The 144,179-nt window shown below is 37.7% G+C and overlaps 5 protein-coding genes across 22 annotated transcripts; 1 reads left to right on the top strand and 4 right to left on the bottom strand.

The window, feature by feature from the left end:
- Window positions 1–58,842: 58,842 nt before the first annotated feature.
- Window positions 58,843–78,024, bottom strand: ubash3bb (ubiquitin associated and SH3 domain containing Bb). Of its 2 annotated transcripts, XM_079886132.1 has the most exons (15): window positions 77,532–78,024; window positions 69,364–69,417; window positions 68,722–68,797; window positions 66,936–67,122; window positions 66,654–66,852; window positions 65,222–65,391; window positions 64,895–65,103; window positions 63,146–63,290; window positions 62,917–63,037; window positions 62,717–62,839; window positions 62,533–62,625; window positions 61,259–61,403; window positions 61,076–61,182; window positions 60,000–60,109; window positions 58,843–59,916 (listed from the first exon to the last, which is right to left on the bottom strand). In XM_079886132.1, the coding sequence occupies exons 4-15, from the start codon at window positions 66,936–66,938 to the stop codon at window positions 59,779–59,781; spliced, it is 1,563 nt and encodes a 520-aa protein (XP_079742258.1). In that variant the 5' UTR covers window positions 66,939–67,122; window positions 68,722–68,797; window positions 69,364–69,417; window positions 77,532–78,024; the 3' UTR covers window positions 58,843–59,778. The 2 variants fall into 2 exon arrangements, with proteins under 2 accessions (XP_079742258.1, XP_079742257.1); XM_079886131.1 differs by lacking the exon at window positions 68,722–68,797.
- Window positions 78,025–78,783: 759 nt separating this feature from the next.
- On the bottom strand, window positions 78,784–86,761 carry gkup (glucuronokinase with putative uridyl pyrophosphorylase). The gene is made up of 23 exons (XM_079886129.1): window positions 86,595–86,761; window positions 86,353–86,459; window positions 86,214–86,258; window positions 85,886–86,039; window positions 85,675–85,746; window positions 85,330–85,418; window positions 84,170–84,326; window positions 83,979–84,056; window positions 83,161–83,252; window positions 82,974–83,079; window positions 82,819–82,898; window positions 82,539–82,607; window positions 81,976–82,036; window positions 81,860–81,876; window positions 81,603–81,660; window positions 81,414–81,506; window positions 81,262–81,322; window positions 80,626–80,739; window positions 80,487–80,544; window positions 80,332–80,400; window positions 80,077–80,140; window positions 79,865–79,936; window positions 78,784–79,012 (listed from the first exon to the last, which is right to left on the bottom strand). The coding sequence occupies exons 1-23, from the start codon at window positions 86,649–86,651 to the stop codon at window positions 78,926–78,928; spliced, it is 1,860 nt and encodes a 619-aa protein (XP_079742255.1). The 5' UTR covers window positions 86,652–86,761; the 3' UTR covers window positions 78,784–78,925.
- A 2,568-nt stretch (window positions 86,762–89,329) lies between these two features.
- On the bottom strand, window positions 89,330–95,624 carry usf1 (upstream transcription factor 1). 13 transcript variants are annotated; one of them, XM_079885554.1, is made up of 11 exons: window positions 95,473–95,623; window positions 94,965–95,058; window positions 94,828–94,877; window positions 94,599–94,744; window positions 94,089–94,202; window positions 93,853–94,003; window positions 93,650–93,737; window positions 92,366–92,424; window positions 92,180–92,274; window positions 91,676–91,804; window positions 89,330–90,105 (listed from the first exon to the last, which is right to left on the bottom strand). In XM_079885554.1, the coding sequence occupies exons 1-11, from the start codon at window positions 95,558–95,560 to the stop codon at window positions 90,016–90,018; spliced, it is 1,104 nt and encodes a 367-aa protein (XP_079741680.1). In that variant the 5' UTR covers window positions 95,561–95,623; the 3' UTR covers window positions 89,330–90,015. The 13 variants fall into 13 exon arrangements, 11 of the variants coding, with proteins under 11 accessions (XP_079741680.1, XP_079741684.1, XP_079741683.1 ...); XM_079885558.1 differs by having other exon boundaries at window positions 93,683–93,737; window positions 95,473–95,622; XM_079885557.1 differs by having other exon boundaries at window positions 94,629–94,744; window positions 95,473–95,622.
- Window positions 95,625–98,062: 2,438 nt separating this feature from the next.
- LOC307167815 (uncharacterized protein) lies at window positions 98,063–104,555 on the bottom strand (the record flags this gene model as incomplete). The annotated part of the gene is made up of 8 exons (XM_079887120.1): window positions 98,063–98,383; window positions 98,744–99,094; window positions 99,590–99,637; window positions 103,178–103,222; window positions 103,297–103,359; window positions 103,449–103,625; window positions 103,773–103,829; window positions 104,480–104,555. The coding sequence occupies 5 exons, from the start codon at window positions 104,553–104,555 to the stop codon at window positions 103,218–103,220; spliced, it is 378 nt and encodes a 125-aa protein (XP_079743246.1). The 3' UTR covers window positions 98,063–98,383; window positions 98,744–99,094; window positions 99,590–99,637; window positions 103,178–103,217.
- Window positions 104,556–105,520: 965 nt separating this feature from the next.
- Window positions 105,521–143,978, top strand: LOC307166844 (alpha-2-macroglobulin-like). 5 transcript variants are annotated; one of them, XM_079885551.1, is made up of 34 exons: window positions 105,521–105,649; window positions 105,779–105,959; window positions 106,038–106,194; window positions 106,437–106,489; window positions 106,753–106,773; window positions 108,347–108,512; window positions 108,610–108,694; window positions 108,797–108,911; window positions 108,994–109,117; window positions 109,549–109,658; window positions 109,745–109,915; window positions 110,002–110,235; window positions 110,343–110,552; window positions 111,535–111,684; window positions 111,806–111,931; window positions 112,099–112,192; window positions 112,850–112,958; window positions 113,056–113,281; window positions 113,352–113,478; window positions 113,556–113,677; window positions 113,770–113,821; window positions 113,942–114,025; window positions 114,114–114,290; window positions 114,400–114,475; window positions 114,684–114,840; window positions 114,941–115,015; window positions 115,095–115,257; window positions 115,357–115,550; window positions 115,634–115,846; window positions 115,958–116,079; window positions 116,169–116,250; window positions 116,448–116,531; window positions 116,633–116,738; window positions 116,840–117,775. In XM_079885551.1, the coding sequence occupies exons 1-34, from the start codon at window positions 105,564–105,566 to the stop codon at window positions 116,878–116,880; spliced, it is 4,293 nt and encodes a 1,430-aa protein (XP_079741677.1). In that variant the 5' UTR covers window positions 105,521–105,563; the 3' UTR covers window positions 116,881–117,775. The 5 variants fall into 5 exon arrangements, with proteins under 5 accessions (XP_079741677.1, XP_079741675.1, XP_079741673.1 ...); XM_079885549.1 differs by lacking the exons at window positions 105,779–105,959; window positions 106,038–106,194; window positions 106,437–106,489; ... (28 more) ...; window positions 116,633–116,738; window positions 116,840–117,775 and adding exons at window positions 119,584–119,764; window positions 119,874–120,030; window positions 120,898–120,950; ... (28 more) ...; window positions 143,492–143,597; window positions 143,710–143,978 and having other exon boundaries at window positions 105,523–105,649; XM_079885547.1 differs by lacking the exons at window positions 105,779–105,959; window positions 106,038–106,194; window positions 106,437–106,489; ... (28 more) ...; window positions 116,633–116,738; window positions 116,840–117,775 and adding exons at window positions 119,584–119,764; window positions 119,874–120,030; window positions 120,898–120,950; ... (28 more) ...; window positions 143,492–143,597; window positions 143,710–143,978 and having other exon boundaries at window positions 105,523–105,649.
- The last annotated feature ends 201 nt before the right edge of the window (window positions 143,979–144,179 follow it).

Here is a 144,179-nt window from a genome sequence, read left to right as displayed (position 1 = left end):
TAATATTTTGGTGGAAATGGTGATACATTTTTCAGACTTCTTTGATGAATACAAAGTTCAAAAGAACAGCAATTATTTCTATTACATTTTGTTACTGCGAGATCAGTATTGGTTATTGACCTCAATAAAAACAAGTCAAGAGAAATAACATTTAGATATGGTTTTCAAAAGGAAAGCATATAGACCACGTAAGGGAAAATATTCATATAGTCTATTAATCTAATAATGAAAAGCTTTAGTAGATGCTATGACATGAGCTTTGCTCATAGTGGTCCGGTCTATAACAAACCTATGAACTTTGACACAATTTGGCTCATCATTTAGTCTAAAACGAATCTAAAGAGAAAACATAAATCCATATTTTTGATTTGTGCCAAGTTTGAGCTTTGTTTACTGCTTAGTACTGCTATTTATCCTTGATGGCACTTTTACAACTTTGCAGTGGCACTCATTTTGATGGATGCAGTTGGATTTACAATAAACAGCATCCTCTTATCGCTAAGCATTCACATATTGAATGTTGAAAGAGTTTTTGCATAAACTCAAATGTCCCAGATGCAAATTATCAACTATCAACGCACTTCACCAAAAAGTTCTCAAGTGATGGCCTTGTCTTTCTATCCTCATACAGTAAAACCTCATGTTTTATATCGTAAAAAGCCCCACTAACAGGAAGAGAATAATGTTGTGCTTCCACTTTGCATGAATATGTGTTCTTGAGTGAGTATTTATGTGCCACACACATTACTGCCATCAGTCAGCATCTCAAAAGGCTTTAATTGCACAGAATATCACTTAATTTCATCATTCAAATGCATTTTAAATATAGATTCAAAAGTCCAAATGCTTCATGCAAAACAGAGCTGACCATTTTGTAGTATCTTAGCAACAGCACGGGCATCTGATCTTTTCCAATGAAAAGCTCTAAGCGCCAGGTCAGGGGGTCTTTACAACAATAAATAACACTTTAGTTCCTGCCCTGGCAGCAGAAAATGTTTTTTGTAAGATAAATGTTTGTAAGATTTCGCTTTCTCATTGGATGAGAGAGTCTCGAGACGGTGCTATTTCACAGCAGCTGACACTGACATAAGTGTTGGAAATCAGCAGCGGCCTTTTTCTGCTCTTTTGCCATCGACAAAGTGTCGCCCAGCCCAGTTTGAGTCGGTTTGGGAGGGTGTGAGAGAGAGAGAGAGAGAGAGAGAGTAAAAGTCGAAGCATTCTCACAGGACGAAAGGAGTGGTCTCAGGCCAGATGGCTCCCCTACAGCTCTGGACTCAATACCTAGCCCTTGATAGAACAGACAGGCCGGTACACTCTTCAAAAAGGCCTGAAAGAAAATACAGGCAGAAAAGACTGGCCTTTCCAAAACTTTAATTACCCAACTGTCTGCTGTTGCTTTTCATTGGTGATCTCTGGACTGCCCACCCCTACTAAAAGCACACTGAACCCCAAGAGGATCCAAAACACAAGACACAATGCAAGAGGGGAAAAAATGAGGGGAGGGAAAAAGGGAAACGGGCAAAGGAAAATGTGCGCACACAAACACTAATACACACACATAAAAGATATGCAAATGCATGTGTCTGGGACGACAGGCATTAACTAGCATTGGTGCCATCTATTTTTAACTGTTGTCTCTTTGCAGTGGGAGGAAGGTGTATGATAACTTCCTTAAGCCCGGCTTAAAAGAGCAACGCAGTCAGGATGAGCGCTCCTTCCAGAAATATGCCACTTACCACAGGCACAAAGGAGACGGAGCAGTCTAAAAAAGGTGCTAAGAGACAGCTATTGTAAAAATAAGCTTCTATGAAATCCTGACAGCGTGATGTCTTAATAAAGAGCAGAGAAGAACTCTGTGGTAAGAGAAAAAGCTGATTAAAAGCAAGAGCTGACCAAGCTAAAAGTATACAGAGATGTGCAAAACAACATATTTTCAATAACAACTAGTCAGTGGGTTGCCTAAATGACTAGTTGACCTTCTGATCTTGCTCAGATGTGTTTCTAATGGGACATTTACATAAGATGCATCCTGTGTACAAAAATAGAGACGGAGCACTAAGAAATGGGACAAAATGCATGCAGGGGTCTTGTGTTTAAAATTGTGACTATTTTTAACTTTACATTTGCCTTTAATACAATGCATACCGTGGGATGTTCAAAAACTTTGCAAGATGCGATCCAATGGTTAAAAACATCTAAATGTGCATGGCTGAGCAGTAGGATGTATTTAAAACAGCAACTTTTCTGAGAGGGTTTTAGTGTGAAATCCGCCTAACAAGACGCTGTCAGCAAGCTACAGTAAGCAGAGTGCCGCTAATAAAAAAACTCAATAAAAAACGGCATTACCTCATTAATCAATTGATGACTAGTTTTGAGGTTCTCTACATAAGATCATCCCCTTGCAAGACAGTATAATATATATAAATTAAAATGACATAAATTTCAGCAAATGTAATTTAATAAATATAATTTTCTTAACCCGTGTGGAAAATATTACTTGTAAAGAAAACTGATTGTTAAATACAACAAAGTTAAATAAATGTTTCCAAAATCGTAATTGGTCATATTGTCACTGTACTAAAGCGAATTATTCAAATATTATCTAGAAAATATGAACTTTTTTTATTGACAGTTTTTCTCTCCCACAAAATTATATACAGATTTCTTTTCTTCTCACTGTTAAAATCTGTGTTGTCAATAGAATAAAAAAATATATATAATAATCACAATTAATCTTATGTTTTCTGACCAGTGTTTAAAAAGCAGAACGAAATAACAATATAACTGAATTTGGAGAATGCAAATGTAATACATTATATATGCTTTAGCTTTAGTCTAATGACAAAAAGCTAGTGCTGTCAATACAACAAAATAATCACAATTTATTTAAGAATTTCGGATCAGTCCTTTGTAGTAAACGTTAACTATGACAGCTCCAAGAATACATTTTTTACAGTCAGTTTTACTGCCTTGTGCTACCCTGGTATTAACGGACCCCAGTTTAAAGGCCTCTGAATGAGTTGAACACTGTGACCCAACGGTCTGAACCAACAGGCCGCCTGTGCTTCAGATTCCCCTGTAAGCAACATTGTAAGTAATATTCTGCCATATGGATAAGTATTATCTGTTGAGCGCTCAGATCAGGGAGGAGTAAGGTAATAGGCACAAGGGGGCATATGGCCAGGTTTAGAAAGCAGGCTGAAACCGAACCGTACGCTCTTCTGTCTCACGCCCAACGACTCCTTCCATGAAACGGATACAACGATCGTCCAAAAAATGCTGCATACCTGATGATGCATGTCGGGAGGAATCCGAGACCTAATACAGCACCACCCTGCGAATGACCTCACATTCATTGTCTGTCAGGTGTTAAAAGATGCATTGTAGGAACAGGGCGCCAAACTCTCCCCGTCAAAAAAAAAAGAAAAAAGAAAAAAAGGTATGGAATGAGATAAGCACCTAAGTTGTGTTTGTTGTTGTTTCTACTAAACATGCCAAGACTAGGGAACAGCAGGCAAAGTGTCTCTTCTGCTCATGGTTGAGCATATGGCAGTCAAAGGGAACAAACAAACAAACAAACACAGGGAGCAACACACAAGTGTGATCACAGGATGGAAGTGTTAGTGACTTCTCTTTATATTTGTGTTGAATGGTTGTTGAGGTGCCCGGGGAGAGAGACATGTCAGGCTGACAGCAAGCAGGACAGGCTGCTTAAACCAGTGAAAGGAAGAAAAAGGAAAGCAGAAGAGGGAACAATGATCAGCTTCATATGGGGAAGACATCTTGTGGCTCTGCACAGCCGGGCCGGTTTACAAAGAGAGCCATTGTTTCTGCACAGCCACCTCTGTGCCCCTCTGCTCTGAGACTGAGCCGTACAGGGCCTGTACGGGGCCGCTGCAACCTGTCCCGGACCCCACACGCCTCCGCTGCTCCCACCGCCCCCTCTTCTAAAGTTTCATGCCGCTTGAGCTTATCATTTGTAGAGTTTTTACCTTTGTGCACTGCAGGACGCGTTCCGACACTGAATTATGTTTCACGCCGACTCGCAGGCAGAGTCCGGCTCACGTTTCAGCCGCAGATCGCTGACCGATGAGGATATGTTTAAGGCAAACACACACAATGAAATCCTTGAGAAAAGAAGCGCAGGTCACATCCTGAGAGGGTCTAGCAGATATATGGCTTATGTTGCTTTGGCGGGCTCAGGATGAGAAGCAGAACGGAGGCCAACGACTAATTGAATAGATAAGAACAAATGCTGGATGAGAGAATTTTTCCGAGCTAAAAGGCCGAGAGGAAACCAGGGGTAATGGAAAATGAGGATTTATCCCGCACTCTCTGAATAACAAGAGTATGAAAAACTAAATGGACTGTCATCTCACACCACGTCTATTATGTCCTCATGGACATAGATGGCTTTACTTAGCAAGTAAGCATGATTACAAATCCTGGCGCTAAAGCAGATCCAAGCGCATGGAAGTGGAATCAGGCCACATTCCATCAGTGTTCATGGGTCTGTTTTGCCTCCTAAACCGCAAGCATACAAAATAGTTTCTCAATCCCACAGTGCTCGTTTAACATTTATACCACACATGTCTCAACAAACACAGTGGAAGACAGACTGACTTCTGTTTAAAGAGATCCTATTTTTCCTTCCTTCCTATTTTTACATTAGATGACCCCAGCAACATCCCTTCCCAAATACTCTATACATATCTGCACTTAAATGCACATACAGAGTCACAAATATACATTCTACAAACATGTAGTTTTGGACAACCCTAACATACACAACAAACCAACCCAAACAATCAGACATGGGACAAATATAACCACACATCCAGACACTAACTCAAGTACACACACACACACAACACACAAATATGGGGAAGGTCATTCCATACCTTTTATTAGTGTAACATGGACTTGCTGCCCCTGGTCATCCACTCAAAAACTATACTAATCTTGTTTATTACCGGAACAAATAAGGAACCGTCTGACAAGCCTAGCACCCATCTGCCGGGTCAAGAGGGGTGTTATTCTGTCTGTTTCTTCTTATTTTCACCGCTTTCTACCATTCTATCTTTATTACCTCTCTTTCTTCCCTCACATCTTTATTCAAGCTTTATTCCCAGCCTGCTCGCTCTCCCTTATTCACATCTGAATGCCAAGGACAGCGAAGGTCAGGCTGCTCAGGATGGAGAGCTTGTGGTGTCTCAACAGCAGTCATTAATGTCCAGATACTGCAGAGCTTCACACCCAAAGAAGGCGACTAGAGGGAGAGTGTCTGACAGCTCGCCCGGTGTACTAATGCACTGCAGCCTCTTCTGCTCTTATCAGGGTCCCTTGCAGAAAGCTAAAGGGGAGCGGGAGTGCATCAGAGCAGATCATTCATCTAGGTGAGCGGGCGAATGGTTGATCTGGGATTATTTGTGCAATTTTCTGAAGGCTCAACTGTCAAATTTATCACCATCCCTGTACCATGTTTGAGCTGCTCTTCTAATTAGCTTTCAGACACGATTTAAAGGGATAGTTCACCTAAAAATGAAAATTCTGTCAGTAATTACTCACCCTCATGTTGTTCCAACCCCGTAAGACTTTCGTCAAAGGAATGTAGGCTTACGTTCTGACGTACAACCCAGAAGCGCTGCGCTGTTAAACTACGTGAACTCACTCAGAAGCCCACACAGAAGAAAATGAATAGTTGAATAAAGTCGTTATTTTCGTTTGTTTTTTACACACAAAAAGTATTCTCATCGCTTGATAAACTTAAGGATGGGCCACTATAGTCACTTGGACTATTTTAACAATGTCTTTACTAACTTTTCTGGGATGGCATTGGCAGATATCGATTACCTAGTAGCTTATGAAGTAGTGAGCGAGCTCTCAGATTTAATTTGTGTTCCGAAGATGAACGAAAGTCTTACGGGGTTGAACAACATGAGGGTGAGTAATTGCTGACAGCATTTTCATTTTTGGGTAAACTAACCCTTTAAGAGCTCGTTTTGGCATATCATTTTATCAGCCTCGGCTTGAGGGATTCATTAAAGCCATTAAAATGTTTCTGAAATCACCTTGTCCAACTCCACGCTGCAACAAAATGTGAATGCAGATGATGACATGCTGACAAAGAGCCTTTAAAGGGATAGTTCACCCAAAAATGAACATTTTGCCATAATTTACTCATCCTCATGTCGTTCCAAACCTTTATAAGTTTCTTTCTTCTGTTGAACACAAAAGAAGATATTTCGAAGAATGTTGGTAACCAGACAGTTGATGGACCCCACTGACTTGCATTGTAGGAAAGAAAATACTATGTAAGACAATGGGGTCCATCAACTATCTGGTATAGGGATGCAAGATACTATTGGCACACCATCAGAATCGGCCGATAAAGCCTTAAAATGTAATCATCGGCATCACTCAATATGAAAACATTATGCAGATATGCCTTGCCGATAAGATAACGTTTAAAATGCGCCTGCAAAAACTCACATGTGCAAGGAGTGCTAGCGATAAGATCACGTCAGTAGTGTGGCCATTATTGAAGTGAACTTTTGCATCTATGGTGATCAGATACACTGTTTTGGAGTGTCAATTTGAACTTGAGCACACAAGTTTTATTTTCAGTTTTCAGTTTTATTTATTTAGGGGGTCGCTGGTGGTGACCTACTTGTTAGACTAATAAAATGAAAAGCAAATAAGATACACAACAATAAAAATACACAAGTTAACAATACACAAGTTACTTCCGAACTTCTGAATAAATAAAGCAGTACACTGTAATTGCAGGGCTCCAGACTGCGACCAATTGGCGCCCCGAACTTGCCAGTCGCGGGCCGATCTCGATCAGGCGACGCTGTTACTAGGAAATCCAGACTCTGGAGATCCAGTGAAGAAATCCATTGAATTCGCCTCAGAATTAATTGGATCAACACTGCGAGATCCAGTGAGAAACATTCCGATTCAGTGCAGAGTTCTGTCATAAACCATAGATATCAGATCAAACAGCGCTGACGTGGAAACCAGAAGAAACACTTATAGAAGGCTTTCAGTCCACAAATCAGCAACATTTACCATGGATTTAGGCTAATGTAGTAACTTTAACCATAACTATGGTATTGTGACAGAAATAGTCAAATGCTTACAAGTACTACACATCTTTTTCCAGCACTTCAAAACTATAACATCATATATAAATGTTATTTTTAATGTGATGACCAACACATTTTTTGTTCATCCTTCAAGGATTGTCCTAAAACTAAAAATTTTAAGATGTAGGAAAACTTTTATTTAAACACTTATTTAAAAATAAAATAAAAATAAATACCATTGTTAACAGTAGGATGCTTATTGGCTATTTTCACTCCCTAATATCAATTTTTTCACTCGTTTTGCTTTTTAATTAATATTAAGACATTACGAATGATAATAATTAAAAGTTAATTTCATCTACACCCTAAATTAAGCTTAGTGCTTTATTGTCAGTCCCAGTGCTACCAGATATTTTTTGTAGAACTCAGTGGCTCCGGTGCGGCTGCCCTCAAATGTTAGTCTGAACTTAAAATAAAACTGCACATTGTAATATCTGTACGTTAAGTCTATTCATTTATTATTAAATAATTTGTCAGTATTACAGTTATTTTGGGGGAAATCTGAATAATTGCATTGCAAGCTGATTTAAGGCGTGCCCCTAAATTTTCTGCTTGTGCACCTAAAATTTTCGTCAGGGGCTACAGCGCTCCTAGTAAAAAAAGTTAGTCTGGAGCCCTGAATTGATATCATAAAATCACAAGTCTGATTTGATTTAATGGTCAGAAACTATAGCCTACATGATAAATAAAAACAATACTTGTAAATTAAAGAATTTTTATGTATGTACAGTTTATCAATGAGTTATATATTTTTTTTTTCAAACAGATGATGAAAATAACTTGAATCCAAGGAGCTCTAAAAGATTTTTAGAATTTTTATCTGAGGCTAAAGGTGGTATCCTTCAACTGAAGTCACGCCACCCGCACTTCATATGTTGAAAAATCCATTGCTGTTGACTCTACATTAATGGATGTCAACATAGAGTGCTGGTGGCGTGACTTCAGGTGTAGACCATCTACAAATGTTAAAACCTCAAATAAAATGTTCAGGTTACAACTGCATCTGCAACAGCAGTGATTGACTTTATTATTGTTATTTGTCAAAGCTTTCAATATACTCTTATTATTAGACCTCAGAACTCTGAAACCAGAATGAAAAAATACAGTTTTTGCTATTTAATAAATAAATTATTTAGTGCAAATGCTGCTGGTCTGAAGCCCCCTCCCCCCATTATTCAAAATGCAATTATTAAAAATTAGTTTAAAAAAATGAAATGCATTATTAGAAATGCATGTGTAGTGTGATCCTGGATCAACATATTTTGGCAAACTCTAACTGTTAACTCTAATTAGCTCTACAACCAGTCCTAAGATTAACTTGATAGGAATAGAAACTCACCCTACCAAAACCATGGTCAGTCTACAGTAAGTACAGTGGTAAACAGCTGCCGCTGGTACTCAAAAGTGTTATTCACATAGATGAAGCGAATGTTCTGAGGCGAATAATACAATATGAAAAGAGACCTGCGGGGGACGGTGGAAGCGATCAAACCAAGTGTGAAAACAGCATAATTGACATCAAATAGCTTCAGGATTCAGCAAGTTCAAAAATGCTGTGGTCTGAACCTAGAGCTTGATGATGATTTCACAGCAGATCCATTGCTTTTTGCTTTTTTATTTTAAGATTCCACTGTTCATAGATGAAAGCAGGCAACCTTTTATGACGATCCAGCGGTATATTTTTAACAGTTCTTAATTTGGCGAGACCTTCAGATGATTTGCAGATGGAAGTGCTTAGTGCAAACACCTGCCTGTCATTAACACAAATTGTCTGTAATATTTGTAGAAGTTTTTTTTTTTTGTGGCTCTGTCTCTCATCACAGATTCTGCACACCTTGTGGGCCTCCAGCCTGAGAGGAGACCTTGTCTGTGTGAGCGGTTCGGCTTTCTGCACTGAACCCGTGACCCTGCTACAATTAAAATAAGGCTCTCTCTTTCCTCTACTCACGCTCATCAAAAGGAGCTCCTGACTCAAGGTCAGCCCAAGAGCTGCTGTTTTCTGAATGAGTGCACAGGGCTTGTGGCACTGACGAGAGTAGCCGTGTGGAGAAACATTGGGGTTTGTTCTTTCTGAGTGTGTCATGAGCAATTAAACAGCATCTATGACCAGTGTTGAGAACTTAGAAACTAGTAAAAGTAGCTAAGATGTTATAGAAAGTGTAGCTTTTCCATTAACAAATTTTTTTGAGCAAGATATAATTATCAGAACAATGAAATATGCAGTCAGCTCTGATTCACTGAATTGGTTTGGGGTCTGTAAGTTTTGTTTATGTTTTTGGAAGAAATCTATATTGCTCACTAAGACTGCATTTATTTGATCAAAAATACAGTACAAATTGTGAAATACTATTAAACATTTTATTTTGTTTTCTACTTACTCCAGTCTTCAGTTTCACATTATCCTTCAGAAACCAATCTGATATGCTGATTTGGTGCTCAAGAAACATTTCCAATAAATATCAATGCTGAAATCAGTTCAACATGCTGCTTAATATTGTGGTGGAAATCGTGATCCTTTTTTTTTTTCAGGATTCTTTGATGAATCTTTTTGTAACATTATAATTGGCTTTACTGTGACTTTCAATCAATTGAATGCATCCTTGTTTAAAAAAAGATTTAGCACAACACTAGTAGACATAAAGAGATTGTAAAACTAATCTATATGAATTGAGCGGTTTAGTCCAAATTTTCTGAAGAGACACGATCACTTTATATGATGAACAGATTTAATAAAAAATCAAAAAAATCACATAAACATTCATCAACTCACACATCAGTTGTGGTAAACAGAAGCTCAAGCATGTTCGCTTGCCGTGCGAGAACCAATGAGGCTCATATTCTCTTGTGTTATGCAGCACGTTTGAGAGGTTTGTTCTCACACATCAAGCATGTTCGGTTGAGCTTCTGTTTACGTTCACTGATCAATGTTTAAATGTGAATAAAAGCCTAAATTAAATCTGTTCATCATTTAAAGTCCATTAAAATCTGGATTAAACCGTTCAATTCATATGGACTAATTTTACAATCTCTTTATGAACTTTTTGAAGCGTCGTTGCGTAGCTGTCAATGGAGAGTACAGAAAGCTCTCAGATTTCATCAAAAATATCTTCATTTGAGTTCCGAAGATGAACGAAAGTCTTACAGGTTTGGAACAACATGAATGTGAGTAACTGATGACAGAATTTTCATTTTTGGGTGAACTATCCCTTTAATGGTCTTAAAGTTTGTATTTCAGCATATATATGTGTGTGTGTGTGTGTGTGTGTGTGTGTGTGTGTGTTTTTAGCAGCTAGTGGTTGGTCAGCTGCTGTGTTTCAAGGCTGATGAGCAGAGAATATAAACAGCTGCACGTAAACACAAGTTTTGTATTCTATCCAAGTGCCAAATATTTGTTTACATGCACAGCTATTAAAGGCATCCAAATGATGTCTGCAAATATCAGTAATGGATGGGCACAAAAAGCATATACTTACATTTGAATGATGACTTTGTGCTTCGTGTCACAAAACTTGTGGGTGCAAATTTCAATTAACCCCTGAAACCAAAACAAAAACAAAAAAATTACTTCAGAACGGTCTAAACTCAGTCATTAAATCACACTCTAAATTCTAGAGAGCTGTAGAGATTTTCAGTGAACACTTCTCAATCGCACTTTGTTATTCTAGGTAGTTTTAACTCAATGCTTTTAACACCATGGTTTTAACACCTGTAATTATATGGCAACTGCCTCTGTTGCAAACACACTAATGAAAACTACACCCTTAAATGTGTGGTAAATGCTCTCTAGTATGCCAACTTCCCATAAGCAGGCCTGCAGCAGACTGTAGTTCTCACTAGAAACATGCACACTCTTATTGTTGCCATTATCTTTACTGTTATTCCCCTTTGCCAGTGCAAACACATTCCACCCATTCCTGGCCTGTGCACTATTGGTTGAAAGCTGGACTCCTTCAAAGACAGATTTCTCATTTTTTCCTTGCATTTTTAAGACAAGCAGCCAATTCCGGGCATGCAGTCAAACAAAGGGAGAAGAAAAAAAAAAAGTTTTTCTCCGACACACGCTCCTGCTGCATTAGCTCACTGTTTTCTTTTTATTGCACTTGAATATTTTTTAATTCTGTTGGCTGTTACGGTAAATGGCCTTAATTATGATCCTGTGTTCCAAGCGATGGCAAAGTAAGCAGAGAGCTATTAGCGTGTGGCTCCTGTATGCCTATTAAACAACATGCATCCAGGCAGGCTACGGTCTCTCCTTCCCAACCTGTTCACAACAAGCTTGAAAGCAGCCGTTTAGGCAGTCTATTTGTCTTCTGTGTTAAGGCCTTTCATTTCTTTAGTTTGACAGGTCATGGTGAGCTGCACTTGGTTCAACCCTGTTTAACTGTGAGGCACGAGAAATAAAGCTATGCAAAAACGGACTGTCACTAGCTTATTAATCGGCGGCATACATTTTAATGTGCATAAAAAGCAATTAATGACTGCAGCGCGAGGAAATGATTGCATAAATGGAATATGACACACTGGTAATTAAACAAGTTTTCAATAAACGACTATTTAATTCAAAATATTGAACTACTGTATGCGTGTACGGTATGCAAATACAACAATCTGAAGGACATGCATACACGAGATACTTCCTAATCAAAGACATACGTTGTCAACTTTAATAGCATCTGATGTCACAGTACAGTGGGTGCATATACTGTGATCATGCATGCTGTGAAAATATAAACCACACTTCATTGGCTACTGAAAGAACAATGCAAAACATGTTGTCTGTTGCATGTAGTTGTAATTTTATCCTTCTCTCATCATTCAAATATTTCCTCTGGGGTGCTCATATTACAGCAAAAGCCTTGCTGATTATGATGGATTAGAAAAGTGGCCATGATCCATTTCAGTTATTAAAAAAAAACTACCTTGATGATGGCAAAAATCTCTCAAGGATAGACTTGCCTGCGGCGTGAATGGTGGGATCCCTCAAAACCTTTCAAAAGGCAAAGGGCAGAATTCAGAATGCATAGACAAGGTTTTTTTGTTTTGTTTTTTTTCACAATGATTTAGCCTCAATAGTACAAAATCTTTTTAAAAAAATGTATTTTATATTGAATTTACAATATATATTTATTTTGTTACATTTCTAACATTTTGATTTATTTAATTTTAATATAACAATATTTAATTGTTCACTGACAATGAAATACAATTTTTTTTTTCTCACATTGTTTAAAACATTCCACATTTGTCAAAGGGATAATTCGGAGGGGGTTATTATTGAAACTTGTGCTATTCAAACAGGATTCGTTTTCTAAACAATGTTTGAACAACAAATATTAATGGAATATTTCACTCATAAACATATTATTCAGTTAAAATTGTTTCACACTCGTGTCATTCCAAACCTGTGACTTTCATTCTACAGTGGACGATAAAAGGACATATTTTTTTAGATAAAAATCTCAGTGTTTTTAGTCCATACAATGTTAGTAAATGCTCAAAAAAAACAGGCTCCAAAACAACTTCTTTTGTGTTTCTCAGAAGAAATAGTCAGAATTTCCATGCTTTGGATGAAATACCCCTTTCACATGGGGCATCTGTGATTTTATAGACTGATTCAGATTGGGTTCTGTGTAGATTTTAAGATGGGAGTGTTTTTTGTCTGGATGTGGGCATAAAGAATGATTATGTGCTCTGGATTCCATCACAAAACCCACTGAAATAAACCAGACTTGATATGTGATTAATTATTAAACATTATGTATGTAATTATGGGAAGGAATTAATTAAGGTGAGGATCATACTACAGTAGCCACTCTTAGCAGTTTCCCGGATCAGACTCGGATCAGACATTTCATTTTCATTTTATGTCAAATTAGATGAAAGCAGAACCACCAATTGTTATTTTCTCAAGAAAGTTGGCATACGTTCTAAATACACAATCAAAGTTCACCAGGCAGTGCAATCATACACTTAGCTATAGTTGCAGTATTCGTGAAGGTCAAAATAAATGAGGTGAAAAGTAATATACTGCAATCATGGACAATTCTATCCAGAGTTGAAGTTTTCCAGAGGACCCCCTGAGTTAGCCAAAAAAACGTAGGTAAAAGTAGGTAATTTTGAAACATCATTTTAACCAAGGCTGAGTGAGAAAAACACAGATGTGTTTGATTCGGATGCCATTAAAATTCAAGTACAGCTATGAAACTAGAAACTGCGAAAACTAGTCCAGTCTGAATAGGGCTTTACACCAGTTTACAGAACATTCCTCCTCCCTAGTGGGTCACAGGTCATGGATGCTAATGTAGTGAATAAAATGCAACTGAGCATATAATCATATATTTAGGACAGAAATTAATAAATATAAATAAAGTATAAAAATAAAATATAAATAAAACATTTTTATTAAATCTTACGTACCATATCTTTTATCTATTAAAGGCCATTCGTCCGAACAAAATATACAGTGAAAATTAATTTATTGGTAGCAGCTAGCCAAATGAGGCCTTTATACATAAAACATGGAGAAAACTATGCAATTAAATGAAATTTAAAAATTGGTGTAGATTAAAAATGGGTTTACATACATCTGCAGTAGGACAAACATGGTTTGTGTCACCTAAAATGTGTTTTGAATTAAAAATATGTATTTTTGTAAACCAAAAATAAAGGAAAATGTCATTTTTCGTACTATTTTCTGAACATCTGTGGTGCTGATGGAGCTCTGCTGTATTGTGTGGTGGTTTATGACAGTAACTGGGCGTCATCGTACTGCTGCAGTCCTCTCTCTGTCTCACTCTGCAGTCATCAGCGGCCCCTGAGAGACGGCAATTTTTTGTGAGTGTCCTTAAATGACCCGCAGTCCCATTTGCCTCCCTCCCTCCCTCTCTCTTTCTCTCTAGGCTGCTTCCTTTTTCTCTCTCAAATCACCCTCCATGCCCCCTTGCTTTCTGAATGTTTCCTCGTCCCTTTGACCTGTGCTCTGTCCCTGTCACTCTCTCTGTCTGTCTGTCTCACTGAATCCACCTTTTCTCCCCAAAAAATTATTCATCATTCACCTCCACTGTCCTCCAGCAGCTTTGAACGCTTATTTATTTCTTCTAAACACATCTCTGACCACCCTGGGTTAGTTCTCTAGCTTTGAATGAAAATTTTCAGTTTGTGCTTTCAATTTAGTTTAATTTTCATTAATGTTTTATAGTTTTCTTAAATCCCCCTTTTTTATATAAAAACAAAAGATTTAATTTTAACTAACATTAATTAAATACTTCTGGGTCATCTAGTTTTATCATTTTATCTAAATAATTTATAATGAAGGCAGAAGGAATAATTACAAAAAAAAAATATATATATATATTTATTGTGTATTTAAAAGGTAAAATTAACATTTTAATTTATATATATATATATATATATATATATATACACACTGTATATATATTTTTTTTTTACATTTTATTTATTATATTATTTATTATAATTTATAATTTATTATAATATATTAATTCTATTTTTATCTTTTTCATTAACACTATCAGCACTATATATTATATTTTATTATATTTATTGTCATTTTGTATTGTGTTTTAAAAACTAAAATGAACTCTTTCCATTTTATTTATTCATTATTTAGTATTTTTAGTCATTTATTTACATTTTTTCTTTCTAATGTTTCATATTATATTTATATGTTTTATATATGATACATTTTATATGAATCATTTTTATTTTAGTTAACGCTAACAGCACTGCGACCACCTAGTATCCGCCTGTCCTCAGCCCTCCCTGAATCTCTCTCCATCCTTTTCTCCTCCTCCTCCTCCCTCTCGAGGCTGATGGAAGAGGGTGGGGTAATCCGCACTGGTTGCCATGACACCAGACAGCCCTTGCTCGGTGAAGGCACGTAGTTTCCTCTCTGCTCTATTTCCCCGGAGTCTTAAACGCAGAAGAGAGTGAGGTGTGTGTGTGTGTGTGTGAAAGGGAGTGTGAGACAGTGTGCCTGTGAGTGCAAATGTGTATAAGAGATGCCAATGATGCTCGGTAGTGAATACATCATGTGTCAGAGTGCTGTTAAATCACCAGCCGTGTAAATGCTCGCATGTAATGAGCATGTAGACATAAGCAGTGCTAATGCTACGTTATCCTCCTCTCGACAGGCCTTTATTCAACACCGCTGCAAATCACAATCAGAGAGCGATGTTTGACAGCACCTAAGATCAACACAGCAGGCACTGACATCTGGGAAACATCTAAGGATAATATTTCAACAACAACATCAACATTCAGCACAGACGTGAATAACGGCTGTGTTTCAATGAGGCGGTGGCACTTCTGCAAATTCGAGGCAAGGCTATTATATTCGTGCCGGTGTTGCTCTCTTTATTTTTATTTCTTTCTCCCTCTCACTCCATCGCTTTCATCGTCCCAGTAAACTCTATCACTCCGTCACTAACCAAAAGCTGGAGCCCTGATGAATAATTTAGCAGTCGATATTTGCAGCCATCTGTTTATCTTTTCCACACATCAGTCTTCCTCACAAAGTTCCCATTCACTGCACTTTGCCATCAAACAGTGACTTCAGTCCAAATACTGCATTAGAGGGCTACACTAATTAATGCGCTTTAAAGTCATAGTACTCACAAAAATGACAATTCTGTCATCATTTACTCACTCCCATGTTGTTCCAAACCTGTATGACTTTCTTTCATCGTACTGGAAGAATGATCCAACAGTAGTTGCTCGTTTCCATGCTGTTGCAACGAATGGGGCTTAGAAGCTTCAAAAAGGACCTAAAAGCACAATAACCGCACAAATTATGGACCACACGAATTATACACTATATTCCAAGTCTTCTTGAGTCATATGATAGCTATGTTAGAGGAACAGAACGAAATCTAAGTTGGTATTCACTGAAAATTATGATATCCTTGTTCATAAGAAAAGCAACAATATCTCATTTGAGAACAAATCCTTCTTTTCAATGAATTAGTTAATCCAGTTCATAAAACTTACAAGTTGAACAGATCCAGTGATTCAGTGATCCAACTGCAGTGGTTCACAGCTTAATTGAGAAGAAAAAGTTTGAGGTCAGTAAGTTTAAAAAAAAGAAGAAGAAATTAATACTTTTAATCAGCAAGCAAATTAATCAAAAGTGACAGTAAAGAAATGTATAATACTACAAATAAAAGCTGTTCTTTTGAGTTTTCTAGAAAGAAAATCCTGACAAAAATGCATTATTGTTGTTTCTACAAAAATATTAAGCGCGCACTGCTACAGTTTCCAACATTTATAATAATACGTGTTTCTTGATCAGCATATTAGAATGGTTTCTGAAGGATCATGTGACACTGAAGACTGAAGTAATGACTGCTGGCAATAGAAAACTATTTAAAATTGTAATAATTCTTCACAGTATTGGTGTTTTACTTTATTTTTGTTCAAATAAAAGGACCTTTAGATACTTTTTTAAAAAACATTTAAAAAAAATCTTACTGACCCAAGTTTTGAACAAAAACATGGCTTCAGAATAATTAAAATATAGTGTACAAGTCATATAAAATACTTTTTTTGGTGATTTTACAAGCACTTTTGTGTCCTTTTTGAAACTCAAAAGCCTAAAAAAATAGAAAGAGGGTGTGTAAATGATTTTAGAATATATAAATTCTATTTAACTAAACTAAAAGTTTAATAATTATAACAAGATCTGAAATATGGCCATAGAACTTTTCTACAGCACTGAAAGCCTGTCACTGTTTTTAAATGACGATTATATAAAGCCATGTAGTTATTTCATATTTACCCCTCTATAATGAACTAGTTTTTATGTTACTAGAGGTCATAGGAGATTAATAGGTATATTAAGTGACCTCTGTAACAACTCTCTCAATAACCGCATTATGCTTTAACTACCAACAGGGGGCAAACTATAGTTTCACAGCATACCCACCCTCTGGTGTGTGTCTCACAACTTTATTTAACAATGTTTAATCAAACTACATCAGGATGGGCTGCTTTTGATTATAGTGTATGCATGCTGAAAATAATATGCCATTTCAAAGTCCTAGTACTGTAATTATGCCTATTTCAATAACATGCCATCAGGACGGTACAGAAAAATAAACATAATCCACATTAATATCCTCAGCCAGCGTTTACATAAAAGGTGGGAGCGGGTCGTAGCATACTGTAGGCTATTGCAAGGGATGATAAGCTGACTGAGTTGAACGTACAGGGTCCGAACAGAGTCTCTATTTTTGTGAAAATTACAGCTTTTGTAGATCAAGCCCCTGGTGGGGAGCCAACACAACCAGCATCTTTGTTCAGGTGAAATTCCTCGCCGTTATCTCAACCCACCGCCAACAAACCACTCCCCGCCCCGTTCGCTAGCCGCTAGTGCTTTAATTAGGGGTCCTGCAAACCTGCCCCGGGCCCGCCGGCATGACTACTCTCATGCAGGAGGTAATAGAGGGCAACATTTGGGTTCCGGAAATAAAAAGTCAATTTATTTTCTCCGTAGACAAACTGATTTTTAACGATAACTTATAAACCTAAAAAGACAAATCTGTAGACTTTATGCCAAATGCCACATGAACAAACAGCAAACCAGATCTCATTGCATCCGCTTGTCGGAGAAAGTGTTACTGCCAATATGAACTGACGGCAATATCTATGGACTAGATACTGGACAGGTAATCGGCTAAACTAGCTAGTTCTTTTTATTGTTGGTGTTTTATCCGATTTAAATATATAAATGTTAGTAAGAAGAAAAAAAAAAAAAACTTTTAGATATCAATCTGCATATGCGATAGACATCAGGGCGATATGGCCAAAAATATTATCACAATATTATAATATTATTTGATTTTTTATTAAATAAGATGCTGCAAAACAGAACTGTATAAATTAAAACGGGTGAAAAAATATCTTGGTTGTATACATCTCCTCATCTGTGGCACTAATTTTCGTACGAGTTCGAGTGTTCTGATGTCACATGGCGATGGCGCAACCGAACCGCGCAGCAAAGCAACTTGTTCAATTATTGGCTGTTGACTTGTCACTCGCAGCAATTTATCAAGGCATATGATAGGCTGTTTATGATGCAGGAACAGAGCACGCTTGAGGGTTGTTCATGCAACCAAACTTGTTATGTGGTTTCATGTCTATTTACATTTTACTGCAGCTGTCCGACTTTGAGATGGCGAATGGGAATATGCTTTGTGTAACATTAGCAACACATTATTAGCTGTTTGATAACGTAGTCAAGCAAAAGGCTAATCATATTAATTACCTTTACTGTATGTGTTTGACGTTGTAAAGAGCGATACCATTGTGCAGCGTTTACTACAGTAAGTTGAGCGAGTGCATCTCTGAGCTGGAGTGAGTGAATGGAGGTGGGGCTAATTAGCATATTCATGGTTCTAAATGAAGCAAGGATGTAGAGTTCCATTCAAGCTATTCTAAGACATGAACATTTTTTTACAGGAAAAAAACGTTTAAATGTGTCATTTTGGTGATCAAAGATGAGTTTTAAGGGATAAAATTGTCGACTACAGGGAAACTTTAAAGGGATACTTCAGGATTTAGCATTAAGCTTTGTATTAGTAGAAAACCTGTAGTATTTTCGAATTACCGTGCTTTCCACCCTCATATCCCCCTGAGACAAGAGATTTATGTATTTTTTGTCTGGAAAAAATCCTCCGATGACGCAAAAATCGTCATTTTACGTCATCGGAGGATTTTCTGGCCAGAGGCTACAAAGACTACAGCCAGTAGATGGCGTTGTTCCGCATGTGTTCAACCCGCACATAGAGGGTGGGATCTCACTCACAGAATGTACACATAGTGTCAGCCGTCTTTCTTTGGAAGCTAAGCTAGCAGGCTCTTGCTCTGTGGAGAAAGCTGAATAGTAGGAGAAAGCTGAGTAGTAGGGGTTACCATCCTCCTTTTCCTTTTTTGCGTTCTGCGGTCTCCATTCATTGTTTACATGCACACCTTTTGTTTCAGTCTAACTGAATTAATTCCGATTGGTGAATCTGAATGTAGTGTTTACATGAACGCTAAACAAGTGATCGGTTGATGTGCGTTTTACCATTGCTAAGAAAATTCCCGCTCCTCCGTGAGAGATGCGAGACCCGGCGCGTCTCAGTAATGACGCCACCGGCCTTGCGTCGTTCTCCCGGGGCCCTCAGCCTCGTCCTGCTCGCCACAGTAAACATAATGAATGGCGACTGTAGAACGCAAACTCATCACGTAGGCTAGCCTTGTTGTTTGTTTTCAACTGCGCTCTCTAACCGGTAGGCGTGGCCTCCTAGGGCAGCAAAGCAAGTGGATTCTGGGAGTTGTTGTCTTTCATCCACATAAGCCAAAAATACATTTTCTGGGTTTTCTCAGTCTAGAAAGCTTTCTTCAAAAAGATTTCTTCATATTTCTTCTACTTAAATGGCCTATTTTAAATACACATTCATCTTCCCAGAGGTGAAGTATCCCTTTAAGTGAAGCTATCAAGCGTTATATCGAAACAATTTCTATCGATAACGGGATATACCGTCGATAACAGAGCATGTTACGCATAACCCTCGTTGTGAGCTCCAAGGTTGTTGATGATTGTACAGTATATGCCTTTGTTGAAGTCATCTGTTCATTATTTCATTATTTCAGCTTATTTAAAAAAAAAAATTTTAAATGCAAATAAATGTTGTCATCGTTTTAATTTATGCTATTCACAATGCATCATAAGATTGTAGTTAAATCTATTAAGTACAAAATTGTACATCTTTGTCTTTTTGTTCGATTTTCAAATATTTTTGAGCTTTTATCTTGGAACTTTTTTTTTTTTTTAAATCCCTATGGGAAAAATGATTGGAAAAAAATACTTCCGGAACCAACATCGCTGAAAAAGTAAGCAGGCACTAATGCATTCAATACTGCACCAAAATCACTCAACGTGTGCTGCGAGCCGTCAGAGCCGAGCCGACACGGCCTCGTATTTTGGTCATAACTGCACGTCTGGAGGGTTCTGACCGAAGCCTGACACATCTCATCAGAGCTCAGACACACTAGAGGCTGCTCTAAAAGCGGCCGGAGCAAAAGAGAGGAGGTCAAACATTCATTTTACTCTGCCTTTACACACACTGACAGATGCTGTCTGCTTTGATCTATCTTTAGCCAATCCGCTCCTATCTGTGGGCCTCTGTCCGGAAAGCCGCTTAGAACTTGCTGCCTCTCCTATGCCCAATGGCACCGCACGGTCGAGCCGTGCATGAGGCGTGCATCCAACGATTGGGGGGGAAGGGTGATTGGAATTCATTCAAACCAACAGCACCCATAGGTGCAAACGCCAGACTTGAAAGCATATGCGGTGGGCATAAATAGCTGAATTGTGCACAGCTGCATGCAGTGAAGTAGCACTGTAACTCGTGCGCACAATGGCAGCCGCAGCAGCAGTGAGAGCAGGAAGAAATCTGGCAGTGTATGCGTGTGTGTGTGCGCGCACTCTCTCGGAGCACAGCGCGGCCAGGCTGAACCGAATGAACTACAGAAGAGCGTTTGCTGTGAGGTCAGAGAGTCCAACATTCCTCTGGAGCCGTGTGTTTACACTGCTCCGAGAGAGGGGGGATGGCAAGGGGGGAGCAAGAGGGGCTTACAGGAAAGGAAACAAATCAAGTCCCGGCTGCACTGTATGCGCTTCTACCTGCCGGCTGGACCCCATCGCTTATTAAATCACTATAGGCGCTCATCTGCTAGGCCAGCCAGGACAGCACATACAGTATATCACAACCTAGTTCTCCGTAATCTTATCCTGCACTTAAAACATGGGAGTCGAGTGTCATTCACAGTAGCTTTACAAATCTGCTGGCAGCTAAGGAGTGGTGCGCACAACACAGATATCTCGTAGTCGGACGTTTCGTTTGCTTTGTTTTTTTTATTGGAAGAGAAAAAGCATCACATTTTATTTTTTAATTATTCTATAAAAAAACAAAAAAACATACCTTTATTAAAAAAATAAAACTTTGATCAGAAGCTATTTCTGTTTAATCTGTTGACGGTTTACTGATTTCAAATGAGGTCAGCATTAAACTAAACAAATAGTTTCAAATATAATTTAAATCAAATGAATTAAATCAAACAAGTCAAGGGATTTTTCTGGGAGGCTTCGATACGCTCCAGAATATTTCCAGGCTCAAAGGCTTATTGTTGGGAATGGATTAGATTTTTATCTTTATTAAATTAGCATTATTCTGCCAGGTTAATGAGATTAAAAAAGAAAAAAAAAAGTTCTGTCTTTTGTTTTGGTTAAAAGGCAGGCAGCCAGCAAACAAAACTGATTCCTGCCCAAAGCTGTACAGCTTTTTAACAAGATATCCGATATTAGATACGATTAATAAGATCACATTTGCCAATTTTTGGTTGCTCCTCACAGAGACTGGCTGAATTATGATGATTCCATTCATTGTATTTTACAAACTATAAAAACTTAATGCAAAAATAAATAAATAATAATATAGCCTATATATATATATAAAATACACAAAGCTTATTTATTAATAAAAAAATAGTGTCTTTTATAATAGTCTTTTATCTTCATCTGTATTTCAAAAACATAATGGATCTGTCTTTACAGACAAGATGAAAAGCTAAAGTCATTTATGAAGTGATGAGTCTGAATTTGGAAAGGAGTATGCACATAAAACTAAGAGTCCCGCTTCAAAAGATTAGAACTGTATCTCCTAATCTTTTTATATTATCATATCAAATGCAACAAAGCGAAGCAATCTGGATCGGAACCACTTTTACTCACAGCCGGGGATGAGGGTGGATTTTCCTGATTTGTGCAAAGACGTTCAGTTTCCTCCCTCTCCTGGCCAAAGATGAAAACTGCAGTGACTACATGAAATCTGAGTGGACATGCTGTAACACATTGAATTACATGTACATCTCCAGATTTAACCTGTCACTCATCCTTTTGTCTTTTAACTGAATGCAACTAGAGGCACTTTTATTGCAAAAGACCAGCAGAAAAGCAAACATCTAACAGCTCTGTAGAGTTATTAATAAAGACATGTAATCATGATAATCCCAAAACAGAATCTCATTTATAACTACGTCATTATTTAACGTAATAATAAGAAAGCATCTCTCTTTATTCAGTCATTTATGAGATATAGAGCTAATTCAGAGCTACTAATAATACTAATTATCATTAACTACTACAGAGATAAATATATTTCATATCCACATATTTGCCAGCTTCGATACTTGTCCAGAGGGCTTAGTGATGTCAGCCGAAAAGGGAATTGATTTCCGGTCGACTTTAAAGATTTAGACTTAATTCACCCAAAAAAGAAAAAAATCTGCTATTGTTTATTCACCCTCATTTAATTCCAAATCTGTATGACTTAGTTCTGTAACAAAAGGGGATATTTTAAAGAATGTCTGAAATGTTGTTTTGGACACACTGAATTTCAGTGTATTGACAAAAACACTTGAAACATTCAAAATATCTTGTTTATTATTTCACAGACAAGCGCAAGTCATACGGGTTTAGAACAACATGAAGAGCAACAAGGACATTTTTTAAATCGAAAGTTTTAAAAAGTCTAAAAATGTAACTGCAACACGATCATATCATATATAATGTTATGTATTTTCCTCAGACCTAATAAACTGGTTTGACATGTCTTTAATGTCATCTGTCTTGGTCCTTTTGATATCTCAGATGGTCGTCAGGAGGTCTTTTAAACTTTTACAGTACACATATATGCCCTAAGTCCTCCATACACACATTTAGGTCATATTTTTCACACATTTCTTGCTAAAAAAAATTCCCTTTGTGCGAATGTTTTTAATCCATATATATATATATATATATATATATATATATATATATATATATATATATATATATTAATACTAACCCTAACACTTTATATTTATTTATATTTATTTATAGATTTATATGCAGTCAGTGTAGTAGCTGTGTAGTAGTGTAGCAGTGTAGTAGCTGACAGCCTAACATGGGCACATGATCCACAACACAACCATAAGACATCCACAGACCGGATGGAGATGTATGAGATGAAAGAGCATAAGAACTGAGAAGAAGAATCATCTTCAAAAAGGGCTTCACTGTGTGACGCAGCTCCTTTAGCAGTGCTCGCCGCTGGATAGCACCCCGGCTTGCAGGACGGGGCGCAGCGGAGCAGCAAACAGCTGCCGTACATCCATGCCGCAGCCGCTCAACCCCTCTCCATCTGCAGCATCGGGGCTCAGAGAGAGAGAGAGAGGCCCAGTTTTGGGGGGCAGTGGGCTGGACATGAACACAATAGCTAGCCGTGGCTTTAACAATGGCTTCATCGCGCTCCCGCCCTCTCAGTACAGAGACCTTTGCTCTCTCTCCATGACACCCGCATTCAGCCAGCCAGCCAGACAGGGAGGACAAGGACAAAGGCAAGTGCAAGTGCAAAAAAAAAAGGGGGGGGGGGGGGGTAGTGCGAAAGCGTGAACAAGCAAGGGATGATGAAGAAAAAGAGGATGAATGGAATGGGTTAGATCGCTCACCTTTTGTCCCGTCTCGCACTCTCTTTTTACGCGTTTAATTCATCCTCAGATTATTTTTCTCCCCTCTTTCATAGTAATCCATCAGGAAGTTTGAAGGACAGAGCGAGTGCTGAGAACACTTTTATCTGCCTGCCTTTCACTCGCTTCTCAGTTTTGGACAGTAAGCGTCTCTCCCGAATCGCTCAGTCCGGTCCAGCCTTGCATTGCTATTAGAGTAGAGACTAGAGCGGCGTGGAAAGTCAGCTGTGAGTGTTTTGGTGTTGTATCTGCACTCCTTTAGATATCCCTCCTGCACACGTTTATACACCCCCACCCCACCTCCCATAATACCACCAGCGTGAGAAAGAGTCGACAAAAGTATAAAGAACAGAAATTAAATGTGCGTGAGAGTAGCCCGTGGGCGTGAATGTCCTCTCAACTATGTGTGTGTGTGTAAATACAATGTTCAGGTATGCTCGACTGCCTGTGTTTGCGTGAACCTGAGTTTCACAATGTCTCATTAGCAGAGCCATTTTTAGAAGCTCATTAACAGTTCTCACACTAATCTATCTGAGAGTTCAGAAGACAAAAAGGTGGAACAAAAGTGTGATGGAAAAGGTGGAAAACGCACTTCTCTTAGAACAGTCCCGTAGATCATTATTAGTCCGTCTGTGCCAGTGACTCACCCGTTTGATCTGCGTGCGGTTTGTGTGCCCTTGGTGCTGGAGAGTTGAGAGGAGGAAGTGTTTTGCACCAAAATGGCCATGGGTGAACTTAAATAAACAAACCTAATGACAACAAAGATACAGATTTATCAGGTCGAGAGGCAAGAAACAACTTTCACTAAGTAAGGAAAATCCACATGCAGAGGGATCAAGTACATTTACATGCACAAGTATAACTAAGCTACGGAGGGCTTTTGCATTATTTGTCACAAAACAAAATTAAATATTTGAAAGACTAAATAAATGCTGCCTTTCACCTCTCTTTCAGAGCAAGTAGAAACATCAAGGCCAATTGAAGTCCGATTAACATGCGTACATGCTGGACGAAGCCAAGCTGCAATCACATTATATACTGTAGGTCTGCAAAAAATGGACTGTACAATTTCAGTTCAATTAAAGGGGGGGTGAAATGCTATTTCATGCATACTGAGTTTTTTACACTGTTAAAGAGTTGGATTCCCATGCTAAACATGGACAAAGTTTCAAAAATTAAATTGTACGTTTGAAGGAGTATTTCTGTTCCAAAAATGCTCCTTCCGGTTTGTCACAAGTTTCGGAAAGTTTTTTTCGAGTATGGGCATGTGTGACGTCAGGTGTAACGGAATTTCCTTATACGGGTCCTAAGGGCACTTCTGCCGGAAGAACCGCGCGCGCGCGCGCACTCGTAGACCAGAGCAAGAGAGCGAAAGCAGTACCTCATCTAAGCGCTATGCTCGGCTTTAGGTAAGTCAATGTCACCAAAGAAGTGGACTTTTGGTTGCCAGGGCAAGACAACCCTGCACAGATTCCCAAAGAACCCAGCGTTAAGGGAACAGTGGATGGAGTTTGTTTTTTCAGAGCATCAACGGAGGTTGTGCAAGACTGTTTGTTCCCTGCATTTCGACAATGCTTGTTTTATAAACAAAGCCCAGATCGACGGATTTGCAGATCGTCTAATGCTTAAGGATCGAGCAGTCACAATGATAAAGGTTCGCGGTCGTGCGTTGGAACCGCAGGCGGTGAGTAAAACTGCTTCTATTGTCTCTGTGTGTTGTTGTTAGCTCGGCGCGTTAGCACAGCTTTAGCTCCGCCCACACGGCCCGCCTTCAGTCGCTCGTTTTTTTCCGGAAAGACTCGGTACAGCCTATCTTCCTTTTATAAATATAATAAAACTAAAGACTTTTTGGAGATATGAAGGATGCAATACTACTCTATAGGTACTCAAGATTAACAGGAGATTGAGTGAAAATGAGCATTTCACCCCCCCCCCTTTAAAGCATTTACATGAACACCTAAAAGGACAAATTATTGCTCTAGTCTGACTGAGTTACTGCTAACAATCACACAAACATGCACGCTCCTGGTCTTGGAAGCCAAGCAAGGTTTGGCTTGGTTAGTTCTTGAATGAATTGAACTTTTCAAAGTTCATGTAATTGTATGACAAAAAGAACCCACGACAATTCTCAAAAACACTGACAAACATGTTGTTATGGCTTTGTTGATTTCAATAAATAGTTTTTCTTCAAAATTCTAGAATCAAAGTTTTCGGCATTTGAACAAACCCATAACCCAAGCATTAAAATTTAGCACACACCTCATACCGCAGCGTTGTGCTACGGACCCAAATGATTCCTCAAATCATGTGGCTTGTTCAGGAGAGGTGTGCTATTACTTTTATAAGATGAACAGGTAAAAACAATCCCTTAGACTTACATTGAAGAACTCCAGCCATATCAAGAGACCAAAAGTGGTCTATATATAAGGTTTATACACATGGTGGCTGTTTTAAATTGTGCCTGTTAGCAAACACCCTAGAAACCGCAATGAACACCCTTAAGAACACCTTGCACATAGTATTGCAGTAGGAATGCCCTGGCAACCACTCAACACTGTAGCAATGTCAAAAATTTTATTTATTTTTTTGCTACAATTCTGTGGTCATAACTTTTTATTGTTATGTTGACAAAACGCTAAATGTGGAGGAAATAAAAAAAAGGGAAGTAGAGAGAGGAGGACGACATTTAAAGAAGAGAAGAGAGGGGAAGGAGAAACGGCATGAAATGAGGTGTCTGGACTGGAGCACATACCCACAGGAATGGTGCTGCTCGATACTTCTAAGGCTTTCAGTTGTACTAAATGCATTATTCATTCCGCTCTGCAGTTGTGTCACCGGCAGATTGAGACGTACCCCTGTTTCACGGCAGATACAGACACAAGCATTATGCCGAGGAGCCATTCAGCAAGCCCTGAACTTACACAAATTGCTTGCTCTTGCACGGCACATCATTTATTCAAAGTCATTCAAATTACTGGTCATCCCACATTCTTCTCCAATTTATCATCACACCCACAGGGTCATCCCATCACACCCATGCAAACCTGGATGTAATCAACCGTTCCAAAAAAAAAAGAAGACCTGTGAGAAATACTGGAATAAAGCCCCGTTCACACCGCCAGCAACTCTGTCGCTGTATGTCGCTAGTCTCTGTACTGTGAAGTTGCTTGTGGGCGTTTCCAATGCTGTCGCTCTAATGTTATTGGTTGACTTCACGTCTGGCCATATCTATAGAAAGTACAATTACAAGTGATATATTAAACTAAGATATCATTATAATTTGACAAGGAATTAGGCTTAAAAGAATTCAAATTAACATTATGCTGTTGGAGAGTGTTGTTATATTAACCACAGCAGTGCTCAGTGCGTTAAATCATTAATTACAGTAGATTAACGAAAGATCAATCAACAAATTAAACTCACTCATTCTGTCAAAAATTACTAAAATGTCATTCGATTTTGACAAATGATCAATTTTCTTGTCCCTTATAATCAACATAATGAGGGGAAACCGTAAAATGAACTGCAGTCTGCAGCAGTGCTAAACTTGCATCATAAAATTACAACACACGAACTATCAATGTATAAATCAAACTCACAGACTGTTGACAGTTTCTTTTCCATGCATCATTTTATTATATCCATCGTTACAGTCAAATAATATAAAACAGTGAAATCGCTCCGGATCTCTTTTCTGTCTTGTCTGCAGTCGAGACGGTGACGTGAGCTCTACTGACAGTCCCTCCTATTGGTTGTCGCTCGCGAAATTCGCTTCTCATTTGCATAAAGTTGAAATTTATGAACTTTTGTAGCATGTCTTGCGTAGCTTGTCACGCCCACATTCTGTCGCCAACGGTCACTGTCGCTTGAGTCGCCGGAAGTCGCCAGCGCTCCATTGAAATGAATGGGATCATGTCGCTTTGTGTCTCTGGCGGTGTGAACGGGGCTTTAAGCATTGATCTGTTATCTGCTAGATACACTCACTAATTTTAATCTTTAAAAACATGAATAATTTAATTACACTGTTAAGTGTAATGTTTAGCAATTTACAAATTTTCTCAAATGCTATGCTACCTAAATTTACTTGTAATATTTAAAATAATCGATTTAAGGTTTTAGTATTTAAATTTTGTATTTTTTAATAAAACAGTTTAACATTTTTTATTTTATTTAAATTCTGCCATATTTCAGAATTTCAGATTTTTTAAAAAAATTTTCAGCTTTTCTCTCTTAATGTGTGTCCATGAGAAAGAGATGTCAATCCATTTATTACTTAAAGGGCATATTTTAACGTATCGCCAATCAGCATGCATAGTTTTCCATTGACTTTTTTTTTGCACATTGTAATGGATTATAGAGTAACAAGCTGGATTTACATTATCCCTTACATCTTAGGACCTTTATTACAAACAAAACAGATAATAGAAAGATCATATACTTTGTCTATATAATACAACTAGAATAAAAATAGGATTTTTTGAGTATGAGAAATTTTTTTTGTAAGGCATGAAATGACTTGAGACTCGACTTGGACTCGTGACAAAAGACTCCAGCTAATAATACTATTACATTGTAAATAATATTAAATACTGCACTTCTCTTAGCACTGCTGGACCAGATGACCTGTCCAGTCCAGGTAACATTTCATCTGTGCATAAAAATGATTTTTTTTACAGACAGAGATATCTGCAATGTGTTGGTAAAATAAATAAAAATAATAAATAAATGAGCATATTTGTCATAATTCAGCAGTGTAGAGGGAGTGGACATTTACAGGAGACTCTTTTGTCTTTGGTCTCCAGTATCAGGTGAGCTGCAGTGATTATCACGACAGCAACAAGGCTTCAGCACTTTCTAGCCAGGTTGGATTCTAACCAGCAGCAGAACCCAGCTGTGGTAATTATCGAGATCTCTGCAACTGGAATGGTGTTATTGGGCAGCGTGTTAAATGTAGGTGTCAGCAGGGCTGTTGTGGGCTCACAAACCTCACGGCCCGTGCCTCCGCTCCATACAGCCATCCGTCAAAAGCCGGCGTCTCAGCTGCACATAAACGAGCAAACTCAGACACACACAGTTACACACGTCACTGCAGTGAGATCGATGGACGTGAAAGGGCAGAGTAGACTGGCCTTTTCTGAAAAGTTTCTGCATTTTTATTGCTCAGAAGTTGTTCTTTCATGAGACTTAATGTTCTCAGTCATATTTCACTGAAGTATCAAATTTGTGTTAGGTGTTTCTCCCAAAATTAGGCACAAAGGTGCAGAAAATTTGCCTTAGAAAAATAATTTGATGAGAAATGTTTGAGTTAATTTTGAGATCTTTGATTGTAAGATTTCAGCAACTTGGCAAATCTGAGAACAGTTTCTGACTTAATAAAAATATCCTAGTTTCATAAGAGAATTTCAAATTCATTTTCTATCCATTTAATCTCACTGCTATCTCACATCATTGCATCACTGACTAGAATTGCAAAAATAATATTGCTAAACAAGTTCAGTGAACATATTCAGTGTGCTACTGGTCGAACAAACTCACTCTATTGGTTTAGCCAATGTTGTTGTTGTTGTGGGGCTGGTAAGGATGCTCAAACGAACAAAAAATATCAATTCTATTGATATCTGACGGGAGATGGGAGAATTTAAGAAAGCTTGTGTGTAGCTGTGTGTGTTCCTAATTTGTTGCGCGTGTCTTGTCAAATGTATTCCCGATTCACCAATGACAAATGGTTCCATCCTAATTACTCTGGTCAAATTATAGCTGCTAGAAGAAGCAGGCCAAACATCACTGAGAGGTGAATAACTTTACGCCCAAATTAGCACTGCAGATTTTGTTTTCAGAATAACAGAGAATATAATGCACAGAGTGAATTTTCCCTCCTAAAAATGTTGGTGTGCTCAAGAGAGCTCATTTTAAATATAATTTTTCTCCAACTCTAAACTCAACATCTGGGTAGTGTATTTCATAGGAATAGAAACATGACTCTAGTGGGTGATTTATGCTGTAGGGTAAATGAGTGGAAGACCTGGGCCACTCAAGTACTTACATTACAGCACAGAGGAGAACAGGCTACATATTTCAGAACAAAACATCTATTCAGTTCTGTTTCTATGAAAGTCAGTGTGGCAGTAGATGAGATGTGCTCAATGAAAAGTCTGGACTTATTACTTTGTTAAGCTCCTGAAAAAGACACCGTATCAAACTGTCATTCAATGTTAACGTTAGAGGAGAGAATTTCTGTGCGTTTTACTGTAAATGCAGTTGGCTATTATGGATTCTTGAAAAATCATACTGCATTTTTAACTAAGTTTTCCTGTCACACTGAAAATCGAGGCAAAGCAAAACAAAGCTTTCTTTCAGCACAGAGTGCCCACGATCCTTTGCAGAGGGGTCTATAGGGGTCTATATCTATAGCCGACTGTGTAGTATCTAAGCGCCAGTCAGGACTCATCCAACACCTGGTTTCCTGCACTAATCTCGGTGACAGCTGCCCCACATAAGCTAGCACCTCTGCTTACACAGCTCTTTACTACAGTTCAAGAGAAATATGAAAGGTTTAAAGAAAGAACGAATGAAAGAATCCTCGAAAGAGGAATGGTCCAAAGAAGGAAAGATCGAAAAATTGACAAGTCGAAAGAAAGATAGTTAGGTTGAACGGATGAAAGGTAGGGGTGTGTGATATGTAGTGAAGGGGGTGGATTTACAATCCCTCTTCTTGTATTATATAATGAATTGGAAGTCATATTTTTGTTAAAACCAGTGTATCTATTTGGGTATTTATGTTACAGGCAATGTCTGTATTTGGTATATAAAAGGTGACTGGGGGTCTGACCCATAAAAGGATATATACATATACACTCACCTAAAGGATTATTAGGAACACCTGTTCAATTTCTCAATAATGCAATTATCTAATCAACCAATCACATGGCAGTTGCTTCAATGCATTTAGGGGTGTGGTCCTGGTCAAGACAATCTCCTGAACTCCAAACTGAATGTCAGAATGGGAAAGAAAGGTGATTTAAGCAATTTTGAGCGTGGCATGGTTGTTGGTGCCAGACGGGCCGGTCTGAGTATTTCACAATCTGCTCAGTTACTGGTATTTTCACGCACAACCATTTCTAGGGTTTACAAAGAATGGTGTGAAAAGGGAAAAACATCCAGTATGCGGCAGTCCTGTGGGCGAAAATGCCTTGTTGATGCTAGAGGTCAGAGGAGAATGGGCCGACTGATTCAAGCTGATAGAAGAGCAACTTTGACTGAAATAACCACTCGTTACAACCGAGGTATGCAGCAAAGCATTTGTGAAGCCACAACACGCACAACCTTGAGGCGGATGGGCTACAACAGCAGAAGACCCCACCGGGTACCACTCATCTCCACTACAAATAGGAAAAAGAGGCTACAATTTGCACGAGCTCACCAAAATTGGACAGTTGAAGACTGGAAAAATGTTGCCTGGTCTGATGAGTCTCGATTTCTGTTGAGACATTCAGATGGTAGAGTCAGAATTTGGCGTAAACAGAATGAGAACATGGATCCATCATGCCTTGTTACCACTGTGCAGGCTGGTGGTGGTGGTGTAATGGTGTGGGGGATGTTTTCTTGGCACACTTTAGGCCCCTTAGTGCCAATTGGGCATCGTTTGAATGCCACGGCCTACCTGAGCATTGTTTCTGACCATGTCCATCCCTTTATGACCACCATGTACCCATCCTCTGATGGCTACTTCCAGCAGGATAATGCACCATGTCACAAAGCTCGAATCATTTCAAATTGGTTTCTTGAACATGACAATGAGTTCACTGTACTAAAATGGCCCCCACAGTCACCAGATCTCAACCCAATAGAGCATCTTTGGGATGTGGTGGAACGGGAGCTTCGTGCCCTGGATGTGCATCCCACAAATCTCCATCAACTGCAAGATACTATCCTATCAATATGGACCAACATTTCTAAAGAATGCTTTCAGCACCTTGTTGAATCAATGCCACGTAGAATTAAGGCAGTTCTGAAGGCGAAAGGGGGTCAAACAGTATTAGTATGGTGTTCCTAATAATCCTTTAGGTGAGTGTACATATACATATACATATACATATATATATATATATATATATATATATACACAGTATATATATATTAGGGCTGGGTAAAAAATATCGGTTTCTCGATTTTAAACGAAATAAACATGAATGAGCATCTGAAAGTGTGTTAAAAGATAGAGTACAACTTATCGAAGTGCGTATCATGTCACATGGAATCGCTCAATCAGTGTTTCAACCGTGGAAAGACGTCAGTAAACAATGTCATGTAACGTCACATTTACCTCAGAAAAAACATATCCAGTGACCATAAACTCGTTAGTCAGCTAGAAAAAAAGAACTCTAGAGAGGAGCATTTTGTTAAATATATGCACCATATTACATATTCATTATAATTTTTAATGTTCTTCAATATTTAATACATGTTTGAATAAATCTGGAATAAATTTTTATGACAGCCACCATTTAAATTTGTATATAATTTCAAATAACTTTATTATTATAAAAATAAATAAGTGTATTTTAAGTGTTTGTATACAAATCAGTTAATTTTTACCTTCAATATTATAGTAGGCTAATAAAGCCGATAGGCTACAACTGACTCCCATAGTTTACAATAATAGTTAAGAGATTTGTTTTCCTTGAGAAAATTTGAAATGTATTGTACCTGATATCCAAAATAATCAATATTGAATAGAATCGTAATCGAAATCGAATCGAATTGCAATCTTGTGAATCGAAATCGAATCGAATTGTGAAATTTGTGTCAATACCCAGCCCTAATTTATATATATATATATATATATATATATATATATATGTATTCTGTTCTTCTCATGATAGCTGTATGAGAAATGTAAAGATACTGTGTCTAAGGTCATGAAGGTCACTAATGCACACTACATGTATCCACTAACACATATGCATTGTTAGCATGTGTAATTCTTTTTAGGATATTTAGCACCATTGGTCACTACATGTTAAACTATGACAGTGAATCATGTGTAGACATTTGTATCCATACACTGTGCCCTGTGTGGATGCAGTTTTCATGTTCTGTTCCAGTGAAGTCCTGACAAAACTCAGCCATGAAGAGAGTGTAGAAATGTGTTTTATCTAATTGTCTTTGCAGGGATTGTTTAATATTATGAGAGGCATATATATATATATATATATATATTGGGGGTGTAACGGTTCACAATTTTTCTTTACTTTGAACAATGATGGAGCAATATTTGACCCATCTTCTGGGGTGTCTTCTTAGCAGCATATAAAACAAAAACAGCTCCATCGTTCTACTTGTTAATTTGTTTTTAGACTTGCCATTGTGTTTATAGTTTTGTTTTTGGATTTGTTATTGTGTTTTCATAATTGTGATTTGTTTTGCACCTCTCGGCCACCGTATCGTTCGGTTTGTAATGCGTACCGAACCAAAAGCCTCGTACGGAACGGTTCAATATATATATAACCATGCCAAATGAATGGGTTTCAGGAGAGTTCAACAGCATCCCAGATGTGAAGAGTCCTACTGGAATGTATTATTTACCTGTGACCCTTACCAAAGTTTTCAAAAGAAAGTATGAAAAAAAGGCTGAAAGAAAGAAATATAGGAAGATATAAAGATCTATTAAAAAATGGAAGGGTTGAAAAAGAATGAAAGAAAGGGAAAAAAACAAATGGATAGAGATGATCTGAGCAGCCATCAAAGGTCACTGATGAAGCACTACACATAGGAAAGAAAAATCAAAAGTGAGATCTCTTTAATATCTCAAATGTTTCTCCTAGACAAAAATGAGTTTACTTTAATATCAAACTGAGACTTTTTATTGAGTCTCCTCCTTCTCACACTTGTCTCCTGAAAAAAACTCTAACGCTCTCACATTTGTCTCCTCGAAATTTTACAAGAGACCTCAACATCATCACACACTGTGTTCAGATTTTTCTCCTTCGGTAGAGACTCCAGTGGTCTCACATTTGTCTCCTCTAAATTTTGAGGTGATCTAAACAAATTTGCAAAGTGTATACCAAGTAAAATGTCTCAATATGAACTCAAACATTCCTACCATATAATATGTATTAATAAACAAATTAGTCAAGGATTGAGTCATGAGCCATTTAATGTGCCTTTCAACAAAAACAGTCATATTTTTCTGTTTTTTTTTTTACACATTGTAAAATTGAGATCTCATCTAAACTTTCGAGGAGACAAATGTGAGAGCTTCAGAGTCTTTAGCTAAGTGGAAAAATCTGAGCAAAGTGTGTGATGTTATTGAGATCTCTTCAGAAATTTTAGAGGAGACAAATTTGAGAGATCCAGAGACTAGCTGAGGAGAAAAAGAGACAGTGTTTTGTTGCACAATGATTTAGCAGAGGAAATCATGACCTGTTTTTACATGCATACAAAATGGGTTGTGCAAGATAAACATTGCAGTGTTAAACGAAGAAAAAAAGGTTATGTAAGAACCATGAAGCACTGGTACACTAGTATTACATTTGTTAAAAAGAAAGTATTTATCTTAGACTAAACATCTTACACTTGTCTAATCCCTTGTTTGGAATATGCACTCCTGGGCACTGAAGATAAACTTAAACTAGTAACCCTTGATATTCTGAAATGTATAGTATTAGTAAAAAAAAAAAAAAAAAAGTTTCCTAAAAAAATTGAAGGGGACCGGTTGTAAAAACTTCTTAGACTAGTCTTCAAAGTCTAAATGTTTTTCCTTAAGCCTGATAAAACCTTTAAGTCATTTACATAAAAAGTTAGATCTGTTTAATTTGAATGGGAAAAGTAAGACTTATTGCCTTTTGGTTAACTGATACTTAATCAAACTAGTTCTTAAGTTACTATGCAACCAACTGGCACCAAAAGACAAAGCTGATACCTAAATGAGACATATTAGAGAATAATCAGCCCTTAGTATCCTGAGCTTAGAGAAATCTCTGTCAGGGCAGCACATCAACATCAAGACACAACTGCACCTCTGACAGCACAAGTTCAAGTCCCAGCTTAAGGTACTTTCTTGCTCCTGTTCCCTTCTCTCCTTTCCCATTGTTTCCTGTCTCTCATTATACGGTGCTGTCCATTAAAGGTGAAAAACCCCAATGTCATGAAAAAACAACAACAACCTCTGAAAATAATTTTACAATGGAGTCTTGAAAGAGATCTCCCATGATTCTCATTTCTCATTCATCTCAGAACTTTCTCATGTGTCAGTTGTGTCTACTTTTATTTCTCCTAAGGAATTTAAGGAGAATTATGAGACACTGTTGATACTACAATGAGAGATATATGAGAATCAAAACTAAGTCTCCTGAGCTTAAAAAGAGCAAACTCTGATCAATAAAATATTCATATAATGGAGTCTTGAAAGAGATTGCAGCAAGACAATAAAGAGATGTTCTATGTTTCTTCCATAACAATCTCAGTTTTAACCCATTTTCTCTCAGATATTTCTCATGTCTCAGTTGTGTCTACTCTTATTTCTTTTAGGAGACATATCTGAAACTCTGTTGATACTAAAATGAGGGGTATATGAGAATCACAACTACTGTAAAGGTCCTTGCACACCGAGTCCGATTATTTCGTATTCGTCATTCTGTGGCTCTAAATTGTCAAAAAAAAACCATTCAATCTGCTTGCTACAGATGCGAAAAACCCAGAAAATCGAACCCGATCCGAATTTTTTTAAGACGGACGAAAGTTTCGGAGGCAGTGCGTGATTGACATAACGTGAGGTCGTATTTATTTTTTAACATGCGAAAACTTAGGAAAAGCAATACACCACTGAGCAATACATTTTTCCTCTGGGTACAGTTAAGACAACCTTCTCCTAAAGCTCGGCCCATGTCCTTGGTGGTCAGAGCCCATCTGAAGTGTGCACCTGTCCCCACTTAAGCAACAGGAGATCGCTTTATGGTGTGTAAGGAAATCTGATCTGGAAAATAAGGTGAGGCTGTCAAATGTGAGGGTGTAGCCTGTCCTCAGTAAATAAAGTCCTGTTGATTCAGCTTTCACAACTCATCTGACAGCAGCAGGGAGCCACTTACACAAAACCTGGTCTGATCTGAGACTTTGAACATATTGCTCCTCTTGTACATGGGTAAATCTAGAAATACCTACAAAGATCAGGTCAGCGGCTATTTTCGAACATTTCTAGATAACAACTACACTCATATTGGTATCATATTTCATTTTTTTAATCATAAATCAAAGCAGACTGATTTACAGACCTGTCTGTCCCCTCCAGACATCTGATTCTTCAGGACGTGGAGCTGTACAAACCGGCCCAGGTGATTTACAAGCCCTGTCTCCACGTACAAGAGCCATCAAGAGCCACCCTCCCCCAAAACATGGCTGTCCTGCTCATGTCATAAAACACCATGTAAAGATGCTCACTGCCCCAGACAGCAGACAAATCTGGCAGAGAGAGGAGGAGGAGGAGGAGAAGGAACAGAAAGGAAAGGGATGCTGAAGGCCCAACAGCTAAAAGCACTGCATGGCCCAAATTCCTCTCACTTATCTGGGGCGGCAAAACAAAGTCATTTGGCAGAAAAGGCCAAGAGAGAGAGGGAAATCGAGAGCACAGGGTGCCAACACTAAGCCTAAATAATTACCTGTCACACCAGCAAGAGTGTGACTGGCAGACACGTTTTGCCCTGTGAAATAATATGGAAAGATTAATAGTTCCCTGTCTATCCAACTTTCTCCCCTCTGCTGGACAAATCTCTCTCTGCCTTACATTGTCTACACACAGGGAATTCTGAGCAAAGGTGATTACCAAACAGAGAAAAGGCACAGTAAGAACAAAAATACTGCAGACCTTAACAACAAAGAATGTAGATTAAGAGCAGTGAATCTCAGCCAGGGGTGTGTGTACTCCAGGAATACTTAAGCTGGTTCCAGGGGTGGTTTGGAAAGACTTTGCTTTAATAAACCTAGTAAGTAAATAAATAAAATATTAAGTTTTATTTTGTAAATATAATATTTTAAATTGAATATTAATAATACATTTTATTATGAATACAAAATACATGAACTTATTAAAATAACTTATGAAAACCTATTAAATAAAATAATAGCAATTATTATTATTATTATATTAAAAAAAATAATAATAATAATGAAAATGCTGGTTGGGCAGCTGATCTCTAAGCTTGAGCAAATGAAAAGCATGCAAAAACTATAAAACCTACCAAACAAATCATCTTAACCAGCTTGGCCAGACTAGGAGACCAGCCAACCACATTAAGCTGGTTTAAGGTTTTTTTCAGTGATGTATTTTAAAAAGTAATGATATAGTATAAAACCATGTCATAGGTTTGATATCTAGGGAATACATTAACTATTTAAATGTATACTTTGAATGCAATGAAAGGTGCTTTGAATAAAAGTGTCTGGAAAATGCATGTACATTCAAAATACTACAACTTGCTGACGTTGCTTCCAATAAGTAATTTGATGATACCACGTTATTATACAGTACATATTAATTATAACGTGTTACCCAAAACTGTATATAGAAATGATAAATTATATTACAAATCCCTGTCAGGAGCTATAAATGTAAAAAGAAAATATCCGTGAAATACTTTCCAATCACTGTGCTCTGTTGCTTATGTATATTTTATGCAAACAAAAAAAGCAGCGGGTGTGTTGAGCTGAGTTTAGCCAGGCTGAGTTGAGGTGTGGTGTCCAGAGCAGCTGTGGGGGCCCGACCGCAGGGAGAGCTGCAGTCATTCTTCAACTCCCTCAGAGACACATGCAGCCATCACACCCCGTGACAAAACAAACAAGATCTGTGATGATTGGAGCACGGCCAGCTTTTAGGCGAAAAAAAGAATAAATAAATCTCCCTCCATCAACCCTCGTCATCTTGCCTAAAAGCTATTAGGGCCCAGGAGAGTCACGCACCCTCTGACTCCTCTCATGGTGGGCTAGCAAACTAAATTAATAAACGAATCAAATAGAGCAGGGCTGGGCTCCGGCCCTTTAGCCTGTTGGACAGTATGTGCCCATCTCTACAAAGTTGTAAGCATACAGTCATATAATTGTTCCCATATTTCTCCTGAGGATGCAGTGAATTGTCCCACTCTGTACTGGCTGTCAAACATTTTGGCCATTTCATGTCTCCTGAGAAATTTGGGTCAGTTATTATTAAATAACATTTCTGCATAGTTCAGTAAATGGGAAACATCTGATCTGTTATGGACAAAAGAAAGGATTGGCATACTATACAGCATAAATTTCACTATATTGTTAAATATACTCATCAGCCATTTTGTTAGGTACGCCTGTTCAACTACCCGTTAACGCAAATCAATGCATTTAGGCATGCAGATATGGTCGACTCAATGCATTTAGGCATGCAGATATGGTCGACTCAATGCATTTAGGCATGCAGATATGGTCAAGACAATCTTTTGTTAAAAGTGAGCATTACAATGGAGAAGAAAGGTGATTTAAGTGGCTTTGAACATGTTATGGTTGTAGGTGCCAGACGGGCTAGTCTGAGTATTTCAGAAACTCTTGTTACAACCGAGGTAAACAGAATAGCGTCTCTGTCTGAACACACAACATGTCGAACCTTGAAGCAGATGGGCTTCAGCAGCAGAAGACCACACCAAGTGCCACTCCTGTCAGCTAGGAACAGCAAACTGAGGCTACAATTCGCACAAGCTCAACAAAATTGGACAATGGAAGATTAGAAAAACGTTGCCTGGTCTGATGAGTCTCGATATCTGCCATTAAGATGGTAGGGTCAGAATTTGCCATAAACAACATGAAAGCATGGAACCATTATGCTGGCAAATTTTCTTGGCAAATTTTGAGCCCCTTAGTACCAACTCAGCATTGTTTAAACGCCACATGAGTATTGTTGCTGACCATGTCCATCCCTTTTATGACCACAGTGTACCCATCTTCTGATGGCTACTTCCAACAGGATAAAGTGCCATGTCACAAAGCTCAAATAATTTCAAACTGGTTTCTTGAACATGACAATGAGTTCACTATACTCATATATATATATATATGATGCATTTGGTTAAGTTAAATACTGCGGTAGTAAACCGGTGTAGTGTACCGGTGATCATCTTTAGATTCAGCGCATGCAGCTAAAACAGCAATGCACGACATTAATAACTATGACTGGGGCCGTCATATTACATAACATTATACATGAGAACGTTATTTTAATAAAATGTTGTGAATTCATTTGGTTTAGTTGCCGCGTTTCAGTGCGTTGTTGCGTGAAGAGCACATCCACAACAGGAGTTAGACATTCTGACTACAGCACAGTCAAGTTCGCTTGTGCATTCGCAGCCTTTTGTGCAATTGTAAGTTGCAATATTATGTTTATTATCCGATTTATCTCATATAGCATGTGTTTGGTTAAGTTAATTAATGTGGTAGTGATGAATTAAGGCAGTTCTGAAGGCAAAAGGGGGTCGAACCCGGTACTAGCAAGGTGTACCTAATGGAGTGGCAGGTGAGTGTATATACAGTATATAAATATCATGTACCATCAGAGGAATAAATTACATTTTAAAACATATTAAAATAGAAAACAGTTAGGTGAAATTGTAATTTTTCCACAGTAATACCTTTTTACAATATTTTTATGAAAAAAATTAAAGCCTGGGTGAGGATAAGAATTATGTAAAAAAAATCTTACCAACCCCAAATGGAACACGCTCATAGTTAAAGCTGCATTCCGTAACTTTTTTGGGTTAAATATTATCCAAAATAAAATTTTGAGCAAGTACATAACCAGCCACTGTTAAAAACGATCTGCTTGCCTTAGCTCGATTCAAAACGGTAAGCTTGTAATAATGTTTTTAATACCAGTGGTACTGATGGATTTCCGTGGGAAATTCAAGCATGTCTTTGCGTCATTACGTCACATCTGTGTCTCGGCTAGTAGGCTATATTGCGTGTGAGGATGTTGGAGGTGGAGATTTATAGCCTTTTCTCACAGCAATTGATATAATTAAACTTATCAATTTGATGGCGGATCCAAAAAGGTTCAAACGACAATCACCAGTGACAACTGGAGATTCGCCCAATGTAAAATGCAAAAGACTTCGTTCGGACTTCGGAGTGGCTACAGAAAAAAAAAAGAGACTGCCAACGGGCCCATGCGAAAACAAGCATAAATATCGGAAGAGTAGTAATGGAGTCACTCAATGCTGATGTTGCTAACATTAACAATTTGATAATTTGCATTGTTTGACGTGATATGATAAGCGATCTTTAGATTTAATCAGCGTGATTTACTGCAATGCTTTTTTTCCCTTAGTTGGTCAGAACAAAATAGGGCTGTCGCGGTGAAGGATTTTCCCTTGCGGTAATTTTGAGTGGCTCAATAGCGCGATATGCGGTTTTATCGCATTTATTTATTTATTTATGTTTGATTTATTTATATTTATTTGTTGCTATATAAATAAGTGTTACGATGTGGTCAGCATGCACAAAAACGAGTACATTTTCAGTAACCAATGTAACTGAAACTAAACAGCGTCTATCTGCGCATTGAAAGGCTGTAACTCAGCGCGCAGTTACAGTGGGAACAGACTGTCTTTGAATGAGTCATTATAACCGTTCATTCAACGAACACGTTCAAAAACGCTGATTCATTAAAAGATAGTAATGAAACAAGGTGTTAATTATTTTTAACTTCGAGCTCTACTTTTCAAGGCTCAGCTGACCAGCAATGCGTCGCATGGGTAACGCTCGAAGCTGATGCGATTCAATGCGTGACTCATATGATTTTTGTTTCCCGCGGCTTCCTCGCGCTGTGGAATGCTGACCAGCACTGTCGCTGATGCCATTCATGGTAAATGCCCTTAAACGTTAAAAGGATGACACGACATATTTCGCTTTCCTTGGACACAGCAACCTTTTCACGAATCTATATGACTTGACCTCAAAGACAGACGCACGTAATCGCACGCGCTCAGTCGATCTCTCATTCACTGTCTGTTTAGGTTTAAGTGCAAATCCACGAAGCCTCTGTACAAATCACCATGATAAAAACAGTCTCGTTATCATTATTAACTTATTTAACATTCAATACACATGTACAAAGTTCAAAACAAGAAGGGTATTGCCTTGTGAAAAACGAAAACACGCAAATATCGCGGTTGCTGCGGTTACTTGCATTCCTCTGCGGTTGGCTTGTCAGTAGCGCGCTACTGCAATATTGCGGTTATCGCGACAGCCCTACTTGTTCAGATGACAGTTTCTGGTGAAAATTCTTATGTTGGTCATACTTCCAAAAAGTAGAATCTGTGATTCCAAATGACAGCCGCACATTCTCCTCAAAACATTGGATTCATCCGCGCTGTGCCGTGCAGAGGCACAACCCACGTAAAGTTGATAATTCCGTGAATAACTGCAATTACAGATTTCGAACAGAGATGGCGACAAAGAGGAAAAACTACAGACTGCAGCTTTAAGGCGATAAATTGCACCTGTGGTTACCCTGTTAGGACACATGTGTGAACTTGAGGGAATCTAAGTTCTTATAGCCACTAAAATCACAGTTAATAGAAACTGTAAAAATGGTTCAGAAAAAGTTAATTGTGATTCTATTCATTTGTTTGCACATTTACCCCTGGTTTCACAGACAGGGCTTAAGACTAGTCCTAGACTAAAATGTAAGTCTGAGCTGTTTCCACTGAAATAAACTTGCACTGACTGATCTTAAAAATATATCAGTGCCTTTTTAGTTTTAAGATGCACATCGGTAATGTTTTTTTCTAAGCATGTTTATAAAAATTACTTAAATGTCCTAATTGATCTATGGTCTAATCCTGGCTTAGTCTAAGCCCTGTCTGTGAAACCGGGCCATAGACTTTAAGTGCGATATAAGCATCCAAATCCTTTTAGGGGACACTGTATAATAAATACAGTCAAAAATGGAAATAATAAAGCAAAAAATAAAACCCTGGCATGGACACTAGACATACACTCGTGACTCCAATCTGTCCCAGCTAATGTTACATCATTTATAACAGCAGGGAGTTGTAGGATCCTCTCAGATCATGGGCTGACATGTGAGCATTCCAGGGTCTGGAAGGTGACGATTAACAAGAATAAACTGCATTCAATCTTGTGTTCTGTGGTTGTGCATTCCCGTCAGTCTCTGGAGATCATGTCTTTTCTATTCCATTTCTCAGTCTTTACACAAACACAGACCAGGCTGTATAGTGAATGAAAGATGAAACCCAAGACAATCAAGCAAACACACACTGAAGCGGGTCTAATGCTAAATTGCGATCAAATAAAACTATTCCTTATATCAATCACAGAGCTGCTCTGATTGGTTACAAAGTGCTATATATATTTTATCTAGTTCTGCTATGGGTGACAGGAATAATAAACTTGAAGAACTATATTGTACAATTATCACACATTTTCTCAAAATTGCTCGTAATTGCAGGCTCAAGTTGTTATTTTAAGCTTGGTCCTATGTTTTTGCAAGTCCCACCTTTTGGAGCTAAAGGGAAAAAAGGCTATATTAATCATTGAAGCCCTGATTGTGTGCATTCTGCATCAGCAAGCACAGAAGATTTGTGGTTGCCCTAGTGATTGCACATCGTGAGAGTAACTCGAGAAAAAATGGCCTCTCTTTGCACAGCGACTGCAAACCGGTCCAAACGCCATTAAAGGAATAGTTCAACCAAAAGCCAAGAAAAAGAATGTCATACAGGTTTGGAATGACATGAGGGTGAATAAATAAAAACACAAATGGGTGAACTACCCCTTTAAATGGTACCACTTTCAGAAATGGCATGTGGGCCCTTAACTAAAGAGTACGAGTGAATACAGAGTCAGACTTGTATTAGAAGTGGTGTGAGGAACTTCCAGAATAGTTAAACAATGCCATGGGATTGCAGGGTATGCGTTGGGGTCCGGTACCATTTGCTAAATAACCATCCTCAGAAAGGAACTGATCAGTAGACCAGGAACAGGCCAGTAAGATTAAAGAAACACACAGCCATGCCTCGTTCAGCCGGTCCCCTAGGAGAGCAAGAAACGCTACAGTGGGCATCTCACATTTATCCAATATCAGCAGCTGCTGTACCGCCCCTGCCCTCCCCTTCACTACCCTCCCAGTCCCGCTGGGGCATTCAGCAGATTTTAATTTCACTTCTAGCTTCTGTTCTGCAGCTTGTGCTTTAGGCACACAAAAGCCTGAGTTTCAAGTTGAACGTGAGAACCACCTCATCTCCTGAACCCTATTAGCATATGAATCCTCTGGCAAAATGATGGAACAGAAAGAGGAACGGGAAGACATAAGAGAATGACTGAACAGGAGGCAAAAAGTGTGCCCACCACCAAGTTAAAATCTCAGACAAGATTTTTTTTATTTTCTTTTTTTTTGTTGACAAAAAGGCACAAATTATGTTCTTTTGCGCTTTTTCAAATATGCTTGGTTCTTTGGGCATTACGGTTTTTATTAGCAATAATTTTTGCAAGGTTTACAGACTTAAAATGTACGACAGGGAATGCTACCATTAAAATGTTCTTTTATTAATATAAAAGTATGTGTTGAAAACACATACAAGCTGCTTGAAATCGACCTTAGTGCACTCACTGTTTGTGCAGGTAAATGTGCCCATCTGGAACTAGCTGTAGCTCTGAAAGGGTTTTGAAAGAAGGTTATAAGTGCTATTTGGCCAGGGTTTCATCCTCAGATCATTTATTGGCTGAGCGGCTAATCTGCCGGCAAACCCAAGATTGACCCCATTCTTCAGGGTTGATCTGATGGGTCTAGCTGGGGTGTTGCTGGGGGATATACAATGGGGGGGAAGAAATGACAACAGTTGCACTGACCCGATCCGTCTCTCTCAGCATGGCAAACAAAGGGCCCCATACTTGTTCTTCTCCTCTCCAGCTGTGGACAGAGAAACACCACTGTCAGCAAAGCAGAACAGGAGAAAATACACACAGAACAAATTGATGTGGACCCTTGTGACACCCAAAATGATTCATGATGAGTGTTTGAGTAAAATTTCTTTCGGAAATTGATTATGCTGGTCATTATGAATCAAAGGATATCCAGAAATTTTTTAAATCCTTGTTATTAAAGCATCCTGAGCCAGCGACCCTGTATACAAGGCCTTTTAAAACTGCACTTTTTCATTTATATTGAAAGTGTCCAATAATGGGCGGGGTTAGGAGCAAAGTATACTCATCATCATATTTCATCATCAACATAGTATGTGCGTATGTTCGCATACATGCAGCCTTTTTTCTAACCGTGTACAGTGCACGAAGTAAGCACCGGAACATAGTACCGACACTTTTATAATTTAATCTGTAGCATACCCTCACTTTTTTTTGCATACTACCAGCACTTCTCATATGTTGCCGGTGACCACCCCACCCCCAGAAAGATTTCCACCATGCTGTCTGAATTCTTGGCTACAGTTGGTAAATTCCTTGCTGATATAGCGCAAAAAAAAACAAAAAAACATGTACTATATAGGGATTAGTGAATGCGTGAGTAATTGCAGTAATTTTAGCCTGCTCTCAAGAGATAAGCAATGATATCGGCCACTGAAAAACCCATATCGCTCAGCCACTACCAAGGGTCATGGAACATGTTCCGAATGAATCCAATAAATGCAAGACAGCACACATAAAATTGTTGTTCCAAGCAGATAGTTGTAGATTTATGATCTGTTTTTATCATTGGTAGTCTACTGGACCATTACACAACACAAAGCGGCATCAATCTCCACTTCTGTCAGGGCATTAATGATGGTGGCGGTCGCTACCCCACTCTCTCTCTCTCTCTCTGCCCAAGTCCCATCAGCTTTTTGTTCCCTCTTATTTTATAGTGATGAATGATGGATGTTATCGCAGACTAAGAGACAGACTTTTACAAGCATGGATTACTTCTGTACATGACCAAAAACTACCACACTACATCATTAGATCAAAGCACATAGCCACAAAGCCCTTCATTGTGACAGCAATCGAGATAAGCACCACACATGTAAGGGGATCATATTGTCTAATGTCTTCCACAGGACATCATTTATACATTTTTATTTGTCTTTCTCTCTGAGTTTGCAGAGGACTGGGGACGCAGTAGTACAAGACGGGAGCGAGGCTCAGAGCAGCTGCCTGTGTTATTATTGCTCTACACAGCTTTTATCATTCCCATAAATCTGGTTCTGCAGAGCCCCATAAAATGGCAACCTGTGAGTGTCTGGCACTCCGAACACCCCGTGGAGAAGGAGAGATCGAGACAGAAAGAAAGGAGGAGAACCACGGGAGCTGTTAACCTGACTAATGACAAACTCCACTTGTGCAAAAGCCTAGCGGACTCTATGACAGTGTTTACTGCTGCTACTGATGAGTAAACGGAGATGGAAAAACAGAAACTTGGCATTATCAGTTTTAAAAAATGATAACAACAATACATACTCGTACAAGAAATTGAATTGTAGTATAAGTGCTAGGTAGTTTAGACTAATATAGTGTCCGATCCAGTCGCAAGAGCAAAAGGACTTGCTTTCCTTAATTCAGTTCCGATTCATTTGGGTATATTTCAGTCCATTTTGCTTAATACATTTGGTGCTCAAGAAAATGTCTTATTATCAATGTTCAAAACAGTTGTGCTTTACATTTTTTCAGCATTCTTTTATTAATAGAAAGTTAAAAAAAAATGTATTTGATTTGTTTGAAACAGAAATCTTTTGTAACAATGTAAAAGTCTTTACTGTCACTTTTGGTCTATTTAATTCAGAATAAAAAAAAATCCTAATGACCCCAAACTACCAAATTAATTAAACTTTAAATTGCACTTACTGTGCAAATCTGTTATTATAGCAATATGTAAAATAATTACAAAATTAGGGTTAGGTTTATTCATTTGCATTTACACTCCAAGACTCAATGCAGTATCAGTTTGTTTTGTCCCATCTGTTGCTATGGTTATATCACTGTCAACATAGGCGCCAATTTATGTTTCCACCAGTGGGTGCCGACCCCCCAAACCCCTGCCGCGAAGACAAACTCACCTCCTGCTAAAAGCAAAAAAGTGGCCTACAGTGCACAGTACATCTATTATTTACATAGTGTTTAAACTTTGTTGGTAATAATGAAAGGATTGATGAGAAAACGCACTTTTTTTCATACAGAACTCTAAAGTGCGCGGTGAACGAAAACCCTGCCGTTTTGAGCGGTGTTGAGCAGATTCTGACTAACTTAAACATCTCTGATTGGCCTTTACATTTTCACGCCCCCAAACATGAGGCGGAACAAAACGAACTGTGATTGGTTGCTTGCTTTACATGTTTTTGGCCAATGAAAGCGGCGATGGAGTCCAGAACTTCTGCCGTCAGTCTGAAGGTCTGACTACTCGAGACTAGCCATTAGTGGATAATATGCGTTGCAGCAATTAAACTTACAGCAAAGACGTAAAATGTTAAAAACAACACCCAAATTCAAATATCAACAGCAAAATTGCTGCCCGTAAACCTTATAGAAACTCACATGTGAACAATTCCAGCTTCCACTACAGCATATGCTGCTTTTATCAGCTGATCTCATTTCACACTCAGCCTTCAAATCAATCACAGGGACAGGTAAGATAGCTGAGAAAACAAAGAGCTCAGAAATAATATTGCTTCCAAGGGTAACCACAGTGTGCTGCTATTGTGGGAAAGGAAACACCTCATATAATACTCAGGACATTCTTAAAAGTCGGAAAATGACTGCTTTCCTTCAAGGCTCAGTGGCCTTCTGCTGTATGCTTTTAGTGGTGTGTTAACAACTGAACTCTTTCACCCTTTACTCAAAACACACAGCTGATGTCAGTATGATAACGTTGCGTAAGCAATGACGTGTGTCTGCCAGACCAAACAACAGATCTGACACATTCAATGTACTTTGGCCCAAAGCAGAGTGAGCTAAGACTTCATAACAACAGGTTGAGGTTGCCCTGCAACAAAGCTACAGCTGTTATGCTATGCTATGCTATATACTGCTTAATATTATCTTTAAAAATCAAACAATTAAATTATCCTTAATATAAATGCAATACATTTAAATAAGAATAATACATTATTATAATTAAAATAAAAAATCTCAGCATTTAATAATTCACAGGACAAACATGTTCATCCTCATTGCAAGTGAACTCTGTAATAGTCTGGGTCATATTTTCTTCTACATCACATCATTTTGCTTATTAAGGATGAAAGCATGTCATGCAATCTGTCATTTGATGATTGTGCTCATTTGATTAAGCGTGAACGCTTCCCTCCGAACCCTGGTGCGCACCAAACAAGCAAACCAAGACCCCTGAAAAGGTGGGTCTCGGTTCGCTTCCAAAAGAACTCTGCGGTTCGGCTGAAATATGAACGCAGCATGGACCACGGACCCGTTTTTTCTCATCATAGGAGCTACGTTGCCCATTAAAGTTTGGTACAGGCATCAGAAACGCCATCTCCGTTGCACACAAACGAAGATCTGCAGAAATGAGGAATTCCTGACGCTGTTTTGACTCCTTTACACATTTTATAAACCCTTCACGAGTTCTCAGCTTGTCAAAATACCATCATATGTAGGCTACGCACATAAACGAGCGTATTTAGATGTTTGTTAAGCTCTTTCACAAAACATGTTTTTTTTTTAAGACACAAAACAAACAAGTACTAAAAACTCAGTGAGTGTTTTAGCGCAATTTTCTCACCTCATGGGATCACAACACTAAGAGATAGTAAATCTTTTCCTGGATTTTTTTTTGTGCGTTCCCGAGATTAGACCTTCCTTAACATAATGCCGAAAACCCGAAGTCTCTAGGTGGTCTGGTTGAGGAGTAGATAGAAGTGCAAGATTGGTGCGCACAGACGCACAGAACAGAAATTATGAGTTAACAATCGCAATTTGTCCGGTGGAAAATTGCGCTAAAAATGGCTTTTGTGGCGTGTATTTTGAGACGGAGCTTGTCGAACATCCAAAACAACGCTGTGCTGCTGGGGTAAATGCGCTCGCTATATGCGTACATATGATGGTATATGATGGAGCTGACAACACGTGAAGAGCTTATAAAAGGAGTAAAGGAGTCAAAACAGCAGAGGAATCCCTCCTTCAAACAGACAAAGAAGATCTGCTGGGAGGAGACATGTTCTGATGCCTTTACCGAACTGTAATGGCAACATCGTGACTATGAAAGGAAAAACAGGTATGCTTGAGCATTCTTTTTTAGGGTCGTATCTTGTGACATCATGTCCTTTTTGGTTTGTTTACATGTCTTTGGTCCGTGTTGCATTTATATTTCATTCGAACCGCGCCAGAGTTCATTTGGAAGTGAACAGAGACTCATCTTTTCAGCAGTCTCTGTCCGCTTGTCTGGTGCGCACCAGGGTTCGGAGGGCAGAGTTCACACTTAATCAAATGAACCGCACTAACAGAGCAATCGCACCAGGGTTTATTTTAATCGAACCAAACCTGCCAAGTGTGAAAAATCTCTTACATTTAAGGCAGCAATTAAACTTGAGTTTTAAATCATTTTAGGAGGACACTTTTTTTTTTACAGCACCTGTCCCTCTATTTTTGCAACTTTGAAGGACATAGCAAGGCAAGTAGAAATGATTTTTGACCATCACAGCTCTGATACTAAACACAATAGGAAAAAGTGTTGGCATTGGACAGTAAACCAAAAAGCTTTCATGGCCTCTGGACACATTGAGTGTGATGCTCTATGAATTAAAGATTTAGACTTCAGCACTCAGGACAAAGAAAGTAATCTTAAGCAGTCTGCATTTATTATCATGAACGGTTCAAGCATCTTCAGCAAATAAATGAATTTACTAAATGCTTTTGGTTAGCTAGAAATTAATTTTAAAATTTAAAATATATATATTGTGATGGGGTAAGTAGAAGAAATTGCTTTACAAGACAACCATGGGCACATTTCCATCGGAAGACATATTTACTTTTATTCAATGGAAACATAAAAACTGACCACAAACCAAGAGTGTTTGGGCCCATAAACTTACACTCTTCCTTAAGTTTATGAGGTTTTTTTTTAGGCGATGAATGTGTGTAATTATCTAAGTGCTAAAACAAGTACCTAAGAGTCAATGATTTAGAGTGCAAATACACTTTTCATATGTAGTATTGCGTAAGTTACTTATATATAGTGCCAAAGGGTGCAATGAAAATAAACCATATTAGTGGGTTATGGGATTTTCATACAGCTGTTTGTTGCCAAGCAGCACTTCCCAGATGTGAATTCCCAGTATCAGAGCATGGGAGTAAGTGTTATATCTGGTGAGCCTTTATGACAAAACAAACAGGCTGTCGGAAAACACAGTTCATCTTTACATCTCCTGCTGGAGAAGGGAGCTGCACAACAGCTGAGTGGGAAAATGATTTCATCGACTGTCACTGTTCCCTTCTGGACATTAAAATAAGAGAGGGAGAAAAACAGCTTAACTTTTCTTTTCAGAAATTAAACAACAAGCACAAAGGTTGCAACATATAGCAAAATAATAAATGGCACAAATAATACCAAATATAATCTGAAGTTGTGTTGGAATTTAAACCGTGTGTGCTCAAAAATCTGGACTGAAATAGTGATAATAATGCTATTACTAGTATGACTACATGTAAATACATAGAAAATAAGAAGTTTGACACTTCTGAGGAACTTCTGTTTCACAGGACAAATGACACAAACTATGTAGTGTACTAATTTAAAAGTTAGATTTAAAGGTTTAAAAGACAGACAAACTTTACAGCCCCTCTAAGTGGGCGGAAATACAGTGGTGTCAAATGTGTAAATATGTTGTTCAGAACGCAATTAAGATCTAGCTTCTTGATTTCAAACTAAAAGTATATATATCTTAGCCAGAGGCCTTGAATCAACTTCCTGGTCTGACATATTAAAATAACACATACTGGTGGTTTCAGCATAGAGGATACGGTAACACTTTATTTACTTTCCCTTGAACTAACCATGTTACCATGAACTAACAATTAGCATTATTGTTACAGTATTTATTAGTCTTCGCTAATGTTAGTTAAAAATAAGCTGGTCGTTGTTTGTTCATTTTAATTCACAGTGCATTTTCTGTTAACAAATACAACTTTTAATAATTCAAGATTTTAATAATGCTGAATTTAACATGAATTAAGATTAATAAATGGTGTAGAAGTATTGTTCATTCTTCGTTCATGTTAACTTAAGTAGTCAACTAATGTTGACTAATGAAACATTGTAAAGTGTTACCAAAAATACATCGATTAGACTACATACAGTGAAATGGTGACATTAAATATTTTTGTACATCAAGGTAACATCTTGTAATTTTAGCTTTTATAAGTGTGACCGGAAATTATACGTTACTGCTTATAGTATTGCTGCATTGCTGTATTACCTTCAGATGCAGCAGGTGACATGTATATGTTAGTGCTAAGAAATCACAACATCTGACAACGGCTTGTGCCCCCAAGAACACACAAAAATCTGAGACTTCTTGAAAAACACATGACTACAGAAACTCTAGAAGTTGCAGGAAGAATTCAGAAAAACCACCACGTGTTTCGCACTTTATGAAATCTGCCTTTTTTCATGGTACCCACGTGGCTGCAGTTGAGACAAATCCCTTCCGCCCTGCCGTCACATCCCATACAGACATTCACCCTGAATCAGAGCAGTCACACATGAAGTGGTGATGAGACACTTCGAGCAGTTATGTAAAACTCTGAGCCCTGTGTCAATGTAGGAGTTCTCAGAATGTGTCCACGTGTCTTCCCAATCATAACACAAGTACAAGCCTCCTAACGCCTTTTTGCCAGCATGTAAACATACCTCCTGACCTTTTCTTATTCTTCACTGGTTGCTTTCCATTTGAGCTTAACAACACTTCAAACTACAAGTTTCTTTGACCTCATTATTTCTAAAATCTTTATACAGACTGCTTCTTATCTTTCTGATGAAGTTTTCTTCGCTTAAGAGAGAAAATGTACAGGGGTAGAAAAAAAATTAAATTAAGAAAAAGTGCACGCACCCATCTCATAAGTCTTCCTGTCAATGCGCTCCATCTTTTCCAGTGTAATCCACGTTCACCTTTTCAACCGTAGAGCCATAGGTGCAGAAGGAACCATGCAGGGTGGAAGCCAAACAGACACAGAAGAGTATAACTCAAGAGTCAGCGGCGTAACTTGCCCTCCCTCCAGTTCAAATTTGGGGGCTGGATTTTGTGGGAGCCGAGCGTGCCTCAGTGAGCATGCTCTGAAACGAAAGGCACACTTTTATAGGCACATGACAAGTGATTTCCAGTCCCTCCTCCCATCCACATCCTCCCTCCCTTCTGCCTCCGAGCTGAACAGAACCCAGGAATGCGGCTCAGACCAAAGTCCGGCCTCCATCAGGAGTAGGAGCAAGAGAGAGCCTCCCCCCACTGGATCAATAACACTTCCAGCTGCCCGAGGCAAACGCTGAATTTTACCGGCCGCTTGCTTTTTCTTTATTGGAGGCAGGTGGCTAAATAGCAGAGGTCTGTACCACAAATGGGAGGGTCCCAGTTCCCAGTGCTGGGAGAATGGCACCTAACTAACCCCCTGACCCTTCATCTGCCCCAGGGGCATCCCAAAATGACTGGCTTTCCAAACAAAGTGCGTTTTCTACTAAGAATAGGAATGTGTGAGGTAAAAAGACACCTGAGCTAAAGCTTTTCAACTGGTTAAGTAAGTTGAGAAATACCCTCTTATGTTACTGCTCACAAGTTCTCACAAATCACAGGTGACACGCCTCCCTTAGTCAACCCCATGACCTCTACTGAAACTTAAACAGGTCTTAAATTATTTCTTTATTCAATACCATTCAAATGTTTGGGACCAGTAAGATTTTTCGAGAAGTTTTTGAAGGAAGCCTCTCATGCTCCGATGCTGCATTTACTTAATCAAAAATTCAGATAAATAATAATATTACAATTTAAAATATTTGAATATTTTAAATTTGAATTTATTCCTGTGATGAAGTTGAACTTTCAGCATCATTACTCCAGTCTTTAGTGCCACATGATCCAATCATCCTAATATGCTGATTTGCTGCTCAAGAAACATTTCTTATTATTATCAATGTTGTCTTTACTGTCACTTTTAATCAAGTTGCTGAATTAAATGATCAATTTCTGAAAAACTTACTGACCACAAACTTTTGAATGGTAATATATATTTATACTTTAATCATACTTATTTAACTATTATTCTATTGAGTACAACAATAACATCATATTATACTATAATCTAGTATACTTGATTCTGATTGGTCAAACACAGAATTCTACATTTTTTGTATAATGGCCACTATTAACTGTTTATAACTGTTTAATTAAACATGATTCTTGTAACATGCTGCTTTTTTTTTTTTTTTTTTTTTTTTAAACATGCTAATAAAGCAATTTCAAATCCAATCAACATTTTAGGTCTCTGTATTTATTTATTTATTTATTTGTCAAGTAGCCATGTAATAAACAGTATAATGTCATTAACTAAAAAATAACTTAAATTTATCACCCTAACAGGGATTATACTTTGCGTTAATGACCGGCTGATTGTACAACCACACAGCTGAAAAGGACTGAATTATAAGTTTTAATTTCAATTTAATTTTAAAATTATAAATTTGTCAAATAGTCCAAAAATGTGTTATGATAACTGTTCACCATCTCATCCACCAGTACTGTTATCATTTACAGTATGCTGTTTCATATGCATATCCACCCAAGGGAAGAATGAGACACGCCTTCCATGGTGTTTTTACAGTGTGTGCACGTCTGTTTTCACTCTTCTATCTGTGTGCCGCTGTCTGGATAACTCTGATAAGCGCCTTGTCTCTCAGCCTACATGCAGATCTATTTGCCATTTCACTGATCAGCCGGATGAGACTTTTGTTCACCAAGTGTAGCAAAACAAACCACTGCTGTTTTCACACATGCATGCATACTTATCACATGCCGCTCTATCTATCGCAGACAAAAACACACACGACCCATGGAATCACTGCTCATATTCTCCAGCTCTCACAAACACACACTGAGCTGATAAGACTGAAGAGCAAACAGATTCATTCTAGAAAACGTGATTCCGCTGGAACAAGCTTCTATTCAGAGAATAGAAATACAAATTAAATGTGTTTCTGCTTTTTAATTCATCAAAACAAAACAAAAAAGGTTGATTGAAACAGGTTGATCATTCATCTGCTAATTACTGCTGAAATCTAATTTTTGTAAAAGTTAAGTACTGAATTGATTTTTGACACCAGGTATTACATTTTCTGGCGGTGGGTTTCACTGTGCAGGGTGTTTCAGACGCGCTCTGGCGATTCTCTCTCCTGCCCTAATTTCTCAGAGAATCTGTCTGCATTCAAACCAGGTTGTACAATGAGGACATTAGTCCTTTGAGACATTCTCTCAGCCTCCCTCTAGCTCTCTCTTCTTTCACACACTCTCACTTTCTCTCCCCTCACTCACTTTTTTTTTTTGTCTTTTCCTGATTGCCACCCTACAATGAGAACCCTACCCCGTTCTCTGTATTTCTCTTCCCTCTTAATACCTGTCCATCATACCATATCCCTGTAGGCACCAGACAAATGCCAAGTTAACATCTTACCTCAAATGGTTTCTATTCATTGTATCTAGTAAATGGGTTTTCAAAATGTTTCCAACAAGGGGGTCTCAATGATTGCAATGTAAAAAGTTCTGTAACAAGTAAATCTGAATTGAATTTAAAAAATATTTGTTTCCTTCAATACAAATTATACCTTGCAGATAATATTTAATATATTTAGCTTTAGTACAATACATAAATGGCAATTATTTAATTTTTAATAGGGCTGTTAAACGATTAATCGCGATTAATCGCATCCAAAATGAAAGTTTGTTTTTACATAATACATGTGTGTGTACGGTGTATAATTATTTTCTATATATAAATACGCACACATGCATGTATATATTTAAGAAATATTTGCATGTATATACTGTGTATATATATTTATATTATATATAATTTATATTATATATAAATATTTTATATATAAATAACACATTTTCTTAAATATATATATGCATGTGTGTGTATTTATATATAGAAAATAATTATACTCCGTACACAGACATAAATTATGTAAACACAAACTTTTATTTTGGATGCGATTAATCGCGATTAATCGTTTGACAGCCCTAATTTTTAAACATGTCTTTATAATATTATATTCTCTATTTTTCCTCACACTGTATAAGTTGGACTTATAATATACGACCTTCATAATTTAGGAAGAAAGTCCTTTGCGATCTTCTTGGCTTGAAAAAGTTTGAAAACCCCTGATGCAGAGCTTCATATCTCACAACATAATAACATACCTCGCAAATCTAGAGTATTCCAGAAAAAGTATCCTAAATGGTTTATTCAGTTTAACACAAGTATATTAAATTAATTAGCTAATATTACTTAAACAGTTTACACAAAACATCAATGTTTTGTGTAAACAAATCGCCTGATTAGTTTTGGCAGGTGTCAGAGTGACTACAAGGAAGAGAATTAAATAAGGGAGGACTGCTCCAGATGATTGCAGATCAGTCCATAAGGTCAAAGGTTATGGGAAAAAAAGGAAGTAAAAAGAGCACTCGTGCTGAGGTGAAGGTGGTTGTCTAACTGGGCAAGAACAATACAGAGAGGTGCAGAAGTGGGGGAAGAACATTGTCATTACGGTGGCCACAATAAAAGGTTTAAGCCTGTGACCCTTCAAAGCCAAAATAATGCCAATTAAGCTTTAAGAGACCCTAGCGTGGGTTCAGCCAGTGGCTCTTAGCCCTGGTCCTATTTGTCAGTTTTAATGACCACTTTAGCCAGACAAACAGCTCACATTGTCCGTACATAAGAACAACAACAAGAACAAAGGCGGTACATTTACTGCCTTTCTCAGGTCACGCCTTCCCATAACACAGCAGCATTGACCGGCAAGCCGCTACACTGACCCTGACTTTACAAAGTGAAAACAAATAAGAATGTGGTTTAAATCGGAGTTTCAAAGGCAGCTGCTGCCTGCCCCATTGATGCTGAATAGCATATGGTTATCTGTGTTTCCTCTGCAAATAAAAAAAAAAGGGAAGGGCGCATTTAAAACAACGAAATCTCAACAAATAGTGCATGGACTATTTTCATTTATCATGGTAAGTAAATCAGACCATAATCTCTCCCAGTTGTGTGCATTATTAAAGCTACTAACCTCAAGATATGTGCTAACAGCAGCAGCTACGGTGCAGGTCATCTCGTCTACAAACAAATGATATGTATCACACTTCACGTATTTGAGTATTCTTTCTGCCACAAAAATATAATGAAACCATGCAGCTCATTTAAAACAATACAGAGACAGCAGATGGTAGATGGCAGTATTTGACCCCTTTGCTATGAAAACTAGGGACATTTGTAGTGATTTTTGATTTTTTTTAATTACAATGATTTTTTTAAATGTATGATAAAATTTAGATTTTTTATTCATTTATTATAAGTTATCCGTGTAAACTATAAAACAGCAAATTCACTGCAAGTTTTCTTTCAATAGACTAGTAACACCTGCACAACACCACAATGGACCTTTGTGTGCATGCCTGTGTGCAGACCTTGAAATAAAAGGGCTTAACAACAAGCAAAAAGTAGAAAACTCACAGGTCTTACACTATTGCTGCATGAAGCAGCTTCCATCGCACCATATGAAGCTCTATTGCCTCCTTTTGGAAATAAATGGAAGTTCCTGAGGACTTCTTTTCAGTCAGACAGCTTGATTAGTGTTGTAGCAGGCTGCAGTTTGCAGTTTGTTTAATTCCTTATGGCATTTAGACATATTTTGAACGTTTTTTTTTTATATCTAAACTTTAAACACAAAGATTACTCTTCAAGGACCATATATTAGGAAGTGTGAATGCAACAGAAATACATTTTTCTTTTGCCTTTTAAATGAAATTTGTTCATTTATTTGCTCAAAAATATCCATTAAAAAATCTACATGAAAAATATATAGTATATATATGAACATAAAGTAAAGAAAACTGACAACTTACCTGAAATGTTCTGGTTATGACTGCATAATAATCATCTGTCCATAATTTGAAGAAACAGAAGTTTCACTTGAAAGATTCAGACCTCTTCATTTCCACATTCTGCATGCAAAGTGAACAAGCGAAGACTACAATATCAACACTAAAAAAGGAAACGTTATTCCGGTGAGACGTCTGTGGGAGAGCCACGGGCTCAGTGTCTTTACACCCTCTCTGTGTGTGTGTGTTCCTTTCACTCCACATATAGGCTACGTGACTTTGCCATCGGCATTACACTAATATATCTCTTGTCTTTAAGAAGGCACTTCCCTTTTTTCTCTCTTTTTGACTGGAACTGAAATCAATGGTCACGCAATTACAGAATGTGGATTTGTCAACCGACTTCTGGCTGTTAAAGTGCGTGTGGGGAGCACTATACAAATACTCAATGAGGAGTTCAATAAGAGCAGTAACACTGCTGATTGCCAACTACGGTCCCATCAAAACCAGACGGCTAGTTCCAGGTGTTTTATTCTGTCGAGAGGCAATACTGCATATTGGCAAAGAACATCGATGTTCACTCAAACATCTCAAGGCGGTCTATTGACTCTCCACCAGGGAGCAGAGTCAACCATTTGGAAGTTATAGCTCCTTTCAAACAGTTTTAAGACAGAACAAACGTTCAGAGCTGGAAAGTGCTGTCTCGAGAGGCTCCGTCACCGATAATTAGTGATCAATCACGAATTAGTTTAAAAGCTTGAAAAGAACACTGAGAGCATTATTAGATTGCAGAGATTCACTGCTCTCCAATAATGACTTGGATTTTTAGAGGAATGAAACCCTCCAATCGTTTGTCAGTCTCCTCTATTGCCAATCAGGTCCATTAATCAGGGGAAGGTCCAACCGGTCCACATCTGAAAGAGCGCAGGTGCCAAACAGAAAGGAAGAGGGGAAAAAAAGGCTCCTTTACAGCTTGTGTAATTAAAGGACGTTAACACAGATGGAGTCGACTGCTTCAGGTTCATCACTATGTGGTAAGTATTTAATAATAACTAAGTCGTAAAATGCTAATCAGAGACTCATTTATGTTAATTCTGACACTGAGATCTAAACTGAAAGGTATTTGCTTAAAATTGCACTCATCTAACGTAACATATGTAAGATGCTTCTATATCTGGAGTTTGCCATCGAAACCACTCCCTCCCATGAGCATCTCTAACAGTAGCTGACCTGAACTGACCGGCTCTCAGTAATTGAACAAATGCATCAATGCTGCATTTGTTCAATCTAATTTCAGGATGCTGCTAGAGGGAATCTTTATCGAAGAGAACAAATGTCTAATAGATCAGATTAGCCCACAAATCACAGGTCAAAGGAAGAAGCCATATGACAAGATACCTGAGGTTAAACCAGGACATTACAGATTTAATATTGTTGTCCTTTAGAAACCTGAGCAAGGGCGTTTATCATGGTGGCATAAGGGCCTTAATGATTCAGTCGGAAGCTAAAACTAAATAATAATAATAATAAATCAAACAGTTATAGTTTATATTCTTCAGTTTCAGTTAGTATGGTTTAATTGTCAACATTATTATATACTTGGATTGATCATTTGTTTTTAATATACTCACATTTTTTTGTAACTATCCTCTACTTTTAACTTACTTAGGCAAATTGACTGTAAAAAGGGAAGGGTTGGCAACACTTAATGGTGATGTACCTGATAAAGGCGCGAACTCCGCATAATTGACAGAAATTATATTTTCAATCGACTTGTTTCGCGCCATAACACTTTCACCCGCAAAGGCGCGAAACCAGCTGACTGCAAATGAGACCTTACAAAGGCGTGAGACACTTTATCTTCTCAAAACTTTCATCTGCAGATCAACGAGATAATGGGAGCTCTCAAAGAGCCGATTTTCTTAATGGATCCTTGCCCAAATAATTGGCACTGGACGTAATTTAATAAAACGTGCATTTATTAGCTTTGAGTAATGGCCGAAAGCAAATTAATTACCTACTTATCGTACCTGTTATGGTGCTCTTTTTTTAATGATGATGATGATGATATCTCTCTGCAGTATTTTTCTTTTCTGCAGTGGGGATGGAGGGTTGTTGCACTGCCCATGAGGCGCTGTCTGTCTCTATTAGCCGACCGTTGAGCAGCTGTCAGTCGTTCGAATCATTTCCGCGAATCGGTTCTTTCGAACATTGCTCTAAAACATTCAAATAAAGCCATCTCTAGGAACATATTGCTGTTTATTGTGTGTTTTTAAGCAGGTTATGAGGGTGTTGATTGTACTTTCATGTATCCCCAACCATATGCATTAACGTTAATTCAAACGAAACTCAAATTCGTTTAGGGATCTACAAGTTATCAGATCCCAAAGTCCTTTTGTATAAAATCTTTGATCATTCTCTCGAAAAAAGTCATTAATAATAACAAAAAGGCAGCTGTTCAAATTTGAAACAGCTCATAGGCTATAAAAACACTCAAACAATATATTAACTTTTCCACGTAGGCCTATATTATTAATCGAATAATTTTACTGAATGAGTTGTCGCTTTGAAATATGGTATATTTGACAGAAGGACTAATGATTTGAATTAATCGTTGATACTGCTAAATGGAGCCTTTCAGCTAGTCAAAATAGGCCTACAGTATAACTCAATCAATAGTTTTTTAATAATATGTGCATCCGCTGGAAACTTACCGTGATTCGTCTGGTTGAGATGGTGTTAAAAAAACTGAAGTGTGTAAATACCACTTACCTAACCAAAGGTATTTGCAACAATTAACCCTTTTCACATTTCCGGGTTTCTCAGAAGCGGAAGTCGTCATAGTTGGGTTAACTTCTATAGCGGTGCTGCGGTAGGCTAATTGAGAGAAAACATTACATCTATTTTTTGTGTTCTCATTTGCTCAAATATCAAAAAGAAAAACTTGACAATAGTGTTTTCACAACTTTCAAAAAGAGGAACAAAATGGAGAGATTGATAACGGCATTCAGAAGAGAGACATATAGCAATTTTATCGTAACCCCCACAGCCGCTGTATTAGAAACACCCTCACAGCAGCGTTAACTAGTTTTTTTAAATTTGATGCAAAGGTAATATAATACAAATTATAGTGTTATGTACATACACAAATTAAAAAAATGTATGATGCTGATGACCATTAAAACTGTCTGTGCAAAGGGTCCATTATTGTTTTCAAACAGGTTTCCAGAACACACCCCCTTGTCTATCATTGGTCGAAAAATTGACAGCCTCCCCCCAACTCATGCAACTGGTTGAGCATTGCTGCAGTCCCCGGCTGCTCAAACAGTGATAGAGCCAAAGAGTGAAAAGAGGAAAATCAACCTGCAAATAACTTTATATTTATCTGATCATATTGCTCTGAGATGGGACAGGAACTTGTAATTTAAGTTTAATTACAATATTAATTATTTGTTTTTAAAAATTACACACTTCAGCTTTAATGTAAAGATATTACAAATGCATCTGATATCCATTCAGCTATGCTAAAACAAATATTACACTTTTTATGCATTCAAGTTACATTTGCAAGAGAAATAATTGAGACATGGCTGCCTTTAAGCTCTTGCAGAATTGTACATATTTGCATGGCAGGACATGATCTTTAATCTTTATAATAAGTGCTGCATTATGCCACTGTGCATTTTGACCAGTTAAAGTGATAGCCAATGCCCTGAGAAAGCCTCTTTAAAGGCTCAGTAAACACTACCACAAATTTTAATTTATCAGTGCAGTCTCCTCTGTCCACCTGCAAACAAAAGCCACTCTGCCACATCCTGTATGAATATCTTATTTGCATAACTTAAAGACGTGACAGATTAGTTCTGTTTAAAAAATATTCTCATTTGTGTGCTTCCAGTGCAGGTAGCATTTCAGTCTCTTGTGGAATGACCCTGCAGATAAGATCATTCTTGCTGTAGGGTCTCTCTCCAGCTGAAGCTGTGGTTGGGCCCATGAGTTAAAGGAAGAATTGGTGGATCCACGAGCTGCCAGACTCCCGAGTCCCCCTGCTCCTCACAGGCACAGAGACCCAGGTATGGAATCTGGATGGAAAGATCGGCTTCCATAAAGCATCACTTTTTAAAGTATAAAATTCAAATGTTTAAAGTAAAAGAGTGAAACTAACCTTTCGGACTACTTGCACAAAATCTTTAGGATTCTGGGGAGAAAGACCCTGGATCTGGCGAGTGCAGGCCTCCAAAGAGGAAGCATGTCCAACAAACAGAATATTTTTTCCTGATATAAAAAAAGAGAAGGGGGTTATTATTAGTAAAGAACAAGTGTGCTAGCCTGACAAGCCTGGGAACACACCATTGGCAGGGCTCAATCCGAGAAGTGGGATAAATGGTTGTCTTTCAAATTCCCTCTGCACGCAATAGGATAGCGCTACAACCAACCAGAGCAACGAAGAAGGTGACGTAGTCAGAGAGATTAAACTTTTGCCGTATCTGGTCGGCAAAAGTCTGAACACATCTTCCTTTTTTAAGAATGACTTCAGTGCCATTCTTTGTTCTTTTCTCAAAAAAAAAAAACTTAACTCCAAGTCTTCCAGAGTCGCGGCCAAAGCCGATTCGAAAGACCTCTCTTAGCCAGCAGCAGCAGCCATCTTCTTTGTTTTCAAGTAGCAGGGAATTCACGCGGAACCGTCGCAACTCTGCCGCCATTATGTCTAGATTTCTAGGCTACAAGCGTACCGCACACGTCAGGAAAAGTGAAGCCAAAGCATTTTGTTCGCCGCCTGGTGGCTAGCTGCAGTATAGGTCATAAAACCCACCCTCTCCATGTAATAGAATGGGACACAAGTCAAACTTATAAAATCCACACAAAAAAATCCAATTACACTTCAAATAATTTTTTTATTTTGTCATTTTCAGTACTGTAGTTCTTATCACACAGTCGTATGTTCAAGTGTTTTTCCAATAATTTGGTTTTAGTTATTTGATGCGATAAAAACATAAAAACTGACAGCTGTGCTTGCGTGAGCAGGAATATGGACGGGACCTTGATAACGCGTCTCCACCTCAGGATCACTACTACGCAGAATCGGGCTCCGAAGGACGTAATCGGCAACAGCCATTTCTGGCATATTTTGGCTTAATTTTTCTACAGTGGAGGGAAGTGGTGGAGACGCGTCGTCCAGCTTTTTTACAGTCTATGGTAAAGATATGTGAGTCAAGTAAAAGCAGTATTTTGATCACTTACCCTTATTTTTGCAGTATGCCAAAATGTCTTTGGTCACCTGGTGGCTGCGACTTATGTACGTGTCATACGCCTCCGAGACGGTTAGCTTGCTAATGGGGATGTGGGGTCTGAGGAAAGGCAGCTGTTGATTAGGACTGAATTTGAAATACATAGGCCAGAGTACATGATCACTCCAGTTGTTACCTGTACGTTGTGTCTACATTAAGGTTGGCCGCAGCAAGATCTGTGGGGGGTATCCAAGCAGGCAAAGATGTCCCTGACACCCATTTAGTCCACTCAAAAAGCCCAGGCTCAACTCGAATGCTTATTGTGCCATCTTGCTGCATTCCTAAAGTAGTACATGACACATGTCACAGAGCATTTAAATATAACATTTTTAATTAAAAAATAAAGTGACAATGTCAATAAAGATGTAGCATAACAGAGTGTCATTCTTTCACACTTATTATGATATTATAAGTACAAATCTAATATAATTGTGATTCTCTAAAACAGGGGTTTTCAAATTGGGGTCCAGGGACTCCCAGGGAGCCACAAGGAAATTCTATTGGTGGGTGGAAGAAAAGTGCAACTTCATAGGACTAAATATACATAAATAGATTGATATATTCAATTAATATCCATTAAATATTCCAGCTAATATTTTTCACAGTCTGTAAGACGTTTTAATGTTCTAAAATAAGTATCTTATGCTCAACAAGGCTGCATTAATTTGATTAAAAATACAGTAAAACAGTAAAATTGTGAAACATTATTACAATTTAAAATAACTTTTCTGTTTGAATATATTTTAATTTATTCCTGTGATGGAAAAGCTGAATTTTCAGCAGCCTTCAGTGTCACATGACCATTCAGAAATTATTCAAATATTTGCTGCTCAAGAAACATTCTTATAATTATCAATGTTGAAAACCATTGTACTGCTTAATATTTTTGTGAAAACCAAGATGCCAATGATTTGTTACACTGTTCATGTATTTAGTCATTGTTGATCAATTAATAAAAAACGTCTTTCAAAAATCTTACTGACTGAACGGTTGTGTATTTAATGTATTTTTATTTTTCACAGTATAAATTGGACCTTTATACTGTACATGCAAATGTATTGCTACCGTTTATATTTTAGAGAGGGGGTCCCTCACAAGGGGATCATCATATTTGAGGGTCCATGGCATCTAAAAGATTAAAAACCCCTGGTCTAAAAGACATTTACATACACACATATAGGGATTTTCCTGTAGACATGTATAGATTTGTTCACACTGCACAGGTGTAATTTTTGACAGTAACTGAATCAGCTCATTAATTCTCATTCATATCGTTAACGATATAAGAGTGTGATTCTTCCAATTGTAGGTCATGTGGTCAAGTGGCAAATTCTACCCTTCTTTATATCATGTTGGCATTCTTATCCATTACATCACTGCTGCCTCCATATTCCTGACTGCAGTACGTACCTCTGAGAATTTCATGAGCCGTCTGGACACATCGGAGGCTGGGCGAGCAGTACACAAAATCAATACTGGTATTACTTTCCAGCAGAGCCTCACCTGGAAATCAGACAGATGACATAAAAAGAGCATGATGGACAATTCGATTGGTGAAATTTCATGTGGACATTAAAACATTGAGCAGACATACCCACTGTCTTAGCCTGAGTAGATCCAACCACTGTGATAGGAGCATCCATTTCATAGTCCCTGTGCGCTCCACCCCTGGCGGGCAGTGCAGCAGGCATATTCAGGTTCCTCCTCACATACCTGCCTACAGGAAGACAAACTGAGCTGGCAAACAAACAGCACCATGTGAGCGAGGCGCCACGACCTGTCCGTTCAGATTACCTTTGGAGTCAGAACACTGTGAGAACCAGTGTTTCCCAAACACAACATCCATTCTCTCTCCATGCCGACATACAAACAGGGTCCTTTTAGGGGATCGAGACTGCATGTTGGAGCGAAGCACCTACCATCAACAGCACAAAATGCATTAATAAATTACTCAAATCATTAGCAACTGCACAAACCCAATGTTTATTTTAAAGTTTTTTTTTTCTCATAAATAATTAGGCACCTGCATAGGTTGGCAAATAACACTCAAGATGGCAGACTCTCCTAGCTTTGAGTTTTCAAAGCATCGAAGGTTGAGCAGCCCATCCAATGCTTTGCTCTCTTTGGAACACTTTTCCGAAGGAGAAGTACAAAAGAAGGAGTGCGATCTGTTCAAGGAGCATGAGAAGAGTTAAACGCACTGCAAAACATTGTCTTTGTTAACATTTAACACATTTAACACTCAGTCAGACTGAAAATGAGATTACATTTTTACATTAATGCATTAATGTTATGTGGTTGAACTAGGTTTTCTAAGGGTAGGTTGGTTTACACGACAACAAATGTACTAAAAACAGAAAAGTTTTCATGTATAGACGACAACATTGTCAAAAAACAACTAAAAACGTTGTATTCTGCATGCCAGGCCAGTAGTTGGCGATGTCACTTTGTTATGAAACACTTCACACGGATAGACTGAACACGTAATACACATGCGCATGATGTCACAGTTTTTCAAGAATTCGCATTTTTGTAGTTTACACAGAGACAATAATGGTATCGGTTTCAAAAACCTGCACACTTTGAATCCCGTTTTTAAAAGTTTGCGTTTTCAGGCCCCCAAAATGTAAATGAGTGAAAACAAAGTGTAAATGAACCTAAATACAAATATCATACAATTTTTTCTGTTTTTAGTTGAAAACTGTCATGTAAATGGCCTCTTAGTTTGCCAAGTAGTTTCTGACATGTTTCTATGTGTTTGCTATGAATTTTGGAGTTTGTTCAAATGCTTAAAGAGATAGTTCACTCATAAATGAAAATTCAGACATCATTTATTCACCCTCATGTCATTCAAAACTTGTATGATTTTGTTTCTTCTGTGGAACACTCACAATTTTTTTTACATTGGTGTCCAAACAACATTGGACCCCAATGACTTCCATTGTTTGGATAAAAAAAAACAAAAAAAACACTGAGACATTTCTCAAAGTAAGTCATATTGTCTAGGAATGATATGAGGATGGCTGCATCCGAAATTGCATACTTCCTATGTCCGAATTCACAGTATTTATAAAACAGTAGGTGAAAAGTACCCGGATGACATTACTTCTGTCGAGATTCCGAAGTGCGCATCCAATGGACACTTTACTATCCCATGAGGCCACGGGAGAGGATTTCTAAAATGGCAACGAAATGACGCAACTGACGCTGGTAGGTCACATGACAATGAAAACATGGTGAATGTAGTATGTCTGGATAACATTCATACTATTGTGAGATTTATTTTGTGTGACTATTTAGTATTATATAAATTGGATAATTTGATTTGCTGTTCATGGGTGATGCAATTGTGACATTATGGATAGGTATGGGGAATTAGTAAGCTGACATGCACAGTTATTGTTATGTGTGAAAAGGGACATGCACATGTATGTATGACGGAAAAAAAGAATAGTATAGAGAGCACGTAGGTGAAGCGAGCGTTACTGCAGTGTGTGTCTCCCTATATGAGCTCTGACAAATAAAAGTATCCAATAAAGTTCCAAATTTCCTTGTATGCCTGCATTAATTCATTCCACATCCCCTCTTACACTACATCGAACATACTTGTTTAATGGATGCAAACAAAGTGATTTCTTATTCAAAAGAAGTACTTACTCGGGAAGTATGTGATTTCGGATGCATCCGGTGAGTATGTGTTAGGGGAACTTTCCCTTGAGCCTCAAGCAATGTGAAAGAGTCTTGCTGAGAACTGATCATTTGGAGAACTTACCCGTGGAAAACCCACGTGTCAGACTCATCTGCAGGGCTCACATAATTCTCAGGCAGCAGTGCAGAGATGCCTGTTCCCAGAGACGTGCCGTACACCCAGCCCTCACTTGTACTCATTTGCTCCACTGTAGATGAGAAGATAAAGTCTCCTGGCACCAGTTCCAGCTCATCGTCATTCTGAGGAGTGTAGGGGTACATCACTCGCAAAGTCTGACAGTGAAACAGAGGTTAGTGTGCATTAAAGTGGATTTGCATGAACTACAGTAGTAAAACAATAAAACTGCATGAATGAGAATAATAGTAGGACATTGGCTCAATTGGGCCTCACCTCGTGATTCGCAAATCGAATGTCCCGTGAAAAGAGGGCAGCTAGCCAGTCACAACCCAGTTTTACCTCAATCCCTCTTGCCAACTTTTCCAAGGAAGAAAAATGATTGGTTGGGAAGTGATAGGCTAGAGTCAAATGAAGCTGCTTTTTATGTGGTTCCACATGGACATCTATGAAATAAATAAATAAAATAACTAGTGTCATGAGCATTTTTATGAATTGATAATCATTCTTTATTCAAATACCCTTTTTGATTAATGAATCAGTATCAGTTAATTCAATTTGAACAGATTTTTTAAAACATAAATCATTCATAATGTTTAATAGTTTAGCAATTTATCTTGGAAAATTATAGATTTAAAGGGATAGTTCTTTTAAATAGAAAATTCTGTCATCATTCACTCTCATGTCTTTGATGTCATGTCTTTCAGTAAAGCAAAAAAGGTGAATGTTTTTGCTGCTCTTGTCCATATATTGAAAGCATGTAGTGTCCATGGGTCGTCAAGCTCCAAAAAGGAAAAAATAAGCATCATAAAATGATCCTATATGATATTATGTGCATTATATGAGTTTTCTGAAGCCATATGATAAATTTGAATCAGGAAAAGAACATTATTTTAGTTTTGCTTATAGTGTTTATTAATATTTTTAATTAGCTTTTTTGTAATATTTAAATTTTGTATTTAAATTTTAGATTACTAATTTTTTTAAGTGCTTTTGTCACTTATTTTTTTTAAATCTATTTATCTTTACTAATTGTTTTACAGTTTTAGTAATTTTAGTATTTCAAGTTGTTTGTCTAATATTTCTAATTCATTTCAACTTTATTTCAATTAAAGAAAATTATTTTTATTAGTTTTAGTGGTAACGCTACAATAAGGTCCAATTAGTTAACATTAATAAATGCATTAACTAACATCAACTTTATTATTCTTTGTTAATGTTAGTTAATAAAAATACAAGCTGTTCATTGTAAGTTAATGTTAGCTCAGGTCCATTAAATAATATTAACAGATACAACTTTTGGATTTTAATAATGTATGAGTAAAAGTTGAATTTAGCATCAAATAAGATTAATGAATACTTTCATTGTATTTTTCATTGTTAGTTGAAGTTAACTATAAATTAACTAATATTAAGAAATGAAACCTTCTTGCAAAGTGTTACCATTTTAGTTAACAGTAACAACTCTTATTCGCTGATAATTAAATCTTTAAAAATCCATAAAAAGCCCAAAAAATGTACTTTGTTTTTTTTTTAAATGCCCTGCTTTCATTGTATTGATAAAAGCAGCTTAGACATTCTGCCAAATTTCAACATTCATGTTCCAAGTAAGAACGACATGAGGATGAGTAATGAGCTGATTAGGAAAAAAAACGTGAGCACTATCCAGGCACCATCTGTGACAAATGCTCTGATCACGCCTCCCCACCAGCTTTAGTGGCAGCCTCCACAGCAAAGTCAGCCGCAAACTTCTTCAGTGTCTCAGCCACCTGCTCCTCCACAAAGAGGCCAATGAAGTTGGTGGAGGTGTAGAGCTCCAGGGGCAAAGGGCTGGGGAAGCGTCCTCTCCACTGATTCACTGTAGACTGCAGAGCTTCACACAGAGCCACTAGTTTATTGTCTGGACACTGTAAACATAAAATGAAGAAATGTACAAATTTCAACAGCATAATTAGAATAGATCACGATTAAAATAGAAATTGTGACTCACCATAAAGAACTGGCAGAGTGTGATGTGTGGAAATATGTTGTGAGCTTTGTTCTTTCCACAAGTCAAGCGAGACTGCTGCCAAAAATGGGATAGCTGGTTTTGTAAAGGCCCACTGGGGCGCAGGTAGAGCACATACTCTCTGGGTAAAGGGTCGTCCAGGAAAGGGTCATCCAAATGTGAGAAAAGCCTAAGGAGACATATGCACATGATTATAAATTCTAAAGAACAGCTAAACCAGCCTATAAAGTATGTGTAATTGTAACTGTCAACCAATTATTCTGCTTGTTTTATGTATAGAACTGCTGGATTGATGCAAATGAAGCACTAGAGGGCAGTACAATTCCTTTAGACTGAGGGCTTCAACCCTGCTCCTGGGGAACCAATGTAAAAAAGCATAATGCCTGCTAAAGCTGTGGTACGCAGGGAAGGAGAACAGAGGCTGGATTTTTTTTAAAGGATGTCAATGGAGGAGAGGCTTCACTTCGCTGAATAAACCGCTTTTGTGGGAAAATGGCTTATCATTTAATGAATCGACAGCCAATCGGCTAATCTTCAACATATTTGCTCTTAAACATTCGTTTTGGATAGTTTAAAAGTTTAAAGGACAAGTTCGGTATTTTACACTTAAAGCCCTGTTTACAGATCGTTTCTGATGAAATAGAACGGTTAAGATTAAATTTTGGACAAATGCTGTTTGTGGACCGAGTGGTCAGGGGTGTTCACTGATATGCTCACACAAAAATCGCTGCAAAAGATGCTTTCCAACAGGTGTTTTACCATTCGTTGTAAAACTGTGGACCTATTTTTCCAAACGCCTCACACCCAAACATTCTTCCGTTGAGAGCTTGAATAATAGACACTCCAGCCCAGTTGGTGGCGATAATGCACCTTTGCAAGCAAACCAATGGCATTTCATTGTTTGCGATCCGCCGTAAAAAAAAAAAAAAAACAAGAAGAAGAAGAAGAAGAAGAAGAAAACAACCCCTGAACCCCATTTCAGTTTCCGGCGCGGAGTAATACCGTACCTCACAGCACATCCAATGCAAGTCAAAGGAGTTGGACAAAAACTACGATAAAACCTGTTGGAAAGCATCTTTTGCAGCGATTTTTGTGTGAGCATATCAGTGAACACCCCTGACCACTCGGTGAGTTTCACGTCTTTGTAAACGAAAGTTTAATGCGTTTTAGGAAGGAGTGTTCCAGTGCACCTATACAACCAGTCTACTGAAAGCGAAAGAAACCTAAAATTCTCGGGACAGCAGCATTTGTCCAAAATTTAATCTTAACCGTTATATTTCATCAGAAACGATCTGTAAACAGGGCTTTAAGTGTAAAATACCGAACTTGTCCTTTAAAAAAAAAAAATCATGGACCTTTGGTGACAGGTATGATTCAGTTTACGGCAATTCTCATTCATTTCTATGGTATCTGAAAACAGTGATTGTCGCACAACTCTGAACTCTGAAATTCATTGACGTCAAGGCTGTAATGTGATTGGTTATCAAGGCACACATGATCCAAGTTGGCTGTTACGCTTTCTCCAATGTTAGAGCCACGGACCCTCGTATCTCCCAATAATAAGACCACCGCTGCGTTCCAGTTCGCCTACTTATACTATGCCCTAAAAGAATGCACTGTTTTCGTAAAGAAAAAGTACATACTTTTGAGTGTGTAGCAGAATACTAGACAAGCTTTGGGACATACTACTTCGTCATAACGTTTAAAATGCCGACAATCGTCTTGTCACAGTTAAATCCTCCACAGTCAATTTAATTTAATTTCCTACCGTTTCGGAGAGACATATAGCAGCACGTTGATCTGCCAGTCGTGGGTCTTTCATGCAGGAAACTCTCCTTTGCAATCTGCATAATGATGTTTTTAAAAGTACAAAAGTTTTACAAAAGTTCACAATGCTGTTGCAGATGAAATATAATGTGGATAACATTGAATACATATCTTTAAGTCAGGTTAGATACTGATTACTGATCACTCAAGGGTCAAACCCCTTTATCTAAACCTCTCTACTAGTTTTTAACACTTTTTATTCGTTTATTTGTAGTTCTAATCCAATTTTTTGTCCAACGCTTAGTGGGTTGTGGCACTGGGTGATTTTAGCCATTAGAGTGTGCATGGATTTGCACTTCGGATTCTAAGCGGAAAAAGTAGACCATCCGAGTATCTTTGGAAAACTCATTTCAACATACTACGATTTGGGACACTAATTCTAATTTCAAATACTATTTAGGACGGATAGTAAGCGAATTGGGACACAGCACATCTCTGGTTTAGCTACAACCCTAAACAAACACACCTGAACCAGATAATCATGGTACTCAGTGTGCTGAAGCAGGTTGGAAATAAACTTTGCAGGATATTGGGTCCCCAGGAGGAGGGTTGAAGACCTAGGGGTGCAGTTAGGAAAGCTCACCAGTCACATGCAAGCTGAACACTTCTGCCTCCAGTTGATGCCAGAGCTTTCAGCCTGTAAAGAGAAAATATTTTAGAATTACCAGTAGCTACAAGTTCCCCATCTCAGAGTCAGACAGCTGCCTCAGTATCCTTAGAAACGCTTTGAACATCTTAGAACGTCAATGGAGAAAGGCATATCGTTCATCATAACATCGTAATATACATCATATACATAATTCACCTGCTATATTCTTCGATTCTTCATATCAACAGAAAAATGTACAGGGATAATATGGCTTCTCTTGAGACTCTCTTGCTTCACAGCATAGAAATGATATGCTAAAGCCCGCCGGCACGTTGACATGATTGGTTACAGGTAGTTTGTGATGTAATTAACACCAGCGATTTCAAACCATGTTTTTGAGACTATCTTTAGATCACAACAGTTTTAAAGAGAAAATACTCCGCAATGGTGTTGACTTATGAATTTGCACATGGTTTGTCTTAAAGCATATTAAAAACACCACATAGACACATAAAGAATATTAAAAACTTGATTTTTAAGCAACAAGTACAAGAGCCAAGATGCACTTGTTATTTTCCAGTGGACCATGTGTCATGATTTTTGAATCTAATAGACTATGTGCTAATTGCTCACACTGTGACACCATGTTTGAGGTCTGTGACAGTGGAACATGTATAAAAGGAGATGAGATGTGGTTTTTTTTATAGTTTCTAACATGTGAGCCAGTGAAAAAGCTGAAATGCTGCGTGGGAGAGGTGATCATCACACTTCTCTCACACCTCAGTGTCTCATACACACTGTGATTGCTTCTTGAAGTTAAAGTTCTGCTTTAAAAAGTGTGCATCTTTTTTAAGATGCACCTTAAATGGAAAGTATTTCAGTAGTAAATGCAGTTTGGATCATATTTTCTTTGATCTCGCATACTTTTGTTCATGGTTTTCAAAGATCTTCTTTGAAACATCTTTATTTGACTAGCTTCTAACAAGTGACAGATAAATTGGTGCAAAAATGTAGTTTCAACACACAACCTTTGAGATCAACAACAAAAAATATGCATAACTATGCTTGATAGTATAGTTAGTTTGCGTATTATGGAGCCTTGCACAAAATGTGTTCCCTTGGAAAAGAAACGTAAGGGATTACTATTCATTTTTCTGTAATTTAATTACAGTTACTTCTGAAGTAATTGCATTAAATACTTTAAAAACGATAGAACAATTCTTTAAGACGTTTATGAAAAAAAAAAGGCAGGGTAAGAATACACCCTAATTTGTCATTTTCAGAAAACCTGGAATCTAATGTCAAAAGAAGAGGTGGTAAATTTAACAGCATTTGCGTGACCAAATAGAACAAAAAAAAACATTGTGAGACGGTTTCTGTTCTGAAAGCACAACTAAGTGACACTGTGGTTACATCATGGGATTGTAGAGTGTATTAGAGTGTTTCAGCCTGTATAAACAGGTCATCATAAGACCTCACAAAGCCTCGTTTTAACTATTACCACTGAAGCGAAACCTCACGGTATACCAGGACTTCCCCTAAGCTCTGTTCTGCAAAGACCTCGAACAGGAAAGAGTTTACCCAGAGCAACGGACAGTCTGTATATTTCTCAAAAAAGTTAAAAAACGGACTTTTCAGTTATTACTCCCTTGTGACGGTTTAAACCCTTTTTCTAGTACGAATCACAGCTTTGCGATAACTTTTTACAATATTATTTGTTCATTGAAAAGACTAATTAATTGCTGTAGATAACAGCAGTCAACATCTGAACATAAATAAATGACTAGATCGTAAAAAAAAAACTTGAAATTCATTGTATTTCCATGATCGCGTAAATCCCAACAACATGGAAATTATTAACCATTACATAAGATGAAAGGGATTTTTTTTTTTTATATACCAAAGTGTGCTTTACAATGCACATGAGACAATCACTGGGCTAAATATTGCATATTTGCCAATAACAGATGAATATTGCAAATAACAGATGAATCTGTGCTAAAATATCACAGTTTCATCATTAGGCTCATGGCATTTCACTTGACAACAAACAAGACATGAAACTCACAAAAAAAGTCAAGCGTTTTGTCCTCCCTAATAGTTGATGAATTTATTTAGCTATTTTTTAATATAATATAATATAATATAATATATTGATTTGATATGGTTAGTTACATTTTATTATTTGCATTAAACATTTATGTTTTTCATTTCCTCATTATCTTATTAGAACAGACTTTTTCATAATAAAGCAGCCCAGATCAAGTCATCTCACTATACAGTGTAGTAGACTTAATCACAGTGGTAACAGGCCCGAAATACTTTCTCATGCACGGTATGCACTGAGTGAAAAAGAGAAAGAGGCCGAAGAGGTTTACAAGTTAACAAGAGGGTGACAAAACAAATCCGTTTTTATGGCAATCTAATTTCATGGAAAAAGCTCTTGACAACATGAAATATTAACGCGCATACCAAGCATGATAATGAAAACATCCACTGATTAAAATTTAAAGTAGGTCATAACGCTTCAAGTAATATTTTCCCATCATATCACCAAATATGCATCTTAAAACGAGATAAAAACTGAATAACCGCCCAGGCGCCCACACAAGCCTCACTCACAACCTGTCATGTCCTAAGATGCCTTTTAAGTCTTACTAGCTATTTCCAATTTACCCTGTATTACTCATATACAATTTGCTGAAGGTGCAGTGGGGGGTGATTCTTTACAAATTCCAGTGACACATATGATAATTAAATAATTATGACTGTTCGTCCGAAAAGCTGTGATCAGTAAAGTCTTTCACGCCTATTTTGCTCAATGAATTTGTACATCTATATCCTCAAGTGTATTGAACAAAAACAAATGTAAATGGAGAGGGGCACTTACATGAGCAAAATCTTTGTATTGTTTTGTGGTATATGACATAAATGATCTAAAAGGAGATTATTTTTGTGGATATTTGTATCATGGCTTTTAGCATTAGCAACCAGCAGCCTGTAAACAAGATTAACTTTACAGGTTTACAGCCTGTTCTATTTTTTGTTCTTGTTTAATGATGCATCTAATTGTTTTCCACAAATCATTTCAGATAATCTCCACAAAGTTTGTTTCATAATCATCCAGCTGACCAAACAGGCATGAACACACCTTTCACTCGGATCTTTGGGGAAATCCCACAGCTCAGACCTCTGCATCCCTATGTTTCCTGTTTACAGATCTTCCGTTTAGCCTGATTCTTTGCCAAGAGGCTCAAAAAAACACTTTCAACAACTGGTTTTGCAGACAGATAGATGTACTGCAGTACTGGACTGTTTGCACTCAAAAGTAATAGCCTACATGTAAAGATTCTAAATATAAATAGCTTTTATAATAGTAAGGACACATTAAATCAATCAAATGCGACATTAGAGACATTTATAATGTTACAAAAGATTTCTATTTCAAATAAATGCTGTTCTTTACATCTCGCAATTCTGATTTTATAACACGCAATTGCAAATTTATATCTCGCAATTCTGACTTTAATACGCAATTGCGACTTTACATCACACAATTCGGACTTTATATCTCCCAATTCTGAGAAATTAAGTCAGAAATGCTACATGTAAACTCTTGTGAGATAAAAAGTCGCAATTATCTTTTAAAATGTTTTATTCTGTGGTGGAAACAAGCTTTCCTGAGCCCCAAATCAGCATATTATAGTTATTTCATGTGACATTGAAAACTGGAGTAATGACTGCTGAAAATTCAGCTTTAGCAGGCATAAAACACTAAATAGTAACAATACTATTTTTATTTGTTATCATTGTGTCCTTGTGTTTCTTCCAGAGCTTCATTCTGAGCAGGAGGGTGGAAGGACACCCGCAATTGGACACACGGCTCTCATTCTGGCAATCGCACAACCGCCACAGATGGTGGACTCACAAATGAGAGAACACACTGATACAGGCCCCTTATAAACAGTGGAGGAGTGGAAGAGTAGGCTGACTTTAGAACAACTGCTTCTGTGGATCCCACTCTTGTGCCTGTGTCTGTTTTTTCAGAGGTGGAGGAGAGGTTCGCTCCCTATTGACGCTAGTGTGCTGGCCTACATCTGTTTCCTTTATCCCAGCAGCCACCGAGGGAGCTGAGCCAAAAAGGAAGAAGAAAAAGATACGATTGATCTCACTGACGCCCGGCAAGAGCAACAGACACTATCCCACAAGCCCCAAGGCCCACAAGTACCAGCTGCCATCCCTGCCACACAGAGAGCACAGCTGTTCATCCCAAAATATGGCCAGCCAACACCTGCAGGCCTGTCGGCAAATGTGGCCAGACCAGGACAGGCCTCAGGGACAGCTGACGGCCCACTTGTATCCACAGAACATCACATCACAACAGAAAAATGAAATGCATCCTGCGAGGGACATAATGTGGCCTTTCAGTACGGAAAATGATCAGGATCTCAGTATTTATACACCAGGAGGTCATGGTCGCTATCTCATCTCCTGCTCTGTCATCTTTCAGGAAGGAAGTTGATGACATTTACACAGCGTGACCCTGAGACGAAACCACAGCACTATTATACGCGCTGACTGACAACTGGTAAACGCTACCTATGACAAGACAGAAATGGTGATATATGTATGAGCAAGAGAATAACGAGAAGGACTGGTTAGTGTAATCAGACTTAACGGTTCACCAAGAAGGAAAATACTGTCATCGTTTGCTCACCCTGCTGTTGTTCCAAACCTGTAGGACTATGTCAAGTCAAGTCAAGCTCAATTGTCATTCATCCGTAGTATACATGTATACAGCTGAACGAAATTTTGTTTCGTACGGACCGAGGTGCATAACCAATGCAAGAATAAACAACAACAGATCACAACCTCCTACAATAGACAGTGCAACACAGCCCTCAATCATTCATATGATACACAAAATACAATACATAGCAAACGGTAAACAATACACAGTAAAAATAGTGCAAATCAGTAGCAGACAGTTAGCATGTGAACAAAAAGAGGAATTTTTGAAGAATATCTTGCCCACACTTTTTTAATATAATGAAAGTTAATGAGAACTGTATTCTGTCAAGCTCAAAAATAAAAAAAAATACACCATAAAAGTATTAAAATTGGTCAAAATGACTCTTTAGGCTGTTATTCAGTGCAAATCTGGATATCTGCCTCATCTTGAACTTGAACTGCCACAAACTTGGTGAGTTTAAGAGAGAAGTTGTGATCAGTGTAGGGGGAAACGAAAACACACATTACAAGAAATGCGAGTTACGTAATCAGATTACTTTTTTCAAGTAACTAGTAAAGTAACGCATTACTTTTAAATTTACAAAAAAAATATCGGAGTTACTTTTTCAAATAAGTAACCCAAGTTACTTTGTTTCCCATTCATTTATTGACACCTCTCCTGTCCACATGTTGAGAGAAATCAGGAGTAAAGTTCAGAGGCGTTGTGTACGCTGTGTGTATATGATGGTTATCGTATTGCAGTTAATATCACTTTATTAACCAAAGTCTTTGATGCTGACCTTTGAAGATCCAATTCAACCATACTAATAAGCAAAAATGACTAGATAAACATCACATTTATTTTTATTTTTTTGCTGAAGTGAGAGAGTTGAAATTTCCTGCTTCCTATCACTCAGCCATCCAGAATTGTTTAAGCTGCACCCTTTACTGTACAGCCACGAATTTGCATTTTCTTCAGTCAAGGCTTACTCATTTTACTTTTGGTGTGAAAGGGCCTTTACATTTGCACAAAAATAGAACTTTTGTGTTTTTTGTTATTAAAAAAAATTAAAATAAGCAAGCCCAGCTCAGGTGAGGAAAAAGTAAAGCTAAAGTAATGCAACACATTACCTTCCATGAAAAGTAACAACACAATATTGTAATGCATTAGCCTACTTTTTAAAAGTAACTTTCCCCAACACTGGTTGTGATGTCCAATTTGTGAACGAATCATTCTTGTGAATCAAATGTTCTCAAATAATCTGTTAATCCAGTTCACAAAAACTAGGCTGTTATGCCCTTCCCTCGCTAACTTCCCTCCGTCTCGTTCACTCGGGTGTATGTCATTGCTTACATTGCATGAGTGCCCACTATGGCGCCCTTGATCACTTGGAATCTGCTATGGAGCTGATTTTTTTTATATATATATATAGTTTTTTTCCCCACATAAATTTGTTTTATGCACCATTTTATATGCCTGTAAGTATGTTTGGCCTGTTAAATAATTAAATATAAACCAATATTAAATATGAATATATTTATATTAAATATAAAAAAAATATATACAAATGAAAATGATAACAATACAATAAACTATAACTGTATTTAAAAATAGTTTAAGGTAGCTAAAACAAGTATTAAATGTAGTTAAATGTCAAAATAACGCCAATATCATACACTAGAGATGTGTGGGGTGGGGGTAAATTAAGAGCGACCTTCTGTGACGTCACAATCATGGTGGAATTATGGACTATGGATCTGCCTGAAGTGTACATGTTGAGTAGACTCACTCCCTTGGTCAGAATCGAGGGGTAGAGGGTCTGTCCAAATAAAACTTTGTTGTCCACTGGACGAAGTTGAATGCACTTCAAAATGGCGGTGGGGATTCCCAGAGGGGAAGTGCTTAGGGAAGTTCGCAAGTATCGCTAAAAGTGGAGAATGATTGTATTGATCAGAATGATTCTACTGATCAGAATCATACTGATCTATATAGTTTTACTGATAGGAATGATTCTACTGATTAGAACGATACAGATCAAAATGATTTTCTAATCGCCAACTGATCTGGTTGCAACAGTTAACAGCTCTCTGGAGGAGAAGGTTATCAGTGAATAATGATTTCAATTTCAATCAATTTGAAAGTAATATTGAAGTTTTATGGTGTTTTTTGTCATTTTGGAGCTCAACATTTCACTTTCATTAAAGTGGTCAGGATTTTTCTTAAAAAAATCTGCTTTTGTGTTCCACTGAAAAATAGAATATATGGGGTTGGAAGTGGAACAGCATGAGGGTGAACAAAGGACAACAGAATTTCCCCCCAAAAAAACATCCTTGTGATCAGTTCCAAATGCAACAGGACCAAACAAGTAATCACCAGGACCACAAAAGAAAAAGAAAAAAGAAACTTCCCACACAAGACTGAGCGCACATCGGCTGCGCTTTATTTAATTTTGAACAGCTGCATAGTCTTGGGTTTTCTCATATATGTGCCAAAATAAGAATGAAAACAAAAACCTTGTGACTTACAAATCATTCATGCTGTAATAAACACAGATGTTCCTTCCTCATGTTACAGGACACCTTTACCATCTTTTTACATTGACTGGGTCATGATGGTACTCCTACTATCTCAGTTGGTTCACATCAGGGCAGTTGACACATCTGAAAGCTCTTAACTTTAAAAGAGTCCTATACAGGAAATCAGGACAGTTCACTGTTGTTATGTGGGTCATACATCCATAAAGGAAAAGGAGGAAAAGCTTATTAATAACTCCTGACTAAGCTTGACACACACACACACACACACACGCTAGTTAATACAAATGCACTTACGAGTGCCCTTAAATAGAAAAAAAACTTGAATATATATATATATATATAGTTGTAGTTTTTACATTTATTTGTTACATTGTCACATATAATATATAATTGTAATTTTAGATTTATATAATTGTATATAATAAAATATTAGTGAAGGAAACACTGAAGGATGACTTTCTCAAATACCATGACATCGTTACATTGGTTTAGACATTATTCCCCAGTTTAGATCATGCTCTCTGTGGGTTTTTTGACACAATTACCAAAAATGGCTAGAAGACTTTCTCTTATGTGATGCTCAATGTGGCTGCAAAAACACATCACTGACCTGAATGACAAACACAAGCCTTTCTTGTAAGCGATATAATAGCCATTTGCATTGCATGATAACCATTATTTTCATGTCTAGTGTACATTATCCCATAGGTTATTCAGTCAGTTTCGTGACTTTATACTGACTTGAAGTAATCCACCTCAACAATAATTTAATTAGGTTCTATAGCGTGTTAAGACACCCTACAAACGAACTTTGAGAGACAAAACCATTATTTATACATGGATGATTTTACGAAGAACGCCATTATAGTCTATATTATAAATATGGGACTTACGCTCTCATCTGAGGAAACCCCATCGACAGCAGCACGTCCAGATTGGATCCATGTTTGACAGAGACGCAATTGTTCTGTCTCAGTCTGCGCGGAATAATCTTTGAGTAAAGATCCTCCTTTGCTGCCATCCTTTAGTCCCATCAAATGATACTGACGACAGTCGGGTACTACACATCCACATCTGCTTATTTAGCGATTTACACTATGACTGCAATAAGCATAATCGGTCCCTCCTCCTGACAGCGGCAGCGTATGTTTGTATACAGTAGTAGTAAGTACAGTAGATTAACGAGCTACAGAATGTCTGCGTCTCAAAATCTAGTCAGCTCCCTACATACTAAAATACATTTGGACCATCATAGGCGGGTTTCAAGTGTGAACAAAGCAGCATATTTGAGAAACGCGCCTGTATGCCAAAAAAAAAAGCAATCTATATAGGCAGGTCACGAGGTTTTAGACACAGCTCAAGTGTTACGCTTGTCAAACTAGCAGTGACCCGTTCACTCGTCATGCTTGACACTAACCTTCTTTAATTAGTCTAATTTACCTAAAAGTCCAAAGTTAATAAGGTTTTACATTACTGTTAGCCTACACACGACATGAAATAAGTAACTCCACACATTCAATCACATATTTTATTTACCATTATTTACTTCCATGTAATTCCAATACTAATTTAAAGTGAGTCAAAAGGATTTATTTGATTCATTAACATACTGACAAAATATATGACAACATGGGAGAATTTTTTGGTGGTAATTTGGTAGTGCTGACTATAATAATACATAGACCGATATAATTGAATTAAACCTATTCGCAACCACATCTTATTGAAATAAAGAAAACACTTTTGGCTCTGCGCAAAAACCTCTTTACGACACAAAAACAGGATGGGTGTGGAAGGCCATTGCAAAGTCAATTGTTTCTCGTTTCTATCTGAAACGTACAACAATTGGAGCCCCACCTACCGCTGAACAATGACCTGTGATATAGAAGTCTGAAATAGGAAAACATTGACAAGTTCATTTAAACTTAAGTTCAAAACTTATGTGAAAACAAATATAAAGGGATAGTTCACCCAAAAATGTACATTCCGCCATCATTTACTCACTCTCATGTCGTTCCAAACCTGCATGACTTTCTTCCGTGGAAGACAAAAGATGATATTTTGAAGAATGTTAGTAACCAAACAGCTTTGGCTACCACTGACATCCAAAAAATCTTAAAAGAAATCATCTTTTATGTTCCACAGAACAAATAAAGTGATACAGGTTTATACTGTATATTGTAAAAATAAAAATTCTGGGGTGAACTATGCCTTTAAGCTATGTTCCTTTAAGCAGAGCCTTTATATCTCAGCTTCTTGGCCAACAATTAACCATTTCTCTGAGTGATCAGTTCTGACCCTGCACTGACGGGTCATAAGGCACAATTTGACAAAACACACATCCCGCCTCTTGGAAAGCCCTCTTCATCTCCACCTAGTGGTAAAACATGAAATATATTTTTATACTGGGGCACAAAAATACCACTTCCAGTTAAATTTAATTTCATATCAGCCAGTTTCAAGATCTGTTTATGATAATTGATGCTGTTTTCACATTTGTGTAATTACCAGTACATTATTACAAGACCAGTAATAAAAAAAAGCATCAAACTCATAATTACAAGTTGGAATGTCAGGCTTCTCTAACTTGACTGTTTTAATGTCGTAAAAACAACAAAAATGGCAGCAGTTTGAAGTAGTTCGGTAGCTATATACATACACTAGGTTGCAAAAGTTTGGGGTCATTAATTATTTTCTTGAAAGAAAGAAATTAACACTTTTATTCAACAAGGTGACAGTGAAGTTTTCAGCAATACTAAGAGATGTTTCTTGAGCATCAAATCAGCATATTAGACTGATTTCTGAAGGATCATGTGACACTGAAGACTGGAGTGATGATGCTGAAAAATCATCTTTGCCATCACAGGAATGAATTACATTTTAAAATATTAAAATATTTTTGATCAAATAAATGCAGCCTTGTTGAGCATCAAAACCATTTAAAAACACAAACCTTTGAACACTAGTGTACATTTATGTTTGATATAATTCATAATGTCTTAATATAGAATCATTTCAATTATAAACCAAAGACATTAAAATGGTTTACAGACAGTGTATCTAGTACAAAAGTTTTGATGTTATGAAAGTTAAAATTTCCAATAGCACATGAATAGCTCTGAGTAGAATCCTAAGTTACTTGTTGCCTCCTAATTACGGTAATTCACACATTGCATAAATTAAAATACAAACAAGCATTATCTAAAAGTCAAAAGATCTGCCTTACCAGCCGCTCTTGGTCCTTACACAAGCCCACCACAGCACCGCCACTGCCGGGCAATTTGACTGCAGATTCAAACTACACAGACAAGAAAAAATCATTCAGATGTGCTGCTTTTTTTCCTGCAGGTCAGATTGCTTCTATTATTATGGAATAATTTAGTGCACCAGTTAATTTACCAGATATATTAGGGAAACAATGCATTGGCATTCATTTACCTGTCTCGCAAGCTGTACCATTTTCAGATTTCCAGGGCCCAAGCAATCTTCAGTATACACCGACCTGATGGACAAAATCTAACTTCAACAGTGGTATCTATTTAGCTATTTATAAATGAACTTGTATTAAAATCCTGTTTGATTTCAACCACATAATGAAGGATTCGTTGTTGGTTCTTTTAGCTTAAAACTACAACGTTAATCCACAGATTAGCGACATGCTGTTAAACCTCAATTCAACTTAAAACATCATACCGCCGTAGCTCAAAGTTTTCATCCATGAGCTGTGCGAGTCTGGCCCAGTCCTTACACAGGAAGGCAGCCCTGCATACGGTGAGAAAAACTTTAAAGCACTTTTCATTTTCATTTCATACAATTATTGAAGGACCAATCCTCAAAGTTGAACCAACCGGGCTTGGTCTGTGAGTTCAGCAAACGATTTCATAGCTTCAACCACAGCAGTGTCACCTGTCCAGAAAGAACAAGACTTGTGAAAAGCTTCATTTATTCACTATCAAGACATAAACCAAGACATAAAGCAGGACTTACCGTTTAACCACCGCTGTCTAACATTACTGTGAATCCGTCCAGAATCACTTGGATCGCTCAAGTACGCCAGCCAGAACAAGGGAAGATCGTTCATGTCCAAGGGAATGTATTCTCCTATTTAAAAGAATAGATTAACATGCAGTGCAGTCACTTAAAATGTAGGTTTCTATAGCAAATGCACTACCGTTTAAAAGTTTGGGGGGAAATAAATGAATACTTTTATTCAGCAAGGATGCACAAGTGACAGTAATGACTTTTACATTCTTACAAATTTCTACTTCAAAAATACTGTTCTTTTGAACTTCCTATTCATTAAAGAATCCTGAAAAACAACTGTTTTCAACATTGATAATAATAAATGTTTTTTGAGCATCAAATCCGCATATTAGAATGATTTCTGAAGGATCATGTGACACTGAAGACTGGAGAAATGATGCTGAAAATTCATATATTTTCAATGTAATGTTATTTTACAACGTTACTGTTGTCACTGTATTTTATATCAAATAAATACAGCCTTGGTAAGCATAAGAGACATCAAAAACATTCAAAAACTTTTTTAGGTTTATATACAGTACAATAATGAATTTTTTTATTTATATTGCCCAGAGTAATATTTCTGTTCAAAGACAGTACCATAACCCCGCTCGTCCATAAGCTGTTTGTTGAAGTCCATGTAAACCAAGCCTTCATAGACCTATTAGAAAGTTAATACAGAGACAGTCATGTTCCACAAAGTCTAAGTCAGATTGGTAAAATTAATATGAATATATACATATATATATCACCTGCACAACTCGATCCTGTAGACCAGCTGTGATGAACAGCTCATCTGTCTCTACGTTGAGGATGAAGTTGGCTCTGACTGGTTTAGGAAGATCCTGACTCAGGATAAAGTTTATGTAAGCAAATATTTTTTTCCAACATTAAAAAAGTAGTTCTAAATCCATCCACTGATTGGTGAATGCTGAACATACGTTATCTGTGATGTTGTAAAACTTCATCAGGCACTTCAGTGTGGCAGACACAATCGCACTACACAGAAAACACCCAAATGCTAATGTTAGAATACTCAAATGTGACCCCAATAACAGCAGATGAAACGGCTAGTGTTTGACACTTGAATAATGATTATAATGCATCTTGTTTGATTACAAATCAAATAGACATGAATGAGCTTTGGAGAAACTGACTGTTAATGTTCATTGAAGTTTGTAGTCAATGTTTTACTTACCTACTGCCAGCTAAACCCTAGAAGACATCAAAGAAATGTAGAACAGTGTTACTCCACATTCTTAGTACTTCAACTCTAGATAGACAACTGCAAATATCATTAGTAATAAGTCTTACCACTTGCCGAGGAATGTTTGTGTCATACTTGAGAGTAAAATTCTGCTTGGACAGAGCAATGCTGTCAGCATAAAAGAAAGCAAATACAGTCAGTGTCTTAATTATTCCAATTACACAACAGATCTTTTCTTCCGTATTATTCCATACACAAGTGTAATGGATTATCGAAAAAGAAAAAATATAGTGCAGGGATTTGAATCATTCCAGTGGTTGTTGATTGGATTTTTTAAAATAAAATCAGTTTGCAAAGAAATCTATAATCGCCAAAATACTTCCAGATCAATTATTATTTTCATTTTTATACTGTATATCCTAATGATAATGAAAACATATTTGTCAAGTTGCCAAACGAGACTAAATGTATTTCTGTCCAATTACAATGAAGAGACAAAATTATTTGTCTATTTCAATATAGTACATGGAACAATACTTCAATAAAGAGACAGTATTGTATTTAAAAAGAGACACTGCCATTGTATCACTGTATTATCTACATAAGCCATGTCTACATAAAGTGATTGGACCCTGATAATCATGTATTTATTATGTTTATTGGATCTCACCCTTGCTCAGAGCAGAACTGGTAAAACTTTTTACAGGTGGCTTGTAGAAGTCTCAGACCTCCCAAATACCTGTAAGGTAAATAAATGAATACTAATGATAATAATTGGTTTTGTTGTATTGTAAACATAAGACATATGGGTTTGGGTCGACATGAGAGCGAGTAAATGCTGAGAGATTGTAAATTCTGCACGATTTATTCCTTGTTTAAAGTGTCCATATTGTTGAAGTCCATGCAAAATAACACACCAAAAAAATCAGAGACAAATACTTTGGACAAACCCTTCTTTCCGGCTGATCTGAAAGAGATCCTGCAAGCTTCCGAACTCCGTAGGGTCGTTCAGAGGATGAGGTAGAATGGCCTTAATAAAAACAGTGAAATGAATGAAGAACAGAGCTTTCCTTGATGTCTTATATCAGTCTGTTTTTTGTTTTACCAGAGTCTGACTCTCCATGAGTGTGACCTCAGCCCAGAAGTTAGCAATGGTCATAGCAATGGTTTTCCCATTGAAACCATCAGAGGGGTTCCCCATGAGTCCAACCCTGTGAGTCAACACACAGACGTGTATAGTAATGAAAAGCAGGTAGACATTTGTGGATACTAGCTAATGTGTTCTGACTGACCTGGCATACGAGCGGCATGTAATAGGTTTAGATGGGGACAGCTGCTGTTTAGAAGAATAGTGAGCGAGCCATTTCGTGTAATCAGACAGACCCTGTAATAACAGATGTTAACATTCTCAACATGTATTAATGCAAAATGTATGTTTAGAATAGTGGGGTATACACTCCTGTTCGGTGTCAATAAGATTTTTTTTATCTGATACTTGCATTCAGCAAGGATGCATTAAATTGGTCAAAAGTGATAAAGTCATTTATAATGTTACAAAAATGTCAAATAAATGCTGTGCTTTTTAACATACTACTCAATAAATCCTGAAAAAAATGTAGCAGAGTTTCCACAAAAATATTAAGCAGCACAAATGTTTAAAACATTGAGAATATAATAAGAAATGTTTTTCAACACCAAGGATGAGAAATATAACGATAATGATAATTTTAAAAACTGTTGTAAATATAAAAGAATAGCAGAGTCCACAACTATAACAATAACGGCACTAAGTAACAATATCATTGGAATCACTTTCAGAACGATTTTTTTTCCAGCTGAAGAAAGATAAAAACATTGACAGCCAATCAGAATCCATCCTCGAGCATTTAAAGTGCGGACGATAAACTTGCAGCGCACACTTAGGATAAACAGCATTATCGTTTGTTGATGTCAATGTTAATATAGTTATCGTTATGGTTATCTATATAGTTATTGTTCTTGGTGTGAACGGGCCTTGAGATTGCTTTTGAAGGATCATGTGACACTAAAAACTAAAGTTATGGCTGCTGATATATAAAATGAACCTAAATAATGCTACATTTGTACCCACCACTTGTCCAATTAGTTGAAATCCTGTTGGTAACTTCATGCCATAAACAGGAACCTTCTCCTCATTTATAAGCCATTCCTACAACCAGTAAAATCCTATTTAATATTGAAGTTAACATTAAATCTAAAGACACAGAAACAAAGGTTTAATGCTTTACATTTTAAAACTCAAAGATAATTTAAAACATTTACCCAAAAAAAGCCAAAGGTTCTATCTTTAACGTCTGGGTGTTGAACAAGGAAATCAGATATGTACGGTAAGGACTCTTTACGCAGACAGTAGAACACCACACTTGCCAGACGGGATGCGGTGACGCCCTCTCGAGGCTTCTCAATGAAGCGCATGACCCTGGTGTGCACACAGATTCAACATCTTGTAGTGAATGCTTAAACTCAAGTGGTGCTCACTGCAGAGCCAAATGACGTCCACCCTCTAGCTCCACCCATTATGCCAAAATGACATCTAGAGAGGGGGAGCTGGCCACCCATGGCTCTGCAGTGAGCAGCCTCTCCTTAAATTAAAAGAAAATGATTACATCTTCCATCAGGCCATATATTAAAAATGTCTAATTGTCAGTTTGAATTTTAAAATGCTACTTTTTTATTTATGTCTACTTACAGTAGGCTATATGCTTACAAACATAAGCATACATGTTTTCATATGTAAAAAAAAGAAAAAGAAAAAAAAGAAGAAAGAAAACAAGTCAGCCATCATAACGTCACTTTTCTATCTAAAGTTTATTTTATGTCCATAGGTATATTTATATTCAATGATTATGTCTAATGTTTATTTTCTGCACACAATTGTCTAAATTATGAAAACGTCAAAACATATTTCCATTCTGACACATTAAAACGAGAATTAAGAACCAAACCCTGCTATTTAGAGTACATAAAATCGCCATTCACCGTAAATAAAAAAATAATAATAAAGAATCTATTAATCTTGGCTTATTTTTATAATATCAGAAGGTATTTCTCCGACCTGGCAAGATATTAATGTATATTTCAATGTTTTTTTTAATAACAGATGACACTGCATTTTAAAGCACTACTTTTTTACTTGACAAGTATGTTTATATAATATTTACTTGTCTATTCATGTTCATTTGATGTACATTTCGTTTGAATCATGATGTCACTGATAAGACATTTCCATTTAATGATAAAATTAATAAATGATAACGCACAAAATCCTGCTATTAAGAGGGCATGACAATGGCCATGGAACACTAAATAAAAAAATATATATAAAGAATCTAATAAGCTTGGCTAATTTTATAATATCAGAGGGTACTTCTTCCATGACAACACAACTAAAATAAAAGTAAAGATGCTATGTCATGTCTCACCGATGGGTGTTTGGACAAACTTCAACAATTCCTCTGGAGTAGCTCTTCTCTCCTGACTCCAGCTCATAATATATAGCAAGTTCTCCAGGCTGAAGTATTAAATTGTAATGAGAATTAAAATTGAGCCGAAATTACAAATTATTTCAGCAGGTTAAATGAGTAATGATAAATAAATAATGATATAAAGTTATAAAATGATAACTTTATAACTGTATGCGTCTGTGCCACTATGGTGCAAGCGGGAAAGTACAAATCAGTACAAACCTGGTTGGGTCACTATGTTTGACATCTCACCTACAAGAACCAACTTGTTACAACACAGTCAATATGATACGTCTCTCTTACCTTAGATCTGAAAAAGCGAATGACTTGTGCAATATCAAAGTTTTGATCAGCACAAAGCATGTCTCCTGCGATCTGCGAATGCAATATGAGAACACACAATTGAAAGCAGCCCTTTCAATTTAAGGTTTAAGTCAAATAAAATAGGTTTTGGAAAAAGGTGCGACTAAATGGAGATTATGCAGTGTTTTAACAGCTCAATGAGGTGTCATACCACCATAATGTCATCTTGTAGCTGTCGGCTTCGGATGGCCAATTCAAGGTCTGCAACAGCCCCGAGTCTGTCATCCAGAGTGGTGCTGCCATCATTCACAACATTCTCCACCGGAAAGTCATTGGCTGTTGCCCACCGCTCATAGTGTTTGTATCTGAATTGAGTGCAGTTTTGAACCAATATACAATTTTTAATTAGTTTAATGGCTGCTATTGTGCATCTTAAACATACAAAAAGACACATTTCCTGCACTTATTTTCACAAAAGAAATGTAAACATTGCAAAAAACTAGTTGGCATGTTTGTCAAATGACAGAACAAGGACTTACTTATCAGCATTCGTGACCAGATAGACTTCACTGAAGAGCTGGCGACTGGGAAAGAGGGTAAATACTGTGTTGCATTAGTTTGCATGGAAAACACCTTTCGCAATGATGCTAACAAGTAACAACAAATATAATGGCTCACGTGTTGACAGTTTCCCACCAGAAATCCAATATTTTCTTTCCACCCACTCCAGGTAACAGAGCTTTGGGCACACCGGCCAGTTGAGCATACAGACCTGTAATATCACTCTTGAAATATAGAGACATGTTTATTGAACATTGCATTACATCTTTTCTTTCTTGTTTTGAACAAAACAACGTGGCATTAAAGTTATTACAAGCTAACTGCAGCTCACAGGAAAACGTTTAAATCAGTTGATTTACCTTAATCTGTGTCTCTAAAACCGTGCCGTGCCCTGCAACTAACAGTATGCAAATCATTGCTATGGCTTATTATTTATTTGAAATAGCAACGCATAATCCTTCCATCACAGGGTCCGTAGAGAGTCCATAGTGCAACTAATAACACAGTTACAACTTTGAACTTACTCACGTCACCGGAAACCCTACAAATCCTTAAAGAAACAGGCTCATGATTTCATTTGTAATATGGCAAGCCGTTTTAACATTTAGTCATTTAAACAAACTCTTTGTTTTGTTTGTATACTAGTACTTATTAATAAATAGTGGTGACTAGTGCACCATTAATAGATACTAGTAGACCTGCTCAAAATAAACAAAATCCCAATTTTATTTGTAATAGTTCAGGTTTCACTAGTGATGATTGCTTTATAAGTAATGACTAGTCAGAATGGTTACTTTATACATACCTCTATTCACTTCTGATTAGTGCTGTTAACTAAATTTGTTCCAGGATTGCATTCCTGTTATTAGTAACTCTTCCAGGTAGCCTAGTACTAGACAATTGCACTGTATTAGGCTGCGTTTACACTTGGCATTAACATGCGACCTGTATCCGGATGTTGTCCACATACACATTGAAAAGACAAGTGTAAACGCGCTTCCGATCGTAATGTTATCCGATCAGCGTTTCCAGGTTCGGAGATAGTCGAGGACACATTGTGATATGACCGACTGTCATTATTCCCCCTCTCTCCGGAACTGAGAGCTGTGTGGTTTTGCGATACAGTCGAGTGTGATGTACATACATAGGCTACTGAAATGTTTGCCTTCGCACACGAAAGTTGCAGCACCATTCATTTTCTGTATAGAACGCACATTTTTCCCACCACAGCTGGCAACATTCTCGGACCCATACGTTTCTCTGTACCGTTTCCATTACGGCATCTATACACATTATTAGAAGCCTACTTACTTTTGCAAGATTTGTAAAATGTCCGCCGACTGAAAACTATTTTTAAAAGAAAACCCACCACTTCAGGTTGACTTTGCACCAGAGCCATCCTTTTTTTTCTTGTTTTTCCGCGGGATGCAAGATCCGATCTGTTAACCAAGATTCAGAAACCACTTGATGTGGACAGGTGTAAACGCACCGTGTCCTGATTGGCTTATGATCCGATCTGCTTGATCGGATCACGGTGATCGCATGTTAATGCCAAGTGTAAACGCAGGCTTAGAAACTCTCTAATCGTAGTATGTTGAAATGAGTATTCCAAAGATACCCAGAGGGTCTACTATTTCTGGTTAGAATTCGAAGTGCAGATCCATGCACACTCTATTGACTAATATTGCCTAAAACCCATTGTGTGTTGTACGAGGATTCGATTAGAACTACAAACACGAATAACAAGTGTTAAGAACTACAAACATGGAGGATGTCTGAGACCAACAGTTAAGGGGTTTTAGTGATTAATAATTAGTATCTAACCTAACAAAAAAAAAAAAAAATTCAATGTTATCCACATTATGTTTCATCTGTAACAACATTGTGAACTTTTAAAGATGTTTGATCATTAACTTTTAAATGCAGTTCTCCGCGACTGGCAAATGTACCTGCTAATACATTTCTCTCCAATACGGTAGGACATTAAATTAAATCGAATGTAGAGGATTTTTAACTGTGACCAGATGATTGACAGGGCAGTTTAAACAGTGACAGGATGCACATAACTAAGTGCTAAGTGGCAGCACATTCTGTTAAAGATGAAATTATGACAAGGTAGTATGTCCCAAAGCTTGCCTACAATTCTGCTACACTCAAAAACATCATGCACATACTTTTTTCCTTTTTCCTTCACAAAAACAGTACATACTTATAGGGCATAGTAAAATAGGTCAATTGGAGCACAGAATTTGTTCCTGGAGGGCCACAGCCCTGCAGTTTAGCTTCAACCCTAATAAACTGCACCTAATCCAGCTAATCAGGTTGGGACAAAACTTTGCAGGATTGTGGCCATCCAGGGGCTGAGTTTGCCAGCCCTACTCCAACTCCTCATATATGTGTGTTAGGACATCAAAAATGTGGATTGGGAACCACTGTACTAGTACATCATTTAAAATACATAATTTAAAATACACCAGTCACCATTAGAATTATGTACAAGAATCTAATGGTTACTAGTAAAATGGACAACGATATTAGTCACTATTGGGTTACTTAATATTAATTTAAAAAAGGACTAGAAAAACATATAATTTTTAGTTTTAAGAAATTAATGTTAAAATGGCTTGCCATGATGTCCATGGTCATAGAACTCAGTTCCTGGAGTGCCACTGTCCTGCAAAGTTTAGCTCCAACCCTAATTACACACCTGAACCAGCTAACCAAGGTCTTCAGGATTATTAGAAACTTCTAGGCAGGTGTTTTGGAGCTGGTTGGAGCTAAACTTTGCAAAAAAGTAGCCCTTGAGGAGTGGAGTTCTACACGTGTCATAGATGAAGGTCTAAGAACAATGAAAGCAGATTCTTTAAGGCCTGAAGTGCTGCATGACCCTTGATTTTTAAGTCTTGAGCCTTTTTGTATACCAAATATTTGGTCTTTAACAAAAATAGACAAGAATATCTCCAGGAATCAGAGATATGTTTGTCTATTTCTGTTAAAAACTAAATATTTGACAAGTGAAAAGGCATAACATAACAACATACACTGAGGTGTTGCAACACAAAACATTCTTAAACCAGAGTCTACAAAAATGGCGTAGGGGAAATGTGTCTATTTATTTCAGCACTCTGAATAGTAAAATCTCCTATGATGCTATATGTTGTAAATTGTCAATTAATAGGCAGTTAATTTACATGCTCATTATTCAAACAAATTAAATTAAAATACCTTCTGAAAAGTATGAAAAATATGAAAAATGCATTAATAACAAATATTTGACATGTATAATTTTCACAAATTTAGAAGTAAAAGTACAAAATGAACAAATTTTCCTGACCTGTTCTGGTACATAAAAATGAATGCTAAATTACATTAAAATATGGGACTGGAAGGCGCAAAAAATAAAAAATAAATTATGTACATAAGGCAAGATCCTGATGGAGAATCATCACCAGCAGTGGTGTGCACAGACCTCTGCTGGGGCAGGGGCGAAATCGCATTCAGGGGGCATGGGGGTGGGGGTCCCCCTTGGTTGAAAGGGTTGTGATTGGGGAGGTAGTCACCCTCGGTTGAAATCGCGTTTCAGGGGGCATCGCAATACGACCGAAAGTGCACTTTACTATAAGCGATTAAAGTGCACACCACTGATCACCAGTAGGTTGAATACTGCATTATGCAAGTCATGCATTAAGCGTTGTTCAAGGTTGTTAAAAAAACTGCAGAAATGTGCATCTCCAGCACCAAATGTTTTTGTTCTAAATTTCCAAAACTCCTTAGAATTCTTCACTGGGAATCTGCACTTGCTGCTGCAACTATGCCGTGCTGTCTGAGTTGGTTCCTCAAAATCTGATTCTTAGACTTCCAATCTTCCACCTTTAAAAAACAAGAAGACAAAATAAAACTGTCAATGAGAACAATACAAAAGAGAGAAATAAAGAAAGTGATAAAGATAGATAGGAAAACATGCCAAGTCAAGTCACCTTTATTAACTCCAACCTGCCAGGGGGTCTGCAGATGGAAATTAGCCTAAGGCTATAATCTGACATATTTACATTTGTGAAAATGTTCATTAATATGTATTGTCCCTTTTGTTTTTTCAAATAAATATCTATCTAATCTAATCTATCTACTGTATGTAATGCTTTATACGATACAGGGATGCATTTCCCAAAAGCATCTTAAGCCTCATAGACATCGTAAGTAAATCATAGAGTCCTTTGATGCAATTGGTTTACGATCAACTTAGGGTGGGGACACACCAAACCAACGCCAAAAAAGAAGAAAACATTGGGGAAGAAAATCTGTGCTTGAACACACCGAAAGGACTACAGGCGACTGTCAACTAGCACACGCGTTCTGCGTCTGCATGTCAAGGAGATAACTGTCTATTTAAGCAGATATATATTTGTCATTCAAAAAAGGAAAGCAAAACTAAGACTGCAGGTATACAAACCATAAACAGAGCAGTGCTTGCTTATCGTTTTGAATGCTGATCACGTTTTTTATTTCACTCGCTCCTGTTATTATGAAAATATTTATAAATGTTATAAATATCCAACATTTGAGCATTGGAATGCTCAGGTAAGGTGACATAAAATTAGAACAGCCTTCTGTCTGTGCCGTCATGACTTTGCTTGCTTTCATCACTTTTGCTCTTATTCTTGTGTTCGCTAAACTGAACAACCGACGGCCCGACACTGATTCTACATGTTGAATCGGACCAGAAAAACCCGACATGGTTCGACTAGAGCCAACGGTGCAAAACAGACAGAAAAAACTAAGTCGGCCGATGCTCAAAAACCGATGGCTTGGCGTGTCCCTGGCTTTAGGCTCACAATGCTTTTAGGGAAATGCAGCACAGATTGTTTCAAAGCAGTTGTACAGTATTAAACAGTAATAAAATAATGATTAATGATGCAAATGATGTTCAGCTTTAAAGCAGCTCTAAAAACTACAATACTCTTATTATTCAGCTGATGTCAGTTCAGTGTTGATTCAGTTTAGCAACTGTGTAAAGTTCATCGATTATGAAGTTCAATTCAGCTATAAAGTATCTCTGCAGAAAACAGTGATGTCAACATTGAGCTCAGTTCAGTTCTCATCCGATAGATAGATAGATAGATAGATAGTATCTATCTATCTAATATCTATCTATCTATCTATCTATCTATCTATCTATCTATCTATCTATCTAACATATAGATAGATAAAGCCTAAAATGTTAATGTTGATCTTGGTTTTGCCAATTAATTTTAAATAACAGATTACTTTTTAAAACCTTTACCTGTGATTAATTTTGAGATTTAACTGAGTTTAAAATAATTCAGGTTCACTGTAAAATTTAAACTAGGATCAAAACTATGATTAAAGTGCAACTAAAATTATTAGATTCATTTAATCTAGATTTAAAATTAGCCCTAATTGATGCAAACAAGTAAAATACCTCTTGCCGTAACAGTTGGTTATCCATCCTCAACCTGTCAAGGCTGTTCATTTCATCTCCTAACCGGCTGTTACTTTGTCGCAGCTCCTGAATGTAATCGCAGGCCTTTGATAGAATCCCACCCTTACTCTGTAACACACAACGGCAGATATAATGGGGTTATGTGCAACACATTTCCATATTCTGTAAAACAGATTGCATCGTGTTCAGGTCTTTTGTAGGTGCTTTCGTAAATAAAGAGCCATTTTACTCAAGATCAAAGATGAGCATAACCGATGTCCATCACATATGCAGACTGATATCTAAAAGTTTTTTATTTTTCTAACATTAAGATATTTAAATCGAATAAAACATCAACAATATTGCCGCCAGTTCATACAGCCAGTAACACTTTCTCCGACAAGCGGATGCAGTGAGAATTCTTGTTTGTTCATGTGACGTTCGGCATACAGCCTATCCAGTAGATATTGCTGATACAATTATATTCACAAAACTAACACATACCTGTCCAGTTTTAGTGGCATCGATGGTGCAGTCTGGAATTGTTTTTGAGAGCTGAACAATCCAGTTGTTAATTTTGTCTCTGCGTCTTCGCTCAACTGTAAAGTGGTTTGAAAATAATCCCTCACAAATATATTACACAACAAACTACATGTAATTTTCAATCATTTTTCAGTTGAAAACCTTTACCTTCATTGTGCTGAGCTCGCCTTTTATCATCTCTAGAAGTTCTTGGCCCCTCTGACTTACTGCAAATATTGAAAAAGTGTGTTACAACTGTTTTTTCTTCTTCTTTGGGACCATAAGCTAATCCATGAATTCAAAATGTAAATGTCTAGGAAGAAACAATGAGTTGTATTAGCAACACTTCAAAGATTGGAAATACAACTTACAACAGATATCCATTACTTTTTATTTCATTTTACAAAAAAACAGTAGCTTGAATACCTCTGCTCCCAACTACTAGAACCTGGAAATAACTTTTACTGTATCTTCTGATCGCACTACAATAAAGTGATGTTCTTCCTCAGTATATTTGTCTTCCAGTTGTTTTTCCAGCGAACAAGTCTGAAGATTCTTAAATCAAGATGCATTTACTGGAGACATAAAATATGAAGTCTTGTTTTCTGTGAAAATGTTTGTTTTGAATATTTGTTTTTGCTTTAATCATTAACTTAATTTTGTAAAAAATGTTAAGACTTCATTTTACATTTGGATCTTGAGTAAATGTATTTAGATTTTAAGATGTTTCGATATTTCTTTGGAAAACAGGATAAAAATACAGAGGAAGAAATTGAGTCTCATTCACTAGGCATGCGTACGCACAAATTTGTGCGTGAAATCTCTGTACAAACCATGGAAATGGTTTGGCCGTGTTTTATGCAAATGACTATATGACAATATGACAATAAAGTCTAAGTCTAAGTCTAACCTCATGCACGCAGCCGCTCATTTAAAATACTCCAAATTCACTAACATTAGAACAAGATTAAGAACAAATTCATGTGCGTACGCTTGTGTTGTGAATTAGGCAGAGATTTTGCATGAGAAGGTCTCCTGTGCGTACAAATACGAAATGATCCACGCAATTATTAGTGAATGAGACCCATTCATTTTTTGCAGTGCATGCAACATTTAATGCTATGACTTTGTGAATTTAAGACTGTCTGCTCTTTTTAAGCCGTTAATTTGTGTAAAGGCGAATTAAGAAATTGTTAGACCCGCAAACACCCTGTCATACGTTTATTAACAGCTCAGTTAAATACACTATATTTTTAACATTTAATATAAAATAGAATAATGGCATGCTTAGACTGATATCAAAACAATAAACTGAGTTTATTATTTTGATTTATTTATATTTTTTATTATTGTGTGTGGTCACTGTGTTCAATAAAGATAGCGAAACAGCAATAACTGAAAAGAGAAATGTATTAAACGAGTGCTTTAAGAGGCTGGAAAAGGCAACATTACGCATTGTAAGGTTGTGTACGAGGTGCAATAGACCTCTGGTTGGCTCCAGTAAGGACCTCCTGCGGAGACATCATAACATACAACTGACCTAAAGCAGGAGCAAAAAAACAAACAAATAAATATAAAAAACTGAATTGAACAGAACTGTTGCATTGTTGTGTATTCATGCAGATAATACAACTGAAAAGGGTTTAATGATGTACCTGCAGGAGCACTCTGACTAAGCAGAGCATCTGAGGCCTGAACACTGGTCACCATTGTGCCTGCTGCAGCGTCTGAGATAGTAGCAGGATAATACGTGTAATGGGTTTCTGTGCCATCTCCATCTAAGCCTTCTGAATGAGAGAAAACAGCCTGAAAGACATATTTAAATTAAGTTAGTTGTAATCAGATTTATTTATATGATCTATTTCAGGTAAAATAATAAAGGCTTTTCCACCTGTGTGACAGGCTGTGTTGTAGCCGGAAACCCAGTAACTACACTAACAGCTGTTGCACCATCAGTTTGAGCTTCCAGCTGTCCATCTGCGACCTGGATTACTCGATATGTAACCTAAAGAAAATTAAGATGGAAAATGATGTTACGCAATATAATCTTTCAGAACTACACTCGTCTGTACATACTACCTAAAGTGAAAAAGAGAGATCACAGCTAAATCTTTCTGAATCGTGCATCAGAAAGAACATTCTATGGGAAGAATTTAGTTTGGTTTAAACCTGGTATTAACGTCTGTCTGGCATGGACAGCAGCACTAAATAGATTTGTAAAATTGTTCTCCAAAAGCACTCAAAAGGTCATGTCTGTGGAATGTTTGAGAGCAAAAGTGAGTCTGTCTTTCTTGACTGACCATTTGTGATGAGATGACTGAGACGAAAGTCACTACCAGGTGTAAACTGGGCCTAAGTTCTTACTCAGGTTTGAATATAACCCTTCCTCCCCATCTCCTACCTGCCCTGAGGGAGGGTACAGCTCCCCTACCTGCCCCCCAGCTCCCTCTGTCTTGAAGAGGTATTTAATCGGCTGCTCCGAAGAAAACGTAGAAGCAGACTGAATAGTTGTGATTGCTGATGGGTCCTCTGCAGTAGCAACTGCCCCTGAGAAAAGAAACCACACACATCAATTCTCAAAATATACATTTTTAAAACTGACATTACTGCATTGCTTAATCTGATAATACCTTCTTCAATGACTGGAACATTGACATCAGGTTCAGAACTTTTCTGTTGTCTGAAAACAATATTTTAGATCATAGTGTAGTTATAGTGCACATATTCAGATAATTTCTAATCAGTGACAGTAATACTTGCTACTAACCCTTTCATATCCACAGTCAGTATGTAACAGGGAAAAGGGCCTTTACTCCTTGTTGCCTGACCAAATCTGTAATGGAGCCAATAGAGAAAACCAACTATTTGAACGTTAGCACCAAGTTACTTGTGATATTTACAGATAATAACCATTATTAACAGAACTGGCCAACAGGAGTCACTCCTTACATTAGTACGCTGGTTGTGTATTACAAGGTAAATATTTTATAATCAAATAAATAAATAAATATTATATTGCAGGCAATAGGCTAACAAAAAAAAACTGCACACAAAGAGATTTATAAGCCATATCAATGGACATTATAGACTCAGTTAAAAAAGGATAGCTAGCTAGCTCCTAGCAGAGCTAACGTTATCTGGAAAGCATAGACAAATAACGAAGCATGTTTTAAATAAGCCACGAACGAGAATAAATAATTTGCATCTACACATATCCATCATAAAATTGGTATTGAAATAATGAAAAGAAACATGAGGTTTCATTTACATCTCACCGTTAACTCTTCTCGTGTCGTCTTGTTTACAAGAGGGGCAACCGGGCGGTTCGGTTTTTGCGCATGCGCACATAATCAGCTTCAACATAGGTCAGGACATCATCGTCGATTGATACTATCTAGCAGTGTTTCCCAACCTTTTTTTTCAGCCACGGCACCCTTTGAAATTAAAAGAAAAAATGTGTCACCCTACACTAGTGTTGTTATAAAACTACTTTGATACGATACCTTGAAATGTATCGATTTGCAATACCACAGGGAAGAACCGCCTACTGTCATATAGGATAGACTTGATATTTTAAATATTATTATCAATTTTTTTGTCCATCCATTGAAAGTCTATAGGAATCAGTAATTTCTTCTGAAGAGATCACTTATGATGACATATTTAATTGAGGCTTTTATTCATATACATTGCTCAATTTCCATTCAAGGGTTCGATCCCTTGTCGGGAGACATGACCATTCTGAGAAGTAACCCCTGAGCTATTAGCCTGGGAAAACCCAGACGAACTTCCGGCAAATTTAGATTTGCTCTGCAAGTCAGTCTGGCCAAGAGCCCATTCAAGCCCATTTCCTATCTTTCCAAATCTTGGCACTAAACCATAGACTGTAAAAAGCACTAAACACAAACGTTGAGGCGGGCTTTGCACGATGACGATCGCTCTGATTGGTTTTAGGTCCATCCAATTGCGCCAAGAGGCATTTGAGCGACGTCCGTTGGTGACGCCCCTTTGGAAATGGGATGTGAATGAAGCTTCCCCAGACCCACTGGTGTAAACCAGGCTACTGAGCTATGCACAACGCCAATTGTTTCATCCACAAGACATATACTTATAATTTACTGCTTAAAAAATGTCATGCATGTATAGTTTTATTATTTTACGTTAAATCTTACAATATGACAATCCGTAAAAATATTGATAAATAAATATTCCTAAAAATATGAATTATTACATTTTAAAACTATGATAAAATAAACAGAGTTAAACAATCAGTCGATTTCAGTATTTATTGTGTGCACATATATTTAAGCAAAATAATTTTCATTACAGCAAACAATTCTGCCCATATTAGAGTTAAATTTAAACGTTAGCGTAGCCTACTTGGTTATCAAGGAGACAAAATTGATGTGAAACATGAAGAGAACAAAGAAAAATCAAGGTAAATATCAGAATATACAGAATTTTTTTTTTTTATTGTGTGCCATTTTCATTCAAGCTGTATTGAATTTCTGCTTCCTTCTGCTGAACACAAAATAAGATATTTTGACAATGACTTCAATAGTATGGGGGAAATAGGCCTACTGTGCAAGTCCAGGGCTCTCAAGTGTCATGCATTGAGCGTGACAGTCACTCATTTCGGTCTTTTGTCACGCACTCCCGCCACACATTGTATTTCTCACGCGGAAAAACTATTTATAATATATTTAATATGCCGCAGCGGCCAAAATTTCTCTGGCCGCGCCGCTCTCACTATATGGAACCGGCAGGAAGCGCGTCTCCCCTTAGTCGAGTCTGTCAATCAAAAAAAAAAAAAGGAAAGGGGCTACACAATAGCCTATCTGAAAATAGCACTATTGTTTCTGGGTAAGATTTAACGCAACAACCAATGAAAAAAAAGCATATCCTGGAATTGTTCACGTGATTCTGCCCGAAAGTTTCGTTCACCCATAAAGTAAATCACTCCGAGCATAATTTGAGCACAGGGTAAGTCATGATCTCCTGTTTTAATGTTACAACAAATTCACAACTTGTTTGACACAAAAAGTGACAACTTGACTGCTGTTACTTAGAGAATGTTTCCCAGATAATTAGCAGCAGTTTTTCATGAGTGTCTGTGACTTAGCCAACAGTTTTAAAGCCTGTTAACTGACAAGTGCTCAGAACAAGTAGTCTAGGCCTAGTCATATTTTCGTTATCACACGATGACTGACATAATGTCACATTATAAACATCTCTCTATCCAAATAGGCTTAATAATTTTATTAGCACTAAATAAATTAAAATGTATTGCATAGTCGATGTTATTGGTCACTTTTAAAATCATGTCTTTTATAATTACATCCTAGCCATGGATGCATTAATCTGTCTTTCAAATATGTCAGTTAAAAAGCAATTAAGCATCCTGTCATTCGCCCTGAGAGGAAAGTCCCCTGAAAAGGCCAGGTTAGAGGATGCTGGCCCAGAGAAGGTGGTGAAAAGGGTAGGCCCTTTAGAGGAGGAGACAGAGGAAGAGACAGTGCAGGTGGAAGGCAACCAGTCCAAAAAAGACAACAGACACTTACAATAAACAACACCAGTCATAATCTCTCTCTCTCTCTCTCTCTCTCTCTCTCTCTCTCTCTCTCTCTCTCTCTCTCTCTCTCTCTCACACACAGACACACACACGCGGAAATTGAATAAATACTTTGTATTTGGTATATGAGCAATTATTAATAACAACAACAAAAACACTAATGATAATAATATTATTAATGAAACACCCCCATTCCCGCGACCCGTCCAAAACACACACAAAATTGTCTCATGATGCATGCATACACTGTTGGGCATTGTTGAAATAGAAAAAAATTAAGTAGAAAGAGCATGAAAAGTGTGGTTTTTAGACCCAGGGCCAAACACATAAAAGCACATAATTTGGACAATGCAGTAAGTATATTATAGCTACTGAACAGATAAACACCTTCAGTGGTTGTGTGTTCCTAATACGTTTAAGTATAATCTCCTATTTAATGGTTTCCACAATGTTTCCTATGCACACTCCACTCTTATGAGTTGGTTTTGAGTATAGGTTTTGAGTGGGGAAAAACGTTTGATTTTACAAGTACGTTTGGAAGAAAAGAAATGCCATTGACCACAGCAGTCTTGAGACATGTAGGAATGGTCCACCTGAGGGACAGGCCTTGGGCTCTGAAAGTAAAAAGAAGGCTTAATCTGTTAAAGGGTGTAGGATAATGCACTGATTAAAAAACAACAACAAATATAGCACATTTCATTACCTAAATTTGCATAAATAATCATCTTTAGCAAGTGTTATGAAATGTTCAAACCTGCTTTTTAACTGCAGGTTAACAATTTAGAAAGAATAAAGCATTCTGTTTATCACAGAATGCCCATGTTTCCAAATTTAGTGTTTCCCCCAACCTCATTCATTTTTAAGGAAATGAATGATAAGGTCATCTGTATCTTTCACATATTTTTGCATATTTACCATTATTTTCCTGTCAATTTCATTGTGATCAAATCCTTTACACTGACACTGACACTAACCTTTTCTTTTCTTATTGTATTGTACAGTCAGGTTCTTCTCTTCTTTACTTGTTCTTCGTGACAGACAGCATGTGTAAATCTTGGTCTTGTTATGGTAAATGGTGGCATGATCTTTGATAATGAGTAGACATTTTCCAGATGTAGCATTTAAGTATGAAACTTTGCCGTTTACCATTGTCTGGTTTGAGCTGCCAATTTGCGTTCTTGTGTTTTCTTCAACTTCATACAAGTCGCAGTTAAAGGGTGTGTTGTCGTCACAAGGTGGGTAAAGACATTCAACCTTTAGGCTTTGGTTTTTGTAGACACATGCTGAGAATGTTCCATAATTTATTTTATTTTCAGAATAGACAGCTGAGAAAAAAAATACAGAAAATAAACAATAAATCAATCAATCAATCTTATGTACTTGTTATTAAGGTATTACATATAAGTAGATTTGAAGTAAATTGTGATCTCTGGAAAGCAAAATAATAGTGTTATAATTCCTTTAAAGGAAAATTATCATTCCTTTATTATTATTAAAGGATACACATTTTTTTGAATGACAAACAATATGTAAGTGTATAGAGACAATGGGTGATTTAAAAAACTTGATCTTGAAGACTTTTATCAAATCACATTAAGGACACAGTAAACTTGCTGGCCTATATGCTGCAAAAGGTTCACACCAAAACTATTTCAAGCAAACATATCGCATATAACTTTAGAGAACATTTCAGAAAACCTTTTGATTTGTTGCAAAATTTCACCCTTGATTTTTTGTATTGGTGTGAACATTTTTAAAATGTATCTGATACATTTGCACTATTTAAAGAGTGAGATGTAGATCTTCTATGTGGCTCTTACCCGGGATCAGGAGGACAGCGATAATCATTTCAATGTGCAAATGGCTCTCTGTGCAAGACAATAAAAACAAACTTTTGTAATATTTATTATTTTGTCTTTAAAAACATAAATGACACAACTAACTTAACAATACTTAAAGAGGACAACATCAAAGTCATCTGTTGACATACACAGAAAACTGGTATCTAGTTGAGCTGTTTTCATAGACAGTTTTTCTGTTCAAAATTTTCACAGGTTCAACAGGTTGAAGAAAATAATTCTAAAGCTCTTACCTTTGAACATTGTTACTTGAATATATTTGCGCTTTTGGATGAATAATCCTTGTATATCAGTTATTTGAGATTGAGAGAATCATCTAACATTGTGGGCAGGGCTCAAATGAGCGAAATCGATAGTAATGTGATTTCATAGGGCTTTATAGCATTATATTGTGTGTGTGTGTGCTGGGGCGTGGAATGCATTGCCGGATGCATTACATAACAATATTACTCATTACTATTACTCAGAAAGGGTATAGGAGAAGAAAAAACAATGTGGATACACCCTAATCTTTCTGATTGTTTTTACTATTCGTAGGAGTTTCATCCTTTTACTTTTTAACCAAATCCTGTCTTCTTAAAAGAGCCTCAGCTATCACAGTCCATCAGTGTGCCTTTTACATGTGTTCCAACATCATGCATTATAAATGTAATGCACCATTAGAGGACTCAATATCACCATAGAGTGCCTTTGAGACTTCACAATTTCCCAAATAAAAAGCTGAGATTTTCCATTTAACTTCATATTTGTTGTATTAAGGAGACCATAGGTTGTTAGAAATGCATGTTGGTCAAGCTCCAGCACTTTATAAATTAACTGCAAGCAGACAATGTATGGGCAAACCAAAAAACATGTCCTCCCTGTCACAAAATCAAAGAGTAAATACATTTTCATTGCATAGTGATTATAAAATTTAGATTTTCAGAAAGATATTTAGTCCCTTTCTCAACCATGTATTTGGGAATATCATCTTTTGATAATGAAATTACCGTAAAATATTAGTTTCACTATAAAATATGTGATAGTTGCACTTTCTTTTTTAAATAATGACCAGGTTAGCCGGTGAGTGTAAGTTACTATGAACACTGCTAAAAGCCAAACCACTTTCATGGTGCCTAAAACCCAGGGTTGGCGCGAACTAAACTGAAACATAGCTGGCTAGCCACTGTAGTGGATTTTTCCCTAAACCTAACTATCTGGGTCTCGTCTCCAAATCGACGTCCCCACTCAATATCTGGGTCTCGTCTCCAAATCGACGTCCCCACTGAGTATCTGGGTCTCGTCTCCAAATCGACGTCCCCACTCAATATCTGGGTCTCGTCTCCAAATCGACGTCCCCACTCAGTATCTGGGTCTCGTCTACAAATCGACGTCCCCACTCAATAAGTCACCTAGTCTTAACTTGTTCCCCTAAACTAACTTACTTCCTAAACTAGCTTCCTGCGCAGGAATAAATCGAAAACAGACCTGCAAATGTCCTTTAAATGCTTTAATCACGGCCAGGAGATCTTCCCGAGCAGTTCTCAGGGAATCTTTCCCAAGAAGCAGGATCTCAGACAAATTCCATTGAGAATCCCACCGTAAAACACAGATACAACAGTTTTTATAGAATCGAGAAAACAAATAAGACTAACATGTCACCTTCAATATGATTGGTTCAATTGGTTCAAAAGCCCCAACCTTTTTCCTCTGTCACTGGCACAAGCAATCTCTGTTTTAATGATGACTTCATTTGTTAATCACAAGATTCTAATAGACTGTCTAGTTTCATTTCCCAAACCATGTTATTTTTATACACACATACGCATAGTCAAAGTCACAAGTTTTCCCCAAAGAGTTTGGAAACATTAAAAGCATATGAATGTTGTTCCTGCAAGAAAAACAAATGTTAGTTGATTAATTAAAGTTGATTAATTAAAATCCATCACACCACCTAAACCAGCTTCATGATATAGGCCCCAGGAACAGAACAACATAGAACTGACAAAGAACTGGAAGAAACAAAAGGCTTAAAGGCTAAAATAGACATCAAACAGAGGAACTAATGAGACTAATTAATGAGACACACCTGGGGCCTGTTTCAGAAAGGAGGTTAAGTGAAAACTCTGAGTATGTTAACCCTGAAATGAGGTAAACTCTGGGTTTTCCGTTTCAGAATGGGAGGTAGCAAACCCGAGAAAGCAGAGTAAGTCAAGCCCGTTTCTGAAAGAGAACTTATACTCAGAGTCAGTTACCATGGTAACTTACTCTGTGAACCTAACCTGGGGTGCGTTTCCCGAAAGCATCGTTGGCCAACTATGGTCGCAAGTTCATCGCAATGTCCATTGAACTCTATTGGTAACGACGGAACTTGCGACCATAGTTGGCCAACGATGCTTTCGGGAAACGCACCCCTGGTCGGGAGCAGGTTTTCTTTGGTAAACCCAGTGTTTCTTTCGGTCTCCTCCACTTTTTTAAAGAAGAAGCAGTGTTTAAACACCTCATTCATTCTTTCGGTACATTCGTTCATTGCGCACATTTCAGTCACGCAGAGAGCATCAAAGTGAATTAAATGGCATGTCCTTTTATGGACGATCCTGTAGATGAAGAGGATGCATTAATTCGTAGGGAGTTACATTTACGTCGGGAGTGGATTTTTTGTCATATCCCTATGCAGTTTTATTTGAGCGGTACCGCTTTTCTTTACAGTCAATTAGATACATCCATAATCTCATCCATCCTTACATCAGTAACATCAGCCATCATGGCCATGCTCTTCCGAGCAGATGCTTTGTGTTGCTTTAAGTTTCTTTGCAAATGGTAGTTTTCTGTATAACATCGAGGATGCAGAACACATTAGTAAGGCTACTGTATGCAGAGCGGTAAGGAAAGTGTGCCTCACTCTTAAGTGCTTTCTGAGAATGTTTGTGTTGTTTCCTGGGCACAAACCCGTGAGAGCCATCAAAGAGGAGTTTCACAGGATTGCAGGTCAGTGGTGTAGAAATCGGTTTAAATGAGGCTAACTTGATAAATGGCGTTCAGTTAAGAACATCATGCTGCGACCCCTGGAATTAACCTAATAATTAGAATTCCTTTTAGGATTTCCCAATGTGGTTGGATGGATTGATGGCACACATATTCCCATCATTGCACCTTCCGAAAATGAAGCTGACTATGTCAACAGGAGGTCCATCCACAGTATTAATGTGCAGGTACACTGACAGCCTACTGTTTCTAATGGTCAAAGACTACATCACAATACTGTAACATGTCTCATTCTTTGCACTGTCAAGATCATATGTGATGCTGCACATATCATCACAAATGTGGAGGCCAAGTGGCCCGGCTCTGTTCATGACTCACGAATGTATCGTGAGTCAACCCTGAGCAGCAGGCTGGAAAGGGGTGAGTAAATGTATGTCCTATACACTTATTTCAATGTATGTATGTATGCAATGTATGCCGACCAACACTAATTACCTCTTACCCAGAACCTGAACCAGGCCCGTTGAAAAAAAATGTGAAGAAATGTGAATGTGTAGATGTGTAGACACATTATATTAACATTACCTCTATAGGCCTCTCTGTGGCAGCAGAAACTGTTTCTTCATCATCCTGCGAAGTTGAGCATTTGGTTGAGTACACTTTATAATACTATTTGTCATCATTTCTGGTGTATTGAGTGCTACTTTTAACTGCCTGGGGTTCTGTTGGGACAGGAGGCTCCAAAAGACTGATATTACCATCAGAATCTGTTGGGACCAACGAAAAACCCAAAGTAATATAAATGGAAATATCACAAATAGCCTATAAAAAATAACACATAGGTAGACCTCATTACATTTTATGAAGGCACTTGAATCTTCGGGAGTGACTGGCTCTGATGAAGTCCCTCCAGGAATTCCCTCAGCCATTGGCCTTCCAGCATTCAGGCTCAGGGCCATCTCCTCTGCATTTGTCAGAGGTGGTGTTGCAGGTCCTCCCCCCGTTTTGCGAGCCTCTGCCTTCTTTCTGTTGGCTGAGTAGAAGTCAAATGAGAATGAACATTTAGACCTATGTCAAAAATGCTGCTGCACTGCTAGACACTGGATGCTATTTAGTTATTTAATATGTCAAATGTTTGTAAAGTCAGGTATCCTACACCTATGGTATGCTCAAGCCTTACCTGATTGAATTATGTTTTTATATTTCATTTTCAGCTGCTGCCATGTTCTTTTAATGCCTGCAGGATAAAATTAAAATTAGGTTTAATAACAAACTGTTCTTCCAGTTTCACCTCTGATATTATAACAGTTGGGTAAGTTACTCTAAAATAGTTATTAATTACTACAAATGACATCTTCAACAGTCTAATTAGATTAATGTCATAATTACTATCTCTAGAAAGTATTGGTCTACTTATTACTAATTATTACTTTCTAAATCCCTTATCAACCTCAACCACTTGAACAATACAAGGACAGACAAGAAACTGCACTTTTAATGCTTTAAAATAAACAATAAATTGCATGAATTATTCTTGAATTGACCAAAGTGTGTAGAGGGAGAAGGTTACATTAAAAATATACCTTTTTAAAATTTGATGTTAAATCCACTATTGTTTTATAAAGAATTGTTCTATAGTCTATGCAGCATTTAATGCAATTACAGCAGATTTTATTTTAAATTACAGAAGAATTAAGAGTAATCCCTTTAATTAAATTACAGTATTTGGATTATTTAGTAATTAATTACACCCAACACTGTATAACAGTAATTAAAATGTAAACTGACGCATTGACTCGAGCAGCTATTTTCTCCCAAGCTAACTCTCTGTCCTTCGCCGCTGCAGCCGTGTTGCTTTTTTTAATTTAAATATGTGTTCGTACTCACCATATGCTTGCATAAGCACATCCAGTTCTGCTGGTGAAAAATATGCAGACCTCTTTTTTTCTGCCGCTGTTGCCATGGTGACTCATAATATCTGCGCCCCATTGATAATGGCTTTTTATAGTTGTGGTGCAAGCACTTAACTCAGAGTCAGTCAACTCAGAGTTGATTGAACTAACTCGTTTCAGCTGTTTTGAAACCGAAAACTCAGAGTTTCCCATTTCAGGGTAAATCAACTCAGAGTTCAAGTTTTAACTCAGAGTTGGTTGAACCTCTTTATTGAAACAGGCCCCTGAACTGAAACTCAAATCAAATCAGTAACCACGGATACAAACAGGCAGGGGACGGAGAAAGACTGAACTAAACACACTGACAGCAAAACACTAGAAATCCTATCATGAATCAAAACACACTACACGGGACAACTATCCCTTTAAGGTGTAACATTGAAAATTGTTTATTACACAAATTAAGGACTATGACCAACCTTTTCATGACATTTTCAGCACAATTTGTGAACAAATGGTTAAGAAACACTGTTTCAATTGATTTCTAATACAGAATGACCGGTAGCCCCTCTCACACATAAAAATGGGTGTAAGTTAACTACTGTGTAAACAGGGCCAACAGGTCAGTGACCATGGTTTTTCACTGATTACATAACCACAATGATGAAACAATTTCATTAAAAACTAAATGCGGATACAATCTAATCTTTATATGTTTATAGGCTAGACATTTTATATTGTTTATATTTCAGTATAAACAAACATAGGTATCAGCTTTGCATCTGAATCAATAAATAGTCATTGAGGATGACAACTGATACTAACTGCTTATTTTTATTTTACAGAATTTAAGCAATACTGTGAATGATATCAGGAGGAGTTGTTAAGCAATGTCTTAGGACCTTTGCACAATGTCTCGAAGTGCCAACAATTGTAACTAATGTTTATCAAAATCTCAAGAAATTAATCATTAATTTTAATACAAATAATTTCTCAATAGCTTGTTTGGGGCGAGTGCCCTTTAAAATAAAGACACAGTCAAAGTTGTGTTCATAGTGTGTTCTGCATCAGCCTTCATCATGGCTTTCAATGAGCATTGTGATTGGAAAGGGCTTCTTTTAGTTTCTTTCCTCTTCCTCTCTGTTCATGGACAAACCTCAGGGCCGTAAGTAACTTTGAATGGTAACTGTTTATCGATCATTGTGAATATAGTGAATGGATTGAGCCACAAATTTACTGTTTGTTGTTCTTGAATAAGACACAAAAGTTGCAGAGCTTTGATATTTCTCGACAGATCTTTCATGGTGACGTTTCCTGCAGAGATCGGGTCTGGATCTGAGGCCAAACTGTGTGCAAGTCTTCTCAAGCCCAATGAAAGCCTTGTCCTGAACATTCATCTGGTTCATGGTAACCAGAGCACTTTACTGCTGCAGGAGGAAGCTGAGGAAGAGTTTCATCGCTGCTTTAACTTTCAGGTTTGTCATCAAGAAATGTGTATTCACACATAATTGAACATTCATAGGTTTGATATACTGTAACTTGTCTCCCAACAGACACCTCAGGTAAAAGCAGAATCAGTGCAGACAATGAAGGTAGAACTTCAGGGGAAGAACTTCAAAATGACAGAAGAGAGAAAAGTCTTGTTCAAACGTTACTACCCTTCGACTTTTATCCAGACTGATAAACCCATCTATATTCCAGGACAGACAGGTGAGTTGTGTATGTTTGAGATTTAAAGGTCTGTGAATAAATACTAAGGTTTTATTTGTTTCACACTGTTAGTGACATAGTGGTTGTATGAGATGTGATTAATGCAAGAACAATAGCAATGTCCAGGACACAACAGACAAACAGTTCGGCATTTCTCAGAGCCTCTTATATTGCTCTGTAGCTCAGAAATGACAAGTGAAAAGTTTGTAATCACATGTTTTCACATATTTCTCATTTCACAGTGAATTTCAGAGTTGTCACACTGGATAAAAGTTTTGTACCCATTGATCAAAAGGTTTGTATCCTTTAAGCAAAAGCAACAGTCTTTTGTGTGTGTGTAATTCTCTTATGTTTAGCTCCAAGCCCAATTAAACACACTTGAAACAGGTAATCAAGGTCTTACTAGGACTACTAGAAACTTCCAGGCAGGTGTGTTGAAGCAAGTTGGAGCTAAACTCTGCCCGGCTTTAACAATAAATATATGATTTGCACAATAGATTGTTAAAAAAATTATATTGCATTGTGTTACATTATTAATATTTGTTCTCTCGTTTTTAGTACAGTGCAGTCATGCTGGAGGTAAGCACAACCCGTCTTTTGCACAGCCATATACATATACAACATTTGCATTTCAAATTTATGTTGTATTTGCAGTTATTTATTATTCATGTGATTACTAATTGCTTGAAGTCGGCTTGAAATGGAAGTCTTTCTACTTTCTACCAAAAAAAAAGTGTAGGGCGGGACTTGATTTTGTCCATGGGGAATTGATTGGATGGTTGTGGTTTGCTACTGCTGTGATCTCATGTGAGTGACAGGTTGTCCCGCCAGTAAACACGTCATCAGAGAAGAGATGAGATGTTTAGGAAGAGCCCAAAAGCAGACAGATGCTCAATCAAATATTATTTAAACTCAAAGAACAAAACTGGGTCGAGCCACCTGGCTCCAGGCCAACTTGAAAATGGGCAGATTTGAAGAATGGTCAGACAGGCGTATGTCGAGCCAGAAAATCAGTTAGTCAACAATGGGATGAGCAGTTCTAGAGAGGTGTGGTGTGGTAAAAAAAAACATGCATCCACGGCACTAACTGGGCAGAGGAGACTAACGACTAACGAACTAAACTAGACTAACAAACTAGACCGACAGACTTGACAGGACTGAGAAATGGGCACATGTGAAATGCGTGGAAAGAATGAAAACAAAGACTACAGCGAAGAGAAAGAGATCAAACCAGAGTCCTGACAGTTGCAGTTGGAAGTCGAAGTAATTTTGATTAAATATTACAAGGGCACATAAAAAAAAAAAAAAAATAATGTGCATGAATAAATCATTTATAATAAATATTACAATATTCCATAAAAAAAAAAAAACTTTATTTTACAGTGTCCTTGTTAAATGCGTTACATGTAGTAACTATCAGTTATGCACAATTACATGCAACTAACCCAAAACCAAACAATCATCCTAACCCTTACCCTAGAGTAAGTGCATGTAGTTAATTATTATTACTCAGTACTTAAATGTATAATTACACTGTAACACGGACACCTTAAAGGGGTCATCTGATGCAAAATTCACTTTTATATGGTGTTTGCATATAAATATGTCTTTGCAGTGTGTGGACGCAACCACCATACAATGGAAAAAATCCATTGACTCCTTTTTTTTTTTAATACTCAAAAAGTCTAAACACTCTCAATGATCAGGCCTTTTGGATTTTCTAAGCACTATGATGTCATAATGCTCATGCTTCGCCCACGACCACTGACGGACTGTCCCGTATTAGCATATTTCCCCCTCAGCCATTCGACACCCCCCACAGAAGAGAGGGGTGGGGTGAGCAGTTGCTCATTATCATTTAAAGAGACATGCACCGAAACAGGTCACTGTGAACAAAGCTGTTTTTGAGGAGGTAAAAAGGGTGTTGTTTTACACAACCATTGAGGAATTTGAACCAAAGTTTATTACAAACTTTACATGAACACCCTAAAGAATCATACCTACTTGTGGAAAATGGGCCTTCTGATGAAACTGTCACCAGAAATGTCAATTTCTATTTCATGGTGACTTTAAATAATGGTCAGGAACTCAGGATGTATGTAGATGACTATAACTAAACTATCTGCACTGTGTGTTCTTTGTGATCAAACAGGACAGTCAAGATAACAGGATTGGTCAGTGGACAAATATTTCCTCAACAAGGTGGATATTGCAGCGCTCTCATGAGTTGAACCCAGAGGCTCGTGAAGGCATGTACAAACTGAAGGCTTATATTGGTGAACGGGTGATCACACATAATTTTGAGGTGAAGAAGTATGGTAAGTTACAATATCACAGAACGTTTTTTGAGAGCTATTACAGCATTAAACCTCATTCGAAATCTTTTTGAATTGATTCCCTGTACTTGATTTCCAGTTTTACCTAAGTTTGAAGTTACCATGAAAGCTCCAAAAGAAATAAGTTTTGGTGATAGCAACATGAATCTAGAGCTTTGCGGGAAGTAAGTGAATGTTTATCTTATTTTATCTTGTTTTACTGTATTAGTGTTTTATTATAATATAGCACGATTTCAAAAGTATAACCCAAAGCATGTACTTTATAGATACACATTTGGGCAACCAGTGGCTGGTGAAGCATGGGTGGAAGTATGCCGGGAACATTTGAAGTATATTTCTCGACCCGACTTGATTTCACCATGTTTGGTTGAAACCACTGAGGTATGAGACTATGTTACAGCATGTTTATAAACACATTTTCATCCGATACTGTTTTTAATGGTTGTGTTTGTGTTTCTTCCAGCAAATAAATGTGATGGGCTGTGCCTCCTTTACCTTGGATACATCAGTCTTTTTTAACTCTGCAAATGAGAGATTTCTGAAAGAATATCTTACTGTAAAATGGAAAGTAACAGAAGAAGGAACAGGTGACAGATCTAAGAACATGAACACTTGGAACAAACAACCACTTGCTAATCCTTTGAAATATTGGTAACACTTCACAAAATGAGTGCACTAATATGCATTAATACATGCTTAACTAATGTACAGATAACCAAAATTAATATATGAAGAACTTAAGCATTTATTAATTATTGCCGCATCATCAAAAAAAGAGTCAAGTCAAATATGAATTGCTATGAATTAAATGCCTCCTAATGGATTAATTCCCTATCAACTTCTAGTATTAGACTCTTTATTAGTTGCTGATGCAGCAATCATTAATGAATGGCTTAGTTCTTCACGAGTCACACTTTAACTCAGGATTATCTATGTATTAGTTAAGCATGGATAAATGCATATTAGTGCACTCGTATTGTAAAGTGTGACCATATTATTCATTTGTTTGTTTTCCCAGAAAACACAATGGAGCGGTCTGAAATGATAACTCTGACATATGAAACTGGTAAAGCTACATTTACTGAGCTGCCCGAAATTTATAAACATGGGTCAATTATTGAAGGAAAGGTATGTCTAAATTCTGGCTGTTAATTGTTATTAAATTTAAAAAAATTAGTCTGATTTTTCTTTTCTTTCCTTTCTTCCTTGAACAGATCAAACTTGCAAACTTAAAAGGAGCACCTCTTCAAAACACACGAGTTTATCTTTTGGAGGGTAAAAGGTGGACTTCAAAACTGCTCCTAAATCTCACTACAGACAGTGATGGACTAGCCAGTTTCTCTCTTAACACATCTAATCTTTCTAAAAGTGAAATTAACTTGATGGTATGATAATCAGTGCTCATCCATCCAATGTTTGGTCATTTTATGTCTTTGTTAAATAAAATAACTGCACATTCTTTGTTAAACAGGCTAGTGCATATCCAGAGTTTCAGTTTCAACGCTTTCAACTGCCTTACTTCTCTACTGAAGAAAAAACAGTTCAGCTCTTCCAGCCTGCCACTCCATACACCCCAACACTAAGTGAACTGATTATAGAGAATACTGAGCAACCATTAAAGTGTGACTCTGAGTTTACAGCCACCATCAAGTATTATTTTATTGGAGAGACTGTTGAAGACTTCAAAACGGACATTGTCTATATGGTGAGAACATGTGCAGTATTTATATTATTACAGAGATGTTTTTGTTTAACAGTTTTTTTTGGCTGCACTAGTCAGTTTGTTATTAGAGTGTCATCTGTCTGTTTCAGGTCTTGTCCAGAGGAGTGATCGTTCATCATGGATATGAGAAGATTGAAGTGAAGTCTTCTAATGGAGCAAGTGGCACAATGTCGTTCAAACTGTCTGTTGGTTCAGATCTGGCTCCTGTACTGCAGATTCTGGCATACTGTGTTCTGCCCAGTGAAAATGTTGTTGCGAGTAGCAAAAATTTCGACATTGAAAAGTGTTTCAAAAACAAGGTATGTATAAAAACGTCTCCGGTTACTAAACATAACTTTGGTTCCCTGAGATGAGGGAAAGAGATATTGCGTCAGAAGCTGACGAAGAAATACTAAAGCCTGATTGAATAACGCCGTTGTTCTTACAACGGCCAATGGTGTTCATGCACGCAAAATAGGGTTATGTTTTTTTTTCTGAATCTTAGAGATTTGTGAGGCTCAGCCACAACTGTCTGTCCAACACGACCAGGCATCCCATCGCACTTCAGAGTTCTCTAAAGATCTCAGGTTCAGGGCCTCGTCCAAGTGCTTCAGCATCTTGGCCTGGAAGACTTGAAGGACAGCCATAGAGTACAAGGCTGAGAAGCTGCTGCCGCAGTTTAGGCTTTGCCAGTGATTTTTACAGTTGTGTAGAAGGGCTTGTTGAGCAACAACTTATCCAGCCGGCTTCATTTTTTGGCTCAGCGGGATCAGAACTCAGCTCCTCCAATGCCCAGGTCATAATCCGTAGAAAATACAACACTTAGGGCTATGAGACTAGTCCTCTGTGTCCAACACCGATATTGACATAGTATCATCATGCTCCTCGCTCGGTTCCCTACAGAGCGGCTTCTGAGGAAGAAGATGCAACTGTCATGGCTGTCCAGGAGCTCAAATGGTCCTGAACAGGCGGCACAGGGCTTGGTAGCTTTTTCCATCGAAGATATCGAAATGCTAAGGGCATCAAAGTAGAATTGTCGTTCACTGCAGGTGATAAATCATGGTGAGAGGCTTCTTGTAGATGTTCTTGTGAAGGAGAAAGATTCTGAGGTAATTTCGCTCAGTGCCGCTTTATTAAGAACAATGGCGTTATTCAATCAGGCTTCAGCATTTCTCTCTGAAAGGTGTTTCCCTCAATAGTGTCAGCTTCTGATGCAATGTGGAGTGAACCAAAATCATTTACATGACCACAGTCCATTCTAGTTCAGTACTAAAATGACACGTCCTTCTGTTGTTGTCACAGGTGTCTCTGCAGTTTTCTCCTGCTAAAGCGGTTCCTGGTGAGATAAACACTCTCCAGCTCTCAGCTCAGCCTGGTTCACTGTGTGGCCTCAGTGCTGTAGATCAGAGCGTCCTGATCCTGAAGCCAGGAGAACGTCTGGATGTTGACAAGGTGTAGATGAATAGCTTATCAAATGAAAAACAACAACAACTTTTGTCTAGAGAAAAACATAAAATGTTAAAAAGAAATCTGTAGATTGTTTTTAATCTGAATATAAATGTTACCTTCATAGGTCTTTAACCTGCTGCCAGTACAGTCAGTATCAAGTTATCCTTATAATGCTGTGGATACACCAGAGTGCCTAGAAGTTAGACCTCGCCGAGCTGTGTTACGAGACCATGTTTATGACAGCTTGAAGGTAACAAACTGCTTATTAAATGGTTAGTGAAGTTATTTATAGAGGATGAAGTAGTACATAATGAAAATAATTACAATTAACTACAATAAATATGGATTTAAATGTTGTATTTTAAACATTCAAGCCTCATATTACATTTAATGTAGTTTATAATTGCTGTCTGACAGAATGTGGGATTGAAGATGGCAACGAATTTGCTTGTGAGACAACCCATTTGTCTGAAATACCGTGGAATTACTTATCACAGAGACTATCAATTAAGTATGTTCTTTTAAAATTTGTAATATGATGCTTTTTTTGTTACATACAATTGCAGGAAGGCTGGAATACACTACACAACTTTTCAATTCTGAAAAGATTTTAAAACATTAAGCATCATGCACTTGCCGACTATCTAAATGGTTAGAGAGAACTAACGGATTCACTGACTCACTAAACGGATCACACAAAACCAGACTTTCATGTTGTTCCAAACACAACAAACTCATACAAACATGCATCTCGTTTCTAGGAGACGCATGACAATTGACAGTATGTTTTAAAATCATCTCAAAATATCAACATGTTTGATATCCTACAACTAGATGTAATTATAGTCTGAAGCTATTATTATATATTCCCCGATTTTCTGTGAAATCTGTCAACTCTAATCTGCAAACTGCCACTGCCAAATTTTGGCAACCTGTGTAGTGTATTCTAGCCTTTAAAGGAACATGAAATCATGTGACTGGAAATCCACCTGGTTCTGTTGTTGTTAAATAGCAGTGTTTGAGTGTTAATAGTTGACATCTAAAATTGATTCATATGCATAAACAAACAAAAGCGTTTTGGATAAGTAAATGCATAAATATACTGATGGGTGAATTCACTAAAAATCATTACGCCTGTTGAAAGCACTGTTTATTTGAACACATTCAGATACAGTGGATTACATGCTTATGCATTCAAGAAGAAAGCTTTCATCTCCTGTGGAAACGGTTCGTACCTTTTTCCCAGAAACATGGATCTGGAAACTCAGTGAAGTTGGGTATGTAAATGGATACCCAGCAAAGAGTTTGTAAGATGAAACTGAACATTACTAAGACACTTTCCACTACATTTTACTGTACTGTGTTGCACGACAGGGACTCTGGATCAGCTCAGGTTCCTGTCACGGTTCCTGACACCATCACCACTTGGGAGACGGAGGTCTTCTGTCTGTCCTCTGAAGGTCTGGGTCTCGCTCCTCCTGCTCAGCTGACAGTTTTCCAGCCCTTCTTCCTGGAGCTCTCTCTGCCTTACTCCATCATCCGTGGGGAGATCTTTGAGCTGAAGGCCACTGTCTTCAGCTATCTGTCCAAGTGCATCATGGTGAGATTTCAGACTCAGTCTAATCAAATCATATCAAATATGCCTCTAATCATGTGTGGTTGATTGACAGGTTAAAGTGACTCCAGCTCCGTCCTCAGACTACACTCTCAAAGCCTCCTCTGATGATCAGTATTCATCCTGTCTATGTGCTAATGGAAGAAAAACCTTTAAATGGATCCTCACTCCTTCTGTTCTTGGTGAGTTTTCCAGTCTGAATCATTGTTTCTCAGTGTTTGTGTCTGTTGTATCTTCACATACATGTCTTGTGTTGTAGGAGTCGTGAATATTACAGTCAGTGCAGAAGCAGAGGCGTCCCAGACTGTGTGTGACAATGAGATTGTGAGCGTCCCAGAGAGAGGACGTATTGACACGGTCACACGAAGTCTGCTTGTACAGGTCAGCGCACGTCAAATGTCTCTTAGATGTCATTTACCCTTTATCATAATGCTGCTTATGTCAAAATGATGTGTTGATGTGTTGATGTGCAGGCGGAAGGAACTGAAAAGACAGAGACTCAAAGCTGGTTATTGTGTCCAAAGGGTTTGTCCACATAATTATTTTCTTATAGATTTAAAATGTATACATATTTTAATGTTATTTAATATTAAACCATAGTGTTACTCTGCTGATCACTGCTATGTGTTTCTGTCTGGTTTGTAGGTGACAGTCTCTCAGAGGAAGTGGCTCTGACTCTCCCTAAAGATGTGATAGAGGGATCAGCCAGATCCTCTGTTTCAGTCATTGGTAACATTTACAAATACAAGCATATATGAGGAGATTGGGTTTTGAACTTATAAAATGTAGTGAGTTTTATTTTCTGTATGGGTTATAGGAGACATATTGGGTCGTGCACTGAGGAATCTTCACGGATTATTACGGATGCCGTACGGCTGTGGAGAGCAAAACATGGCAGTTCTTTCTCCCAATATTTACATTCTGCAGTATCTGGAGAACACAGAGCAGCTCACCTCAGCCATCCGAGAGAGAGCCACAGGCTTCCTGAAGAGCGGTGAGAGACATAAATCATGTCAAGGAAATACTGAGACTGTTTGGTTGTTAGAATTCAGACACATTTGATCAACCCAAATTAACTGTTTAATCACTTTCAAACTCAACAGGATACCAGAGACAACTGAACTACAGACATAACAATGGAGCATACAGCACATTTGGTCATGGAAAAGGGAATACTTGGTAAAAACTTTTTTATCAAAGAAATTATTAAATGTTACCAATAAACCCAGCCAGACTGTACAAAATATTAGATCTTATATCTATAAGAGATTATTTAGTTCGTCTGTCTTCTGCATTCTTTTATGTTTTAATTCAGTCAATTTTGGTTAACAGTGGAGTAAAATTACTGCTACAACTAAAGACATTGTGTAAATTACCACACCACCAGGTTGACTGCCTTTGTCCTGAGGTCTTTTGGCAAAGCACAAAAATACATATATATTGATCCTGGTAAAATTCAGGATGCAAAGAATTGGTTAACAAGTAGACGGGATTCAGAGGGCTGTTTTATCCAACAGGGAAGCTTGTTCAACAACAGAATGAAGGTATTTTGTTTGTTTCTTAACATTTGCTGTGACAAGTAGACACCAGGTCTGAAAATAAATAAAAATTTTGTCCTTATTTTTTTTTTCTCATTTATTCCAGGGTGGAGTGAATGATAATGTGACCATGACTGCCTACATTACTGCATCATTGCTTGAACTGGAAACTCCAGTCACCGTAAGTTCATCTTCAGGAAACACAGTATAAACTCATAGAAAAATGACACTCACAGTGTCTGTTTCTGTTTTTGTCACAGGATCCTGTCGTCACTAAAGGATTGTCATGCTTGAGGTCCGTCATTCAGGATGTCAAAAACATTTACACCACTGCTCTGCTCACCTACACTTTCAGTCTGGCTAAAGACACGGACACTCAACAGCAGCTTTTCAAGAAACTGTTGGATGTTGCTATTTCAGACGGTAAGAGGTTTGTTTCTGATGATTTCTGTTGTCTTTTATGACTGTACTATTGTTTTTTGTCATGCTCATTGAGTTACGCGTGTGTCTTTTGTCCTCAAGGGTCTCATCTCCACTGGTCTCAGTCTGCATCTGCTGAGGACTCTGATTCTCTGGCAGTGGAGATCAGCTCATATGTGCTGCTAGCTGTTCTCTCTGCAGATTCAGTCACTACAGCTGATCTGGGCTATGCTAACAGGATTGTCAGCTGGCTTGTGAAGCAGCAGAATGCCTATGGAGGATTCTCCTCCACACAGGTTACTCAAACTACTCCAATCAAACACATTATTAGCGGTGTGAATGAGTAAAAGTGATATTACTGAACACATTTATTTCCCAGGACACAGTGGTGGCTCTTCAGGCTCTGTCTTTATACGCCACCAAAGTGTTCAGCTCTGACGGCTCCAGCACAGTGACTGTACAGTCAGCAGGAGACACTCACCACTTCGATGTCAATCAGGACAACAAGTTACTGTACCAGGAGAAGCAGCTGCAGACCGTCCCAGCCAAATACAGCATTGAAGTGAAGGGCTCAACCTGTGTGTCTGTGCAGGTCTGTAGTGCGTTCAGCTTCATTTACTCACTCTCTTTCTCTCTTGGCATTGTGGTTATTCTGCTGTGAAATGGTTTATAAATTTATTTTTGTTTGTGTTGACTCTCTCAGATAGCTCAGTTCTACAACATTCCCACTCCTACTGAAGCTAAAACATTGAGCATTGACGCTAAGATTGAGGGAGATTGCATGAAAACCTTTGGACAGTCCCTATTGTTAAATTTCACTGTGAAGTAAGAACAGTAACTTTATGCTATAAGACATGATTTTGGTTATGGCTTTAGTTCATCAACTCTGATGGATCATATTTTTTTTTTTTCAGATACGATGGTCTACATGAAAGGACTAACATGGTCATTGTGGATATTAAACTCTTATCTGGATTCACAGCTGATACATCAATGGTGCGTTTGACTATGTGAAGCGATTCATTATTAGATTTACTGTACTATCTCTGTGAATCTACTGTAAGATGTTGCAGCTATGGCCAATAATGTCTTCCTCTTTTCTTGTTGAACAGCATGATAGCTTACAGAATATAGCTCAGTTGGGCATGTACAAATCATACTTTTTTTCCTTTTTAAAATAACTTTTTCCACAGCTTGAAACTCAAAGCACTTCAAGCGCATCACTTGTGGAACGGGTCGATTCTAAAGATGATCATGTCATCGTATATTTGAAAGAGGTGGGAGAACAGCAACATTCATATGATAAGTTACAGTGATTCCTTCACATTTGATCTAAAATCTTCAATAATTTCCATGATTTATGTTTATCCTCCTGCAGGTTCCAAAAAATATTCCTGTCAATCACCATTTACAATTAAAACAGATTGTTCCAGTGAAGAATCTCAAGCCAGCTGTGATTAAAGTGTATGATTATTACCAAACAAGTAAGATTTTTATGTGCCATTTTTCTTTGTTTTTATTATGATTCAAAAGTAAAGTATCAGTTGGCATTAAGCTAATTTCTCATTATCAACATTTCCCTCAGGTGATCTGTCAGAGACTGAGTATTCATCCCACTGTGAATGAAGTGTCATGCCTCAGTTCTGCAGCTCGGATAAAAATATTTGAATGCTGACTGAATGTTTTTATTCAGTGTTTATTCCTTTTTCTGGGCAAATTAGTTTCCTGATTAGCCTTTGTTTTATTAAACCCAAACAACCTGAAAACACTTTGGTGAGATTATTGTATTTTTGTTATTGAGTTGCTTACATACTATGGAAATATTTCAGTGTCAGATTAGATATTTTTCCTTGAGACAGTCTAGGTGCATCCCAATTTACATAATTATGCACTATTCTAAGACATTTTATAGTTTAAATAGAATGAGTAGTTCACACTGAAAATTCCAACAAGAAATAGTGCACTTTAAAAGGATGATGCACTTTAATTACCAAAAAATTAAATAAATGTTGTATACTTCAGGCACTCAACTGTCACAGCTTTCCTTTCGTAGCCAAAGTGGAGAGGCTATTATACTCCAACACTAGATGGTTGAGTACAGTATTGCATAGTATAATAGTGTATAGTATACGTCATTTGGAACACAGCTACTGCACAATAATACATTTTCAATACATTCTAATGCTAAAGAGATTATGCAATTACAGGAATAGGGTTAAGATCCATGACAACCAGGGTCCTCTGGAAGTCAGTGAAGGTACTGCAGAAATCAGTTTTAAGGGATATATAAAACAGAAATGTTCTTTTAAAACATTTTTTTTACATCTATGATTACTTGAAAGAACATGAATGATGTGTTAAGCATTATATAATTCAGTAATGTTAGTTAATTCTCATTTATGCTCCATTTATGAATTTGCACTGATGAAAATATCCCTATTATCTGACATACATACAGATACCATTGAATTAGCAGTCCTGAAATATAATGCTTGTCTCTGTGACAGCACTAGGCTGTATAAACTGCAAGAAAAAAAAAAAAACTGTAGGCCAATCAGACATTACCAAGTTTATTAGAAAATCAAGCTTTTTTTATATTAGGGGTCCCAGGGTTGCTTGAGAGTGTGGTGAGGTCCATGTGTCTGAAAATCCCTGATGTACAGTATTCTTTAATGCCAAAATACATCCAAAACAGGTTAAAAACCAGAAGATAGATCCAAAATACTAATCTAAAATTCACAGTGGAGATAAACAGAACAAGGTTCAAAATAATCACTAAACCAATACAGAACTGATTGCTCAGAATTGCAGGGACACTGCTGGACCTCACAGAGATGAGAGCAATGAGTGTGGAAGCCAGACTAATTTTCAGGAGAATAAAGGTTATGACATGACAAAAAAAGTGCTATAATAATGAACATTTACTTGAGCAATATTTACATTTAATCATTTAGCAGACTATAGTTTATCAATAGCAACTTATAACTGAGGAGAACAATAGAAGCAATCAGACTAGCAATAGGGCAACAATATGCAAGTGTTAGCCTAGTCCCAGTTAGTCTATCACACGTAGCATCCAAATGAAACCTATGACACTGAACATCTGTTAAGAACATGAAATAATTATAGCATATAATCTCAGGTAGCAGGAAGTGTCTTGCATATTTAATATTACACAACAGATTTTAGGTGACTTTCAGTAGCCATAAGTTTAGTCATATTGTGAAGGCAGAGAATTTACAAATGCAAAAGGAGCTTACAGTATCTCTCCCTCTCAGTTTGAGTGGGTGGGTGCATGTATTTGCACTGGATGTTAATTATCAGTTGTCTTGGCCCACTGTTTGTCTACACAGAGTTAAAGGTCAGTAGCTCTACATTTCTCTGTAGATGAGGATAAGATAGGAGTTTGCTTTCAGATGATCGCATGTACACTTATATACTTTAAGATCTGAGTTGAGTTCTTGCATGTTATTGAGAACTGAACTTCTCAACTTCCCTTTTGACTGCAGATAAAATTACTATTTAGAATATTAAGATTTACAGTTCAACACTGAATTATGCACTCAGGAACATTCATAATGAATTGAATATTTATTCGAATCTGTGCAAGAGTCTTGAACTGCTAGTATTTATCATTTATCAAACTCATCAAAAATAAATTTTTGGGCAAAACCACAAATTGCATTTTAGCAAAGGTTGTTGAACTGCGTTGCCTACATGGTTGAATCATTAATCAGATGATCAATATAAATGTTTTGAAGGACCTCCTTTAACACCAGAGTCCCTTTAAAAGAGACGGTCCAGTTCATCTCATGACCTGTATGATCGCTCGTCATCATGACTCTGAATATGAGCTGCTGTTGGAAAGGGCTCCTTCTGCTCTCTTTCTTCCTGATCTGTGTCAATGGACAAACATCCGGGCCGTAAGTTTTTAACAATTTCTGCTGAGGAAGGCAGTGTTTTGCTTTCTAAGTTTGATAAATTATTATACCATTAGTTATTGTGTAAGGTAAGTCTTGATGATTTCTCCTGTATTGATTTAACGGATCTGTGTTGCACAGTATGGTTTGCTGTTTAAAAGACAACTTGAGGCATGTGTAAGATCATTCATAATTAATGACAGTGTATTTTTAAGGGCAATACTGTTCTGAAAAAAAAAAAAAAACATTAAATTAATTCACCAGACTTCATTACACAGTTTGCCCTTGTATTCTCACTTCTCATATAAATGATCAATAACAAACAATCTGTATTGATTTTCAGTCCCATTTTATTTCTTATTGTATCTAACTACTCAAGCAATATTGTATGATCCTTTTCTCTGGACAGATCTTTCATGGTGACGTTTCCTGCAGTGATCGGGTCTGGATCTGAGGCCAAACTGTGTGCAAGTCTTCTCAAGCCCAATGAAAGCCTTGTCATGACCGTTCATCTGGTTCATGGTAACCAGAGCACTTTACTGCTGCAGGAGAAAGCTGAGGAAGAGTTTCACCGCTGCTTTAACTTCAAGGTCTGCCATCAAAACATACACATGATGATTATTATCAAATCTATTTCACCATAATGCATCTATTTTTTGTGATGGCAGGTTGTAAATACAGTATATTATTTCTCATCAGGCTCCTCTGGTCGAAGCAGAATCAGTGCAGAAAATGAAGGTCGAACTACAGGGAGAAACTTTCAAGATGACTGAAGAGAGAAAAGTCATGTTCAAGCCTTACCATCCTCTGACCTTTATCCAGACTGATAAACCTATCTATATTCCAGGACAGACAGGTGAGCTTTGAATGTCTCAAAGGCTCAGTAAATAATGCTGGTGTCACTGACATCTAAACCCTGATCACAGCTTATGTAACACATATACATTAAGTAAAGCTCGCTATGATCATACAATGAGCTGATGATCAAAAATTACAAATGTTGCACAAACCGACTGATGGTAAAAGAGCATTAAGTAAACAGTTCAATGGATTTACAAACTTGTAAACAGAAAAGAGGAGCATAAGAAAATATAAGGAAAGAAGATAAGAATGAGTAGCTTTGAAATCTAACAGCTTTGGAAACACAAGAATGGTCATCTAGTGTGTGTTTGAACAATCCCCTCAGATTCAAACATATATTCAGCCTAAATACTGTAATTACAAATAACTGATAACGTAAATCACTTTTATCAGTGTATGACTTTATTTTAGATACTATAGGGGTGTTCTTGATGAGCCACTGCAGAGTTTAGCTTTAACCTTAAATGTCAGGATCAGGATCCAGCTAATAAAGTCCAGAAAGGTTTATCTGAAATCTACAGGTCTGTGTGTTGAAGCTGGGTTGGGACTAAACTCTGTGGCCCTTCAGGAGTTTGACACTCCTGCTATAGATCTTTACATGTGATAATAGCTGTCTGGTATGAGCCTACTTGATTCTAACTGGTCAGCTGGTGCAAACTGGTCAGAAATTCTTGTAAAATTATGTCTAAAACAGGCTACTGTGATAGTTTAATTTGGCTTAAAAGACACGTTCAAACCACAGCAGAATGCAGTTGTCAGCCCTGCATTTGAGTGAAATACTGACTGTAAGCTTTGTCCCTTGCATAAGAGCTGAAGACATCAAAAATGTCGTTTTTTGTAAATGCACATTTCTATTTTACAGTGCACTTCAGAGTTGTTACCATGGATACAAACCTTGCCCCCCTTGATCAGCAGGTCTGATGTGTTTATCTTGCATCTTTATTGCACTTGTTTTCTCTTGCATTGTTGAATACACGTTTAATAAATAAACACATTTTTGGCTTTTAATCTTTTACTACTATTTGCTCTTTTACAGTATAGCACAGTGGTTCTTGAGGTAAGAACACAAAACCTTCTGTGCAGTCATAACTTACACAAGTTTTAAATCTTATTAACACTACAGAAATTCTGTTAGGCTATTTTTGCAATTATTGTATTTTCAGTAGGCTAATTATACATTTCTCCATTGATAGTCAGGATATGTGTAGCTGACTGTAACTAAATATCTGCACTGTCTCTGGTATTAAACAGGACAGTCAAGGTAACCGGATTGGTCAATGGACAAATGTTTCTTCATCAAGATGGATTTTGCAGCGTTCTTATGAATTAAACCCAGAGGCCCGTCAAGGCATGTACAAACTGAAGGCTTTTATTGGTGACAGGATGATCTCACATGATTTTGAGGTGAAAAAATATGGTAAGTCATTAAAACAAATGATTTGCAATGTTGCATGGGAAGAATTTCAATAATATGTAGTAGCTTTTAGAAGGGAATGTCACGGGTTACTTGACTGTAACCCTGTTCCCTGAAAAAGCGGTAACGAGATGATGCGCTGAGCGCTATGGGAAAACATCTTTGTTTGACCGGTTGTGAAAATTTTGCTTAAATAACCTCTGATGACATCATTGGAATGCGCAAATCAGAGGCTATAAATAAACGTATGACAGGTGCACTTTCAGGTCACTGTCTGAAGAATGTCCTGAACACGCCCCCCAGTGTAGCAATGCAGCACAGCATCTCGTTCCTGCTTTGGGAACAGGGTTACAGTCAAGTAACCCGAGACGTTCCCTTTTAAAAGCTACTCTCAATGCTGCGCTGAGCGCTGGGAACGAGAATGCCAACTGCGCTGCACTGGAAGTGTCTGGAACCCTCAAGGTTGTGTAGTGTGTGCGCACAAACACGAGAATGGCCTCAGACATGAGTTTGGGATGTTGACTCAAGGACGTGTGAGCCTGGAGTAACATGAACATCCAAACTATAGAATATAATAAATGTGTGCGGAGAGGACCAGCCTGCCACATCACATACTTGCTGCAAGGCACCTCTTGCTAAAGCCCTGGAGGATGCAATCCCCCTGGTAGAATGAGCCCTAACGCCCAGAGGCGAAGCTTGACCGCTTGCCTCATAGGCTAGTGTGATGACATCTCTCACCCAATGAGACATAGGGCGTTTCTCAATACCAAGTATGCAAACTTCTGTCTTGCGTCCTTGGTAGTTCAGACTTGTCAAGTTCGACTCAGGAGAACCAATTATCGAAGACGCAAGTCTGGTAATTCTGCAAATGGAACAGCGCCGTTCTTGATAGCATCACTCAGCTCGCTCTGGCTACTCCGGTTATCTCAGGATGTTAAGTAGTTAAACTTGGATTTTGTTCTATGGTGGTTCTAATGTCTCTAGCCTTCCTCTTGGTGTGTCGATCAGAACACAGGAATGGATCAGGGCAGTTTGATTCAATCAAAGGGGTTTATTGAACGCTGAGAATTCATTGGTCTGTGTGTCCATGTGTGCGGTTCTACAATAAAACATAGATAAAAAAGTTTGTAGACAAACTTTAAGTTGGCATGAAAAAGCCTAGCCAGAAAGTTTGAAGTAGTTTTAAAAGTTTGAAGTTTGAAGGTTTTTAGTTTATAAATATTAGACAGAATGGAATCTTAAATGAGTCTCGATGGATTAGAAATAGTACATAGAAGGGCAGCTAATGGAGTCTAATGGGCCTCTCCAACTTTTACAAATTTTAATTTTGTTTGGAGTTAAAATGAAAGAAAGAAAGCTTCGTTAGAAAGAAAGTTTTAAAAGCTTGAAGTTTAAAGTAGTTTGTAGAAAGATAGATAGATAGATATATCCACTGTCAAAAGTTGTGAATGGTACCAAAATGCCAAACCGTACCGTACCACTTTTTGGTTACCCTTTTGTTGGGGAACCTAGCACAGTGGTACGGTACTAAAGGGTGGAGCTAGACTCACTGCAGAACGTTGATTGGTTGACAGAGTTTCGTCACTTGCGCGTGCTACTAAGGGAATGACAACATAAGAAGCGCCATTTTTTTAATATACAGTTGAAATATAATACTACTGTTATTGTGTCAGGAAATGTAGTTTTAAGAGTTTTTCAGGCGAGAATGTAGTTGTTTAAAGCTCAAATTTGTGGTTTATTTATAAAGATTTATGAAAATTTGATACAGGTTGTGAGATCCGGGCGATCACCGGGCGCTCTGCGCTCATGTACCCCGCCTGGAACAGCCTTTCCTCGGCTAGTCGTTCTGACGTTTGCCGCTGACTCTGACATCTGAGATATAATTCGTCTTGTGTATATCTAACGGATGATATTTGGTCTCGTGAATCTCTAATTTGTTCCTTGGCCAATCGTTTTGTGAAGTTTCATAACTTTATATCTTTAAGCTATTTAACTTTACCGTTGTAAGGTTAGACTAGAGCGCTGACTTTGTATGTTTGACTGAAATGTTTGCTTTATTTCTTATTGTATAGCTTCTTGTACCTTTTACTTTTGAAACTGAAATTTAACAAAAAGTCATTTTTGTCATTAACATTTTGTCATTTGTAATGTTGTTTAGTACAAATGCACATATTGCCTACCCTGGTAATCCAGAGTTCTCGTGAGAGCACAAGTTGAATTTGCTCAGCGAGTTACTCTGGTGTCGAGTAATGCTGCTCATTAAATATGCCCTTGTATCTGAGCTGCACCAATCACATCGGGTTATCTGATATAGGTGGGCCAGAGGTGAGATGACGACAGCGCTGTGACGTCGAAGTCATTAGTAAACATTGCAAGATGGCTATGGATGAACACCATTTGTTTGAAATGGCTATGGCTGCTACAATGAAAGATTTAGACTTTTTCTCTAAAAGAGGAACAGAAGACAGCGCCTGAATCGTTCCTTTGCAAGAAGGGCATTTTGACTGTTTTGCCGACCGGATACGGTAAGAGTATAATCTACCAGTTAGCTCCGCTGGTAGCTAAGCGGTAACTTGTTGTGATTGGTCGTAGAGTTATCCAATTGCGTGCAGTGAGATTTTCAAATGCATGCTTGGTGCCGCCCCTCGAGCTAGCCGATTTTCATTAGTCGACGCCAGACCATTAATCTTTTAGATTTAGGTCTGGATTTCCAGACTACATATTGCCTGGACTATATTAAAATGTTTAATATTTTTATATTATATTTAAACGAAAAGAGGCAGGGTTGTGTTTTATACTTCGTTTTGTTATAAATAGGCGTACGTTACATGCAGTGAATATAATCAATACGTGTTGCCTGAACCACATTTGTGTGTCTATAATGTTTAAGATTTCTTTAAATGAAAACGAAAAGAGGCAGAGTGGTGTTTTATAACATATTTCGTTTAATTGTTGCCTAAAATATACATACAGAGATAACCGGAGTAGCAAAGCGAGCTGAGTGACACTTTCAAGAACGCGCTGTTCCATTTGCAGAATTACCGGACTCGCGTCCTCATGAGTCATTCTCCTGAGTCGGACTTGGCAAATCCGAACTTTGCGTACTTGTTATTGAGAAACGCCTAATGTCGGCGCTTGGCTTCTTGTGACAAACATGTCGAGAAGCAAGAACAAGATCTGCTGTATGTCATCCATCGCTGTATGTCATCCATTGTTGTTTATGTCGCTTTCTTCTTCGCATGAAAATGACGTTGATCGCTTCTTTCCGGCATAGGCTACACCACGCCTATCAAGCAAGGGTACTGTTGGCAGTGGAAACGCAAGCCGATTCATTGTTTACCGACCCAAACCGTACCGTACCGTACTGTACCGTACCGCTCAGTGGAAACGAGCTATTAGAGCGCTCTGTTCAAGTTCATGTCTTGTTTTGAGTTTTCATACCACACCATGTTTCAAAATTCATTTTTCCCTGGCCCAGTATATTGACTATGCACTATTGTTAAGTGGCTCATCGTTCACGGTGGGTTTTGCGGATAAGGAACCCCGCAACCCAACATTACTGTCTAAGCCTGAGCCACTTCACGTCATGCCTGCCAAGCCTGAGCCACTTCACTTCACGTCATGCCTGCCAAGCCTGCCAAGCCTGAGCCACTTCACGTCATGCCTGCCAAGCCTGAGCCACTTCACGTCATGCCTGCCAAGCCTGAGCCACTTCACGTCATGCCTGCCAAGCCTGAGTCTCTTCACGTCATGTCTGCCATGTCTGAGTCTCTTCATGTTGTAAAGCCCGTGAAATTGGTCCAATGGAGGTTTTCCAATAACACAGGGAAGGTCTCACGTGCTCTGTCCTCACTCATGCGAAGTATTGGTTGGTTAAATGCAATATATATTAATCACATATTTACTCGTTTATTTCATCTGACTCCATAAATGAAAAGGTTTTAATGATATCTGTGGATCATTAATCATGAGTGAATGTTTGACTATTCCGTTTAACTCTTCAATGGAAATAATATCAAAGTCAGTTAGAATAATCAAATGTAACAATTTATTATGTCAGGTAAATGTATCATGCCAATTTCATAATCAATTCAAAGATAATCGATACAAAACATCAAATTCTCCGGAATAAAGAAAAGATGCAAACCCAACTTTAAGAAATACATGAGGCTGAGAGATCTCGGTCTCTCAGCCTCACGGGCCATCTGAAGTACAGAAAAAGGCCCCGAACTCTCTGCTGCATCTCATTAAATAGTCAGACCTCTTTCACATGGAAACATGTGCTAACAAAAGAAATTTGCATGCAGTGGTCACACCTTCATGGGGGTGGGTGACCATTTGCTTGAGAGACCACCTTCCTTTGTAAGTCAGTTATCCATAAACTCTTAAAACCTAATTACCTTTTATTTTATCTATCTGGAAATGAGATATCTGTACCACTCACTTTGAGACATTTCAAATGACACCAAAAACATAACAGTCAATGATAAGAATTCACATTAAACCATATTCTTGTGTGAGTTCTTAGTAGTTTGCGGAAGTGAGGTCGTATGGGGGAGGTCAAATGGTAATTAGACCTTTGTCTCAGACCAGGGCCTCAACCAGTATTTTCAGTCTTACAGATTCCCTCCTTGATCCCGTGGGTCACATTCTGATGAACACTTACGGGGTCACAGTAAGACGTTTGTTATAATCCTTGAAGATGTAGCACAAAAATTGTCTTTGCAATGTTGGCATCTGTAGAATCTCAGTGGGCTGTGTTCACCTGCAGAACACCTGTTCTCACCAGGTGTATAGCTTGAGTCCAGCAGGTGGATGGATGCATTCAGGTTCTCTTCCTGTAATCCTGTGACGTGAGCAAAGTTCATAGTCAATCTGGACCTCTTGTGACTTGATCAGTTGACGTGTCATTCCTTCATGGAGAAACTTCCGCTTCCCTGGCACCTTCTCCACGATGATGATCTGACCCTCCTTGACCCACCCTGTCACCTCCAGCGGTACGGTGGTCTGGGCAGACCTCAGTGGATGAAGGGGTTCTCCTTTGACACCTGAAAAGCATCTTAAATGTCCGCTTCACGATTGAGCACATATATGAACTTACAGTCGTAAGGAAATGCATAGGAACGCATAATGCAATAAAGCAAAATCATGTCATGTTCAATGTAAAATACCATGTTCATGTCAGCAAATGTGAGTGGTGCATTTGGTCTCATTAATTACCTGATTTTTAATTACCATGCCAATAATACTCCTATAGAGGGTCAAGGAAGGACAAAGGAAGATCTTACAAGCTCTTACCCTGTTCTTAGAAACATTTAAATAAATGACATTCTAACAAAACAACCAGTGCTAGGTTAAAACAACATTTCATGAAGAGTGTCAGCGAAATTTTCGTGTAACCAAACATAGAGATTCAATTGAATTGATGTCCAAAAACATTGTTGTGAGTAAAATGGACAATATACAAATAAGCAGAAATCAAAATAAGTTTCAGAAATTAAAATCAAAATAAGTTTCAGAAATTAAAATCAAAATAAGTTTCAGAAATTAAAATCAAAATAAGTTTCAGAAATGTTTTTCTGAATTACTCAAAGGAAAAATATGCAGAAATCAAAATAGGTTTCAGAAATGCAGCAAGAGGTCGGTGTAAACCAATCAATGGTTTTGTGTGTTTGTGTGTGAGTATTTTTTAGAATGTCAGAGTGTGTTTTTGTCTGTGAGAGTGTTTTTGTGTGCGTGTGTGTGTGTTGGTGTGTGTGTGTGTCTGTGAGAGAGTGTGTTTGAGAGTGTGTGTATTGATCTGGCTAAGTCACAGTTGATGACAGAGTTGAATTGTAAATTTTTGTACTTGATTGAATTGGTCTCACTTCAGATTTATCCATTTTAATTTTGTTTCTGTTATTAGTAGGTATGTTGAGAAATCAGGGGCCCTCTGATTTTTCAACTCCCACCAACAACCATGGAGTTTTTAAATTTAATGGCAGGTCTGCCTTAGAATTTGTCTTGATTTGTGACTGTAGCCATTCAGTTGTCCATGTGTGTTGCATTAGTTGGCAGTTTGTTGTGAATAGCGTATGCTATTCTCTGTGTCTCTGTTAGACCATGATCATGAGATCACCTCCACCTTGTGTGTTTGAAGCTATCTGGATCTGTTAGTGTGAAGATGACACATCTTCGTCTGATGTGCAGGGTATAGTGATGGAAGTGTGTGTTCAGTGTTCACTTCTAGGAGATGGGTGTACTCTAATCTATAACAATTGTGTTGCAAATTTAGTTCCAGTTCTATACTGGGAGGCCATATTTATGCAGTAATGTGATAGTGTGACGTGTGAAAAGGCCTTTTGTAATGTCTTTTCACCCATCTCCCGAGTCTCAATTCCGCTGTCCTGAATTTGCTCCAGGTGGGCTCCACCATTTTGCAGAAGTAGCCTAAGCCTGAGACAGAAAACAGAGGAGAGCGAACCACAGATAATTCCAATATTTCAAAAACATTAAATTCAGACGAATTTTAATTCCAGATGTCACATGAAACCGAGTTTCATTGACCAAGTCTGAATTGTTGCTGTTGTTTCAGTGTGTTGTGACACCTGCTTTTTCAGTTCAGCCTTCAGTCTGCTGCATGTGCAATGCTCATTGCTTTCTCTCATTACAGCCAGATCTGTTATGGTGTCGTTCACACATTTTAGTTAGTGCAGATATTTTTTGACCTGCAAAAAACTGTGGTACCCTCCTTGTAAATTTACTTCTCTGATTAGATTACATTTTAGTTGTTGCACAATTTGGTTTGCTATTACCTGTGCCACAATTCTAGCCGTGTTTTCTAACGGTGAAAAATAAAGGCATACCCCGCCCCTTTTTGGCACTGGGTAGCACACAAATGAAATTCTGTTTCAGAAATTCAGTTTTAATGACGAAAGTCACACTTCTCCAATTATTGTCCTGCTCGGCGAGTGTAATATAATGTTTATTATAATTCAAGTTATAATATAATTATATTCTTTAACAATACAAGTCAAATTATATTGTTTTCAGTCTCTGAAGAGTCTCTAGAACAACTTAACGCCTGGTCAAATCTCTGCTTGTTCTCATGTCAATACATTTGAATATTAAAAGGCTTTTTGGCTCAGGGCTGATAAGATGTACATTCGCTGTTTTTCTTTTTTCCTTTGCTAGGTTTCAAATACCCTTTCTTCTCATTTAGTCTTTTTAAATGGCCATTTTAACGTTTGATTCTTCTATTTACTCTTACTTTATATTTTCCGTTTATAGATCAGGGAAACTATATCGCTTTGCAGTCCTTCTCCTAAGGATGCACGACACAATCTCTCCAGTCTGATTCTCAAAACAGAGGTAATTGGCTAAACATCTGAGATTTGCCGTATTCACACGTACAAAATAACAGACACTTAAATAGCCCCCTTGAATGCCACCTCAGGAACTTAATCAAATTGTTTCACTTTAGTAGAGGTCATGACCACCATAAAAGACGTTAGTCGATCAACTTACTTTTCTTAAAATGGCTTTGGTTTAGTCAAGCCCGTGGTATAACCACGTACACGTATCTAAAGGAACATTTAAATGAGAACAGAGGTTATGGAACGCACCCGAATCCAGGTTGATCAAATAGCATTCGCTAATTCTGGACGGAAATAACTCGCCCCCCCTCATTCAAGTACACTTGAATCTGATATCAGTATTAGTTGTCACTAATGTCTAGCGCAGGCTTGTGGAAATATACGAATCTGGTAATCTATTTGGAAAAAATAATTGCAGAGATATCCAGAATGAGTTCAAACGTGACAATATTTTGTTCTCTGAAGCCTTAAATATGAAAAGGTTTTTGTTTCAGGATTAATGAGATGCATTCGCTGTTTCTGATTTTCAAATTCATTGTGAATCACATTATAGCCACCAAATTCAGCACAGACACACGTTTAATTCAGTTCACAGGATACATGGCCTAGAATACAACATCTACAACCTTTACCTAAGTGTTCCAAATACCCCCAAAGCAAAACAATAGAATACAACATCTATATCACCTTTGCTTAAGTATTTCAAATACACTTACAGTAAAGCAATCCTGTGTTAAAGAATAAACTTTAAATTAGCCTATGTGCATCTTGTAGCACAAACAACCAAATTGTGTTCTATGTGCACGATGTGTAGTGCACGATGTGTTAAGCACAATTTCAAATTTTGAAAATGCAGACAGGTTCAATGAATTTAGATGTTAAACTATTACGCTATTTGCTATTGGGCTGCTACCCAACTAGCAAATGACGCTAATAGCTGAGGGCCTTGAGTGACCAAAGTTGTCAGGTCAGTAAGAGTTTTAGATGCATTTGAGCTTTGGTTACTTGCTGAGTGCTGGTTCGTGTCATTAGATTGTGATTGTCTGCGTTTTATGAAATAGGGTGGAGGTCTGCCTCTGCCCAGTGACCAACACTTTTCCTCTGTATGGCCTGTTTTGTGACAGGAATTACAGAATCTGTTCAGTTTGCCACAGTGTGGCTTTCTGAATTCTCCTGTAGATGGAGGATTTTCATGACATTCTAACACAGCTACCTCACCATGCATTTGTTTCCGTGACTCAATTCTTGTTGCCCAGCTAACAATACCTTCGAATGTATTTTTTGCTGGAGAAACACCACACATGAGTGATTGCTGTACACGCGGCCCTGCATTTGTAAGCAGGAATTCAAGGAGAACTACATTGTTGTGGTTAACACCTTCAATTCCAGAATACTCCTCAAAAAGTTCAAACATATTTTCTGCATATGTCTCAAACGATTCTTCAGTACTCTGTTTCCGATTGAAAATCAATTCCCATCCAACAGGACTACAACCACGCAGCTCGCGAAGGCATTGTTTTAGTCTATTCAAGATTTCACTCTCAGGCTCATTTTGATGCATTGACTGCACAATGGTGCCCGTCATCAAAACCTGTGGTATCTTATAGTTCAGAACATCTGGAATTGAGCTGATAACAATTTGCCAAATATCTTTTGGTTCGAGCTGAAATGCATGTTTTAGACTAACAATGCGTCTCCACCATGGTTCGAATGGCCCTTTCAAAGGGAATGGTCCGATCTCTGCTTTGAACAAGCTACATTCAGTTACTGTTAAAGGACGCCGAATGGTTGACTCTGTGCCGTTTGGGTGCCGTACCACCTTAAGGGCTGAAACAGGCACTCTTTTCATAACTTTATCACATGCTTCATCTGTCTGGAAAGATACGAGATCATTAGAGCAGGCTGCCTCATCTAAGAAGTGTACATTTTTAGCCCAATCGCTGTTAAGCTTTTTGGGAGACTTGCTTTTAGCATTTAGCTTAGCCTTGAGATCTGCAATGGTCTCTTTGTGATTTTTACACTTTTCAGTCAGGGCTAATAGCTCAGCTAGTAATTTATCTAGCTGTGTTTGAAGATCGTGAATCTTTTCCTCAGACTTTTGTGCCTCTGCATTTTTAGAATGCACTTCTTCACATTTAGCATGCATAAGCGAAGATAGAAATTTTGTTGACTCATTTAGCCTTTTATAACTTATGAAGTTTAAAGCCTCAATTATTTCACCATGTTTTGATTTCTTCTGTTTACTACCCACTGCTTTCCACCAAGTGAAAATTTCATTGTCAATAGCATCCATGTTAAGACCTTTTCTACTTAGTTTGTACAGTGTAGGCTCAACCTTTTCAGCCCATAATGTAAACAGGACATTATCAGTACACATGATTTCACAATAATGGGACTACTTAGATTATTCTGATACTTCTAATCTCTGTATCATACAATTCATGCAAATGGGGACTTTCCCTCCCAGTCAGCCAGTGACACAAAACAAGGGTTAAGTGTTTTTGGGCGCAGCATGGCTTTAGCATTTAGCATTAAAGTTAGCCTTTAGCGCTTTGAAAGCAACATGGACAATAGCATTTAGCATTAGCCTTGGGCGCAGCATGGCTTAGCATTGACAATAGCATTTAGCATTAGCCTTGAGCGTTTTTAGCCTGTAAATCATATCATCCTGTTTTCCCAAAATTTTATTTTTATAAACAATGCATCGATCTGCCTTTTATTTATAAAATCACGTGTTTTCCGATCGTTTACAAACTTAGATTTTTCTTTCTCTGTTTTCTGTTAGTTTGCTCATTCTCTTCACGTGTTGCTGGTTTGTCTTTAACAAGCCCAGATACAACAATGGCCTGAAAACATGCGGTTGATTTGAAAACTTTTAGGCTTTACTTTTTCGGCTCTTCATCGAGTTATTAATTATTTGGAAGATGTTATTCTCACTTTAGGTTTTGCTTCCTGTTGCTTAGGCAAAACAAGGAGATCTTTAAAATCTAATCACTCTTCATCTGGCTGCGGCATCACGCTTACCCATAAACAATGCAAACATTTCTTCAACACTTCTAAGAATGCGAAGAAAATTGACTTACCACAACCACGGAAGAAAGAGATGATTTTCAAACCTCTTGTTGATTTTAAGATCCCAATACTTGCTGGAAAGGACGTTTCTCGCCTGTGTTGCGAGATCACGTCGCGGAGGTCACCACTTTGTAAAGCCCGTGAAATTGGTCCAATGGAGGTTTTCCAATAACACAGGGAAGGTCTCACGTGCTCTGTCCTCACTCATGCGAAGTATTGGTTGGTTAAATGCAATATATATTAATCACATATTTACTCGTTTATTTCATCTGACTCCATAAATGAAAAGGTTTTAATGATATCTGTGGATCATTAATCATGAGTGAATGTTTGACTATTCCGTTTAACTCTTCAATGGAAATAATATCAAAGTCAGTTAGAATAATCAAATGTAACAATTTATTATGTCAGGTAAATGTATCATGCCAATTTCATAATCAATTCAAAGATAATCGATACAAAACATCAAATTCTCCGGAATAAAGAAAAGATGCAAACCCAACTTTAAGAAATACATGAGGCTGAGAGATCTCGGTCTCTCAGCCTCACGGGCCATCTGAAGTACAGAAAAAGGCCCCGAACTCTCTGCTGCATCTCATTAAATAGTCAGACCTCTTTCACATGGAAACATGTGCTAACAAAAGAAATTTGCATGCAGTGGTCGCACCTTCATGGGGGTGGGTGACCATTTGCTTGAGAGACCACCTTCCTTTGTAAGTCAGTTATCCATAAACTCTTAAAACCTAATTACCTTTTATTTTATCTATCTGGAAATGAGATATCTGTACCACTCACTTTGAGACATTTCAAATGACACCAAAAACATAACAGTCAATGATAAGAATTCACATTAAACCATATTCTTGTGTGAGTTCTTAGTAGTTTGCGGAAGTGAGGTCGTATGGGGGAGGTCAAATGGTAATTAGACCTTTGTCTCAGACCAGGGCCTCAACCAGTATTTTCAGTCTTACAACGTCATGCCTGCCAAGTCTGAGTCTGTTCATGCCACGTCTGCCGCCGAACCAGTGTCTCCGGACAAGATGGCCGCCACTGAGCCAGTGTCTCCGGACAAGATGGCCGCTGCCGAGCCAGTGTCTCCGGACAACATGGCTGCCACCACGCCTGAACCTGAGCCCTCAGCAGAGATGGCCGCCGCCACACCTGAACCTGAGCCCTCAGCAGAGATGGCTGCCACTAATCCTGAGCCCTCAGTGACCGCTACCGTGTGTGGTCGGTGCACACATTTGAAGTTCACGTCACGTCTGCCGAGCCAGAGACTGTCCTGTACCTACCAAATAAACAGAAACAGACGCGACTTAATAAGTAAGTCTGTCCTCTTTCTTATTTTAAATAGACCTAACGGTAAACCACTTTTTTTCTTTGTGACTATTGTGCAGTTTTGATCAATGTATCAATGTATCACTTTTTATTGTAAACCTGTGGTAAAACATCGATTCTTGGGTTTTAAATATTCAAGTAATCAACAAAAATGCCAGCAAACAGTTACAATTTTAATTTATTTTTATTTTTATTAAAGGTCCATTTGTTGGTGAAATGATGGGTTAGTGTGACTTTGTTACAGAGAGGCGTGTTACGGGCATGTTTTAGTGAAGCACTGCAGAGTTTCTGGCCCGACAGTGGAAACGCAGTGTGTTTTGGGCTTGGTGCTACAGGCCCGGGGCTTTTAGCCTGGCACGGCCCGTTTAAATCCCTGGCTTGCACTGTCCTGACAGTGGAAACGCGGCTACAGAAAGGGTACAAAGCATGTGTCTCGTAAACCTTATTCACCTTTGGGGACTGGCCCTTGGATGAAATCCTTTGGCTCTGAGCCACAACTAAAATGGCCTCCTGTGCAGAAGGCCCAAAGGTATAACCATGTACGCAGCTGCCATAAGATGGAGAATTCTTTGAAAATGATGGAGTGTTATTTCCTGACCTAGCCTGACATTGCTCAGTGTTTAAGATGGACTCAACACGTGTGGGAGACAACTGTGCCCGCATGGTGACCGAGTCCCATACGACCCCTAAATACATTGTTCTATGGACCAGAGAGAGAATGCTTTTCTTGGCATTGAGTCTCAACCCCAGAGTATGAAGATGAGCTAGGACGATATCTCAATGTCGCACAAACTCTTAAGATTGGGCTAGTATCAGCCAGTCGTCTATGTAATTTAAAATGCGGATGCCCTGTAATCAAAGGAGCCAGTGCTGCATCCATGTATTTTGTGTATGTGCGGGGTGACAAGGCTAGGCCAAATGGAAGATCCCGGAATTGGTAAGCTTCGCCCCCAAAAGCGAAACTCAGGTACTCCCTGTGTTGTGGCAGAATTTTTATATGAAAATAATAGACGTTGGCCTAATAAACCAACATCGCAGGCACAAAGACACAGGAAGAATATATTTTATTCCATGGCCTTGATAGTTCATCATGGAGATCTTGAAAGAAGGGGAAGGACTGTCTCTCTGATGCCTCCCCTTGGCCACCCGACAGAAATCTGTCGTCTAAATTTGATTGTCTGGGTGTCTCTTGTTTCTGTGGCCAGTCTATTTGAAGACTGTCCACAGCATGAGTAACTACCTTGAGTAGATCATTGTATGATCTGTCATCACTAGAGGACCGTTCAGAGGCAGTGCACTCGATATCCATTTCCCCAAGAGAACTGAAGAGGTCTGAAGAAACGCTGGAGCATGCTCCATAAACGGGCTTGGGGACCTCACGATCTGGTGAAAGAAAAAGAGAAAGGGAAGGATGGAGCCTGAAAGCTCACCTAATTTAAGCCAAATTCTTGGCGTATTTGCCACACGTGTTCACAACCGGTCAAACAAAGATGTTTTCCCATAGCGCTCAGCGCAGCATTGAGAGTATCTTTTGAAAGGGAACTCTAATGTCTGCCTTCTGACTTCTAGTTTTGCCTAAGTTTGAAGTTACTGTAAAAAGCCCAAATGAAGTGAGTGTTGAAGAAGAGGAACTGATAATTGAGGTTTGCGGAAAGTGAGTGGTTTATTTTATTTCCTGCATTAAGCGAGCCATGTGTTCTTACAATTTTGGCACAATTAAGTTACTTTGATTTAATTGATAATTGTTTTCTTTTTTTCTTTTTAACTTTGTTGTTATTTATTTACAGTAACCCCCATCCTAATATATTAGTTGCTTAACTCAACCCTGGGCTGTAGATCAGTTGCTTGTACCTTTTTCACAGATACACTTATGGACAGCCTGTACCTGGTAAATCATGGGTGAAAGTGTGTCGTAATATTTTGTCCTACCAGAGGCTTTACACCACTCCAGTGTGTTTAGAGGAAACCATTGAGGTATGTGAGTTGAAACACAATTCATGTAAATTAATGGCACATTATCTTTCCTCAATTTATCCAGTTAAACCACTCTTTAGTTAATATGTTATGTTTGCGTTCATTCATTATAATTAGATAAAAAAGACAGGCTGTGCCATCCATACCTTAGAAGCATCAGTCTTTTTCAACGCCACACTAAATGATAGGCTGGAGAATTCTCTTCGTGTTGAGGCAATGGTTACAGAAGAAGGAACAGGTGAGCTGCTGGATTTGGTCAGATCCTGTTACCTACATTTCTTGAATTTCTCATTTTTTATGTTTTACTTTAATTTTATTTTAAAGAATATTTATTTAGGTGTTTTTACTGTTTACAGAGATCACCATGACAAAATCTGAATCTGTAGCTCTCACTTATGAAATTGGTAAAGCCACATTTACTGAGCTGCCCAAAACATATGAACATGGATCAATTATAGAAGGAAAAGTAAGTCTAAAATCAGTTTGTCTAAGTTTTTAAGAATTATTCCTTAATGTATTTCTGCAAAATCTTATTTTCAACAGATCAAACTCTCAAATTTCAAAGGTGCACCAATTCAAAACAAAGAGGTTTATCTTATGGAGGGTAACACTTGGTCCCCAAAACTGCTCCTAAATCTCACTACAGACAGCGATGGACTGGCTAGCTTCTCTTTTAATACATCCAGTCATCCTAAAAGTGATATTAATCTGATTGTAAGAGAGTTTTTTTGTTGTTTTTTTAGTTTTCTTTTGTGTTCCCTGAAGAGTTCAGTTGCATGAGTTATTTCTGATTCTTTATTATCAGGCAAGTGTCTCTCAAGAGCCCCGTTATTATGGCCACTACAAGCCTTACATCTCTGTGGGTATACAACCAGTCCAGCTCTTCCAGCCTGCCACTCCATACACCCCAACACTAAGTGAATTGATTATAGAGAATACTGAGCAACCATTAAAGTGTGACTCTGAGTTTACAGCCACCATCAAGTATTATTTTATTGGAGAGACTGTTGAAGACTTCAAAACGGACATTGTCTATATGGTGAGAACATGTGCAGTATTTATATTATTACAGAGATGTTTTTGTTTAACAGTATTATTTGGCTGCACTAGTCAGTTTTTTATTTGAGTGTCATCTGTCTGTTTCAGGTCTTGTCCAGAGGAGTGATCGTTCATCATGGATATGAGAAGATTGAAGTGAAGTCTTCTAATGGAGCAAGTGGCACAATGTCGTTCAAACTGTCTGTTGGTTCAGATCTGGCTCCTGTACTGCAGATTCTGGCATACTGTGTTCTGCCCAGTGAAAATGTTGTTGCGAGTAGCAAAAATTTCGACATTGAAAAGTGTTTCAAAAACAAGGTATGCACTGTAGCTTTAGAAAAGAGCCTCTTTACTGTATTACTGTATTACTAAATTAAATCCTATTCACTGTATTTCACAGGTGTCTCTGCAGTTTTCTCCTGCTAAAGCGGTTCCTGGTGAGAAAAACACTCTCCAGCTCTCAGCTCAACCTGGTTCACTGTGTGGCCTCAGTGCTGTAGATCAGAGCGTCCTGATCCTGAAGTCAGGAGAACGTCTGGATGTTGACAAGGTGTAGATGCTTTAAGATTTAGTATTGATTAACTGCGTCTTCATAGTGGGAATCTACAGTGGAAATTTAGTGATAACAGACTTTAGTTATTACTGCTATGATCTGTCGAGGAAAAATTACTTGCGTGAGGCCAAAATGAAATTCAGACCAGGAATTTGTCTTTTAAAACTTTATTCATGCAGCAAGAAGGTTATCTGACATACAGAACAATGCTCTGTCCTCAGTGAGAAGACACCATCACTTCCCCATGACCCCATCATATTTACACTCCCCATCCCATGACCTTGGAGGCCAGGCTGTAATCTCTTAGAACACAAGATATTTTGTACACTCTCACAAAAGACAAGTTTCAGCAAGTTTCAACACAGCATAGAACATATAGAAAACACCCTAATATGTTATTTAAAAACACTATATTATAGTGTTTATGACACACTACTCGTAATGACACACATGTGACACACATATTTGTAATTTTACATTAAAGATCCATCAGTGTTTAAGCTAAAATCCTGATCTCAGGAGATTTAACATGATTCTGTATTCTTTTCTCACCAAAATGGAATTAAAGTTTTGTTGAAAATACATAAATGATTTAGAAATCATACTGATAATGTGTGAACGTGGTCCCGTCACAGGTCTTCAACTTGCTGCCAGTGCAGTCGGGGTCAGATTATCCTTATACTGTTGAAGATGAGCAGGAGTGTCTGCATGTGAGACCCCGTCGAGCTGTGCAGACAGACAACGCCTATGAATCCTTAAAGGTAACAGGTGGATTATATGTGTGGCAGTGCACTAGATAATGATTGGGAGAGTATATACTGTATATGTGCAAGTAAATGCATAAAAATGTTATCTTGATTATTAGTCCAGTCATTTTAAGCTATAATGGTGGTCAACCTTGAACAAATTGCAACAGAAGCAAACTCAACTGATTTTGTATACTCAATATGTCCTGAGTAAGGAAAAAAAAGCCCCAAAGAATCCCATTAGGGGAAATGGGTTCCATTCAGACCTTAACATTAAGCATTTTACTGTTATGTGTCAACAAGATTCAACAAGACATTTTCACCTGGCTATACCCAATGTTTAGACCTGTTGTGGTATTTATGCAAATGAGCACATACATAATTAGATTATGCACCGTTTGTCCATGTTAACAAACAATTAAAAAAAACTTGTAATACATTTTTTGTTTGTCTTGATGTAAGTAATCAACTCAGTAATTTGCATGGTGATATCTAAAGGTTAAAACTTTTACCCTATTCACGTAAGAAAAATAATGAATAGTCGTATGAATAGGCTATACATTTTTTTTTTTTCAAAACTTTCCCCTAATGGGCTTCTTTGGGGCTTTTTTTCTTACTCAGGACATATTGAGGATACAAAATCAGTTGAGTTTGCTTCTGTTGCAATTTGTTCAACCTTTTTTCATAAAATGACTGGAATATACTGACAATTAAAAGTAATTTGTATTTTCATGACTTTTATTGTGGTTCATCATTATCATTTGACAGAGAGTGGGATTGAAAATGGCAACAAATTTGGTTGTGCGAGTCCCTCAGTGTCTGTCATACAGAGGCTTGATGTATCAACGATACCAAGGTAAATATAAATATAGGTACATATACTGTCATTGCAGTCCAATATATGTTTTAATATATAGGTGCTTGTTATGATATTTATAAAATATATATGTTAAATTTGTAAAATTGTGAAACTCACGCAATTTGTACAATTCCACAATTATAGTGATGAAGTAGTAGGAAAAGACAGTTTTTCTAGGGTCATTAGTTAACTTTGACTTTGACTGTTATTATTGGTACAACAAATCAATTATAAAACTTATATATAACTTTTGGAAAATAAAATGAACGCATTAACTTTGGGAACGATAAAATACTAAAACTAAAATGAAAACTAAATAAACTGAAACTAGAAAACTCTGACAACACTAAAATATATCTGTATATGAAAATAAAATTATGTGTATTAAAATTATGATCTGCCATCCATTTTCTGTTCACTTAGTGCTTTTCTGCTCACTACAAAATATAACTTTTTTTTACAGTGATGTATCGTTATGATCATGTTCCAGTGGCAGTAATGTCTTCACGACTGAGTGCTGATTATGATTCAAATGAGAGACTTTCTCCAGCAGTGACGATTCGAACCGTCTTTCCAGAAACGTGGATCTGGGAACTTGCTGAAGTGGGGTATATGAAGCGTAATCAGCACAATTAACATCATGTTTATCTTATTACTTATCTTTAATACATCATCTCCCCTCACACCCACAGGACAGAAAATACCTTGCTTGCTTTGCAGTTATTTTATCATATGTGTGCTGAATATTGTTATTTAATACAGGAAAAATGGCAGGGTCAGAATCAAATATGCCTATTGTTGTAATTCCTCCGCAGGGACTCTGGATCAACTCAGGTTCCTGTCACGGTTCCTGACACCATCACCTCTTGGGAGACGGAGGTCTTCTGTCTGTCCTCTGAAGGTCTGGGTCTCGCTCCTCCTGCTCAGCTGACAGTTTTCCAGCCCTTCTTCCTGGAGCTCTCTCTGCCTTACTCCATCATCCGTGGGGAGATCTTTGAGCTGAAGGCCACTGTCTTCAGCTATCTGTCCAAGTGCATCATGGTGAGATTTCAGACTCAGTCTAATCAAATCATATCAAATATGCCTCTAATCATGTGTGGTTGATTGACAGGTTAAAGTGACTCCAGCTCCGTCCTCAGACTACACTCTCAAAGCCTCCTCTGATGATCAGTATTCATCCTGTCTATGTGCTAATGGAAGAAAAACCTTTAAATGGATCCTCACTCCTTCTGTTCTTGGTGAGTTTTCCAGTCTGAATCATTGTTTCTCAGTGTTTGTGTCTGTTGTATCTTCATGTATATTTCTCATGTTTTAGGAGTCGTGAATATTACAGTCAGTGCAGAGGCAGAGGCGTCCCAGACTGTGTGTGACAATGAGATTGTGAGCGTCCCAGAGAGAGGACGCATTGATACGGTCACACGAAGTCTGCTTGTACAGGTCAGTGCACGTCAAATGTCTCTTAGATGTCATTTACCCTTTATCATAATGCTGCTTATTTCAAAATGTTGATGTGTTTATTTTATGCTGCAGGCGGAAGGAACTGAAAAGACAGAGACTCAAAGCTGGTTATTGTGTCCAAAGGGTTAGTCTGCAAATATTTCATATATTTTGGTGTATAAGCAACAGTAATGTTAGAACCCTTTTGCTTTTGTTCATTTTTTTTTTTTCCGGGGATCAAGCAGTGAAGCTTTTTCAGCTGACAAAAGTTGCTCAAAGAATTTTGGTTGTCAATATGTTTGGCAAATAAAAGACTAATTGGCTCTTTTTCTTATAAACACAAACTCTAACTTCATGAAAATTAGTACACATTGCATAGCGGACAATTTTAGGACACACCAAATTTGAGGACCAACAGAGGGAGCTAAAATATACAGTAAACAAAATATTCAATGTCTCTGACATTGTACTTGAGAAAGCTGAAATTTGTCAGCCTTTCATGACAAATGTAGTTTAGTAGTTCAGCTGTGCCACATTTTGAAATTGTGGCTATTTTCTTCCCTTTTCCAAAGTGCTTGAAACACAGTAATTCCTGCTTGTGATTAAATTATTATTATTGGGACTTCACAGATGGTATTAGAATGTTAATATTATTGCATTACTCTGTTGATGCGTTTCTGTCTGTCTGTTTCATACAGTAGGTGACAGTCTCTCAGAGGAAGTGGCTCTGACTCTCCCTAAAGATGTGATAGAGGGATCAGCCAGATCCTCTGTTTCAGTCATTGGTAACATTTACAAATACAAGCAGTATTGAGGAGATTGGGTTTTGAACTTATAAAATGTAGTGAGTTTCATGTGTGTATGGTTTATAGGAGACATATTGGGTCGTGCGCTGAGGAATCTTCACGGATTATTACGGATGCCGTACGGCTGTGGAGAGCAAAACATGGCAGTTCTTTCTCCCAATATTTACATTCTGCAGTATCTGGAGAACACAGAGCAGCTCACCTCAGCCATCCGAGAGAGAGCCACAGGCTTCCTGAAGAGCGGTGAGAGACATAAATCATGTCAAGAAAATACTGAGAAAATACTGCCAAATTATACATATTTCTATACACACCTGAATGTAATTCAGTAAAGTTGAATAATCAGACACATTGAATCAAACTGTTGAAGTGTTAACCATTATCACACCAAACAGGATACCAGAGACAAATGAACTACAAGCATTTTGATGGATCATACAGCACATTTGGTTATGGTGCTGGGAATACATGGTAAAAATATTTTCACTATTACTTTTGTTAAACATAAATAATATCAAGGTAATCTACAATAATAACCCAAGAGAATAGTACAAACTAAACACATTCAAAAATGTATCTCTCAGTTCAAATAATTTGTTTTGATATTTATGATGAATGGAATTCATTGAAAAACCTGATGATTTTTTTTAAATTGTATCTTCCACACCACCAGGTTGACTGCCTTTGTCTTGAGGTCTTTTGGCAGAGCACAGAAATACATATTTATTGATCCAGAAATTATTCAGAGTGCAAAGAATTGGTTAATAAGTAGACGAGATTCAGACGGCTGTTTTATCCAACAGGGAAGCTTGTTCAACAACAGAATGAAGGTCTGTCAACTTCTGTCTCTCTATATCTCTCTATCTCTCTTTATCTCTCTTTCTATCTAGAGCACAATAGCAGCCACCTAGAAATGCTCTAGTAACTATCTAGAAAACCTGGAATCTTAGACCTGTAAATGTTTAAGCTTTTTTAAAACATTTAGATATTCTCAAGCCAACATCAAAGTTTGTCTAGATAAACTTTCCTTTAATAGTTTGAGTGTGTTGCTTTATTTATCCTTCATTTCTCATATATTCCAGGGTGGAGTGAATGATAATGTGACCATGACTGCCTACATTACTGCATCATTGCTTGAACTGGAAACTCCAGTCACAGTAAGTTCATCTTCAGGAAACACAGTATAAACTAATAGAAAAATGACACTCACAGTGTCTGTTTCTCTGTTTTTGTCACAGGATCCTGTCGTCACTAAAGGTTTGTCATGCTTGAGGTCCGTCATTGAGGATGTCAAAAACATTTACACCACTGCTCTGCTCACCTACACTTTCAGTCTGGCTAATGACACGGACACTCGACAGCAGCTTTTCAAGAAACTGTTGGATGTTGCTATTTCAGACGGTAAGAGGTTTGTTTCTGATGATTTCTGTTGCCTTTTATGACTGTACTATTGTTTGTTTTTTTGTCATGCTCATTGAGTTACGCGTGTGTCTTTTGTCCTCAAGGGTCTCATCTCCACTGGTCTCAGTCTGCATCTGCTGAGGACTCTGATTCTCTGGCAGTGGAGATCAGCTCATATGTGCTGCTAGCTGTTCTCTCTGCAGATTCAGTCACTACAGCTGATCTGGGCTATGCTAACAGGATTGTCAGCTGGCTTGTGAAGCAGCAGAATGCCTATGGAGGATTCTCCTCCACACAGGTTACTCAAACTACTGCAATCAAACACATTATTAGCGGTGTGAATGAGTAAAAGTGACATGACTGAACACATTTATTTCCCAGGACACAGTGGTGGCTCTTCAGGCTCTGTCTTTGTACGCCACCAAAGTGTTCAGCTCTGACGGCTCCAGCACAGTGACTGTACAGTCAGCAGGAGACACTCACCACTTCGATGTCAATCAGGACAACAAGTTACTGTACCAGGAGAAGCAGCTGCAGACCGTCCCAGCCAAATACAGCATTGAAGTGAAGGGCTCAACCTGTGTGTCTGTGCAGGTCTGTAGTGCGTTCAGCTTCATTTACTCACTCTCTCTTTCTCTCTTGGCATTGTGGTTATTCTGCTGTGAAATGGTTTATAAATTTATTTTTGTTTGTGTTGACTCTCTCAGATAGCTCAGTTCTACAACATTCCCACTCCTACTGAAGCTAAAACATTGAGCATTGATGCAAAGATTGAGGGAGATTGCAAAACATTGGGACAAAATTTCATTTTGAAATTCACAGTCAAGTAAGAAAATTTGTATTCAAAAGACTTGAACATGATTATGACTTAAGATTTAACAAATAAATCTTTACTGAATATCATAAAAACAAAAGCAATATAAACTGAAATGGCATATCTTAGTATTTAAAACTGCAACACTAACTTGAGAAACAAGAAAACATTTTTTTATTATTGACACATTATGAGTGATGAAAACTCTGCATGTCTTGTAAATTATACTGGCTTTTGTTCTTGCTTATTTATAAATTTATATGAGGCATTTAAGAACCAAACATTTTAATTTGCTCTTATCCAGATACGATGGTCTACAGGAAAGGACTAACATGGTCATTGTGGATATTAAACTCTTATCTGGATTCACAGCTGATACATCAATGGTGTGTTTGAGTGGTTCTTCACAGAATGTGTAAAGTTTCTAGAGTTCACTATTTAGAAATTAACCAGCACTTTTCCCCACAGCTTGGAAGTTCTTCCGGATCATACGTACCACTTGTGGAACGGGTCGATTCTAAAGATGATCATGTCATTGTGTATTTGAAGGAGGTGAGAAAACAGCAACATTCATATTATTTTAATTAGGTCGATCCATAAACCTTTTATCCATAATGTCCATAACTAATGTGTTTGTTTCCTCCTGCAGATCCCACAAAATATTCCAATGAATTACCAGATACAAATTAAACAGATTCTTCCAGTGAAGAATCTCAAGCCAGCTGTGGTCAAAGTGTACGATTACTACCAAACAAGTAAGATTTAATAAGCCAGCGTTGAATGTTTTGATCATGCGATGCACATTGTTTATTCAGATTTACAGGTTTCCATTGTTGTATGAATGTGAACATCTTTCTTTTCCTTCAGGTGATCAGTCAGAGGCCGAGTACTCCTTTCACTGTGAATGAAGCTGCTGAAGTGCATCACCTCATAGTTCAGCTCGGATAAAGATGTTTGAACACTCTAATGCATAATATTATAATGTTTATTCTTTATCCTGTGCAAAATTATTTCCAATATCATCCCAAATTAGAACAACCCCCCAAAAATCAGATTTTGGCCACGTCTCTTGAGAACATGACTATACAATTCACAATTCATATGATTAATAAAAGTGATGAAAACAAGTTATAGTGAGCTGATTGAATTGTTGAATGTGTGGTAGCTACATGCTATGGCAACATTTTAGAATCAGACAAGATATGAATTAGATTTTTTTTTTATCTCAACTCTGCTTTATCTTGTCTTCACACACTGTAAGAGGGCTATTTAGGTCCATTGTAGGTCCTCATGCTGTAGAATATTTACTTTGCCCTTCATTTTTAACTGAACAGCAA

This window comes from Squalius cephalus (assembly GCF_949319135.1).
Source record: "Squalius cephalus genome assembly, chromosome: 11".
In the NCBI taxonomy this organism is placed as follows: domain Eukaryota; kingdom Metazoa; phylum Chordata; class Actinopteri; order Cypriniformes; family Leuciscidae; genus Squalius; species Squalius cephalus.
The sequence above is the reverse complement of the archived record's forward strand: the minus strand, read 5'-3'. Positions and strand labels throughout refer to the sequence as shown.

Coding starts and splice junctions, on each gene's coding strand:
- usf1 (XM_079885554.1), bottom strand. CDS start 95,560: ATGTTGAAGCTGATTATGTGCGCATGCGCAAAAACCGAACCGCCCGGT. Junction 93,738..93,852: donor TAGTCAGAGTGCTCCTGCAG/GTACATCATTAA, acceptor CTCCTGCTTTAG/GTCAGTTGTATGTTATGATG. Junction 90,106..91,675: donor ACCAACTGTTACGGCAAGAG/GTATTTTACTTG, acceptor TGTTTTTTAAAG/GTGGAAGATTGGAAGTCTAA.
- ubash3bb (XM_079886131.1), bottom strand. CDS start 77,659: ATGGCAGCAAAGGAGGATCTTTACTCAAAGATTATTCCGCGCAGACTG. Junction 63,038..63,145: donor TTATTTGCCAACCTATGCAG/GTGCCTAATTAT, acceptor TGTTGATGGTAG/GTGCTTCGCTCCAACATGCA. Junction 60,110..61,075: donor GGCATACTGCAAAAATAAGG/GTAAGTGATCAA, acceptor TTTTTATATCAG/GAAAAAATATTCTGTTTGTT.
- LOC307166844 (XM_079885547.1), top strand. CDS start 105,564: ATGGCTTTCAATGAGCATTGTGATTGGAAAGGGCTTCTTTTAGTTTCT. Junction 120,951..121,071: donor TTGCCCCCCTTGATCAGCAG/GTCTGATGTGTT, acceptor GCTCTTTTACAG/TATAGCACAGTGGTTCTTGA. Junction 140,607..140,693: donor ATCCTCTGTTTCAGTCATTG/GTAACATTTACA, acceptor TATGGTTTATAG/GAGACATATTGGGTCGTGCG.
- gkup (XM_079886129.1), bottom strand. CDS start 86,651: ATGATTTGCATACTGTTAGTTGCAGGGCACGGCACGGTTTTAGAGACA. Junction 86,040..86,213: donor CTGGTCACGAATGCTGATAA/GTAAGTCCTTGT, acceptor CACTCAATTCAG/ATACAAACACTATGAGCGGT. Junction 80,141..80,331: donor GAAAACTTTGAGCTACGGCG/GTATGATGTTTT, acceptor TTTGTCCATCAG/GTCGGTGTATACTGAAGATT.